The sequence below is a fragment of the Rhipicephalus microplus genome, chromosome 6, assembly GCF_043290135.1.
Source record: "Rhipicephalus microplus isolate Deutch F79 chromosome 6, USDA_Rmic, whole genome shotgun sequence".
Classification (NCBI taxonomy): domain Eukaryota; kingdom Metazoa; phylum Arthropoda; class Arachnida; order Ixodida; family Ixodidae; genus Rhipicephalus; species Rhipicephalus microplus.
Window position 1 is genome coordinate 74,284,957 of NC_134705.1, and position 136,705 is coordinate 74,421,661.

Sequence of the window (136,705 nt, forward strand, 5' to 3'; positions counted from 1 at the left end):
AGCACAGAAATAGTGGGAAAATGAGGTCATTCTGCCTCAAGAAGCAGAGAGATGGACGACAAATTTATATTTTCTTTTGTTTTAATAAGAATTATTTTATTGAAGTATGCAAGGCGCTTGGCAACCTAAAAAGAAATATTTATTTTTGTGTTTTTTTTTCTTTTTGCGAGCACGGTGGCATACGTTTTACCAGCCCGTTGTAAAGTGGACCTTCATAGCATACATCCATTCATGTTAACCGGTGGCGCTAGGTACAACCCCGTTTCAATCAATTGTTCTACTCATGTTTCCACTACAATTTAAGTTCAAACGGCGCTACTTTTGAAGCTGTTGGCTCAGTCGAGCGAAATCATGGTGGAGGGCACCTCAACCGGTAGCCAAAAAGAGCGTCCCCTCCTCATTTTCGAGGCTCAGCGCGCGATTGTGCTCACCTTCATAGACCTCAGCTCGCAGCGAAAGCCACCGAGCTGAGCCCGGCTTCCCCGTTGCGGACCGGCGGCGGCTGTGGCAAGTGCTTAGTGGCGCGTTTAACCATGACGGGTCTGCCCAGAAAGAAAAAAAATCACAGTATATTCCCGGAGTGAATGATGAGTGGGGCGAAGCTTGAAAGGGTCTAATCGGTAAACCGTGAACCCTGCGTCCGTACGTCCATCTGTCCGTCCATCTATCCATCCATCCGACCGTCCTGTCTGTCTGTCTGTCTGCCTGTCTGTACGTCCGTCTTTTTGTCTGTCTGTCTGTCTGCCTGTCTGTCTGTCGGTCTGTCTGTCTATGACAGCGGATATCGACAGACAGATGGGCTGGCTACGACAACGGAGAGCGAACTGAGGCACAGTAATTGCATGAGGCCCGTTGCGACGCCACCAGTATCAAAGACGCACACAGGTGAGCGACCGTCAAATGAACTGGGGGGTTTTCTCTTTGACATTTGTGTATATTTCCAGCCCACTGGCTCGCTGGCATCCATTGATAGCTTCAAGTTCTTCGCGCAAGATCCGCACTGCTCGTTTTGACAGACGAAAGCGTTGTCGGAACTCTTCTTCGGTCAACTATTCAAATGCATCGTTAACCTCACTACGTCGCCTCGGCTCGGCTGCGGAAACCGCACAGGCAAGACGAAAAAAAAACGCCAGGCCTGCGCAGTAGGCGCAAGACAGTTACAGCGAAAGCTAGAATAGTGGCCTTTCACAGCCTTTTCAAAACACTCTTTGGGTAACTACTGCAAGCACAATTGCTTAGCACCCACTAGGGCAATAATAATAAACTCTTGGGTAGTAGGCCGGCATTCGCTATGCTATTTTTAGTCATTCTCCTGATAAGCGTGGTATGCGCTAAACACTTGCAAGGAATTTTGTGCCAATTGTCCATGCAGTGGCTGACGACGATGAGGAATTGTGACTGACGTGGGTATGCGCCACAGTTAATAGGGAACCAAGAAAAAGCTTCTGTAATGATTTGAAGCATTGGACGGTCCACTCGTAACAGTATACGCATTGTGCGACGACTGGTTGATTTTTCACTGTTGTAAAATGCTTCATAAGTCGTATTAACGCGATTTTTTTCCCGACATCAAGCCTGCCTAAAGCAAGTTTGCCAATAAGTCCCAAGCACCGGTGTGGCTCAGTGCTAGAATACTGGGCTGGCACCCAGCCGACCCTGGTTCGAGCCCCACTGTGCCATTGGTGCTAGGTCACGCTTGCCTAAGGCAAGTTTGTCAAGAAGTTACACACAGCGCGTGACCCGAAAAGTTATCTCATTACAGCTTTCGCTGTAAAACCGTGGTAGATAAAGGAAACGCCATGTTCACAGAGTGTACGGATACTTGGAAGGCGCGAAACGCTTACATTTCAATGCAATCATTGCCACCTCGTAGTCACTTCAATCGACCTGTTTTGTTTCGCATGGTCTCTCCAATCGTTCCTTTGCCTCCGTTAGAAAAAAAAAACGGACAGAAACAGACACGTGACAACTTAGCTCACGTTAAATAGAACGTCACTGCATTCCTCACGGCTCAAATGAGCTTATCGCGTGCGACTTTAAGGAGCAGAACACCTCCGTCCGATTTGGCAGCGTATTGAATATTTCACCAGAGGTCTAATTATTCCGTTCATTCGGTAACTGCAAATGGAGAAGTCTTCGATAATTCGTCCAGGCTTACATTTAGAGCACTAAAAACATCACCCACTAGGTGATAGCGAGGCTGTATTTTTCTAAGTCAGGCACTTTACGGAAAGAAAAAAAGTATTGGAAGAGTCAACTTGGCTAACAATAAAACGTTTCTGAGCGAGCGCTGCAACGTTTGTATTGAAGATCTTTTGCTAGATTTATTACTTTGAAAGTTTTATGAGCAATTATTGATAATTACCGAGATTCACTGACTAAAAGCATATAACGACGTTCTCCAAATAAATTAGAAGAATACTGCGCCAATTTGAACCACGTAGCCACTGCTGTAAAAGCGTCATGCGTGAAAAACAAGTGCATCCACATAATTGTCTTGCATGACTCATAGATACGCCCTTGTTGTGAAAAAAAGCGTAATATAGTTGAACATAGGTCTCTTGGAGAAAAAATAGCGCCCGATTTAGCCAACTTCAGAAGCTTAACGATTCTCAGTTATCAAAACGAATCTCACGCACGTCTGAGTTCACCCACGTCATCGAATGTCAGCCGCGTCTCAAATTGAAAAAAGGGGGTGGGTGAGGGGGAGGGACATAAGACTGCATCTGAGTGTTGCCCGATGTCTGAGGTGCCCGCGCTCCACGGAGCGCTCGCGCACATGGCGCGGCCGCGCATCGAAGCTAATCGGCCCAAGCGCACATGCTTCGTGTGATCTCTTCCGCTGCGCTTGAGTCGCCTTGCTTGCTTTTCTTTGAAGGATGACTATCAGCATGAGCGGGCCGCAACAGCGTTACATGAAAGCGCGTTTCGCTTACTGCAGCGTATTGTGCAAGCTCCCGCTTTAACAAGGAGTCCGAAACCCGTGGCCCGTGGGCAGCACGCTGCCTCATCACAAATAAATAAGGTGCTCGGGTTATTTACTCGCCTATTGTGAATATTATTACGTTGTTCGTTTTTTATTGCGACAGCAACTATATGCAGAATGGAAACTTGCCGAAATTATATTGTTGCTCAAAAACGAAAATGAAGCATACATGTTGTATAACATAGGGCCAATCGCACTGACATGAAATTTTGTGAAATTGGTTGAGAGAATCATCAGCATACGAATTATTTACTTATTACCGTGAGGTCGATTCTAAGCCCCTATTCAATTGGTTTCAGGGCCGGTTGTTCAACTTGGGATGCCCACGTTGATTTAGAAAGTCGGCTTCAATGAGCTTCGCTACATAACAAATGTGCATGCTTTAGTTACTTTAGACATCGCTAAAGCATATGATACCGTGGAGCACTGTATGTTGATTGATCGATTAGAATACCTTGATTTTCCATCATACGTAGTAGCGTGAGCTTACAATTTTCTTGCAGACAAAAATGTTATTGTTTAAACATGGATTTTCATCATATACTCTTACACAAACGAGGGGAGTACTGCAAAGCTCAGTGCTTTCCCCGGTGCTACTTAATTTACTAATGAGCACCATTCTACATAAACAGGCCATAACAACTTATGTTTATGCAGACGATGTTGTGTTTTTGCAATGTCAGATAGCATTCAGACCTTATATGAACGGCTGCACACTTACCTTAATACATTGGAGAGCTGGCTCAGTAGGAACTGCTTTCTACCTAATCTGAGTAAATGTGCCCTCCTTGTTTTCCCTCTGCAATACCCGTTACACATGTCTCTGTTTTACCAATATGAGGATTTACCACAAGTAGAATCTGTTGAATACCCTGGAGTATTTTATCACACATCGCTTAACTGGCAACGTCATAGCGAATGTATCGCCGAAAAAGGTGTGCGGGCCATTAGCATATTGCGTAGGCTCAGCAACTACCGCATAGGTATGAGAAGAGACACACCAGTAATGATATATCACATGTACGTGCGTCCTATTTTGGAATTCGGTTGTGCACTTTTCTCTGGAGTTGCAGCTTACGAGTTGCAGCATATAGTTCTTCTGGAAAGAGAAGGTTTGCGCTTATGCCTTGGCCTTCCCAAAACAGTTGCTAACAATGTTTTGTATCTCGAATCAAAGGTCCCTCCTCTTTCCTGTAGAATTCGCCTTCTGACTGTTCAGAAATTCTTAAGAATTTATGATTCACCATTACGACCTTCAGACAGAGCCTTTATTTCCACCCAGAATCATTTTCCGGTGCTAGATGGCCGCGATTTCACGCCCCACCAATTATATTTGTGCAAAATTTACTCAAGCCTCTAAACGTACGTATATGTGACATCATGTCGAGACGTGATAATTCATACCCTGTGGAAATTCAATTTGATGATATTTTTCCTAATAACGCCAAATTACTTCAACATAATATTTTGGATGGTTTACTACAAGATCACCTGTGCAGTATTACAACAAACGTTATTATTGCTGCAGACGCATCGCAATGTGAAGGAAAGTCAGTGGTTGGTATTTTCAGCCCGATTTTAGATTGCATTTATTCCCTTTGACTACCCAATTTCATACCCGTTTTTGTGCCTGAATTTCTGGCAGTAGTTCTCGCCTTACGCAAGTTAGATATAGCAATTACATCAGCTGTCATAATAACAGATTCCTTATCTCTCTGTGCGGCACTTTCTGTTGGTCTGATAATCAAATAACAAAGGCGTTCCGTGCACTAGTGTCTGCGCATTTGAGAAAAGTCCGATATGTTTGCGTGCCTGGACATAAAGGCTTATTTCTGAATGAAATAGCCGATTCCTTAGCTAAGCCATAAATTAGCGAACTAATTCTACCACGCTGTCCATTATCCGCTTATGTGACCACTGCTCGATTCCGCAGACATACGCTTATGGAAGTCTTTAGAGGTCCAGCACAAACACACTCTACTGAATATCGCCGTTTATTATATCCCTGGCGAAGAGACTTTTGCAGCACTCGTAAACAAGAAGTATCTATCAGAATTCTGCGTTTTCGGGTACCAAATCTATATTTTTATTAACACAGATATGTTCAGGCACCTTCGCCTCTGTGCGCGTTCTGTGATGAACTTGAAACAATAGATCATTTCTGTTTGACCTGCAGGTGGTTTAACACATTACGAAAAACCCTTTTAGAAATACCATTACGTGGTATTGGTATTGACTTATCTGTGCCTGTCATTTTGTCTTTTGGAGCTTTCATTTCTGGGTTCTCTAATGCGACAGTATGCGCGGCCACCTGGGACTATACTGATGAAACTAATAGGTTGACTAATTATTCTGTTTCATTATCCTAACGTGTCTACAAGATTATATACCTATAAAATCAGATTATTGCTCTATTCTAAGAATAAACCCGTTTCCTTATTTAAATATATGTATGCGTTAGATCAAGCACCACACGTTCCTAGGTTATCGCTAATCTTTCTACTATATCTCCATTATTCTAAATCTGAACAATAATTTTTAAAACCACTCGATTCTTGGCCAATCTCCCTTGATGGATATGCGCCACGGTCAATAGGTGAAAAACAACAAGCATAAAGCAAGTATTGGGCCGGTCTGGCGATATCACCGCTATGCAACTTTTGTTCAGAATCAGAAACAATATAGCACTATTTTTATAATGTCGCCGATACAAATTGCTCAGGAAAACATTCTTAGTCCTCCCATTCGCTAGCCTGGAGCTGAGCTTCACAATAGGAAATATACTTTCCTTCCGTGCTTCCAATCTGGGCTGCAGCCACGAGAACGTTTTTATGCAGTTTGCAAGTACTTTAATGAAATTGAAAGAATTAAGCTTTTAATTGCGTCACTATTATTCCTGCAGAAATAATCCGACATACACAGGAGCTTTGTTTAACCATGCTGATTCCTATTCTAGGTAATGAATGATTGTCTGATCTGAACAAGTGACAAACAACTATTGCACTCCTTTCATTCTGCCTAGGGTGTCTTTTTTTCTTTCTTTTTTTCTTCAGTGGGTGGTTTCGATATTGAATAAAAAAATCTTACTGAATTAAGTTATCAATTCTGGGCCAATTCCTCTGAGTGGGTACGAGCCACGGCTGTGTAATCATTATCATTATCAGCAGAATCATTGGGAGCACGACGTGTGTCCATTTTGTAGCGTCACACAGATCGACAAGATCGACCTCATCAACTTGCCTTGGCCAGGCCGAAGCCTCCGCTCAACATACATAAGTTTAAGGGAACACCAGAAGACGTCACCATCGACAAGTGGCTTGTTATTTTCTACATGAAGGCAGCCGAGGCGTCATGGGCTCACCGCGATCGGGTCAGTCAATTCAGCGAATACATTGAAGGGGAATCGTTCAAGTGGTACCTGACAGATTTTCGGTAACGGCGAGACAACTTAGGGCAATATCAACCGCGACATGCAAGCCCGCTTTGCTACGACTGACGGAGATGCATTCCATGTATTCATTCACTAACGACTGAAAAGAGGGCAGACCACCAAGGACTACTATGACTAGCAAAGGCGACTGGGTTCCTTGGCTGACCTGAAAGAGTGCTACATCTTTTCTGCACTGACTTATGGTGTTCGTCCTTATGTGGTTCTGGCACTCGCCGAGCTGTCTTTCAACTCGGCATTAGAGTGGCTCACTGGTGCTCAATGGGTGGAGACATCTTTAAAACGGGTGACAGGAGTTTTCTTAACTCGTAACGTTAGTCCTGCATCAAGTGCTTCACGTCTCTTCAGCAGAACGCAGCAGTGAACATTAACTGCTCGAACACGTGTCCCGTAAACCGAATATAGATACTGCTCAGCTGCTGGTTTTCCACGGCAGTTTCATTGGCACAGTGAATGTCCGCACCACAGCAATGTGTCCGCTATTGAGATTGGACGGGGAAACGAGGACGGCAACCCAGAGTTTCAGGGCTCTCACTGGAAAACCAGTAACTGCAATTCTCAATAGAGGAGCAACAATTCCTTGTATCAGCGAGGATGTGTACAAACAGCTAAAACTTCAGTTGATGACAGACTCTAACATCATGGGGCAGCAAGTTGCTCCAAGCATTTGACCTTTGAGTCGCGTATACAATCTGTCACAAATTAGAAACGTCACGAAGAATTTGCATGTACAACAGACGTTCTGTGAGGCATAAGAACGCAACTAATTCTTAGCCTAGACAGCGCTTCGTACTTCAATCTTTCTGTAAATCTGGTAACCACATCAGTGACACAAACATGTAGAATTTTAACCTTCCGCATCACAGTGAAAAGAAAACCCTGCTGATGCGAACCCTGACTTCATAAAACTTGCCAGAGCAAAAGTCTGTGCCACTCGACTCTCTTTCAAGCAAGCATGACGATATCTTTGAAACATTGGACGGATATTGGGTGCATCACTTCTGAGCAACATGGGATCGTACTTACCAATATTGTCCCTATTGATCGAGCACCACACCGATGTTCACAGACACACAAAGCGGAGATTAACAAACAAGTTTAAGCAGCTTATTAAGCAAGTTTTTGTGAGCTTTTTATTGTCACCCTAAGCCACACCTGTCATTTTAGCGGAAAACAAAGGTGAAGGAAGTACTCCTATATGTATTGACTACCGGAAACTCAACTTCATAACAGTACCCAACTTTCAACCAATTCCACGTATAGATGATATTTTTACCGCTTGGAAAAGGCTCAGTTTTTCACTACATTGGACGTAACGTCCGGATACTGGCATGTCAATACGCATACCAACGACGTTCAGAAAACTGCATTTGTCACGCTTGGTGGTCAATTTGAGTGGTTGATAATGCCGTTCGGGTTAAAGAATGCTCCGGCTACCTTTCAAAGAGCCATGAAATCAATAATAGCGAAACCTCAGCTCACCAATGTTATTAATTACATTGGCGATGTGGTCCTATACTCAGAGACATTTGATGAACCTATACGACACTTCCAGGCGCTATGAAAAGCTCTGAAAACCGAGAACGTAAAACTCAAACGAACAACGTGCCAGTTTACTCACTGCATCATTGAATACCTGGACTACAAAATTTTGTAAGAAACAGTGACACCTAAGCAGTGACAACAATGTGGCTGCCATACTCGAATTTCCAACATCCAAACGAAAGAAATATCTCCAGAGTTGCATCGTGCGAAGAGTATCGTAACCACTGGCCAAAATTGAAACCTTTGCAGCTTAGCCTTTCGGGCTACGCAGGAAAACTACCAGTACTAGGTGAACTTCAACTGATGGTTACGTACCAATGTGTTGAGGTTGAATGTAAGCTCGTAGTACTAGACTGCGTTGGACCGAGCATGTGCGGACGAGACCTCATAAACATGCTGGACAAGGCTGGAGTTTCGGTACTGCAAGTGGAAAAAGGGGTGGCACCAGGCACAGTGCAAGCCATCAGCCACGACAACAATCGCGCTGAATACCTAGACGTCTTCTCGGAGGAACTGCGACTGATCAACGGAGCCCCCAGCCAGCTTGATGCTGAAGGAGGGTGCTGTTCCCAAGTTTTGCAAAGTGAGATCACTCCCGTATGTCCTCCGTGACAAAGTGGCGAAAGAGTTGGAACGGCTGGTGTCCCTGGGCATTATATCACCCATGAAACATTCGGACTGGATGACTCCAATAGTGCCCGTGCTTAAGAAGGACGGCACAGTTCGTATTTGCAGGGATTTTAAAGCCACGCTGAACCAAGCGTGTGAAACGGAGCAATATCCTGTTCTGGTGATCCAAGACATATTTGCGTCATTAGGCGGTGGGGAATTGTTCAGTACGCTAGACCTGAAAGATGCCTACAACGAGGTGCCATTAGACGAAGGTGCACGCAAGCTGTGCATGATTAACACGCATTTGGGACTGTTCTGTTACAACAGGTTGCCGTTCGGTATTTCCTCGGCTCCGGCCATATTTCAGATGGAAATGGATACTATGCTGGCCCGTCTTTCTGGAGTGAAAGCGTACTTGGACGACGTGCTTGTGTCTCAAAAGGTGCCAGACAACGGAGCTCGGCTGAAAGCAGTGTTGCATCGCTTCCGGGAACACGGCGTAAAGCTGAGGTATGAAAAATGCAGCTTCAGCCAACCGTTCGTAGCTTATCTGGGACATCGGATAGATAGACATGGCCTGCACCCCACCGAAATGAACGTGGAAGCTATCTTGACGGCACCAAGTCCTTGCAATGCGAGCAAGTTGCGTTCGTTTGACAGCATGTTGACATTCTATTCCAGATTCTTACCAAATATGTCAACAACTTTATCACCGTTGTCTCACTTGCTAGAAAAAAAACGCACGGTGGGAGTGGAAGCACCCACAGCAAACGACATTCGTCAAGGCCAAACAATGTCTGAAGGACGCAGAAGTACTTGCTCAATTTGATCCGTTGAAAGAACTGAAATTGGAATGTGATGCATCACAGTATGGCATTGGTGCAGTGTTGTTCGACACAGAAGGCAGCGCTCATCGACCAATCGGATTTCTTCCAAGGACTCTTACGAAAGCCGAACGAAATTACTCGCAACTATAGCGTGAAGCGCTGGCACTCGTGTTTGGCGTCACGAAGTTCTGGGACTACCTCTTCGGCCATGAATTCACGCTAGTGACGGACCACCAACCACTCCTGGGACTGCTCAGAGCCGACCGTCCAACGCCTGTTATGGCAGCGTCCCGCATCCAACGCTGGGAACTTTATCTCGGCGGTTATCGCTACAAGCTTCAGTACTCTCTCGGAAGGCAGTTGCTGAATTTGGACGCCCTCAGCAGGCTTCCACTACTGGTTTCCTGTCGCGCTGTCGAACCACAAGAGTATGTTTCTGTTTGGAAAGCCTTGATGAAGGCACAGTAACGATGCGAACTACAGCACCTGACAGACCGCGACTCGACGCTCGCACGCATCAAGCATTACGTACTGCATGCTTGGCCCAGAATATCTAAGAGCATAGAGCCGGACATTGTGGCATTTTTTAACCGCCGGCTGGAGTTCTCCTTGGCGTACGAGTTAGTTTATTGGGGCCACCGAGTTGTACCCGCCAACCACGGAAGCGTTTACGGGAGCTCCTGCATGAAAATCACCAAGGGTCGTCAGCGATGAAGTCTATCGCGTGATCATTGTTTTGGTGGCCGGGCCTGGGCGGAGAAATCGAGAGACTGTCAGTGACATGCAAGAGCTGCATCGATAATTTACCCATGCGGCCAATCGCACCACAAGCAAGCTGGCCACAAACACTGGAGAAGTGGTCACGCATTCATGTGGATTTTGCCGGACCAATAGAAGGCATGATGGTTCTGGTGATAACTGATTCCCATACAAAGTGGATAGAAGCAATCCCTCTCAAAGAAGCCACCACGACGGCTACAATCAACTGTTTACGGGACATATTTAGCCGCAAGAGTGGAAGCTTGGGCTAGTTGGTGCGTATTCATATTTGCAAGGTGTTTCAGCGCGCGAACAAAGGAAAAAAGGACAGGGTAGACAGAAAGAGCGCTGACTTCCAACTAACTTTATTTCGCAGAGTGGCAAGAATTTATACGTCTAAAAAGGAAGATTACAGAGCATGTATGTAAAAAACAAGCCCAATCTACACACCAGTAACAGCACGTGTGACAGGTCCTCTAATGCCTCAAAGCCCAGCCAGGTAATCGCGTTCAGCCTGGGATAAAGCAACCGATGAAGTGCTTACGCTTTATCTCCTAGCACGTGTATTTTTTCTGCTTCAACTTACCCGAGAAATTATCGAAGCAGAAACAATACACGTGCTAGGAGATAAATGCGTAAGCACTTCATCGGTTGCTTTATCCCAGGCTGAACGCGATTACCTGGCTGGGCTTTGAGGCATTAGAGGACCTGTCACACGTGCTGTTACTGGTGTGTAGATTGGGCTTGTTTTTTACATTCATGCTCTGTAATCTTCCTTTTTAGACGTATAAATTCTTGCCACTCTGCGAAATAAAGTTAGTTGGAAGTCAGCACTCTTTCTGTCTACCCTGTCCTTCTTTCATTTGTTCGCGCGCTGAAACACCTTGCAAATATGAATATTTAGCCGCTTTGGCGTGCCCAGAGCGATTGTTTCCGACAACGGGACGCAAGTCACTAGCCGTGAACTTGCAACGTTCGTCCATCAAAACAACATATCGCACGTCAGGACAGCCCCTTTCCACCCAAAATCTAATGGGGCTGCCGAACGAGCCGCAAGAACGGTGAAAGATGGCCTTCGAAAGATGAAGGGAGGAAAATTGGAGCACAGATTGATGCGGCTGTTGTTGAGCTACAGAAGAACGCCCAACAAAAGCGGGAAGTCGCCATCGGAGATGCTTCTAGGCTATCAGATCAGATCGCGCCTGGATACCTGTTTCCCAAAGTCCAGTGGTGGAGCCACGTGTACAAGCCAGGAACGCGTGCCCCCTTTAAACAGCCATGTGCACGTGCGCAACTGCGGTGCCGCAAGTAAATGAATACCAGGACAGGTGATAGCTACATCTAGGACGCGAATGGTCACCGTAGAAACGCCTGGAACAATTGTCCGACGGCATGTTGATCAAGTCCGTCTGCAGTCTACGGAAGTGCAATCACCGGTCCCGGTGGAAAACGTGCGCACGGACGAGCCACCCGTCAGCCCAGAAGAAGCGGTGCCGCACCCTGATGCAAGTCTGCGAGAACGGTCGGGTACCCCAACTTTAGTCGCAGATCATCATGCCCCCGAATTAGTTCCGGCCTGTCAGTCCACCGAATCAGAAGTCGCAAGGACTTAGCTCAAGTACTACGACGCTCAACGCGTAAACGGAAGCCAGTTGACCGTTTTCACTTTTAGGAGAAAGAAGTGTTGTATCGGCTGCGGTGTCACAGACTGGCTGTCCACTGCGCATGAGTAAAGTTTCTTTGCTCTGTTCGCTTCTTCCTCTCCCTCTAACACGATATTATATTAACGCCCTTCTGCAGCTAATAAACGTCATTCTTTGCCTGCCTTCGCAAACCGTGTCAACGTGCGTTCCTTTCGAGCCGTAGCCAGTAGGCCGCGGCAACTCAACAAATATATATAACACCGCAACGCCCATCTGCTTATGTGAGAGACGTTGTACATGATGGCTAGAAACAATTTGAACTAGTTTCTCTGTATATGCATAAGTCTATACAGAAATACCAATTTACACCACTCGGGTTTCCGACGTTACCAAACCATCATCCTCGCAGGGGCGCCTGCGCAAGTAGGCGTTTGGTGTGTAGCGACACCATGGACCCGAGCTAACGGGGGAGTTTTGACTCCCTCCCACGCCTAGCCGTGCGTGGTTTTGCCGTGTCCGGGGAAAAGGGGATGCTGTGGGTTGAGCCGACGCTGGGTGATTGGACCTTTAAGGCCCCCCGGCAGAGGCAACACACCCCTTTGGCCCTGGCTTTTTGTAGATGGCACCCCCGGATTGACCCGCCTGGGGGGAATCGGCAGTCGCCTTTTCCTGTCTCCCCCTCACATCTTCGTATTTTCTCTTACTTTAAATCTTTCCTGTCCTCTACTCTCTTCCGTTGACTTCCGTGTTTCCTGGCGGCAAGGGTTAACCCTGTGTGGCTACCCTACCTTGGATACACCATATTCGGGTATAGTGGTGGTGTACAGCTGGCGTCTGCAGGGCCTGTGCTTCCAGACCCTGCAGCGTCCCCTTGTAGGACTCCATGGTGGGTGGCTGGCGCCGCTGCCGTAAAGAAACCTTTTCTTATGGCTAGTTCCTTCCCCCCACTCCGTGATCGCCCTCAGAAAAGAGGGCGCACCGATGAAGTCTTCCGGTTTTATGGTCACCAGAGAGTATCCTATCCTCGATTTCACGTTGTCCACGCTGACACACCCGGCAAACCAGTGAGAACAATTTCACCTTTTCTTGTTTCGAAGTCTTTGACAGAAATCATTGGCCCAGGATATAAAGCATCGAGAATGGCAAGTGGCGACCTCCTGTTGGAGCTCCGTGACCAGAAGCAATATGAAAAGTTGTCTAATCTAGTGAAATTTGGAGATACCAAATTAATAGTAACCCCACACCGAACCATGAACACCACCCATGGCGTTGTCTCAGATGATGACCTGTTAGGGCTGACGGAGGATGAACTCCTGGAGGGTTTCAGCGAACAGAATGTCATCAACGTGAAACGAATTAGGATGAGGCGTGATGGCAAAGAAATCCAGACTAAGCACCTGATACTTACTTTCAATTCTAGTTACTGCCCGACTCCGTTGAGGCTGGGTACATCAAGCTTCGAGTGAGGCCATATATACCGAACCCTCTCCGATGTTTCAAATGCCAGCGGTCCGGCCACAGTTTTCATAACTGTCTAGGCCGCCTAACTTGTGCGAAACGCAGTGCTGACGAACACACATCTGCTGCCTGTGAAAACTCTCCTCGCTGTGCGAATTGTAACGGGGAGCATGCCGCATACTCACGGTCATGCCCAAGCTGGAAGAAAGAAAAGGAAATCGTCACGATTAAAGTAAAACAAAACATTTTATTTAGGGAGGCACGAAGGCAGGTGTCCTACCTGCCAGAAACCAGCTTTGCCGAAGTCGCGCGTCAGGGGGCAGTGACACGACGGCCCCCGGCGCCTGTCTGGCACACGCGTAGTGAGCCAGCGGTGACGCCATCCGCCCCCTCGGCGGTTGCAGCCAGTGCTGCTCCGCCATCCAAGAAAGACCCACCTACCTCTGGGCTGGGGGCCGCGAAGGTCTCGTCCTTTGAGGCGAGACCCTCAAAACAAATGCAGCGCTCGCAAGAGCGCGTGTCCAGCGCCTCGCAAGAGGCAATGGACACAACACAGAGCATGAGGGCGCAGCCAGCGCCTAAGGATCGGCGCGCCTCTGTCGACCGATCCAAAAAAGAAAAATCTCGTGTCACGGCCCCTGGAAAGGGTCCGTGATCTTACTTTCCATCCTTGAGCACAGAACACAAAAGACACCTAAAATGGACACACAAGTACTACAGTGGAATGCCAGAGGCCTATCTAATAACCTAGATGATATCAAAAACTTGCTTAATGCCTATCAGCCAAAAGTGTTCTGTGTTCAAGAAACTCATTTAAAATTGACTCATGTGAATTTCTTAAATCAATATGGGGTTTTTTGTAAAGATCGAAATGGTGGCAATTTCTCTTCTGGAGGTGTGGCCATCATTGCACAAAGAAGCGTAGCATGCTAGCACATTGTGCTACAAAGCTCTCTTGAGGTTGTGGCTGTTCGCGCTATTCTATTCAACCGTCTTATACCTATCTGCTCGATCTACATAGCCCCTGACGAACCATTCAATAAAACAGAGTTCGAAAAGCTTATTGATCAGCTTCCAGAACCATATGTGTTAATTGGAGATTTTAATGCTCACAGTTTGCTATGGGGTGATACCAAATGTGATGCGAGAGGTCGTGCCATAGAAAAATTTCTTCTCGCATCTGAAGCCTGCCTGCTCAATAAGGCAGAGCCAACATACCGCAGTACCACACACAATACATATTCATGCATAGATTTAGCCATTGGGTCACTGTCACTCTTACCTTACTTAGATTGGAAAGTTATTAATAATTCATATGGAAGTGACCATTTTCCAACTCTTTTAGTAACAAAACAACGGGATGACCGGCTGTCTTATCCCAAAAAGTGGAACTTTCATGTTGCAAACTGGGTGAAATTCAGAGAGCTATGTACACTACACCTCGAAGAGGTAGATCATTTGGAAGTAGAAGAGATGGCCAACTATATTTCGGAATATGTTCTTACTTGTGCAAAAAAGTGCATACCGCAGTCCAGGAATGATAAGGTTAACGCAAAGCCATGGTGGAATCGGGTGTGTGAAATTTCTAAAGAACGGCAAAACAAAGCATGGAGGGTTTTTTCTCGCTACCCAACAGCAGAAAACTTGATAACCTTTAAAAGTTGCAAAGTGAATGGAAGGCGTGTTCGCCGTATAGCCAAACGGGAAAGCTGAACACGCTATATATCCTCAATAAACTCCTACACAGACGTCAGCAATGTTTATAATAGGGTGCATAAACTTAAAGGACAAGGCCCAAATCCCTTCCCTTTGGTGAATGACTGCGGTGATACAATAGAAGAACAGGCAAACGCTCTTGGCGAACACTTCGAAAAAATGTCAAGCTCAGAAAACTATACCACTAAGTTCTTACGCCACAAAAGCATAGCTGAAAGTGTACCTCTGGGCCGGAACAAGCCTCGATCAGACGGATACAATAAACCACTAACAGTATATGAACTGAAGCTCGCCTTCGTTCCTGTGGAAGTTCTGCTCCTGGTTCTGATAGAATTACTTATGAAATGATCAGGAATCTCCCTGATAAAACCCTGAACTGCCTTTTAGCACTTTACCACAAGATTTTCAGTACCGGCAAAATACCCTCTGCTTGGAAAGAGGCAATAGTACTACCAATCCTTAAACAGGGCAAAGATCCCTCTTCGGTAAATAGTTACAGGCCTATCGCCCTCACAAGCTGCCTACTCAAAGTGTTTGAAAAAAATGATTAACCTCCGCTTGGTCTATTACTTGGAATACAATGGCATATCGGACCCGTGCCAGTCTGGTTTCCGTACAGCTAGATCCACAACCGACAATCTTGTCCTCCTCGAGTCGTATATACGTGACGCCTTTGTACACAATCAATACTGTCTCTCTGTTTTCTTCGATCTGGAGCAGGCATATGATACTGCCTGGCGATATGGAATATTGCAAGATCTACTGTCTTTCGGTATATGTGGCAGGTTGATTACCATCTTAAAAGATTACCTGTCTGAAAGGAAGTTCCGTGTAAGAATAGGTACTGTGTTATCGCGCACATTTCTTCAAGAAAATGGAGTGCCGCAGGGAGGAGTATGAAGTAAGCACAATAAGGGAGGAGGTTTGAAGTAAGCACAATGAGACAGCCTGCGCTCTATTGGGTTTTGAATGTGACATTAGGAATGCCAACCTCACTATATAGTAATACTTGGTAATCTCGTTGTGTGTAGTAGGTGTGTCTCTATGTCCCAGGTCGTCGGCACTGAATCTGTCGCCCTGGCCGAGAGCAGCGTGGTCAGTGAGCGTGCGCGCTGCTGTGTGGGCCGATTCGTTCGGGTTCAGTGCGACGCCGTTTACGGAGCCGACATGTGCGGGGAATTATTATATGATGTGAGCCACAATCGTATCGCTGGTGGAGCTGCTCAAGATCCTGGCTGCCTGTGTTGGTATGCGGCCCTTTTGAAAGGCTCTGACTGTGGATTTCGAGTTTCTGTACACCTCTTCACACTACAATTTACCAGAGCGAGTGCGATGGACACCTGTTCGGCCACATGGGGGTTTGTTGTGCGTACCGTGGCGCAGTTCATAGTTGAGCCCGTCTGGTCCATGACCACCGCTGTGAACTTCTTGCCGTTTCGATATGATGCAGCGTCAAGAAAACTTGCATTTACGCCACCTTTTCTCAGTTGCTTCAGGAGACCCATCGCCCTTGCCCGACGACGTCCCTCATTGTGTACAGAGTGAGTGTTGCGGGGTATTGGGACAACAATGACGTTTACCTGTATATGTATTGATACACGCGCGCTACTTCTTTCGAGCTCCATAGGGTTCAAACCTAGCTCGTCAAGTAAGCGCCGACCAGTCATCAAAGTGGACAACCGAGCCAGCTGCGAGCGTTGCAGCGCTTCCGCTATCTCGGCAGCAGAGTTGTGCACACCGAGCGCCAGCTAGGTTTCAGTGTCTGTGCGTACAGGAAGCGCCAGTGCTTTCTTGGCGATCTTTCTGATAATCGCGTCGAGCTTGTACCACTACGACCTAAGACAGCTGTGCATGGCAACGGTGTAGGTAAAGTGGCAGAGCACATACGCCATGATGATCTTTAACAAATTGTCTTCTTTAGGGCCTCTATGTCTCCCGGAGATTCTTTTGATTGTCTAAAGCGTTGTCAGTCTAGGCGACGATCTTCCGCAGAGCACTGCCGTTGCCGCCCTTTGCTTCAATAAGCATGCCGAGGATCAGGATGGTGTCTACCCTCAGGATTTCCTCCCCGACACTCGTGTAAATGTGTATATCGCTTTCTACGACGCGTTTCCATCCCTTAGGTCGGTCACCTCGTTATTTTCTATGAAGCAGAAGCTCCGACTTGGCGGGTCAGCATCTGAGTCCCGTTTGGCGCAGGGACGATTCCACCTCTGCGACTGCTTCTTGAAGGGCATCTTGCACCCGGTCTTCGTTGCCGCCAACGCACCAGATTGTGGTGTCGTCGGCTATGATGGTCTACTTGATGCCGTATGCGCTAGCCAGTCTTTTGAACAGTTTGATCATGCAGAGATTAAAGAGCACCGGAGAAATTCCCGACCTCTGGGGCATGCCTTGATGCCCGAGTGGTACGTCTCCAGAGAAGAAGTTCCTGATGCGCAGCCCCGCTTTTCTTCCAGACAAGAAGGACTTGATGTAGGTGCACAGCTTGGGCCCAAGCTAGAGGTTTGTCACGGTCTTCAAGATGCATTCGTCCTAGATGCTGTCAAAGGCCTTCTCTAAGTCTCAGTCAAGAGGAGCCTTCCTATCTCTAGAGTATTTATCAAGGACTTGGTGCTTAATGAGCATCATTGTATCCTGCGTTGCAAGGCCGGTATGATACGCCATCATATTGTACGTATAAATATCATTTCCCTCCAGGTAGTTCTTAAGCCAGTTGAGAATCGCGTGCTCTGCCACCTTACCTACGCACGACGTCTAGGCGATGGGGCGAAGATTCTCTACGCTAGGAGACTTTCCTGGCTTGGGAATCAGTACGGTCTCAGTTAGCTTCCATTCCTCAAGAACCCTACCGGCTTTCCATGCTTCATTGACAAAACCAGTTAGACGTTCTATGGATGCGTCGTCGAGGTTTCTAAGGATTCTGTTCGTGATCCCGTCTGGCCCTGTTGGCGACTTGCGATTCAGCATTTGTATCACTTTCCTGATTTCAGCCTCTTACGTGTGAAATCAATGTCACTCACAAAATTAACGTTTGCCTCCTAAATCCACAGCCAAAGTCCCCTTTTCAGAAGTGATTGCAGCAAACGCAATCGCCGGACTTCGGCTCATTGCTCTTTTAAAGCTATCTTTATGACCCATGTGTCGTCATGTTCAGTATTCTTCAACTAAAACCGTGAATTTCCAATCCCATCTTGCTCACTTGCTTACGCGATTCACAAATTGTGGCGCACAGCACCACCGAAAACATTGGTCACGTTTTCTAAGCTCTCGTTATTTCTAGATGCCAGCGCAAACGAACTGGATGTTAAACGAGATTGATTAAAGGGGTGAACTAAAGTAATGCATGGTATTTGCACGAGGAGCTCTCAGCTGTACGCTCTGATGGTTGAGCAGAGCCACAGTCACGCGCATTCTCAGCACTGCCTTAGAACACTCGTATATGCGAGGCCTTAGAACAAGAAAAAAATTATGACATAGAGGAAACGAACAAAATCATAACTACAATGAATCCTAAAACACAACTGCAGTTAGGTTAAAGCACTAGGACAAGAAGTAAGCAAACTCTTCCAAATAAAAAAAACGAAAAAAAAGAAACGACAATCTACAAAAGCTAACCACTCAGTCTAGGGGCCTTGTTGATTTTCGATGTGGTACGTTGCGTATTTTTTATTGCCACAACTATATTTGTAATTAGGAAACAAAAGTTCCGGCTTTTAAGGTCGCGTTGGACAGTTGAGGTTTCTGGAATGAATTTTTAAAGTCGCACCAACGCTAATTATAACTATGCTTTATAAGGTCTACATATGTCGTCTTGTCGATCCTAAGTGTGTGAATAGTGATGGCACAATTCACTGATTTCCACACCTCTACATAGAAATTGCAGTTAGGTATACTTTGTGACACTTTTCTTGGAAAAGTTTCTTAAAGCGAATCCCTTAACTTCACATGGTTCTTAATCATTGTGTCCACTGGGAATATAAACGAACTTTCGTTTTTGTCGCAGTAATCGTACCGCGAAGCTCTGTCCATGCGGAAGGGCAATACCCTTTTCTTCTTGCTATCGTGCTACCTGTGTTTGTGTTGTCCTGTGTGCGCTCGCAGCGTGTTAGTTCTGCGTGCTCTGGGAGTACAAACTATACGTCGCCGATCGTTTTACAGTACATTGATGTTTTCGTTTCGACATAAAGTTAACTAAATTGACGTTTCACGCAATAGCTAACAAGCAAGCCTTTAAAATGTGCACTGCCACGCTCACACCATATAAGCGAGCAAAGAACCGCTGATCAGCCTGTATGTTCGGAAATCATGTTACGAGAAAGGAAAAAAAAAGCCTTACGCCCAGCAAAGAGCGTAAGTCACTGCCGGGTTAGTTCGAATACGATGATGCAGGGGCTGAATGTTTTCTATTACGGCACGTGCTGGTGCTTTCTCTGCTGTTTTTCAAAAACCATCCACGAATAATTTCGGGAACCATAACTTTTGTAAGCGCCAAAAACACGTACGTAAGACTAGCGAAGGGCACTGGAAATGTGCTCTCGAGCCTGCCATGCACGAATAGTCTCGGAAGCGTGTGCTCTCAACTTTTTATAGCATGCAACTTACACAATACGCGCCAAGTTTACGCCCGGACTAAAACACCGCGCATAAGCGAACCAGCGCTAAGAGCACGCCGTGGAGCGTCTGCCATTTTCTTTACCTAATACCAATTTGTTTGCCACATGAATTTGACGTCACTTTCACCAAACTTCTCGCAGTGCATTCAGATACAATGAGCCTCTCCTCAGTATTAAATTCCTCCATGTGCTATGCCACCACCATAGTTCCTCTTGGCGGGTACCAATGGCACAGAACCATGGTTACGCTAAGAATAGAGACGAACTTCAGATCAACATTGAATATAATGACAGAATTGCAGTAGGCACGGTGCTTATAAATGTACCATGCTTGTTATCAGATGAGTCATTTTAAAAAAACTGCTTGATGGTGAAGTTCGATTATCTGACTTTCTCATGTTTCAACTATTTGCCTCCGCACGCAGAAAAAACGCAGAAAAAAACGTACTTCATTCTCGAAAAAGCACGCAGATTCATTCCCAACCCATTTTTATAAGCATCGTCTTTATTCCATTTTCATCCCGGTCTGGGATCGCGGAAATGTGGAACAATTCCTAATTACCAACTCAAAAAAAGTATATATATAGACAAAGATATATATATATATATATATATATATATATATATATATATATATATATATATATATATATATTCAGCAGGAAGTTCAAGGGGTCTGGTACGTATAAAGAACACAAGCGAGTACACGTACGAAAGAGCAATACTTTTATGCCAACGTTTCAGCCGTGGCACGGCCTTCGTCAGGGAATAAAGAGTAGACAAGCAGATGCCCCTTTTAAGGGCCGTTGAAATCACACAATTGATCAGAATAGTGATTAGAAAGTGCGAAAGCAATACCAAAACAACATTGTCAGTATAATTTGATACGAGTATTGAGCAACAATATCGCTGTGGATAACTCAAGATATGAGCGCATAGCTTCAGCGTAGGGCAAATTTTTATGCGTAGGGCAAATTTTTAAAGCAATAAAGCACTTCATAAGCCAAGCGAATATCATGAGCACATGTCACGCACACTGTAAGATACCCGAGGGACAGTAAACAAAATTCAACTGGTAACTGAAGCGTCAAGTTTGATGCCAAACTACTGCATGCGCACATATAATAAATGGAAGCACACACAAAAAATATATATAATCAAACAAATGAGAGAAGAAACGATGGCATGGGTTGGGGGGCATTTAACGCATTCCTGTGATGGACAATGCTACATAGAAAGGAAAGTAACGCGTCCAACGCTTTCGTTGATGCCTGAGTGCAAAGTGTTGAACTTGTTAATGAGATAGGACTCGCGAACTTCTCGGTCATGATGAGTTTTAAACCCGGATTGTAATATTGTGGCTTTGATGTTTTCGAAAGAGTGCCCTGGCATCTGGACATGTTTTGACAGTGGAAGATGAGGAAGGTTAGAAGCATGGGCTCTGTGGTTGTTAAAACGTAACCTGAATGATGTTTCGGTATGCCCAATGTATTGCATACGGCAAGTGGAGCACTCAAGCATGTAGATAACATTAGCGCTGTCGCAAGTGAAGTCTCCGTTGATTTTTAAGGAAAAGTTTGATGCGGTGCTAGTTGCGGTATGAGTACTTGACATGTGCGGGCAAACCTTGCAGCGGGGCTTATTGCAAGGATGGCAACCACTGTAGTTGGACCGATTAATTATTTTCGATGATGTTAATGTATCATGCAGGTTGCGTGATCTGCGGTAAACCCACATGTCAAGTACTCATACCGCAACTAGCACCGCATCAAACTTTTCCTTAAAAATCAACGGAGACTTCACTTGCGACAGCGCTAATGTTATCTACATGCTTGAGTGCTCCACTTGCCGTATGCAATACATTGGGCATACCGAAACATCATTCAGGTTACGTTTTAACAACCACAGAGCCCATGCTTCTAACCTTCCTCATCTTCCACTGTCAAAACATGTCCAGATGCCAGGGCACTCTTTCGAAAACATCAAAGCCACAATATTACAATCCGGGTTTAAAACTCATCATGACCGAGAAGTTCGCGAGTCCTATCTCATTAACAAGTTCAACACTTTGCACTCAGGCATCAACGAAAGCGTTGGACGCGTTACTTTCCTTTCTATGTAGCATTGTCCATCACAGGAATGCGTTAAATGCCCCCCAACCCATGCCATCGTTTCTTCTCTCATTTGTTTGATTATATATATTTTTTGTGTGTGCTTCCATTTATTATATGTGCGCATGCAGTAGTTTGGCATCAAACTTGACGCTTCAGTTACCAGTTGAATTTTGTTTACTGTCCCTCGGGTATCTTACAGTGTGCGTGACATGTGCTCATGATATTCGCTTGGCTTATGAAGTGCTTTATTGCTTTAAAAATTTGCCCTACGCATAAAAATTTGCCCTACGCTGAAGCTATGCGCTCATATCTTGAGTTATCCACAGCGATATTGTTGCTCAATACTCGTATCAAATTATACTGACAATGTTGTTTTGGTATTGCTTTCGCACTTTCTAATCACTATTCTGATCAATTGTGTGATTTCAACGGCCCTTAAAAGGGGCATCTGCTTGTCTACTCTTTATTCCCTGACGAAGGCCGTGCCACGGCTGAAACGTTGGCATAAAAGTATTGCTCTTTCGTACGTGTACTCGCTTGTGTTCTTTATACGTACCAGACCCCTTGAACTTCCTGCTGAATATTCACGACTATGGGTTCTGGAAAAGTCACGACGAAGAGCATCGTGGGGAAATTCCCCAAGGGATCCGTATCCACTGTTTTATTGGGCGATTCCCAAGCCAAATATCTTCACCAGTATTTTGATCCGCTCATCGATGGAACGCCCGCTTTCGTCACTCAAAGTGGTGCCTTGATCAACGACATTCTTTCGCTGTTGGACTTCGTCCCACAATCAACAGAAACCCTTATCCTTCATGTGGGCACAAATGACTTGACTTCGTGCTCAGGACGTGTTGCGTTTGAAAGATACAGGGACGTGCTTGGCTTCATCGCCAGCACCCGTCCATGTATAAAGCGGATATACGCAAGCTTGATTTTACCAAGGTCCACGAATCGTCGTCGAGGGAGCTTTAACCTACCTTTGGTTCGTCACTGCAACAAGGAGGCGGGTCACTTCAACCACCTTCTTCGAGTTTTTTGCCGAAGATCTAGACTTGTGTCCTATTTGGACCACCAGTTTGAATGGCTACCTCCGAGCCATGTTCTAGCAGCCGATGGACTTCATCTAAGTTTCGAGGGTGTCGCACTGCTAGCATGCCATATTAGACAATTATGTTTCAACAACCCCAAAGATATGGGGTCGTCTATGTGGACTGACTGTGCGCCGAATGTGTCCTCACATCGCACTTCCACTACAAGCGGCCCTAAAAGACCGTCTACCGTACAGCCCCGGAGGATGCCTGGTGCTGCAACGATCCAAAATGGCCGAACAAGATTGCGGAATTTACCTGACCGCGACACATCATCCGACCCGCCGCAACATTCTGGGCCGCGCGGACCAGCTCCCACATCAATCAACAGAAATGCCACGATGCCTCAGTCGAGGTACAACTTACGAGGACACCGTGATGTTCCATCCCATGAAATGAACTGACTAGGAACCACCAGGTTCGGTAAGAGTGCTTATCTAAATGCATCCGTTCATTTCATGAAAATTCGTAAAGTTATTGAGAAGCGTACGCGCTGTGAATTGCATGCATCTACTATGAAAATGTATGTTGCTACTTCCACTGCGCCTAAAGGCTTATGCCTGTCCTTGAAACCTGCGGTTTCTGAAATGTCGAGTGTACATTTGACTAAATGGAACAACACGCTAGCACGAGCTTCTATTGAATTGACCGAGATCATTTCAAAGCATTATGAATCGTCCGCGAAGGTTCTAGCTAATAAGGAGAAACAGCTGCGTGCCACACATGTCCTAAGCAGTGAAGAAAACAAGGAGCTCCACTTGTACAGGCAGAAAAAGCTGAATGAAATTAACCATGTCAAGCGGAGGAAAATGGTTCGGGATAACATACCCGTTGCTTTGTATTCCGAAGCGCATGGAAGTGTTTCCGACCCTGCTAAGCATACCGGGCAACTTACTAATATAGTGAATTTATCTAGTCATCAATTAAGTCTTGAAGAATCTAAGGTTTTGTCGCTAGGTTTAAACTTTTGTCCCGCAACTGGCGGCTACAATGAATTCACGCTCATTGCCGATCTTCATAACTTTGAAAGAAACATGCGATTGCGCGAGTACTTTTTCAACCGCCAACCAAGTGAACAAACCAACTCCGCGTTACCATCTGGTAAACACTGGACACCACCCACTCAACGGGATAAATGCCTCGATTTATATATACGAGCTGTACAGGATGATGTACTTCAAGCGTACAAAACACGTTTTCCCTTCCGCCATAACGTCACCTTTAAAGAGGCTCAGGCTATCAAAGCATTGGCTAGCCGCAATGATATAGTAATTAAGCCAGCAGATAAAGGTGGTGCAGTAGTGGTATTGAATGCTGACAGCTATATTGGTGAAGCCCAGAGACAACTTGATGACACCACATACTACAGGCGTCTAAATGACGACCCGACAGCGGAATTTAAACGCATTGTCAGTGATGTTGTTACAGATCTTGTAAAAGAAAACAAAATCGCTCAGTCTGCATTACGTACGCTGATTCCACTAAGCCCGGTGGCTGGTAGGTTCTACACCCTACCCAAAATTCACAAAGAAAACATTCCCGGTAGACCGATTGTGTCTGGTATAGGTACGGTGACAGAAAATTTGTCACGCTACGTTGATACCCTCATTTCTTCTATTCCGGTTTCACTTCCCTCGTACATTAAAGACACCAATCACTTTTTAAATGATATCATTGATTTAGACATTCCTGATGGGTCATTTTTGGTGATCCTCGATGTTTGTTCTTTGTACACCAACATTCCCCATTCTGATGGTATCCGCGCTGTTGTAAAAGCGTATAACGAGTCTGACCTCGACAAATCGATAGACTCCTCTACACTAGCTACGCTTCTCAAATTAATTCTCGAACTAAACAATTTCGAGTTCAACGGACAACACTTCATTCAAGTTAGCGGCACTTCCATGGGCACACGAATAGGCCCGAATTACGCAAATATTTTTATGGGCTCTCTAGAACGCGTTTTTCTTGCCAGCCGCGATTTGAAGCCTTTTTATTACAAGCGTTTTATCGATGACATTTTTTTAGTATGGCATCATGGTGAATCCCAGCTTCTTTCTTTCATCAGCGATTATAATAATGCCCATCCAAATATATCATTCTCGCACTCATACTCGGACACCAGTGTCAACTTTCTTGACGTCACAGTGACACTGTGCAATCGAAAATTGACGACCAAACTATATAGGAAACCAACCGATAGACATCAGTATCTTCACTTCCATAGTAGTCACACAAAACACTGCAAAACCAGTATTCCATATAGTCAGGCCATTCGCTTTAAACGCATCTGCTCTGATAACAATGATTTCGCTCGCAACTGCGAAGACCTACGAGGTGCTCTTACGAGGCAAGGATACCCATCGGGAATCATAGACGACGCCCTCAAGAAGGCTAACAACATTGACCGTAAAGAGTTGCTCACAAGCAACAAACGATCTGCAAACACTTCACGTAACAGTGTTAACCTCATCCTTACGCACTCAGCTTCGGTTCCTAATGTGGCCAATATTCTAAGAAAACACCACAATATCTTGCAACAAAGTGATCACTTAAAAGACATTTTTACGGAACCATCGAGGGTAGTTTACCGCAGATCACGCAACCTGCATGATACATTAACATCATCGAAAATAATTAATCGGTCCAACTACAGTGGTTGCCATCCTTGCAATAAGCCCCGCTGCAAGGTTTGCCCGCACATGTCAAGTACTCATACCGCAACTAGCACCGCATCAAACTTTTCCTTAAAAATCAACGGAGACTTCACTTGCGACAGCGCTAATGTTATCTACATGCTTGAGTGCTCCACTTGCCGTATGCAATACATTGGGCATACCGAAACATCATTCAGGTTACGTTTTAACAACCACAGAGCCCATGCTTCTAACCTTCCTCATCTTCCACTGTCAAAACATGTCCAGATGCCAGGGCACTCTTTCGAAAACATCAAAGCCACAATATTACAATCCGGGTTTAAAACTCATCATGACCGAGAAGTTCGCGAGTCCTATCTCATTAACAAGTTCAACACTTTGCACTCAGGCATCAACGAAAGCGTTGGACGCGTTACTTTCCTTTCTATGTAGCATTGTCCATCACAGGAATGCGTTAAATGCCCCCCAACCCATGCCATCGTTTCTTCTCTCATTTGTTTGATTATATATATTTTTTGTGTGTGCTTCCATTTATTATATGTGCGCATGCAGTAGTTTGGCATCAAACTTGACGCTTCAGTTACCAGTTGAATTTTGTTTACTGTCCCTCGGGTATCTTACAGTGTGCGTGACATGTGCTCATGATATTCGCTTGGCTTATGAAGTGCTTTATTGCTTTAAAAATTTGCCCTACGCATAAAAATTTGCCCTACGCTGAAGCTATGCGCTCATATCTTGAGTTATCCACAGCGATATTGTTGCTCAATACTCGTATCAAATTATACTGACAATGTTGTTTTGGTATTGCTTTCGCACTTTCTAATCACTATTCTGATCAATTGTGTGATTTCAACGGCCCTTAAAAGGGGCATCTGCTTGTCTACTCTTTATTCCCTGACGAAGGCCGTGCCACGGCTGAAACGTTGGCATAAAAGTATTGCTCTTTCGTACGTGTACTCGCTTGTGTTCTTTATATATATATATATATATATATATATATATATATATAGTGTAACTTGTAACGGACAATACAAGGATACAAGAATACACTTTAATGAAATAAAGAAAGTCTACGTGTGTGGCCGCTCCGGCCAACCGTCTCTGCTCAATCCAATCATCCATTTCGTCTTCTTTACTTTCTATGGAGTCTGTCGTGTGGCTCGTATACCTGCTGTTGCAAGGCTTGTGCTAGCACTTGCTACTTGCTGAATTGGCGATCAGGGGCTGGATTCACAAAACTCACTTACGAAAACATTTTTGCGCAAGAGAAATTTTGTTGCGTCAGTCGATTCACGAAACGAAAAAACGTCGTAAGAGGCCATCGTTGTCTCATCGGCCGCTGCGAATAAAGCGCGCTGTGACTGCCCGGGAACATGTCAGCGATGGGGATGCAGTTGCTATATTTGCTTACGTCACCGAAAAGTGCTCGTAAGTGGATTCACGAAGCGAAATTGTGCGTAAAAACAGCATGGCTGAGAGAAAATCCTAAGAGTGGTCTGGACCATTCTTAGGAACAATGTGGCTACTTAGAACCTGCTGCCGCGGCGGTATACTTTGGTGCCCTGGCTGGTTTTGAGTTAATTCACGCCCATTAAGGGCTAACTGATGACTGCTGGTGCGTTTTTACTTCTTTCGGCGCTTTGAGCTTCGCGTGTTGTTTCCCTTGTACGCAGTGGATGGTGTTGACAACCACCATCGTCCAATAAGTTCGAAGTCGCAGTAATTGAAGAATTCTATTGGGCGTCTATGGCATAAAACTACGCATGTAAAGATTTGTGGTTGGATGAAAACCAATGTGATACGTGAATGGTCGGTGAATTCGAACGCGGCATGGCATAGGATCAACCTTATTTGTTATGTTGTTGTGTTGCGCCCCATCTCATCTAATTAAAAGTGCGACTCGAGATCCTTGCCTCATTGGTGGAAATTACCACCAAAGAGGTTAATGGGAGCACATTCTTTGCACGCTATTGGAAATAAAAATGAGAGGAAGTTTTCAGTGAGTGGTTCATAAAGTTTGTGCTCTAGTGTACTTTCATTGGCTCTAACTGTCCAGTGGTTGCGATCTCTGAAATACAGCTGTCGATATACTTTGGGACGATCTGGAACAAAGCGTACTTTGTAAACGAAAGCGTATTAGGGGTGCGCGTCACTACAAACAATCATTCATCTTCACCTTCACTGTTCAGACACCGATATGGACCGTGATAATATGGCAAGCAATCGGAATGAAATGACCCTAGTAACTTTGTATGACACCGAAAATATGCAAACCCTCACGATTCTGGAGCAAACCTTGGCTGAATTCATCTCTGCGTCAATTACCAGCCATTTAACTTGGCGTACGAACATCATTCAAAGGTAGAGCGAGCCACTGACATGTATTTTGTGCGGCGCAGCGACCACCTGACCTGAGAATATTAGCGTTGCAAAGGCGAATCCCCTGTCGCATGCTCTGATCGAAGCAGACTACAAACGCGAGCAGACGACGGCTTGGCCGACAGGCACAGCTTGTGATTGGTTGTGAAGCAATACCCTCTACATCAGCTCACTCCGTGACATTGCCAAAACACTTCTTTCATCTGGCACGCCTGTCCTATTCGTCAAATCACCCCCCTCGCACATAAGAGAAAATTTTTTCACGCCGTGAAAATAGTGCAAGTACTTTCTAAGAGCTCTCTTATATGCTGCGCAGCTGTCGAAAATAACATGGCGTCATAAACAGCATATCGGTCGGTGCGACTTTCAGCAAACGTTTCTTGCACGAGTTACTTCAGCGTTTGACCGGATGTGTTGTGATTACAACAGCTCTTTCGGTGCGTGTAAGCAGTGCGGAATGCTGGGGCAGTGCAATGATGTACGGTGAAGCGCAGCGAAGCCTGTGCGTCGGTGTGGTTATCAAGCGGGGATCGGCATCGATGTATCGACGGCAACTAGCACTCGAGAAGCCTGCAATGTGTGTTTGTGTGCCGGTAACAGTTCGTTCGCTTGACTTTCCAGTCTCTCAGTTGGGTGCTGTGAGACATTTCAGATTGACAGCGTTTTGACACGTTACTCGAGTGACCCCAAGTACGTACGGAAACGTATGAACTACGCGATCGGTTCTTGCTTCGCCACTAGTTAGCCCGTACGCTTCTATTTACTTCAGAGCAATGTACTGTTCGGGAGTGAAACGATGTTCGTTGTGAACAGTGGTGCTGTGTTGACGTTCCAAGACTTGTGAACAAGCTGTGCTCGTGTGACCGAAAACTGAAAGACAGCGTTGATAACTGTTTTGACCTGCGAAGTTGTAGTGGGGCAGCTTGGCACTTTTGTTTGTTAAGTCGTCACTTCTCCTTTTTGTGATAACCATAGTCCTAGCGCTGTGATGGGATAAACCAAAACTGCGAGATGCTACATTCTGTTGTGGATCGTGTTACTTTGAAAGCGCGCCTAGACTGTTCTTCAGTAACAACTTGAGAGTTCTAGGTGGCAGCAAGAGCCCGTGAACGTCAAGCTTCCCTCCGGCCCCCAGAAAAAGCACAGATTTCACTGGTGCCTTGCTTTGGATGAAGTTGTAGGCCAATATCGCCTAACTACAGGTTTTCGAGTTCGTCTGGCCATCGTTTTGCACGGCACTAGAGCCTTGACAACAGCCGGTCATGGCCAGTTCTTACACTTTATCAATGGACGTGCATGCCTGGCAAGCCCTTCATTGCAGTCATTGGCAGCTTCCAGTCTGCAGATGCCCTTTGCCTGTTGGCCGTACTTGGTTCCTCATGACACCGACGGCTACTAAATGCTGCCATCGGTGAGTTCACCTTCCGAACTAAATTTCACCGGTACTATAATTCACGCAGTTCTATAACGTGTGCAAGTTTTTAAGCCCATCAGCTGTAATGTTTCTCTATGGTAAGTTGAAGCATGAAAAATTTACTACTACTGTTATATACATACATATATTATGGAGCAAATACATAAAAAGTTATTTGTGATTTGATACAAGTGAGCTCTTGTTTGATTATGAGGTTGGGCCTGTCGATTGACCACGTTTGAATAGATTGAAAAGTTAATGAGAATTTATTTTTCAGGAGCCAGGTTGCACTTAAATCATTTATGTTATTATGGAAAATTAGTTCTATAGACGATTACCACTGTGGTAGTACTATACTTCAGTAGGACATATATATTGCGGTACGTAAATTTTACATTAGGCTTCAGTTTATTTCAATGTGATTATAGCAGATTTTGGTCACTTTAACGAAGTGATAGCTTCCTCAAATAAGTATTAGAAGTGAGTGCTTTTAATGATTGTTTTAAAATATCTCGTTTTTGGCTCTTCACAGATCGCAGATCTTGGTTTGTTAAGTTCTTGTGATGCATCGGTTGCACATTCTGGCACATCAATCCTCATCATTACTTGGAGCACCTGTACAAAAATAGAAAGGACACGTTCTCCCTAACTGTGCAAGCCTATGTCACTGCTGGGACTGTTATCATTCAGCGGATGTGGCGTGGAAGCATGCATGGCAGCCTCATCTGGAAGGACTGCGATGTGCTTGGGAGCTTCGAAGGCACAAAACTGCCTAACGGCTGGCTGCAAGGTTAGTTTTTCTTTAATACATACGATTACGTGAACACCACTTACTGTGCAGAAATTGAAAACACAAGCATGGTTGCTTTCACTGGATACCTGTAATATTCTTACACATAATTCTTATTCAACATTTATAGAAGTAAATTGCAAGATAATTGAGAATGTTGAAAGTTGAAAGCCTGCAGCTTATGAATGAAACTCCAATAATCTGAGACTCAAAAGCTTGTGCTTTGAAACGAGCACAAATACTTTGATTCCTTATTTAGCTCTCGAGCTTGTGACTCCCTCTGTGGAACAAGTGCTCTGGAAGGAAATAGCATGTGGGTGAAAATTGCCTGGCTGTTCTCAACTTGCAAGGAGAAAGACCTATTGAAGAAGCCTCAGATGACATAGGGCCAGTAACTGCATCTTTTACCTAATGTAGCTTTTTCTGTCTCAGTGCGGTTGCTTGTGTTTCAGCCGAACATGTTCACCACAATTTCATAGTGATATATATTTTCCTACAAATTGTACCTGACCTAAGTATGCATTGTTGATCTCTAAAGGTGACGTTCAGAGTGTTTAAAAGCCATGGCTTCTCATTTCTCTGTCTGTGGCTAGCCTATTTCAGCAGCAGAGCGATGCAGCTAGCACACATGCAATCCAAGTCATGGAGCGCTCCTTTGGTGTTCTGTGCAGGACGCAGCATATCCATCCGGCAAGACACTGGTATCAACAATAATGGTGAGTGTTGGTGGCACCTGTAGAAGCCCGTTGTGTTCGTTGCGTACGATTATTTCCCCTGATGAAGTGCATTTTTGAAAGGTTTTCTTCATTTAGAATAATATATGTCAGCAACAAGCACACTCATAATCCACAAGTTCTTTGTGTCTTCTAGACTGCCCATTTGCTTCTATATACGGTGTGGTGAGCTATGTTAGACAGCCTTAAAGTTATGAACATTGGCCGTTGTGTTGCAATGCAGTCTAACTTGTGTTTCTTAGTGAACCTATTTGTGGTCTACTTCTCGCACCTAGTGTAAAGTCGAAATAGAAGAAACTCTATTGGCTTTTCATGCCTGTCAGAAGTTTCATGCCTTCATCTATTACATTGTAGTTTTGCTCTTGTATCATAATAAATATATTTTCAGTCTTCACTGTTTGCGTGTGTGTGTATTGAGGCTTGTCATTGGCTTCTGAAAATACAATATCTGTAAATATGGGCACATAATTGACAACTGTACACTCTTGCATGTAGCATGGTTGTAACAATGATCTGTATTTTTTTTAAGTTGCCCCGCCGCGGTGGTCTAGTGGCTAAGGTACTCGGCTGCTGACCCGCAGGTCGCGGGTTCGATTTCCGGCTGCGGCGGCTGCAGTTCCGATGGAGGCGGAAATGTTGTAGGCCCGTGTACTCAGATTTGGGTGCACGTAAAGAACCCCAGGTGGTCAAAATTTCCGGAGCCCTCCACTACGGCGTCTCTCATAATCAAATGGTGGTTTTGGGACGTTAAACCCCACAAATCAATCAATCAATCAATGTATTTTTCTAAGTTCCAGCAGTAACAAGGGGTTCGGTGCTCCACGGTCATGTACAGTGTATCAAGAACAGAGCACAGAAGACCAACAAGTATAAAGGGACTGCCAGTGACTGCTCTCCTGCTCAAAGTTTACAACAGCAGAAAGAGCACATTGTGATGTCAGGAGCAGCTGCTGCTTAACTTCTTAGCAGTGCATTATTCAGCAGTTCATTTGCTTGCATTCGAAATTATTTATATTTCGCATGGAAGATACCAAACTATGACACTAATTTAAAGGCTGCTGTAGTGTTTGTGGGCAAATATTTTTGAGCTGAAGTTTTTAACATCTTTGTTAAGTGCCTGCGTGCCTCTACATTTACATGCCAAAAATCACAGCATCTATGGTCGCCAATGGTAACTGTGTTTGCATTCTTTGTAGTACAAGAAGTAAAGCCATGGATGCAGTAACCATGTACATAGTTAATGTAATCCTTCAGTGTACACTCATTTGTATAGCACCAATGATGCCATGAGTGTATAAGCTCTGGGAAGTGAATCTATGTGGATTATTTTAATTGGAAGGAAGAGGATCATCACTACTCCTAGTATATCTTAACAGTAGATTCTAGTGCTTGGGTATTATCCCACTGCCTGTCCGTCCTTCAACAGTCTACCTATCTACTGTGTAAGTGTAACTATTTAAATGTATACTTTGCTCGGATAGGTTTGTTCATATTGTAATGCAAGTGACTTATCATCTATGCAGCTGTACTGAGACTAGAAAAAAAGTATTTATTTTTATATGTAGCTATAGCACGCATTCACTTGTGTTTTTCTAGGTGCCTGTACAATTGTTTAGCGCTACAAAAGTGCTGGTATACTCTAATATTGAATCTGGCATCTTAAAATAGTTTGCTAGTGGAAGTAAGAATATGTTTACAACCAATATTACTATCCTCAGACGAACTGTGAAAACTCTGTGGAAATTTATTTACATTTTTTGAACTTTGTGAAGGCAAATGTTGTTATGTTCTTTCATTGTGGTCCCTGTTTCATGCAAATGACACATAATTACTTTGCAGTGGCATAGTATTAGTTGTTATTTTACACATATGTGCTGAGCAACATCGCAGTTGAGGCCAGCAGCAAGACATACTTGCAGTGCACTGGAGCATCACCTCACATAGTGTACAGTCTTTGCCCACCAGTAAACTCAATATTTTTCAAGCAGACTAATAGACAGCTGTATGGGAACTGTGTTGATGTGTGAACTTTGAAGTCTTCTTGAGGAGTGTTTTTTATCATTTTTGTCCAAGTGAAGTAGCTACCCAAGGCCACAACTGGTGGGAATGTGGTGGTTTCCTCTCTCCAAAACCACTCCTACCAGCTGCCTCAATGTTAGCATGGGGTGAATTCACGAACTGGAAAAATAATTGGTCTTTGTTTTCTTGGCCAAAAGAGTCACTTCCACCGTTGAGCCAACACGACGCGCCAGAATAGAAACTTTTAGCAAAATAAAGTTGATTCTACTTTTGAGAACTGTTTTGGGGAAACGAAATGGCACCTATAGCTGTCAATATAAACACTGTTTGCACCAAGGAGCTTAGTATCTTATAATTGTATTATTCATGTATTGTCTAGAATTTACTCGCGCTGTGCTAACTTTCAGCCCAAGTGTCCTAACATGCTTTGTTAGTGGGTTGTGAATAAGCCAAGCTATGTAAATAAACAGAGTGATATTGCAGACATTTACAAAATATTGATGCACAGCCCTTTTCTTTAGCATGACATTGTCATGGCCTTTATTCTTGTGTTTTTTATAAAAACTGCTCGTCACTGGGCAGCAGCGGAAAACTATGCATCAAGCTTTTGCGAGATGGTTCGAGAAACACCGTGTTCAGACATAACAGTGCCGGTGAATTTCTCTCGTAAGTTACTTTCTGTAGTATATTCAAAATGAGTGTATTAGAATTGTTGTTTTATAGCCATTCATTTTAATATTTACACCTGAGTGTATGTATGTATGTATGGGTGTACATATGTATATATGTGTGTAGGTATATGTATGTATGTATGTATGTATGTATGTATGTATGTATGTATGTATGTATGTATGTATGTATGTATGTATGTATGTATGTATGTATGTATCTTTTAAATGAGAATCCGTTTATCATTGGTGAGTAAGTTTGGTAATGATTTGGCTGAATTTGTTTCTAGTTATTTCTCTTTTGAGCCATTATACATTTCAATTTGTTTTGTACTGCATAAAAATAAATGTAACCTTACACAGAATGTGTGTGTTCGAAGAAATTGTTTCATTCAAGAACCTACAGTCATGGGCAAAAATTGGGTAATATAGAAAGAACCTGCGAAGATTAGTTTAGAGCATAGCTACTCTACATGGCATATCTCGTACACATTGCGTTGGTTGAATATGTCGATTTCAACCTTTCAATTTTAATCAGAATAAGCAAGCTATCACCCGTGGTTGTATATGTGTGTGATATATATGCATACTGTGATACCGGTTTGCAATTACAATTAAGGTCACAAACCTAGTCAAGCTGAATACACGAATTTTGTCCATGCACCTTTCATCTGCACTGGAACTGTTGTTAATAAAAAATAAACTTCAGTTTATAAATTTATTCTAGTAACCAAAATCAGGGTATCTCTTTATCACACAAATCAAATTGCCATTGTTCTGTTCCATTCTGGACATAGGGGACCCTCTCAGGAGAACTCGATTAACTGCTATAGTTCATTTTAACCATTGACAGCGACATTACACTGAAGCGTGCAGCATGACAAATAGCGGGAGAGAAGACATAAACTAATCACTCTGTTTGCCTCAGCTCTAACTGTCCGTGCTCTTTGGTCTTGCTGCATGTGATGATGCCCACCAAATTAGCACGAAAGCGTGTTCCTTACAAAGGCAGTCAACTTGGCTGCAAGCAGTTAGCTCACTGCATGTGGAGATTTTCTTCAAAACACCGTGAAGACAGATTGCTGGTCGAATATCCAAACACGTGAAAAGTAATATGCCAGGTATGATAATGGTATTTCAGCACTGGACACTTTTGCGATAAGAGAGGGTGGAGGAGAAAATTATGAACCCTGAAATGTTAAATTTTTCAAGGAGTGCAGCACAGCGCTTTTGGGTCAAAAGGGGAGTGAAAGAAGCAAGTGCGAAAGCCTACTTCTCAAAAAATTAGTACCCGCCACCACGCATCATGTCAGGCCGGGCAACCTCTTGAAAAAGAAAAGTGCTCAGCGATTCTGCGAATCGAACCAAGTACCTCCTAGATTGTAGTTGAGTGCTGTAACCGCTCGTCCACTGCAGCAGTGCTTGCATTCGCCCTATTGTTGATATATCGTCATTCCTTCGAATGAAGCCGCCAAATACAAAAACATCCGGTGAAACTTTGTCAAAAATAGAAAAAATAGAATGCGTTTGCCCAAGGTTACTAGAAGATAGAAACCGCCACGTGTGACTGTATAACCGTCCGCTATTTATTCTTGTACATTACTGTCATGACGTTGGGATAGCCGGCTCTAATGTAGGCTACCTTCTCATAGTTTGCCAAATATAAATAAGAAAATAAAAATATATATCGGCCTGTGACAACGCTAATCAACTATTATGAGTTAACTGTCACTAGTGTCACTTTCACTAGATCAATGCTCGGTTTGCTTCCATTATCGTTATTTAGGAAAGTTTTGGCTCATTAACTCAACTCTCCTAATTAGCATTTATTCTCACATCTAAGAACAGTCATACTTCATCTCGCTTTCTGAGTGGCGGTCACTCCCATATAACGCGTACTCCACTTTTTTATGCTCTCCGTGCATCTGACGCTGCTTTGCGGGGACTTTCCCTGACGTCTGCTGGGCCAGAAAATTGTCTTTATTATCTATCAGTTTCAAGCTTTCGCGAAGTCGAGACGAGAGTCTCTCTCTTTCTCTCTTTTCATCCTTTTCGCACGTGTGATAACGTCTCTCGACCTCAAGACTCGTATACACGTCCCTTGCTTCGCACTCAAACAACGCTGGACGAAATATTTGCACCGTGTTTTGTGAAAAGCATTAGCACTGAGACACCTCCCGACGAGTCTCCCTCATTGTACGTAGACATATACCTAAGCGTAAGCGTATGCACGTTCTCACATTCGGGCTTTATAAAAATGCTGCGGTGCATGGAACCAGCGAAATTGCGCTCACAATTTTATTTGATTACTGCTGTTATCTATTTCCGCACAATTCGTCTGCAGGCACCAAAGTCGCTCATGTGTCTTGTAATAAGAATATTGTAACAAAGGCTACCTTTGACTATAGGTACAAAACACCCTTACGTTCACCACTATACCGTGCTAGATTGCACCGAATTAGTTAAGTAGCAGCGCAGCTTCAATGAAATGTAAGGTAACTGGTCGCGTTAAACAGGGGGAGACATTCGAGGCACATTTTCAAACATTGCATGCATCGATTTATGTGTGGTTTCATTTATTTGGTGCACCTGGAGTGTTGTTTACTTGTACTTGGCGAGATAGTGCATGGAATGCTCAATGACTTAAGGCCATCGAGCAATTTCGTTTTTAGCTACAGTCGTTGATGAAAGGCGAGTGCTTGGCTTTGTACAGCCCGCCAGAACACCTATTACAACGTACGCGGCATCCCGTAAGCGCTGTAGCAGACGCTCGCGGAACTGAAACATAGATGCAACAAATAATTGGCTATCATCGTATACTCTCAATGCTAGACGCTTTGCGTGCTACCTTGATATGATCGGCACACACTTCTTTCTTTCCTTGTCTTTTCATCGGCTATCGTGTGTCCTCCTTGCCCTATTAAGTGCCGAATAAGTTAAATTCATACCCGCGCTATAGTAATCCCTCCAGATACGAGAATTTTTGGCTAAGAAAATCCGTAGACAAAGAGAAAGCTTTGTGAATTCGGCCCCAGTTTTCGAAGTACGCCGTACACTATCGGGACGGCGTAAGGATCGGTGAACGCTCCCCGTCCAAAACTGCATTATGCCGATGCTTCATACCAAATGGTTTCTGGACTCGTTCAAACAGCTTCTTGGTGCAAGCTGTTATCGCGCAGGAGAGGTGTGCTCTCGATTGTTGATTGTCTGTTGTCATAAGGTTTTATTTTTACGACGTGCACAATTTCTGTGTGCTGCACCACCGTGATGAGGTTTTTTGTCCGCCCGGAAAAACTTTATAGTTCAGTGAACCAATCCGTCGAGGAACTTTGTAGGAACCTAAACAGCGGCGAAGCAGCATTTCGGGCCAGTCACGAACTCCTATAGGAGCCAACACCCAAACTCTGTCGCCCGGTGCGTACTGGACGCCTCTTTGTCGCAGATTGTGTCTATACGTGTCGACTTCTTGTTACTGTTGGATACGATGTCGTGCAAGCTGTCTTGCTTCTTCTGCCCTTTGTTAAAAGTCACCGATATCATGGTCGTTCTCGAATATTTCTTCTACAGGCCGCATAGCATCTTAAGTGTTGTTGACTGTCCAGCCAAAAACAAGTTGAAAAGGTGTCATACGGGTCGTCTCTTGCAGCGCAGTGTTGTACGCGTACGTTGCATACGGCAATATTTGGTCCCATGTTTCCTGCACTACATCTAAATACATCGACAACATATCAGCCAACGTTCTGTTCAGTCGTTTGGTTTGTCCATTTGTTTGTGGGTGATATGCTGTCGCTTTTCTATGACTGGTGTGCGTCAATTTCACTATGGGCTTCATCAAATCATCCGTAAACGCGGTCCCTCGATCTGATATCAGTGCTGTAGGGGCTCCATGATGGAGGAGGACGTTGGTGGTGAAGAATTCGGAGACTTCAGTAGCGGTAAGCCTAACTAGAGACGCCGTCTCAGCATATTGGGTCAGATAGTCAGATGCCACTATGATCCACCACTTCCCAGAATGTTAAGTAGAATATGGGCCGAGTAAGTCTATTCCCACTTGTGCGAATGATGCCCCTGGTGGCTCTTAGGTTAAAGGAGCTCAGCAGATTTCAGCGGCAGCGTCTTACATCTTTGGCAGTCCCGAAAAGTCCTAACGTAGTGTTGCACGGAGCTCAGTGACTTTGGCCAGTAATAATAAGTACGAATGCATGTTACCGTTCTGCTTACTCCCAAGTGTCCTGATAATTGGTCATAGTAGCAAGCGACCAAGATCTCAGGACGCAATACTCAAGGGAAGGCGAACAGGAATGTTTTTTTATTGTGCTCAAGGTTTCTTTTATACAGCACTTTATTCCGCGAGATAAACTTCTCAAAATTACGCGGAAACACTCGAGTAACGTCAACACAGTTCCTTTTTAGGTAATTCATCAGTAGAAGTCATTCCGGCTCAAATTGCTGAAATGTGGCTTGTGTGATGTCGTCACTGCTCCAAGAAAGGAAAAATATTCTCCATAATCTGCAGAAGTAGAGACATTTGGTTCAATCGGTGCTCGAGACAAGCAATCAGCATCAATGTGCTTGGAACTGTATTTATATACGACCGTCACGTCGTATTTCTGTAGCCATAGGCTCCACCTTGCAAAACGCCCATGCGGGTGCTTAAGATTAGCGAGCCAGCGCAATGAATGATTGTCACTGATGGCTCGAATAGGTCTGCCGTATAAATATGGCCGAAGCTTATTGATAGTCCATATGACCGCTAGGCATTCTTTTCTTTTTGTCACGGAGTTCGACTGCATACGCGAAAGAAATCGGCTGCGTACGCAATTACTAGTTCTTGTTCATCTTGTCACTGAATGAGTACAGTTCCGAGTTTTAAATTGCTCGCGTTGGTATGGAGATTCATTTTCGCTTCCTGTTCCAAACGAGAAAGAACTGGGTGACTCTAAAGACGCTTCCGTAGTTAATTGAATGTCTCGTTTTGTTCACCCAGCCAGATAAAAGATGTGTCTTCTTTGGTGAACCTCGTTAGTGGTTCTGCGATCCATGAAAACTTTTTTTTAATCCCCGGTAATAGGCACATAGTCCTGGAAATCACCGAACAGCCTTTTTATCTGTAGGTTTGGGAAACTTTACCACTGCCATTGTCTCCTCCCTCTGAGATGACGACATGGCCAATAAATAGACGCTCACGAAATTCACAACGACATTTTGTGGTTTTATTGTCAAACCTTCTGAATTAATGGCAGTGAGCACAGTCCACAGTCGTTCGACAGGTTGCTTGAAGGAAGACGACGAAACCACAACCTCATCAACATAAACTAGACAAAATTGCCATTTCAGGCCGGAGGCACTGTGTGCATCATCCGTTCGAAGGTGGAAGGTGCTGAACAAAGGCTAAATGGGAGCACTTTGAATTGGTATAAATCATCTGGGGTCACGAATGCTGTGTTCGTGCCATCCCTTCCATCAAAGGGTATTTGCCAATATCAACTTTTAAGATAAAGCGAGGAAAAGTACTTCAAATCATTTGTAGTCAATCCAAAGTGTCATGCATTATTTAAAGAGGCTATACATCGCGCTTAGTAACTGCGTTCACTTTCCGGTAGTCTATGCATAAACGTAACATCTGATGTTTTTTTCTTTGCAAGTACCACAGGCGACGCCGATGGGCTCTGACGCTTAGATTACGTTGTCCCGAAGCATATTTTTGACTTGACTTCCGATAGTCTCTCTCTCTTTTGGTGACACTCGGTAGGAATGCTGATTTATAGGCCTCCCCGATTCGTCCACAATAATGCAATGTTTGGCAATAGGTGTCCGTCGAACTTCAAATGATGCCGAGAAGCATGTGGCAAATTCCCTTATGAAGCTCTCAATTCGTTCCTTTTCTTTGGGTAGTAATCGGGGTACAATCTCAATGGGCGCGGGCACAGAATCTATATCTGTTAATCCGGATGTTGAGGTGTCAGAAGCACTGTTCTCAGTAACCTGGACAAAGAATTCCCTTTGCAGTGTGCTGCACCTCGTTTCCAAACTTTGTGAGCAAGGCGTCGATGCATCCTCCGTGTAGCTAAACGAGGCCTCGTGCAATGCAGAGTCCTTTTTCAAGAATCAGGCCCGTGTTGCCGTCGGCGACTCCTTCGAAGTCACTGAACACTCTGCTTGTTAGCGTAACTGATACGCATGATCTCGGCGGTAGCACGACGTTGTCGTCCGCAATACGGAGGTCACAGGCGTTTTCATTAGTGTCGAACGTTGCGATAGCATGCCTCGTTGAAAATGAGACACAGGATTCTCGCAAGTTGATCCCAGCAACGTTACCCTGCAAAAAGTGAATTCCAAAAATCAATCCTCTTGAGCACTCGGGCCACACCGTGAAACTTGCCCTGTACGTGAAACCCCGTACTCCAATTTTCTATGAGATGTTTCTATGGTCTATGAGATGTACTCCGGCTATCCGAACTTGTGGCCCCTTCCATGGCGTCAGCACTTTCCGCGGCTTTTTCGAAAGTTCACAGGTTATTAACAAATAATCTGCGCCTGTGTCTGCCAGCACGATCACTTTGTACCATCAACAAGTACGCGCAAATCAGAAGTGACGTCATCGTTACAGCACTAGTTGCCCAGTTTGTCGCCGTCGGTTGCAGTCAGCAATGGAGGTTTTTGTGTTTCAGCGTCGACAGCAGTCTCGCCTTCCTTGGTCACTGACTTTAAATTTCCCGACATGGCTTCGGTGAGTGGCGTCTTGGAAAGCTTGCTGAAATGCGGGGTCTGGGTGACCGATACTCTAGACGATATTTTGTTGACGATGAGGTTGATGTTGATGTTGATGAATATAAAGTTGACGTTGACAGCCACGTAAGCCTTGACGAGTCGATAGCTATTTTTCAATTTCAGTAGGACGCTCACCAATCCGTGGTCGAGGTGCGTTCACAGGGAAGCAACGAGGTCCTGCCTTGTGATAATGACACATTCGGTAGTGATAGCTAGCATCTCCACAGTGGTAGCACTGAGGTATCCTATCGGGAGTGTGCCAGACGTCACTCTTTCTGGGTCTCCTCTCGGGTGGAGGCTGCATTGGGCTTCGAGACATCGGGGGCTGTATAGGGGCCGTGGTGGCGACATCCGCATGTACGGGAGTTCCTCAAAGAAGAACATCGGTGTAGGGCAAATTTCGCTGACGCGGTAGTGGCGCTTCTGTATAGGCGCTCAGATGGGGTGCATTATGTGTGTGCGTTTTCTATACTGCCAGTCCAACTTTTTCACGAAGCACATCGGCTAGCAATGAAAGCACTGGAGAATTCTGGCTAAGCCGCTGTTTCTGTAGTTTATCTCGTACTACAGACCATACCAGCTTCCGCAACATCTGCATGCTCTTTCCAAAGGCTGCCGGCAGTGCGTCCAAAGAGGGTATGTTCATCTCTCTCCTCTACATCCTTGCTCGCTGTTGCAGCGTTCTTTTTATCGCAGCCGCCTCGGAACAAAACTCAGCAACAGTGTGCAGTGGGCTGCGAACCAGGGTTACCAACAGTTCCTGTTTAATCCCTTGCGATAGGTGAAGCATTTTCTTGTCCTTGCTCATGTTTGGATCCGCCAGGCGGAATAGGCGAGACATATCCTCTAAGCATACAGCTGAACTTTTGTTGTTGAGCTAGCTTTTCGCTTGGAGGGCAGCTTCGGCTCTCTCTTCTGCGATCCGTACTCGGTTAAGTTGCGAGAAGCTCTCGTCAGAAGTCGTCCTATGACCAGATTGCAGAATCGTGAATTCTGAACCACGTTCGAGCGCTATCCTCCGATGCGAAGTAAACGTGTCCCAGTCTGCGACCTGCTTCCCATCCGTTGACCTTCGCAATTCACTCGAATTGTTCTAACCAATCCTCCGCGTCTTTGCAGGCCTCTCTGTGAAAAGCCTCCAGCGTCAGTAGGGGATTCACTATGATGTTAGTTGGCGTAACAAGAGCTGTCCTCTCGCCGGCGTTTTCGTTCCCAGCTCTTGAGACTCTGATAGACTCGGACAAAGGTGAAAACTCAGGGGCCTCACAGCGCAAACGACGGCTGCAGCGCTGGTGAACGGAAGTGAGCTCGTGGTATTCAAGTCGCAGTGGCTCTGGGCTGCGTTCCAGGACTTGAGAAGCGCTTGGATTCCTGTCATGGCTGATCCACCAGTTTGTAACGCACAGTGAAAGGGTCACTTTAATGAAACCAAGTAGTTGTATCGAACATGCGCCCAAGAAACAGACAACTCAAAGACAGTTCATGTGGCTGCTCCAGACAACAGTTTCTTCCAAATCATCCACCTTCAGTTGAGTCTCTCGTGTGGCTTGTATACGTGCTGCTCTACGGCTCGTGCCAATATATATATATATATATATATATATATATATATATATATATATATATATATATATATATATATATATATATACGCACAATATTCACAGTCTGTGGTCTGTGATTAGTGAGATCAAAAGTTTTCTCGCTTCGCTTGGGTAGCACAAACGTATGCATATTTTATATTTTTCTGTGTCATTTCTATATGAGTAAGAGAAGAGTTAGAAAACTGAACATAAAGCGCCCGGAAACTGTTTCCCGACTGGAGCGTTTAAGCTCTTGATGATACAAAATTGTCACAGTTTTTGTAATTCTGTTGCGTGGAGGCGTGGCTTGGAGCAAGAAAAAAGAGACGCATAGCGGCTGACAACAAGTGTCAGGACTATTCTGTCCCAATAACAAGCTAGAAAGGCGGTGCAGACATTTATTTATGTATAATATGCAGCAGACTAGGGCAGGACAAACAGTTCGAGTGCATTAAACCGGTTCTTTGGTCAGTGAGTACTTTGGCTGAATCATTACATTTAAGTTTCGAAAAATGAACAAATATCGAGAACAATGTTGCATGATCGAAACAAAGCCAGTCTGGCCAAATTTTCATGGGCGCCAGACTCAAAGATGCCCGTGTGCTGCTCAATGCCAGCCCCCACTACAGTAGTAATTAGGTCGAAATTATCCACAGCAATCTTTCTCAAGCTCTCTCATATACGCACACTTTTTAGCGGTCTGAAGTTCAAAAAAAAAATACTGAGAAATTCGCAAAGGAGCACGCAACTAACAGCTATTGTGGCTGGGATAGGAACAGCTGCCCACATCGTACCTGGAAAACTACAGAAAAATGCAGTAAGCGAAGCACGCTTTGCCACTGCACCATTGCGACGCCCTCAACCGCCCCTGGTAAGCTGATAGCCCTGCTTCACAGTAATGCAAGCACAGCGAGCTCTTCAGATTTCGCCGAAGAGACCACTCACTATGTGAGCGCCTCAGACGATTAGCTTCGATGCGCGACTGCATCGCTTGTGCAGACGCCCCGCGGAGTGTGGCAATGACGTTTACGCTGAGCGGTATCCGTATCGAGAGTGGATAAACCTGTACTAGAGCACAGCACGGACTTGGGCCGGGCTCGGGCCTGGCAACTTCAAGCCCGGGTCGGGCTAGGGCCTGGGTCAAGCACGAATCAGTCCGGGGTTTCATAGTCACAGGTACATTGACGTGGGTACGTTCTTTTAATTTGTTTTGTGAGGTTTATTGTAGTGATGTAACACATACTATTTGAAACGGTGCAGAAGAGGGCTTTGAGTAATTTAGAACACTTTTATTCGATTAGCCAGCACGGTAATATCACAGTACAAAACGTCAGAAATTTTGCTCCATCGGCATGTTACACGTTATTTCAAGAGACTCTTATTATGACTTTACACCATTAAGTGAAAGGTGCTCTGGAGTAAAGGAAAGTTTTAACAGGCAGTATTGCTGCAAGAGCCACAATACATTGCCTAGAGTAGTGTATATAACGTTTACGCGTATCTCAGGAAACATTTCGAGTATACAGCTACGCTAACTCGTCCACCGCTCCTGTTTCCAGCTGCGTGACCCCGTAGACGAGTCGATATGACTACTGAGTCATTATCATATCAAAAGCTGCTTTTCGTCCACTTAAAATGCATGATGCGGAGTGGCTATTATCCCAGACGCACCCAATGATACCAATGTTGGAGTTTATTGTGCTAGCGGGGCAGCTTCATATATGCAGCGTCTGGTAATTGGCAAACCATACTTTACTTGAATTCTCATTGTACAGAGCATATTCCTGGCTTAGTTTTACCGCCTCCTTCGTCTTTGCCATATTTTCTCAGTTGTTCATAAGTGTACTGATTTGTCAAAACGCTAGCGAATAGCACTAAAAAAGCGTAAAAACTTTTTCGCGGCGAAAGTTAGTAAAAGCTTTAAAGATGGAGATGGTTATGATGATGATTTGCTGCTGTACTGTTTGTAACACGGAGGTGTACCGTCATGCCTTTATCGACACGTGTTATCGCATAAATTAATAAAAGCTCCAGTGACACTCCATGTTGAAGATTTTTTTTTACTTTTTAAAGCTTCTTCTCCTATGCTTTTGGCTTTTTTGAATATCCACAAAAAAGTGAAACACATAAAAATTGGCCACATGAACCCCATCACTTGAAAAATTTGAACTTATGCAGGTTGTACGCGCTTAGCTAATATTTGCTTAGTGTCTGCAGAAGTGCAACTTCGTTGCCTCATATAATTTCGCAAGCTGCATAGTTGCTGCATTATCGGGACCTGAGGGGGTCGCGTGCACATGGATACTGCGTGTTTGTTAAAAATTCTAAGAATACCTGTCACTTGGTTCGTCAAAATGTGTCTGGTGGACATGTGCCTTTAATTTGCGAATCTTTTTTTGCAAACTGCAGGCACCACTGGTCTGCCTGCCTGCCTGCCTGCCTGTCTGTCTGTGTGTCTGTCTGTCTAGCTATCTATTATCTATTTATCTATTCATTTATCTACCTATATATCTATCTATTTATATATATATATGTATATATATATATATATATATATATATATATATATATATATATATATATATATATATATATCCATCCATCTCCTATGCCTTCGTTCTCATGTGATGACTTAATTGCCTTAGGGTAAACAAAATTTGTGAGAGAGCGTGAGATCTCTCGAAGAATATGTCTAGCTATTCGTGACATAAAAAATCTGACAGTCCTGGCGCGCACGTTGTCAAACCCTTTCCGCCAGACCCGGCACATACCCATATACTACGGGCGAGTATGTGCCATGGGTATGCTGAAAAATTGCGACTTGGTTTTGTTGTAATATATTCATCCTGAAGTTTTTTGCACCCGTTTGTGTTTCTCATCTTTGTTCCCGAGTGTTTTGCGCAAAAATTTCAAGATGAACCGATATGTAGGTGTATACCACAGGTGTTCGGCAGTTCATATCTACCTAGGAGCGGTGGGAATAGGTATTGGTAATCTGAACGCGAGAACACTAGAAACAGCTCACATCAGCAGCTTCGATTCGACGAGCACAAAGAATAAGCATCAGGCAAATTTATATGGTAAATATTAAGGGTTACTAACTGGACTGCCAAAGAAGGCAACGCACAATGGGAAGACAGAAAGTTAGTGAAAAGTTCGCAGGTATAACGTGGCAGCCCAAAGCACAAAACCGGGTTGATTGGCGGATCATGAAAGAGGCCTTAGCACTGCAGTGGGAGTAGTCAGGCTGATGATGATCATTATCAACAATTAAGCACTCCCAAACCATACCCAATTACGCAACACTCATGCGATACCCCCCACCTATTCTGCAGTGCACTTACTTAAGCTCCCCCCCCCCCTTCTGGGACGATGCAGGCGGCATTTTTTCTTCCGTCGTTCAATAAAGAAAATATAAAGGAGACTTGCTACACTAATTCAATGGCCACAGTTCATATGCTCTCTATACAGAGTCGGACTATGAAAGCCTCGCATTTCTACTACTTTATGAGGGCAATGTACTTTGCACTCTTTCTTTGAAATGCAAAAATAAAGTAGCATGGTTAGCTCTGCGTACATTTCCCAAAAGTGCTACAGGTGTAATTAACTGGAAATATATGCAGAAACGGTTAAAGTGTTGGCCCTGAAAAAATTCTCAAAACACTCCTTAGAAGTTGTCTTGTGTGCTGCAGGTATCTACACAATAACCGAACATTAGACAGTGCATCATTTATGCTGAAGGCATATTTGGCTGAAACAGGCTGGGCCGGTCCCAATTCTTTCGGGCGGGAGCCGGGTACGGGCCGTATTCGAAAGACCTGGGCCGCGCTCGGGCAGGCCGGCGCATGCGTTTTCTGGGTAGAAAAATCGGCCCGTGCAGTGCTCTAACCTGGACAATGCCGTTTTTTGATGAAAAGGAACACTCGACCAAGTGACCTGCTCTGTACAGCCGCTGTCCACAGTATCTTGCAGCGCTTGTTCAGCGGCCATAACTCGTTGTTTTTTTTCCGATAGGTGACGCCAAAAGCCAACGTCCTTTCTTCTGCAGTCACTTGATGATGATCTTGTCGGCAGCCACCGCAGAGCACAGGCCATGTCCTCACGTGTTGCCTTTCGTTAAAACCGACAGTGTATATCGGTAACTTGTGCCCCCTCGCACAAAACTGTGGAGCTGGTGATGCGTCACAGTAGAGTGCCTCGATGCGCGCGCCCCCGCTTAGAGTGGTGTCAGCTTTTGCAAGGGCAGATGCCGCCGCCTCGGCTTCGGCGCCAGCGCGACCGCCATTTTGGCGCCTCCGGCCGGTAGTTCGTGCTTGGCGTGTGAGGTGTTGTTGGGCAGTGTTCATTCCCTTACAGTTTTATGCACCCATCTCCGCATCACCATGCCCGGCTGCTGCGTGCCGCAGTGCTCGAATCACTCGAGAAACGGATGGAAGTTGTACCGGTTTCCAAGAGACCCAAAAAGAAGGCTTCTTCGGACCGTTAAAATCAAACGAGACAAGTGGTAACCGACTGATATGTCGCACGTATGCAGCGTAAGTAAACATTTTTTTTAGTGCGTCGTATTCTGACTGGTAAGCATTATTTAGGGCGCCGTTGTTTTTTATTTAGGTGCGCAATGTAAACGCAGGACAGCCAAACGTCGTGCAGGGTACTGTGCGGCGTGCTCGTGTTAAAAGATCACGCTTTAAGAAAATGCGTCAAGTACGGATGCTTCGGAAGCCCCCGTGTCGATAACATTTCTTGCTGGTTCAAGGGCCTCGAGTGTGCTACTACATTCATAGGAATTGCGACTAGTTTCAGTGCCCTTGCACGGGAAAGTGTTGCCTTGGCAGCAGCGTTGTGAAATCCTTCCCACCCCCTACCAGAGGCTGTTAATTTCGTGCACTGCGCTTCGCAGCTATTTTGCTCGCGAGACCGGCTGCCGCTGTCGTGACCGTCCGCCTCGCAGCCCGAAGACAGACTTCGTGAAATTGCCGTACTCGCTCGCCAACTCGCCCCGACAGCGTACGCGTCGACCGGGTGCTGGCGGAGTTGAGCTGAACGAAAAGTAGGCAAGAGATGGGGACGCAGGAGGTGTAGTTAAACAGATGAGAATTTAGAAAGTGGAGGAGGGAGAAAATTATATGCAAGGGCAGAAAACGGGGAGTGAGTTCAGGCCGCGTGCCGGCGAGCGAGTACGGAAATCTGACGGCGCCTGACTGCTGCCGAACTTCAAGAGTACGGCACGTAGAGTTCACGTAATTCACATAAGAGGAAATTGGACGTGAAATGCGCGCATATGGCCTCGCAGGGAATTAACATAGGCTCGGGTGCGTGGTAGGGGGATTTCACAACGCTTACGAGGCCTGCCCATGTTTATTCGTGCACGCGTTGGCACTGATCGGTCGAAATTTGAACGCCTCTTGTGAAATCAAGCCGTTTGAACATAAACATGCTGTTCCTGCGAAAAACTCGTAATATTACGAGGCCGGACTTCTGCCCGTCTTGTGTGTATCGTCGTATGTATACTTGGGAATCAGGAACACTTCAGTGACGAACAAAACAAGCGCTGTTACGGAGTGTTGTCATTTTTACCTGACAAATAAATTCGATTGCATTGGGAACTTGGAGGCTTGGGTACAAAGCTTTCGATAGAACGAAATCTGTAACGCTCGCTATAAAATCAGACCTGGTCCTTTGTCGGCACAATAGACTAATATTTTATTCACATGAATTCAGGAATCCTTACAGATCTTCAGTGCGAAAATTGAAAGGGTTATTATAACAGCAGGCTGGGTCTATGATCGCGCTCACTGAAGTGGCTTACGTGAAAGCGCGCGTGAGCTCAATTAGTTTCCTTCTTTTTGTGCTTCAAAGTTGCTGCTAGTTCCTGCTGCGAATCATACTGAATGCATACATGAAATCTTGTTTATTGACAGTGACAGACATTCGTTTTTCTTCTGCCAGTGTGTTAATTTTTAATTCTGGTTTTATTTGCAGGCTCACTTTGAAGAGAACAACTATGAGCAACATCGTGCGGATGGCTGGAAGAAGTTGAAACCAAATGCCGTCCCAACTTTGTTCACATTCAAACGTAAGATTGAACTTTTTTCTTGCATTACATAAAGCAGCACCAGTTGCAAGTACTCTATGTACCTGGGATTTCTACGAAGCTAACACCAAATAGGTCCTCATATGCTGCGTCCACATTAGTGCATAAATTCTGGAAATGCAGTCACGGACAAAGCTAGGAAATGCGAACACAAAAATGTGAACCAGACCACGCAAAATCGAAAAATACTGCTAATATTAGACGGTCAAATAATGGCACGCTATTAGTGCGTTTGGAAAGCTACATTTCCCAACTTTGTTTTTGTGATTACGTTGCATCACTTTGACTTGCATGTAAAAAAAATTGCGATACTTGAGTGTTGTGGTTTATATTTCTTGTTTGCATTTTTTGGTCATGACTGTATATACGTCTGGATTTCCGTGTTTACAGGCATGACCCACTGCACAACAGTTTTCCGCTACTTAGCACACGGTCGTGTACTGCTAGGATGTCAGGTGCAGTGGCTATGTTATTTACAAAGGGGGAAAACGGAAACCATTATGTATACGAGATCCACGATGCACGAGCCCCCACTACAGTGCGCCTCATTACCTGTGTTGCGTTGGCGTGTTAAGCTTGAAAAAAAAACTGCACTCTTTCCTGTCTCTCTTGTTTTTTTTCTTCAAGTTTGTGCAGCAATTCAATTTTTCAAGTATGAACCAACTAGTCTGCAAAAAAGTATTGCGTGTTAAGCCCTACAATCAAATAATCAATAAACTGCATAGGGAGCGAATGTCAGTTGAGCCCTCCACAACGGCGCACACGTGTAGCTCTGGCATATGAAGCTCCAATTTGAATTAGAGCCATTTATTGTGGGGAGAAATTTTGAGCACAATTTAATTATGGTATTTTAAGACCTTCCCCTATCCCTTGTGGAAAGGGCGGGGGAAGGACAAGTGTCTTCCTCACGTCAATAACTAAGCCGGTATCTGCTGCATGTGTTACATTTGTAAAATTAACAAGCTAGACATGAACTGGCATTGCTTGAATATGTTCATGAATACATACATTTCTGCTTGCAGCACTGCCTAAGGAACGAAAGCCACCAAAAGAAAGAACTGTGCCTGCACCCTCCAGCAACGAGACCAACAAATCTCCTCCTGGTCTGCGTCAATATCCAGCTGCAGTTAAAACTACCCTAGAGACCCCACAAAACCACGCCGTTCCTGAATCTACACGGCAAGGAACATCGTGTTATGGGCACGACACCATGGAAGTTGACGACGCCGTTGTTGAACTGTCAGCGAACACTAGTGATGCAGATTCAAGAGAAGTTAATGCAGCGGCTGGTGAGACATCAAATTCTACTGCAGAATCAGCAGAACTGAAGAAGAAGCTTGCTGACCTTACAAGAAAGTACTCTGAACTTCAGCAACATCATGATACAGCCAAGAACACCATTAGTGGTCTCAAGAAAAAAGTGTAAAAACTCGAGACTGAGGCAACAAATATTTCGCAAAATATGAAATTTCTCAACGACGATCAAGTACGCGCTCTCTCAAGGAGCAGCAGCTTGGGGAACTCTTGGTTTCCGCACACTGTCAAGCAAGGCCTTCAAATTAAGTTTGCTTGTGGAACAACCGGATATGAAACTTTGAGAAAAATGGGATATCCTCTCCCATCCAAAAGAACGCTCGCACGGAGGATTCAAAATTTGAAGTTTCTCCCAGGCGTTCTTCACGAATTGATAGACGTTATGAAATGCAAAGCCGAGACCATGGAGGATGTAGAAAAGGACTGCGTCCTTTTTTTGGGTGAAATGGAGATAGTTCCGGGGTTTGAGCTAGATCGGGCTGAAGACGCACTTCTCGGAGGAATAACTCTTCCTCCGAAGCCTGAAGAGCCTGCGGTTCATGCTCTGGTGTTTATGTTGGGCGGACTTAACCAGCGATGGAAGCAGGTGATTGCATATGAATTTACCGGAAGAAACATCGATGGCGGCTTGCTGAAAAACTATGTGTTGGAACTAGTACAGCTGTGCAGTCAAATATATCTGAGAGTTCACGCAATCACATGTGACATGGGCTCGGCAAACCGCGCAATGTGGAGGGAATTCGCCTTTTCCAGTCACAGAGATTCTTCCACGGTGTGCTCCATACCTCATCCGTGCATGGACGGGAAGGAACTTTTTTTCATTGCTGATCCGGCTCACGTCTTGAAGAACCTCAGAGGCCAGCTCTTGAGCTCAGAAGTTTTCACGTTGAGTGAGGCCACAGTTGCCAAACATGGCCTGCCTTCTTCACAAGTCAACTTGGAATATGTTCAGGCTGTGCTCGAAGAAGATTCTAAAAGAGAACTGAAGGTAGCCCCAAACTTATCCGAAATGCACACCAGCGCAGGCCACTTCACCAAAATGAAGGTTGGTGTCGCTGTACAACTTTTTCGGGAAGCTCCCCCAGCTATCAGATTCCTTATAAAGGAAGGAGTTCTTAAACAGGAAGCAGAAGCAACAGCTTGGTTCATGGAGCTGATTTCAAAATGGTATGCACTGATGTCTTCGCGGCATCCAACACTGGCCCTGAGTCGGAGAAGTAGGGCTAAGTACTCGGAAGCCCTAGATACATTACACACAGCAATAGAAACCATCAGAACTATGAAAATGGGTGCCACATCCCATTGGAAACCGTCGCAAGCAGGTGTACTCATATCAACTACAGTTGTACTTCGCCTCCAAGACGTTCTTTTAGGAGACGAAGGCTATGAGTTTTTTCTTACGAGCAGGCTCCTGCAGGACTGCTTAGAGAACCTCTTTTCTGTGGTGCGGCTTATGAAGCCGGTTCCCAATGCCTACGATCTCAAGTGCGCTCTGAGACTGGTGAGCGTAAGCCAATTTTTGCATACACCGAGGACGACCAGCTACGAGCTTGATGACAGGGAGTACCTGGTGGACCTGCTATCCCAGGGGAAGGAAGCCTGCGTCGAGAAGGAAGCTCAAGAAATCGATGATTCGGAGATTTTGTTCATCGAAGGATTGTCGTCCACAGAATGCAGTATTCTCTTTTACCTAGGAGGATTTATTTTGAAGGGAATTTTGACATCTGTGAAGTGCGCAAAATGCAAAGATGCTCTCCTTGGAACTGCCAACGACGAGCATGCTTCGCTGACAGCACTGAAAGAGTACGTTTCAGATGGAGGCAACCTCATCTACCCCAGCAAGGGAGTTATGAAAGCCTTGATAGACTATGAGGAGCATTTTGCTGCCATAAACTCTTGGTGCACGGACAAAGTAGTCACGATGAAGTCGCCGCTTCGTTCACTCACCGCATACCTAAACAAGGTGCACCGCCGCAGCTTGTGTGTATGCGCGGAGCACGAGGATAGTATATACCGACTGCTCACAGAGAGGTACGCAAGAATAAGGCTGCGCATTCACTTTCGGCAGGTTCCAGTCGGGAGTTGCAATGGACATGCAAGCAAAACATGTGCCGGCGTCAACCTCTCATGAGAAATGGACACGCCAAGATAAGCTGTATGCTTAAAAGGATTCGGCTCACGTGGGCACGCTTTTGACTCTTGCATTTTTTATTTTTAAACATTTCATTTCGTACTGCATTTGGTTTGTCTTGTATCTGACTTTGATTTTCACTAGTGGGACAACGCAGCATTAAGGCGCACAAATAAATGGCCTGTTCACTGAAATCGTGGGTGTCGTTTCATAAAGGTACACTGGTAAAGCATGTTACTCTCGGGTATGCTGCCTGCACAGTGCATGAAATGGTGAGGCAGGGGAAGGTGGTACCGAATGTCAAATAATGTGTGTGTGTGTGCGTGTGCGTGTGTGTGTGTGTTATATATACACACACACGCAAGTATATAAAGTACAGCGATTCCTGCCTTTGCTATTCGGCTGATTCACAAAGACCCAAATATTGCATTCCTTTCAGCAAGCGTAGTAATAAAAGTTCATGCGCCCCTCCGTCTTAACGACGACAACGGTTTAACGCGAATCTTTCTGGTGTGGGAGTTCGTGGCTCATTTCATTCAGTCTATGTCGGCCCCTGGCGCATTGTACAAGCACAGGCCACCAGTTTGTATGACGTGCATTGTTCCATTTAACAATTAGGCAACAACAGCACTAAGAGGTGTCCAAGTTGCACCAAAAAAAAAAAAAAGCTCGCCAACGAGTACTTCTTTCCTACCATACGCGAGCACCGCAAGCGGTAATGCGCTTCGCATGCTGCCCCACTACGGCAGGAGCCGTAATGGCGGCCGTCGTAGCAGACGACGCGGCTGTCCTCACCCTCAGCGGAGCGCGCGGGCATCAAGGCACCCTACGTCACAGGAGATTGGCACGCCCCACTACCAGGTACGGTAGGGTTGAGAACCAAACGAAAACAAACACGTGGAGAACAAGAGCAGAAACAGAATAAAAATTATTTCAAATGTCCGACTTTAGATATGTGACGACGCTGAGTGAAGAACAAAGAAGGAAGGGAGTGGAGGGCGAGCAAGCTTCTCGAGTCATGATTCATACGCCGCGACAACTCAGCGTGCAAATACTGCCGCGGACCCCGACCAGATGTGTACTGAGACAAACGAGTCTTTCAGTGGACTGGGCAACCTGCGCTCGTTTGCTACCAGTGCATAACGAGCATGCCACGCGCATAGCTAGTGACACGTCGATGTAGTATTTGTTATTTTTTCGTTATGTTAAGTCAGAGTACACTTTAACCATAAAATCACCTAGCCTAACTTAGAAAAGTCAGAGAGAAAGGATAGAAAGTAAATTCAAACAGAGAGTAAAAAGCGATAGGCAGAAAGAGGCAGTTAATAAAACAAAGTAAAGTCGACAAAAACACAGAAATACAAAAAGACAACAAATCATAGACAGTAAGAGAAACGAAGAAACTAAAAGAAACGGAGACGAAGAGATAGAATCAGGAAGCGATATATCAAGATCGAGAGAGAATGAAACAGAAAAAAATTGAAATAAAAAACTGAGTGAAAAAAAGAAACGGAAATAAACAGATACAGAATTTATACTACTGCGCACGCGACAAAATTTTTGCCGGATTATTTACATGTGATATAGATTTAGGCAAAACGGAGAGGTGAGCGAATCGCTACTGATTGGCTACGGCGTCATTGTAGCGCAAAAAATACGAGGGCAAGAAAGGGAACACCACAATCACTTACTTACAACTGAAAGCGTTATTGCTTGAACCCAAAATCCATAACATGGCCCGTGTGCTCAGATTTGGGTGCACGTTAAAGAACCCCATGTGGCCAAAACTTCCGGATCCCTCAACTACGGCGTCTCTCATAATCATATGGTGGTTTTGGGACATTAAACCCCACAAATCAATGAAACCAAAGATCTCTAACATCTAAACTTGACGCTGGACTAAACCACGCGCACGCGCATCGTGGGCGAAGTAAAAGGCAAGACACCAAAACAAGAACACACCTCCTGCACATCCCTCTCTACCTGTCTATCCACTTTCCTTGAGTTGTATCACCTCCTCTCTTGATAAGGCCGAAGAAGAATCGCTAACGCATATAAAAGCCCTCGCGTTACTATGGAAAGACTCGTCAAGTTTTGGTGTCATGCGATTGTGGTGTCTAAACAAGATCTGCGTCGCGGAGAACCACACATCGCACTGGCTTTCAGCGCAATGCATGTTCAGGTGCGTTAGCGGCCTCCCCTGCAAGGAAGAGTGATGCTTTTTAAGACTTCATTTGTTAGTAAGCGCTGGTAGAATTACCTCTCTTGTCCTCTTTTTTTGCGCTACTTTTACGCCCTAATGAACATAGAGCTGCATCTCCCTTTATCTGCCGCTAAACCTTTGTCTACCTTGTATCTTGCGACAACACTTTTGCTATGGTCTGAGAAAGGAGTGCGCTGATGTATCCATCAAATCTGCGTCACAACATAGCTTGCTACCTGCATGCTGCATTCGCACAATAGCACAGTTAACGCCCACATGATTTGGTATCCAGGTTTTAAAAAAGATTCTGACAACATTTTCATTGAGAACCTTTCTTTCGTGAATAGAGTATAATGCGTCATAATCTCTTAAATATATATTGCGTATTTGTGAATGCTATACTTGATGTTCTTGTATTCCTGCTCATGTAAGTTAGCGCTATGATTCTAATTTCCTGACTTTTTTACCGTGCTAAATGTAATGTTTTATTCCCTGTGACGTTCGTCTTCTAATCAGCATATGTAACCGCCGGGGGACCTCAACAACCTCGAGTGGGAAATAACAACAGCAGGTGCAAAGAGCCAAAAAATGGATGCGCCAAATACACTGACAAAGTTGGCTTTTTGATGTGGTTCGCCAATGAAACTTCGAAAATGGGCTACCCTCGTGACACAAGTAATTGTTACGGAAACGGCTATCCGAGCAAAGGGCAATGCCGAATTCACTGTGGGCTTCGGAACTCATAGTACAAGAAAACCACCATCGTGACACTGACAATACTTTTCCCAGCAAATAAAGATATCATTTCATTTTCTTGTATCATTGGTTCTGTCAAAGTAGCATATTATATGTCAGCGGAAACATCAGTGTTGGTAAGGTTTACTACTCACATTTATCACCACCTGCATGATGCGACACAAAGCACCTCCTAGTATGTCGTTTCGTTACTCTCTACTGGTTAATGTATTTGAATTTTGTCGCAGAAATGAGTCTTTATGTTTAAAAACAATTTGTCTCATGTCTTTTACACATCTGTTTTCCACGTCTTCGGTGTGTTTTATTGTAATTTTCAAACATGGATACCTATACACTAGACCAACTCGGCATCGTGTTCCAAACCAAGGTTGATGCCCATTCCTATTTCTTCGGTATATGTATAAGTGCCGTGAACAGCTTTCAGGCACTTGGTAGGTGAAGCGGAAAGCGTGCCATGGTAAGTAGAAAGTAGCACACAACGTAGTCATTCCTGACATGTGCAGAGTATTTTATATTCAAAAGTCACTAAGCCATAATGAGGCTGATATTTGCAATGTGGTGGAGTGTGCAACACTGTTCATGTTCTTCAGACCATCTGTTGTGCGGGACCTGAATTTTTTTCACTATACAGGCAACAGAGTACAGATAACTATCAGATATGCGAAATTGTTCGTGTCTATATTCTGATATTTTCAGACAATGTGCGCTAAGCACCTATAACGTCCGAATACTATCTGACGAATGTATAAGCATATTATATATGTATTTCTGCGGGACATCCAAATTGAGCGACTGGGGTGGGTAATTTTTAGACCTTGCAAACATATAAACAACATCGCCTAGCTTGCTAAAACGTCCGCAGCGCATCTGAAAAGCATTTTGAAGAAATGTGCGTGTCCGTGAGATAACCAAAGAAATCAAGTGTGGCGGGTGAATTTCGGACGTTTACATGCATACCGTGTCTAAGCATACGATACGCCGTTAGAATCGATCGATTATATGGCAAGGGTAATTTCGATCTTCAATCCACCTGCAAGCTGCTGGGGCGGTATGTGCTTTTGAAAAAGGGGTTTCATGCGGCAGCACTTGCCGCATATCAAAAAAGTGAGTAACATCAGGAAGTTGATTTGTAACTGTCATGCCTACACCAATGAGAAATCTGAAACAGATACTTTACAGGTCTGTGCCCCTCTAATTGAAATTGCACGTGCCCTTCTTTTTAATAGCGAAGTTCCGAATACCATGAAAGTATATACTGTTGTGAGCGCTTTAAGAGACCACCCCTTCGGCGCCAACTATAATGATACATCCGTGTCACGCAGTCTCATGTTTTGCGTTGGAGTCATGCAGGTCCCACGTTTCACTCAGGTAAACTGAGTTCATTTGAGGTTTCGAAGGCTAGTGCCCAGGCGAAATTGTTACAAATTGCCTTGGTGGATACATATTGTAAAGGACATGTAAAAGGCAGGGAAGAGAAAGGAAGGAAGACAAAGAGCCTTGGCAAGATCGCAGTGCGCTACCGCAAACGGCCCTCGCTCACCTCTTGTAAATAAAAACCATTTCATCACAACTCGCTGTAACAGTTGTGGTGGACGTGCTAGGTAATCGACACCCAAAGACGAAGGTTGAACCGCAAGTTCTTCGACGGAGCCGTCACTTTGCTGGACTTCCACCGAATCCATCTGGACTGGACATGTCCTTCAACGCAGACAAACATTGACCTCTCTCGACTTCAGCGCCAACCAGTCCGGCTGCACAACTGAGAGATGCTCGTCCCATTGCCGGCAGACCAGATGAAGACATCGAGGTTTCGCTCAGCCATTAAAAACGGGTGAGTGCCGCCAACAAATGGGATGCCGCATCTTTGCTTTCGTGCGTCACGTTCTTTCTGACAGATACTGTGTTATTGTGGTACAAGAATCGCGAAGAATCTCCAACGACCTAGGACAGGTTCGTTTCTGAGATCAAAAAGCGTTTCGGCAACCCCACAACACAAAGAAAAGAGCCGAACAGACGCTAATGCAACGCACGCAAGTGCCGGGCGAAACTTGCATGACCTACATTCAGGAAGTTATAAAGCTAAGTAGGATCATTGACTCCGAAATGTCTGAGGAAGACGAAATTGGGCACATCCTAAAAGGAATGGCCGAGGATGTTTACAGTTTTCTCATCGGAAAGACACCCTAACCTCTGTCGCCGATGTAATTCGCCATTGCCGCACTTATGAGCAACTGAAGTCCTGGCGCATTACGCCGAAGTTCGACAGGCTAGCCAATGTGACGTCTATCGCAAGTATCGACTATCGCGAGAACAACCAGCCCCTTGATCTTGCGTCAACGATCCGGCAAATAGTACGTGAAGAACTCGGCCTGTTCGCGTAAGTGGCACGCCACAAAAGAACTCATCCTACACACCTGCCACCAGAGTTCGCACGAAACGTCGCTTCATTCTTTTCGCACCGAGTGGCAGAGGGCATTGAGGATTATGATGCCGCGCCTTGGTATCAGTCACGTCTCAACGATAGAGGCTCTGCCTATGACGCTAAATCACGATGAGGATAGCTGAATTCTTATGCTCAGGTCTCTGATCCAAACTACGTCCCACTGCGGCAAGGACAGCACGGAACATATACTACCAAGATGACACGACCAATACAATGGTCTTCAGAGAATGGCGGAAACCCGTTATTCGCGTGATAACGAACCTCTTCGCCGACAGCAGCGGCCCAGAATAGGTGAACGGCAATATGGGAAATTGGAGAAAACTGTGGGATGTGACAGCTCCTGGTTCGACGCACCACGCAGGCTAGAAGTAGCTGTAAAGGTCGAAGTAAGTTGCTGATGGCATCCCACCACTGCCACCAGTTGTTAAGGGCTCGAAGTCGATGGTAGGAACGACGGGCTTTTTTAGGGTAGCTGACTCCACGCCGTCGTCTGCATAGCCTAACTTCGCCAGTGAGGAGACGCGTTAAGAGAGGTAAAACGAAGGTTTATTTACATTATAGAAGAAAGATAGGAACTCTACAGAGATCGAGAAGATAATTTACTCATGACGTACATTATGTACGTCATGAGATTCAGTTGATGATACCACACAAGATTCAGCTTTTGTAGCCTGCCGTCACCGCATCCGAAGAAGCCGCTGATCACTCTTGCCACACAGCAGGGGACGAAGTCTCTGTGGTCCACCCACCAGAAAGGGTGCAGATATTGCACCACTGGGCTGGGCGAAACGGTCCAATTGTAACAGGGACACACCACACAAAGACGCACCCAGCCCACGCCTTGAAGGCACCGCAGGGCGAGAAGGTAGAGCCAGGAGAGGGAAAGTTTAGCTCCTCCGGGGAGATGGCCACTGACATGACCGTCAGCAGCGGTCCACACTGCTTTCAGCTTCAGGCAGTCTAAACGCTCGATTTCAGTGAACGGCTTCTTCGACGCGTTCCCACGCTTCCGGGCTGTCGATGCGTTGAGATGGCCTTACGTAGATGACAAAAGCCGAGTCACGAGGTTGTCTTAATGAGACCGCCACAGTGGCGCCGTTCCCCCACTGATCGAGCGCGTTCAAAAAAAAGCTTGCCTCGCGAAGCTTTTGTTGAGACCCGAGTGCTTCCCGGAACGTCTACCGGACAGCGTCTTGCAGACTGGGCGCCGATGGGATTGAAAGCCTCCTTAGTGGACCGGCTTACGTACAATGGCGTCTGCCCAGACGAATTGCCGGGCCAAATGTAGCAGCTCCTCTGCCGCCCCGTAAATATTGGCTGGCCAGCGCTCCCAACCTCTAGGCACGAAGAGAAAGGCTGGTGACGAGGACGATGGCCTGGCTTGTATCCTTCAGCTGCTAACTTGCAACCAACTCCCAAACCACCCCACAATGACTGACAACAGCAAAACGAACCACACAACGCAATACCATGCTGCAGTCAAGCACATTGCACCTGCTTAAAACCCTCCCGGCTTCTCAAAAACGCAAACAAATTCTACTCTACAATTCTGACAGAATTTTGTGCCGCCAAAGTTACAACAATCATGGATTTGGAGAAGCTTACCAAAGATGGAACAATTTGCCATGCGAGAAAAGCACACAAAGGCCAATCAAATTTGTCTCCTTATAGCCATAATCACACTCTTTAAAAACTAGCCCTTTCCTGCCATCCGCACTACTATGTTGTAACTGACATCTGCTAACTTTTTACTACCTCAATGAAACACAACTAGTTGATTTTCACACGTATGCTGCCAGACCATATACACAAGGTATCTGGGCACATTCGTCATTTTCTCGTCACATACTTTCAAATTGTAGTCGGGAGTACCTACTTTTAGGACACCCTGACACCAACGAAAACTCACTCACAACAGATCAAACTGCGTCCTATAAATTCTAGAAATGTTTCTCTAGCCTCAAAGTTTGGTGAACGCGATGCTCTCATCTCAAGTGATCATATCATTTCTATAAGCAATCACTAAAACAACAAATAGAGGGAATAATAACCCTCGTACTACACGCTCATTAGTTTCTGAATGTAGTTTCATGTCCGCCTATGTTTTTAAAGAACGCACAGGACTTTGCTGTGCGCCCTAGCACGACATCATACTCTCATACAAAGAGCGCTAGAACCAACCCGCACCTAACCATAGGCGATATTCCTAAACATTGGCATCACTAAACACTCATTTGAATGTAAATGTTTAAAGAGCAAAACGCAATGAAAAATAACGCTAGGTGCAGTACACGTCATGAGCACCTAACAAACTCTGCGTAAGTTTTGCGCTAAAAACCCTGTGCGAAATGTTTTTAAACATAACCTTTTCAAATATCACCTCTAGTTTTATTCTAAAACACCCCTTATAAATGCTCATCTACTCTCTAAACATGGTAGAAAACCTCGTGCTACACTAAAGGGCACGAAGCATACAAACTCTAGCTCCACTTGACAACGCTACCGCGCTTTCAAAACTAACCGGCGTACCAAACGTCATTTACGACTTACGTGCTCTTCTCTCAAAAAAAAAAAACTCGGTTCACACAGTCGGTTGACCGATGCGGGTCACTGCATCCGCATAACGCTTAACAACTTGACTTGAAACTCTAACAATGTTAACGAAAAGTTATTCAAGTCAAAAACTAACTAAACGAACAAGCCGTTGAGACGACACAGGGATACATTTTTAAAACCAAAAATAAGCAAACAAACATGCTTCCAAGAAAATTGCTGTGCCCCACTATCCAGCTTACAGCTGTCCCTCACTTTTCAGTCGTACACGTAGCAGTCGCGGTCCTGGCGGATTTTCAGAACGTCCGTCTCCACAACGTGCACGTCCTACAAGCTGACCTGCACACGCACTCTTCATTCGCGATTTTAGCCTGCCTCTGTCAGGTTCGCGGAGGGGACCCGAGCCATGCGTGGGAAAGAGTGCCCATGCTCTTTTTGGGCTCGCTCCTGTGTTGCGTTCAGCGATTGTGGCCTTTCTTCTAGGACCCCTTCGACATTCTTGTTCGCGCCAAGCCCTAAACCTCTGCCACGTATTCTGTCCTGGGGATGCGCGTTGTGGTCTACGCCGTTTGCCCCTTACTGTACGCCACGAAGGCTATTTCGCCGAACTGGCTGAAAAGCTACCCTCTTTTCTCTCTCCCAGATGCTTGCCTCCTCCTTCTTGCCTTCAATTTGTCGCGCGCGTACGCTTCACTCTTTTACGGTGACGTTTGCGACCGATTTTTTCCCCACTACGAGGAAATTCCCTACGGATTGTGTCATCGGTGGTTGTACAGCTCAAGGGTGCTTCTGCACCACCTTCCTCAGCACTTCGGCAATTCGAGTTCCCAGCACTATTTCCATGCCGGTCTGATTTGCTTGTGCTTACTCTGCACTCGCGCGCGCCCTGAAAAATGCTGTGCGTAGAACGGAAAGACCGGCGCTATCCACGTAATTTCATTGGCGAACCCGCTTTCTTCTTTGTTTTCATCCGGTTGCTCGGACGCATGCAAACCGACTTAGAGATCGATGCAAAGTGCCTAGTCCTACTGGCTACACCTAAAGATTTTGCACCTTCTTTCACACACGTAGTACTGTTTGTCTCCCTCGCAGCTTTGCGACGTCTCTTTCGTCTGTTCCACTTCTTGCAGCTCGGCAACTTCCAATTTCATCTCAAGTTCGTCAACTCTCTCACAGCACTCGTCAGCTTCGACCCGTGTCGTCTGAATGATTTTCATAAAACTCACCTACTTCACACTCTGGACTTGCGGACAGCTTGACGCTCTTAGGAACAGTGCAGTGCTTCTCTTCGAAAACTCTCGCTCGCCTTGCTAGGAGCTGCCTGCAACTGCACTGTTCTTCTCACTCTCTAGTTTCGCTGCTTTTGAGCTATCTCCAGTGTCCTTGCCTACTACGACATCAATTGCAAGATCCGCCATCGTGAGAAACACAGTTGAGGTCTGTACCAGCTTTTCTGGAGCTATCCTAGCTGTTTCGCTAACAGTTAACTGGCACAGCACCTCGTTGCAATCGCTCTGGCCTTCGTCGGCCTCTCTACTCAGCTCAGCATCTTCCACGGCACTCAAATTTGGTTCTTCATCGAACCTGCTGCTGGATTTAAACGTGCTAGCCTTATCCAAGGCTATAAACTGCACTTCACCTTTTTTTTCTCGCGCTCCCCCTGCGCAACACTTGCGAATGGCTGAAACTTCCGCCTCATTGCTTCAACATTACGTTCCAGTAGATCAATCTCCAAGTCGCGCGCATGATTACGCTCTTCTTTATCTCACTCCATCTCCTTCTCTCTTTCTAATTTTTTTTCGTTCCTCCAACCTTTTAAAACTTTGAACGCGTATCAAATATCCTCCTCACTGGCGTTTTGCAAAATGAGCTCTAAAATTTGTGATCTACCCATTCCTTCCTTAATCTTAATACCTGAGTTTTCGCAAATATACAAAAGACCATCTTTTAGCAGTGTCTTCACCTTCATGAATGCCGTTGTACTTTGGTCCTGCATCTCACACTTAATTGGGTCATCCCTCCAACTCACAAACAGGCAATTTCCTAACGCACACACAACCCAGCTTCCACTCAACTCACTCACAAAATGAAGCCTCGAAAGTGAAATCAAAGACCAAGCACTCACCACAGCACAGCACCATGTCGTGAAGACCATCTCACCACTTCCAACCAGTTGTAATGGTCGAAGAAAGTTGCTGATGGCATCCCACCACTGCCACCAGTTGTTAAGGGCTCAAGGTCGATGGTAGGAACGGTGGGCTTCTTTAGGGTAGCTGGCTCTCCGCCATCGTCCGCATAGCCTATCTTCGCCAGTGAGGAGACGCGTTAAGAGAAGTAGAACAAGGTTTATTTACATTATAGAAGAAAGATAGGAACTGTACAGCGATCCAGATGATCCCACATTATGTACAACAGAGATTCGGTTCATGATAACACACAAGATTCAGCTTTTATAGCCCGCCATCACCGTCGTCCGAAGGAGGCGCTTTTCACTTTTGCACACAGCAGGGGACGAAGTCTTTGTGATCCACCCACCAGAAAGGATGCAGATATTGCACCATTTGGCTGAACGAAACGGTCTAACGGTAACAAGAACGCACCACACAAAGACACCGCTGGCCCACGCCTTGAAGGCACTGCAGGGCGAAGAGATAGAGCCCGGAAAGGGAAAGTTGAGATCCTCCGGGGAGATGGCCGCCAAACCGACCGTCGGCAGCGGTCCACGCTGCTTTCAGCTTCAGGTAGTCCAAACGCTCGATTTCGGTGAACGGCTTCTTCGACGCGTTCCCACGCTTCTGGGCTCTCGGTGCGTTGAAATGGCCTCGCGTAGATTACAAAAGCCGAGTCACGAGGTTGTCTTAATGAGACCGCCACAGTGGTGCCGTTCCCCCACTGATCCCCACTGGGAGAACTCCCCACTGGGAGTTCGGTTTGGACTATCACTGTGGATGGACGTGTTTTTTGAGCACTCCCGATCGACTGCACAGATAAGTTGTTTTGCATGTTTTAAGCTTGTCTTAATAATTATAAGGCAGCAGTTAAAATCCCTGTAGCACTCATTTTATTGAAGGGCGTTTTCGGGGGTCAGTCACCACGTGTTTATCAGTGTGTACGTGTGTGTGTGTTTGATTTTTTCGTTTTTTGTGTGTTTTTTTTTCTTTTGCCACACCGCAGGGGAGGTGCACGTGCATTGAACACGCATTTTATTTTGTAGGAGAGCTTATACTTTCTTTTTATTGTAGGGCAGGGCTCGAGTTTTGTAATTATCGAGTGAGACAAGGCATAGGGACAATATGTGTCGGAAGGACATGGTTAAAAAGACTGTAAAATGTTCAGGACATGGGGTGGTTTTGAAAGTGGACCCAATTGTAGAAGCGGAAGCAGAAGAGGCTGACGCGAAGTGTAGGCAATGTGAGGTCGAGGAAAAAATGAAGAAAATGATGGTTGCCCAGAGTGACCTGCTGATGAGAATCACCGAGCTCGAGATTGCGTTGGCGAAAGAGCAAGAGAAAGCGAGGACAATGAGAGAAAGCCTGAAGTCCGCCAAAGAAGCACTAGCCAAGAGGAACAGAGGAGTGATCTACGGAGAGAACAGTAGGGAACCGGCAACCAGAACGGCGGAGAAGAACGAGCAAGCAAGTTTGGAAAAAACAGGTTCAGCCGGTTCAATAGTCGCAAGGCCCAGCTTCCGCAAAGTAGTGGTGGGGCTGGGAGGGGACAAAGCAGCCGGCGTCACAGGTGCAAGTAACCCCAGGTGCAAGACGCTCCAGCTGAAAAATCACAGCATGTGATAATCGCCGGGGACTCGAATTTAAATCGATGCACAGAAGCCATAGAAGAGAGGGTAAGAGGGGACAAGAGGGTTGCAGTAGGGGCGTTCCCAGGATGCAAGCTGGAAGCAGTCATGAAGCAAGCGAGCGCAAAGCTCAAAACGACAGCTGATAGACGGAACCTCGTGATAATTATAGGCGGTTTAAACGATGTCTTAAATGAAGATACAGCAAGACTAGCAACGACACTGGTGAAAGGCGTCGATGACATGCGCGCAACTTCTCAGGTACAGGTAGTAATATGCACGATACCGGAGGTACCGGTGCGTGATGTCAACCTGCAAAGAGCGGTTGTCAACGCAAACCAAGAGATACGGCTGATGAGTCGAGAGAAAGGCTTTGAGGTGGTTGAAATAAACAGAGAGGTGCATAGGTGGGGTGGTTTTCAACGAGACAGATTCACTTCGATGGGTGGCTAGGTCATGAAGTAGGTCGGCGACTTGCAGGACGCACAGTAACTTTTTTGGGGGGCAAGCGGGCCCTTCGGGGTCCGCTTGCCCCCCAAAATGCAGACTACGCGTGGGAATATTGTAATAGAACAGAAGACAGCAGAAAGGGGGGTGGTATTGGGGCATTCATTCTTAAAAGTACATACTGGCAAATGGTCAAGCAGGAGTGCAAGGAACATTTATGGCTGAAAGAAAAAGTGGCAGGGAAAATGACACTCCTTGGTTTCGTGTACTTGTGGACAGGAGCAAAGGCCAAAGAGGAAAACCAGGCAATCGTAGAGTGTATATCAAATGACAATGAGGAGTTAGGAGGAGAGTGCGAAATAATTATACTAGGAGATATGAATGCACACATAGAAGATATATATGGGTATGCCGACCCGACAGGCAAAATTATCATGGATATGTGTGAAAGGCTTAATTTCATCATTTGCAACAGTACCGAGAAGTGTGAAGGACAAATTACATGGGAGGCAGGAAGGCTGCAGTCGACGATAGATTACGCAGTGATGTCACATAGGATGTATGATGAGCTCAGGAGAATGCACATAGATGAAGGTGGCTCCAGAAGTCTGGGTGGTGATCACAAACGTTTCAAGCTAAGTTTTGGAAGAGCAGTGAAAGTGGGAAGGAGACAAGATGAGCAACTACAGGAAAATTTTTATTCAGAAAAGTTAATTTAAGTAGCCACTAAAAAAATGAGAAAGTAATCACAGAGGATAATAAAACAGTGTGGACATACACGAATCTAATTAGGCTGTTTGAGCTAGAGCTTGATAAGACACGGGACAAGTCACCACGGAAAAGAAGACACAAACCCAAAAGTTGGTGGGATGAGGAAGTTAAGAGAGCCATAGCAAAACCTCAGGAAGCCTCTGGGAACACAGACATGCTAAGCAGCGGGTTGAACCGACAGATGATGTTGAAAGAAAATGGGAAATCTTTCTAAGCTGTAGAAGGGATGCATCCCTTCTGATCAATGAAAAGATTACAAGAAAGGGAGCTCAGTGGCTGGCAGAAGTACATAAAAAAGATAGAAAGGCAGCTGTAAAATTTGGGAACCATCTAAACTCCCTAAGAAATGAGACGAGCCTAGAGCAGAGGTTTATAACTACCGCTCAAGGTGCTAGACTAGAAGGGGACGAAGCTATTGAATATATAGGAACAAGGGTGACACAAACATTTCAACAAAGAAGTACTTTGTGCACCACAATAGGCAAGGACGAATCAAGTCGCACAATGGTTCCATTTTCACAACGAGAGTGGGATAGGGCTGAGAAAAAGGTTCCTAGTGGTACACCAACAGGCCCAGAGGGCATTCCAGTTATGCTGATAAAGACATTAGGTCCGAAGTCTAAGCAGGCTTTGAGAGAGGTACTGAACAAAATAATAATCGATGGAGAAGTTCCCGGTGGATGAAAACTTAGCAGGATGAGCATGATCTGTAAAGGAAAGGGGGACAAAGCTGACATAATTAACTACCGCCCTATAACAGTGACATCAGTGGTCTACAGGCTGGCGATGCAGATTATAAAGGAAAGACTGCAGGCATGGATAGAGGATGAGGGGGTGCGGGGGGAACTGCAGAATGGGTTTCGAAACACAGGAGGTTGAAAGACATTCTGTTCTAAGTAACGCAGTGCATCGATATAGCAGAAAAAGAACACAGGCTCCTGTGACTAGCATTTTTGGATACTAAGAGAGCGGGCGATAGCGTGGTTCAAGAGAAATTGTGTGAAATACTGGACACACTAGGCGTGGAAGATGTAGTCACTAATCTCATAAAGGATATCTTAAGGTAACAAGGTAATTTTAAAATGGGAAAAACAGGTATTAAAACCTGCAGAGGCACCACGGGGGCTTAGGCAGGGGTGTCCCCTGTCACCCTTATTATTCATGATGTACCTACAAGGATTAGAGGCCATATCAGAGGGAAGTAGACTGGGCTTCAACTTCTCTTTCGTGAAACAAAGAAAACTCATTGAACAGGCCCTACCAGCATTGATGTACGCAGATGATACAGTGCTAATGGCCGACAATAAGGAAGATTTGCAGAGATTGGTGAACATCTGCGGTAATGAGGGAGATAGGTTAGATTTCAGATTCAGTAAGGAAAAATCAGCTGTCATGATTTTAATGACAATGAAGGTAGTGAGCTTAGAAAACAGGAGTTCACGCTAGAGATAACAGATAAATACAAATATCTGGGCGTATGAATAAGCAATGGGGCCGAGTACCTAAGGGAACATGAAACATACGTGACGACTAAAGGTAACAGGAATGCAGCGGTAATGAAAAACAGGGCACTGTAGAACTACAATAGGTATGATGTGTTGAGAGTAATATGGAAAGGGGTCATGGTTCCTGGTCTAACGTTCGGCAATGCGGTCTTGTGCATGAGACCAGAAGTTCGAGCAAGATTAGAAATTAAGCAACGTGGAATAGGTAGGCTTGCCTTAGGAGCTCACGGGAATACACCAAATCAGAGGGTACAAGGTGATGTGGGATGAACATCATTTGAGGGCAGGGAAGCTAGCAGCAAGATAAAATCTGAGAAGCGATTGAGAGAAAGGGGGGAGGAGCGTTGGGCTAGAAAGGTATTCAACTACTTGTACATGAATAATGTCGATACAAAGTGGAGGAGCGAACCAGAAAATTGACTGGTAAATACTTAGAAAACAGCAGGGGGCCAAACCGAAAATAATTATCGGTTAAAAAGAAGGTGAAGGAAGCTGAGACCGATATGTGGCGAATTGGCATAATTAAGAAGTCCGCACTAGAGATCTATCGATGTTTTAAGCAGAAACTTGCCAAGAAAAGGATCTATGATAATACTCGGGGTAGTTCTCTACTGTTCGAGGCCAGGACGGGAGTATTTCGAACCAAGACATATCGGGCCAAATACGAAGGGGTAGACACGGTATGCAGTGCGTGTGGAGAGGAAGAAGAAACTGCCGAACCCTTGATAATGTTTTGTAAAGGGCTTCACCCTATAGTTCAGGATGATGGCGCAGAGTTTTTCAAAGCACTGGGGTTTAGGGACAGGGAGGGCAAAATAGACATTAAGCGGGTAGAATTAACTAAAAGGAGGTTACCTGATTGGTGGCGAAAGTCAAGGCGTGAGTAAAAATTAAACCCTTTACTGCAAAGTATGAATCCTCAACCTCGCTATTTAAATGAAAAAAATATAAATCTAGTTTCTGGTTCAATAAGTATTACGGCTTGGTGGCGCTAGCCACCGCCCTATCTAAAGGGTACAGCCATATCCAACCATCCATCCATCCATCCATCCATCCATCCATCCATCCATCTATCCATCCATCTGAGCCCGTTCAACAAAAGTCTTGCCTCGCGAAGCTTTTTTTGAGACCCGACTGCTTCCCGGAACCTCTACCAGACAGCGTCTTGCAGACTGGGCGCTGATGGGCTTGAAAGCCTCCTTAGTAGATCGGCTTACGCACAATAGCGTCTGCCTAGACGAATTGCCGGGCCAAACGTAACACGGCACGCGCGCATTTTCTTACCATTCCTTTGAAAAGAAAACACTTCTCCGTGCGATTTCAGTGCATTAGAAGATGATCTTTTTTGTTTTTGCTAACCGTGACTTTCACAATGACAAACTACGAAAAGCATGAACTGTAAAGAAACTTTTTATCACACTAAACTGATCTGCAATGCTTTTACGCTGCCCGGGCATAGTATCAGTTGGGCTAGCAGATCAGTCGATACAGAAAACAGTTTTCATTGTATGATACGTTACTGCAGATAAAAAAAATCACAATTTTAAAGATCTCAGGGGATGGCGATGACTGTAGCAGTGTGATAAGAGTTCATTTCGGCATCGCTGCTTCGGCTGACATCGTTGGTCGATCGGCATGAAGCACAGCACTTACCGAACGCATTGAGACATTTTTTCTCGCCTTCTGCGCTCTACAATATGAATTTATTTGTCGAAGCCAGATGCCTATTTAAACGCCGATTTTAATCAAGTTGCGCTGCACGGCGGCACATAAACAATACAGTCAGACATAGACGGCGCCGAATAATGTAAACCCTGCGCTGCTTGTTCAACGCACTTTTTCCTTTCAGTGCCTTCCTAGCGCACACTTTGACCAAGATAAGCGCAAATGCACCCGTCCAGCGCTTCGTGTAAAGTTACTCTTGAGTGAATTTTTTGCCTTTTTTGTCATATATATGGGTGCAATGGCCGGCGCTCATTTCGTATAGCAGGTAGATTTCACCCGCGTGTTCCCATAATATTTTTGCTAGGCACATCGGTGTGACAATTTATTTCTCAAAAAGTTATTTGTAGCAAATTCATGCGTAAGCTGTTTTAGTGTGGAATACACACTTATCTGTAATAAAATGGTTTTCGCACACTCTGGCTTAAAAGTTCCGTACTCAAAGACTACCTGTCGCTGTGGCTCTCTTCACATCCGAAGCCCATTACAATTTTCTTTCTTGTTTCATGGCAATCGATATATGCGTTTGCCTTTCACGCTTGAGTTGGAGCAGCCAACGGCTGAATGACCAACCATGGTTTATCAGGACGAAGATAAACGGGCGACGGCGCCCGCGAATCCCCAATAATCTGAGGCTTGCGGTGAAGCGGTTCACTGTCGTCTACTCTTCTCGAACCGGAAGCCGGTAGCAGATGGTGCATCCCACAATCCCTCGCTCTTTTATGGTCACCTATTGATCGATATGTGGGGTTTAACGTCCCAAAACCACTATATGATTATGAGAGACGCCGTAGTGGAGGGCTCCGGAAATTTAGACCACCTGGGGTTCTTTAACGTGCACCCAAATTTGAGTACACGGGCATGCAACATTTCCACCTCCATCGGAAATGCAGCCGCCGCAGCCGGGATTCGAACCCGCGCTCTGCGGATCAGCAGCCGAGTACCTTAGCCACTAGACTACTGCGGCGGGGCCACCTATTCGTTCCGATGAATATAGTATAAACCGCAACCCTCCCGTGTGCTACAAGTGTGGTTTCACTGGGCATATCGCTTGTTATTGCCGCCAACAGCGGCACCCGTCACGAAGGGCACCAGTCATGTCTTCGCCACCAATACGCGGTGCTTCCTATGACCTAGGGACGACCGACTTGACTTTAAGGGATCGTTTTTAACGAGACCAGACGTAGCGATTCACCAGCACCTAAACGGAGTTTGACACCACCATCCAACCGTTTTCGTCGCTCGCCATCTCCTCTGTGTCGTTCTTCCTCTCCGCAGCCGTGAAACAGCACCCGCGGCCAATGAAAGTGAGGTCGCCGGACGGTCTTTTCAAGATATGCCTCTGCCTATTGTTATGCTCAAAAGAAAAAGTTAATGTGCTGATAGATGGAATACCGACGATGGTGTTGGTTGACACTGGGACGACTGTGTCTGTGATGAGCCTCGCCTTCAGAAATTGCTTAGGTCACAGAGTCATGTTTTCATGGAACGATACTAATACGTTTCGTGGAGTAGGCGGCGAGTGGCTTCATCCTCTTGGTGTATGTGTTGTCAGTGTTTCATTGGCTAATAAAGTGTTTGTATCCGAATTTCCGGTTCTATCTCCTTGTTCGCACGATGTCAATCTTGGTACAGATTTTTTGGAGCAATGCGGTGCTTCCGTCGACTCTGTTAGAGGGGAAACATCATTAAACAACTTGTTTCTACCGTCGCTTTCCAAAGAAGACTACTGAGGTGAAAACAGGAACACACTTAGTGTGATTGAGAAAGTGGTAGCTCCATCTTGGTGCCTGACACCCATTCGAGTCTCTTCTACAGCGCTTGATGCTGCTTGTGTTGACCTTGTAGGGGGACCTCTGCGCAAGAACTGTTCTAAGAAGGACATACTTGAGTCCTGTTCTGTCATGTGCATGACAAAAGGAGTAGCGAAATTGTGGGCGCTGAATCGTTCTGCCACGTCAGTTGTGCTGCCTCGCGGGATAAAGATAGCTCTCTTCCATGAAGCCTCATGCAGCTGGATAGCGGCACTGGCTGCGGACCTAACCACCTTTTCTTCTCCTTGCGGTATTCGCAATAATGAAGAAGTAATACTCGGTATGATCAACAAGGCTCTCAGTACGACAGAATGGCAAGCGCTTGTTTAGGTTCTTTCCCAGCATCTTGCTGCTTTCGACCTCAAACATGGAGATGCATCTCCTCAGTTACCTTCGTCCCGCGCTCGTCACAGAATAGACAAAAGCTCTGCACATCCCATCCACCAAAAGCCCTATCGAGTGTCATCCTCTGAGCGCATTGTTACTGCCGAACAAGTTAATACATGCTGAACAAAGGTGTCGTGCAAGAGTCGTCCAGCCCGTGGGCTGCCCCGGTAATTCTTGTCAAGAAAAAGGATGCTTCAAGAAAGTTCTGCGTAGATTACAGACGTCTATACACTGTGACGAAGAAAGATGTATATCCCTTATTGCGCGTTAATGACCTCATAGATTGCTTGCATGCCACCTCCTATTTTTCACCGCTTCATTTGCAATCTTGTTATTGGCAACTACCTATGTATCCCGGCGACAAAGAAAAGACTGCTTTCGTAAGTTCGGATGGCCTATTTGAAGTTAACGTCAGGCCTATTGGCCTTTCTAATGCTCATGCCACCTTTGAAAGATTTATGAACACAGTATTACGTGGTCTAAAATGGTAAATATACATGTGCTACCTTGACGATGTTGTGATCTTTGGCCCAACCTTTAAAGAACATAACAACCGTCTCAGTCTTGTTCTCGACTGCATCGAAAAAGCCGGGGTATTTCTGAATTCCAAAAAAATGTCATTTTGGTGAACATCAAACTCTCGTGCTGGGGCACTTAGTCGACAAGGATGACGTCAGACCCGATCCTCGCAAGATAGAAGCAGTGAGCTCTTTCAAACCACCGCAGTCTGCACGAGAACATCGCTAATTTGTAGGCCTATGCTCATATTTCCGTCGTTTCGTTTCACGATTTGCAGACATCATGTACCTGCTGACAAGCATCGTTCGACAAGATGCGACCTTCAACTGGAAACCAGAGTGTGATGCCGCATTCTCCAAACTTAAGTTTGCACTAACGTCCGCACCATTATTGCGTTACTTCGATCCATCTTGCGCTACTAAAGTCCACACTGACGCTAGTGGTATCGGGGCAAGAGCGGTGCTCGTACAACGTCACAGTGGTGCAGAGCATGTCTTGGCATATTCCAGCCGTTCCCTCTGCAAATCTGAACGAAATTACACAGTTACGGAACAGTAATGTCTGGCCGCTGTTTTCGCCGTGCAAAAGTTTCGTTGTTATCTTTTCGGGAAGCTATTTAAGATAATTACCGATTATCATTCGTTATGCTGGTTGGTTGGTTTGCGTGACCCCTCTGGCCACCTCGCAAGTTGGGCACTGCGACTTCAGAAATACGAATTTACGATGTCGTACAAGAGTGGCCGTCGTCACGCTGACGTAGACTGCCTCTCCCAGATTCCTCTTGCGACGACCGACTGCAATACCGGGAATGTTGACGACTGCCTTGCCGCTGTTACAACCACGTTCCCCGACGCGGCTGACTTCCTGAGAGAACAACTCAACGATCTCAACCTGGATCCTTTTTTTTGCCGCCGCCCGCACCTCCCAACACAGTGGTCGCTTTACAGTTCGAAACAAGTTGCTCTACAAAACTAACTACTCCAGACCTGGAGCACCTTTTCGGTTAGTTGTCCCGAGAGCCTTCACTCCGATTTTCTACGTGCTATGCTTGACGAGGCGGCATCCGGTCATTTCGGCTTCATACGAACGCTGAACCGCACGAAGAAACGCTTTTACTGGCCCAAGATGTACGAAACAAGAACGCGTTACGTCGCTAGCTGCGAGACGTGCCAACGTCAGAAGCGCCCGGCCACCGCCACACCAGGTCCCCTTCAGCCATTAACACCACCCAGCATGCCTTTTGAATAAGTCGGAATTGACATTCTGTGTCCGTTTTCGTTATCTAACAATAAAAACCATTGGATAATCGTCTGCGTAGATCATCTTACGCGGTATGCCAAAACCGCAGCTGTTCCCTCTTCTACCGCTGCATCCGTGGCAGTCTTCTTGCTCTACTATATACGTGGTCCTTCGCCATCGCCCACCGCGTGTTATTATCAGCGACTGTGGCCACCAGTTCACTGCTGATACCGTTGAAGAATTACTTCGCATGTGCATGACACAGTTCCGTCATTCCACGTCATATTATGCGCAGACAAATGGCCTCGTTGAACGGACAAACAGAACGTTGATTGATTGATTGATATGTGGGGTTTAACGTCTCAAAACCACTATATGATTATGAGAGACGCCGTAGTGGAGGGCTCCGGAAATTTAGACCACCTGGGGTTCTTTAACGTGCACCCAAATCTGAGCACACGGGCCTACAACATTTCCGCCTCCATCGGAAATGCAGCCGCCGCAGTCGGGATACGAACCCGTGCCCTGCGGGTCAGCAGCCGAGTACTTTAGCCACTAGACCACCGCGGCGGGGCCAAACAGAACGTTGATCAACATGCTTTTCATGTACGCTTCCTACGATCACAAGAACTGAGATGACGTGATGCTTTTTATCATGTACGCGTACAACACGGCGAAACATGAAACAACAACCTTTAGCCCATTTTATTTGTTGTACGCCAGGTGGCCTCTAATGCCTCTGGAGACTTCCTTACCCTTTATTCTACACAAGGACGATTCTGTATCGAACACCTTGTGCCTCGCGGAAGAAGACCACCGAATAGTTCGTCTTCGAACTCTGGCGTCTCAACGTCGTTCGAAGGAACGATGCGACGACCGTCACGAACCAGTATTATTCAAAAAGGGTGACTTGGTGTTGCTTTGGACACCGCAACGCAAGCGTAAATTGTGTCAAAAGCTTCTGTCACAATATTCAGGCCCATTTGTAGTTTTGGAGCATCTCAGGCAGCTCACCTACGTAATAGCTCGTCTTTTGTCCAATGGTCGACGATCGACCAGAACGCAGCTCACTCACATTGCTCACCTGAAACCTTTCTACCCTCCTTGTGCATCACAACTCGCCCTGCGGGCTTCGTCTGCTTGCGGGGGAATGTAACGGACATTTGAAAGGTAGAGAAGACAAAGGAAGGAAGACGAAGAGGCTTGGTAAGATCACCGTGCACCACCGCGAACGACCCTCGCTCACCTCTTTTGAATAAGAACCATTTCATCACAACTCGCTGTAAATATATATAACTTTTTAGCACTCACTAAAGACAGAACAAGAAAGATACATACGAGTGCTACCTATCAACTAATTCATTTTTGAACGGAACAAAACATGCACTCTAAATACGGTTACTTGTAATGCAACTTTTGGGCGTGAGTAACTTACGAAATAAAGGTTACAAAGGAGTTCATTTTCATGGTTTCGTTATTTTGCGCTGCCTAAAAGTTACAAAATCCACATTTCGAGCAATGCATACGTTACCAGCGCGAAAAGCGCAGTGTAACCTGTCCGTTGTAACCTATGAACAACGCTGTAACTTATGTGTACACAGCCTAACCGCGTCCCTCGCCAAAGAAAGGGTAAAAGCATGGTGAAAGTATACCGCAGCCGCAAGCGTGGGTTCTCCTCCGCTTGGCGGTCGGCTGCGTTCGGCGCCATTGAGTCTAGACCGCGGGAAGGCGCCGCCCCGATAGGCGCAGCGCATATGCACCGCGTGCATAGCATGCAGCGTGCAGCGCCGAATCGCCCGTGCAGCACGCGTGAGGCACGCCATTTTCTGGCGGTGCTTGCAAACTTTGTTTCCAATTCGCTTCCTTGGGATTGTGTGCGTTGCGTGAAACCAGTGGTGCCGCTTAGCAGCTAAGACAAGTGGTGTGTGCTGCGTGGCAGCTGCAACGAAATTTTTTGTGATTGTCGGCGTTACGTCATTTTTTGCTCACCGGAAGACTCCACAGCAAACGCGATTCGTTGCGACTACTGCAACCACTGCCCAGTGGCTCATGGCCGAATAACTGACTTGGGTAAGTGGCTCTTGTTTCAGATACAACGACGCCATATGAGGTCTTCCTGAATTCAATACTTGTGACATCGGAACCTTTCTCAGCTGGTAAGGTGGTCTAAATTTCCGGAGCCCTCCACTACGGCGTCTCTCATAATCATATGCCCCGCCGTGGTGGTCTAGTGGCTAAGGTACTCGGCTGCTGACCCGCAGGTCGCGGGTTGAAATCCCGGCTGCGGCGGCTGCATTTCCGATGGAGGCGGAAATGTTGTAAGCCCGTGTGCTCAGATTTCGGTGCACGTTAAAGAACCCCAGGTGGTCGAAATTTCCGGAGCCCTCCACTACGGCGTCTCTCATAATCAAATGGTGGTTTCGGGACATTAAACCCCACATATCAATCAATCAATCAATCTCATAATCATATAGTGGTTTTGGGACGTTAAACCTCACATATCAATCAATTCTCAGCTGGTAAGAGCGGCCTCGTTTGTGAATTTTGTTGTTAGAGTGCTTGCCTAAGCAGTATATATATATATATATATATATATATATATATATCGTAGGTTCGATTCCTGCTTACAGTTGGTAATTTTTTCATCCACTTTTCTTTCTTCTTATTTACATTCCATTAATGTTAATAACTTCCCCTGTACATTCCTTGGCATTACTGTCTGTTATATCTCATTATTATTGTGTTAAAAACACGAAAAACGAGCCCTTAGGTATACACTTCTTTCCCTTATATATATATATATATATATATATATATATATATATATATATGTGTGTGTGTGTGTGTGTGTGAGTTTTAGTCATTTTATCATTGCGCATGACTGACCTATTGCTCGCGACACAGTGTAGAGAGATATTGTCGATTTATCTGCTATCTGGGCTCCTTTTTATAGCAGAGTGGCAGCGCAGCTGTGTCATGGTGTCATGTGGTATCTTTGAAAAGTAGGGTGATTATGCTTCTCCAAATCAATATCGCCTTCTCATGTGTGCTCATGCGCTGCGGGGATTACGGGGTTTGGTGTAGTCATAAATGCGCAGGCTATCAGTGCATCTCTGCGGCATCAATATTTTAAACCAGAGTTCTAGAACTCTGTGCGTGCTTTCTACTTTTGAAGTGAGCTCTGCGCCGTAAGCTTTTGACGATACGCATGGGGCACGAGTGAATATACTTATTGTGTGGTCCCACAGAATTAGGCTTTATGCAACACAAACGAAACTGTTTCTCTGAGGGTTCAGCGCACCATACTGTGCAGACGGCATCGATAGCGTGACAGAATTTTACGTTTTGTTACGACACAATTCTGTCTCTTATTTCATTGTGTATTCTACGTAGGTGGTATAGAACAAGGCAGTGGAGTTGTTGAAGTGCCTACGCAGAGCGCGCAGCCTGAGCACTCGAAAGGTTAGTGGGCGCAGCACACTTGGATTTTTTTTTCTGTCGGCTGGGGCGGTTCTGTGGGTGCTCGGCTGCCTACCCGAAGGTCGCGGGTACGAACGACTCCGGCCGCGGCGGTCACATTTCGGTGGAAGCGAAATGGTAGAAGCCCGTGTACGTTGTCAGTGCATGTTAGAAAACACCAGGTGGTCGAAATTTTCGTAGCCCTCCACTGCGGTGTCTCCAATATTCATATCTGGTTTAGGGGCGTAAAACCACAGATATGATGATTATTAGAATGTTTGTTTGTCCAAAAAAAAGTTTTTATTTTGCTGCCACTCCCTCTTTCTATGGCTTGTTTCTGTATGCTTTCGCATGTTCACGAATGCGCACGCTTCGTTTTACGGCGCCGGAGTTTATTTGAAATGATTTCTCGAAATCTCTGCGTATCTTGCTCCTTGTACATTGAGTTATGTGTCGCAACCTTTCACAGGCCAACTGCGGGCACGAATAATCGTATTTGTGTGGCCACTGCGCAGTCCATGCTTAGCTGAACATTTAAGTCAGCCTGTTCGACTAAGGTTCCAGTGCAGTATGGAGAGTAAGCCAAAACGCCAGATTTAGGGTGCCCTTAGCAAATAATGTCGCAAAACCTTATTCACGTTATGGCCCTCTCGAGCCATCGGTGAAGTTTGTTACGTGCGTACATATTCAGTGATTATACTGAAACCGTTTCATGTCTCGCGTGATCGATGCATCGAATTTCACACCGAAGCCACATTTGCCTGCCGAAACAGGAATGACACGATAGATTTTTGATTTTTATAGTTCAGCACCGTAGGCTAATACCACGTAACCTTGCATGTTTTCTAGTACTACGTATTACTGTAAGAATGAAGACGCGTCAAAAACTTTGATCTATGGGCATTTTACCAGTTGTCACAAGTCCCGTTAATTAGGGAGGCGATCGCCGGGCTAATTCCAAGGGCCGAAGTACCGGCCCCCCGAACCGCACCACGAAAGCGTGGACAATTTAGAAGTGGTCCTTTTTGGCGCACCAGCGGACGCCGGCTGTGACCCAAAGAACGAGTCAGAGCCGAGAGTTGATAAACAAACAAAATTATATTCTCAATAATGGCAGATCAAAGCAATACACAAGTATGCACCCTCCACAATAGTTGCATACAATAGGTCACCAATCAAACAACGTACTACACAGTACAATCAGCCACACTCAAAACAACGGACACAGACAACAATACGCACTACAATGCAGTCGCATGCATTAAACAACCAAGACACTTAAAGACTAAAGAGATAGAAAACCTATTCAGTCCAAAGTTCTTGGAACAAAAGTCTGGATGATGCTCTTCCGAGAATCACTCACTCAAAGTCCAGCGTTGTTGTCGTTCCGCTGCCCCTGAAGTTTCTCTTCCAGGAAACCTCGCCGAAGTTTCTCTTCTAGGAAACCTCGCGTCTTCAATTGGCCACTCTCCAGGCTTCAACTTCTTCGCCGGAAACACGTCGGCTTCACACACGCAGCTGTTGCCACGCGTCTTCGCTCGATAGCGGTAAACACACACTCTTGCCTGTAGCCCGAGTCGTCACCCCTCAGGTGGAAATCATCTCTTCTCCTGCTTTGTCTCCACGGACAAAACCTTCGCCGACTACACGGCGGAATCCCTACGCGCTATGGCGCTAACTTCCGTCTTCTCCTGATCTCTCGTCTCCGCTGCTCGGTTAAATACCTTCCGCACGACATTCCAGAAAGTTCTCCTCATTTCGTCGGCGCGATGCGCAGCGAAGGCTGGGGGATAGTGCGAGACTGTACGAGGGCCGTCCCCGACAGATGACTCAACCCGGCATAACACGCCCCTTTCCTTCTAGAAATTTCTAGTGCTTGCTCGGCCACCGATGTGGAGTGAGGAGGTTCGTCGGCGAAGCCACGCTTCCGAGAGGAGAGGCTCGCGCGCCCGGGAAACCTTTAGATGTTTTTGTTTTCTTTTTCTTTCTTTTTCGTTGACCTCGCGGCGTCACTCCGGCGGTTCGTCGCGAGAATTTGGCGCCGCGCCCTTTTTGAGCGCTCGTTCTGTGACACTGCCCCCCCACTTTAACAATATTATCTCATAATATTCAAAACCACACAAACGAGCGCGAACAGTCCCCACACTCTCAAAGGCTGTAACATAGTCCGTCGCTCATGACACGTCCCATTCACAATATATCACTCAATACGATTGGACATTTCAATTCAATCTCACACACATGAAATATAACCGCTGGTACATGAGTAAAACGCTTCATCACACATTCCAAACAATACAAATATACAAACCTCTCATTACCACAATTGTACAATACTATACATCACGTCACAACACAAACACTTCGACACTTGTGACACAGGATAACAAGAACATTAACACAACATATAGCACTCAGCCCTGCCAAACACAATTCGGTTCCGCCTCAGCACCTATCCTGTGCATTTCGAGCGGCGCTTGCGCCCTTTCTTGCGGTTCTCTCTCGATCTCTCCTTATTGTTTTTGCTCGTTTTGTTCCGGCGAGCCCCTTCCAACAACGGTATCTGAGGCAGCGTCTCAGCCATTGTTGTCACTTCCGACACCGTTAACGGGTCATAACATTCGACGGGTCCTGTCTGTTTATTTACCAGCTTGTTCATGTCTCTACATTTGGCCCGGCTGGCCGACTCCGTCGCCTTTACACTGCCTGTCGGTTGAGGTCGTGCCGACGTAAGTCCAGCTGCCCGGCCCGTGAACTCATTCAACACGATCATCTTCTCATTCACTGTCTCTTGCGCCGCGGCTTCACCTTGGGCTCTAGTGAGATCCGTCACGGGCTGCTCCTCCACTGTATCTCGCGGTCGCTGGGTTGGCGAGGGCTCTATCTTAGGGTCTTCTCCCAAACATTCCGGATCATTCGGTCCTCGTGCCCCGTCGATGTTTCCGATGACAAGGTCGTACAGGGGGTCGTCATGCATAAAGCAGTAACCTTCCCGCTGAAGTACGGGGTGTCAACCTCAATTTCTGCTTCGGGAAGCATCCGAACCGTACGGTCAATTAGGCAAACCGGTTTCGTTCTGCCTGTCAACTCACTTTCCCGTACCAAATTTCTCCGCACGATAACCGTGAAGCTACCGGTGTCTCTTAGAACCGTAATCTTCTTGCCTGCAACCTTTCCAGGCAGCGTTGGCATTCCCTTCGTAACACCGGTTGGCTGTTTTGACATTACAGCACCCACAATAGGAATTTTCTCCCCATTCTTCAAGTCTACGAATCCATCGGTGACGGCATTATTATCAGATTTCGGTGCCGCTTGCACACAGGATACCTGGTGAGTTTGACTCACTCTGTTCCGACAAGCGTCTGCTTTGTGCCCAGTCTGACCACACTTGAAACATTTTACTACCGTAGGGCTCGTAAAGATCGTTCGACAGTTTTTCGCGCGATGACCGACTCGGTTACACAGAAAACAACCCGGAGTGCTCTCCGGTGCACGCTTCTTTTCTTCGGGAGCCGATTTCTTCGAATCTTCAGGACACCCCTTCTTGACTCTGGCCAAATTAGTTCCACCTTGCGCTTCCAAGAATTGATCAGCCAATTCGAACATGCCTTCAAGTGACTCAGCCTTCCTCTCTTTCAAGTACAGCGACAGGCTTGGGTGGCAACTAGTAAGAAATTGTTCTCTAATTAGGAGCTCTCTAGGCTCATCGTACTCCTGCGCTGTCCCTGAAAGTTCAATCTATCTGTCGAAATAATGACAAAGTCGGGCGGCATACTGCGTAGCCGTCTCACCATCAGCTGGCTTTCCTGTCCGAAATCTGTCCCGGAATCCTTCCACGGTAAATCTAAATCGCTTCAGCAAAGCCGCTTTCACCTTTGCATAGTTGGCTGCATCGGTCGGCGTCAGCCTGCCGTACACACTGAGCGCTTCACCACTCAAGCAGGTACTCAAAGCAGTTGCCCATTGATGTTCCGGCCAATTCTGGCTCTTCGCAATCGTCTCAAATCGGTGAAGATACGCGTCAAGGTCGTCCTTCCTTTCATCAAACGCTACGAGCAGCTTGCTTGGGTTCAAGCGGAAGCTGTGGTCCTCCCGTTCGCTGCTTTCAACTCTAGCTTGGACCGGAGTTTCACTTCGCTGTTGCAAACGGAGCCGCTCAAGTTCCATCTCGTGCTGCCGCTGCCGTTCCCTTTAAGCCATCTCCGCTTCTCTTTCTTCTTTCGCCCTCTCAGCTGCCAGTCTTTCTCTCTCCAGCTGCAACTTTAATTGTTGCTCTCTTTCTTCGTTCAGCTGTCGCTCCCTTGCCTCTCTTTCTTCTCTCGCCCTTTCGGCTGCCAACTTTTCTCTCTCCAGCTCCAACTTGAATTGCTGCTCTCTTTCTTTCTTCAGCTGTCGCTCTTTTGCCTCTCTTTCTTCTTTCAGCTGTCGCTCCTTTGCTTCTCTTTCTTCTCTCGCCCTTTCAGCGGCCAGCCTTTCTCTCTCCAACTCAGCTGCTTTTTCTTCCTTGACCCTCTCAGCTGCCAACCTCTCTCGTTCCAACTCAGCTGCTTTTTCTTCCCTGGCCCTTTCAGCTGCCAACCTCTCTCTCTCCACCACCTCTTTCTCCTTCTGGCTTACCCACTTCCGTAGTTCGGCGCCAGAAAGACCCATCTTCTCACCAAGAGCTACTAACTTTTCGAGATCCATTTTGTCCCGCAAATAAAACCTTGCCGTGTGAAAAAAATATCTGCCTAAATCAGTCTATCGGAACACTCTCCTGCACCCGTTAACGAGAACACTGCGCAACACACAAAATCGTTCCGATAGCAGTATCAACAACTCGAGGCTCTTTCTCACTACTTTGGACACACTGTGCACCAAAAGGTCCTGTGTCGCGGACGCCAGAATAATTGTCACAGGTCCCGTTAATTAGGGATGCGATCGCCGGGCTAATTACAAGGGCCGAAGTACCGGCCCCCCGAACCGCACCACGAAAGCGTGGACAATTTAGAAGTGGTTCTTTTTGGCACACCAGCGGACGCCGGCTGTGGCCCAAAGAACGAGTCAGAGCCGAGAGTTGATAAACAAACAAAATTATATTCTCAATAATGGCAGATCAAAGCAATACACAAGTATGCACCCTCCACAATAGTTGCATACAATATGTCACCAATCAAAGAACGTACTACACAGTACAATCAGCCACACTCAACACAACGGACACAGACAACAATACGCACTACAATGCAGTGGCATGCATTAAACAACCAAGACACTTAAAGACTAAAGAGATAGAAAACCTATTCAGTCCAAAGTTCTTGGAACAAAAGTCTGGATGATGCTCTTCCGAGAATCACTCACTCAAAGTCCAGCGTTGTTGTCGTTCCGGTGCCCCTGAAGTTTCTCTTCCAGGAAACCTCGCTGAAGTTTCTCTTCTAGGAAACCTCGCGTCTTCAATTGGCCACTCTCCAGGCTTCAACTTCTTCACCGGAAATACGTCGGCTTCACACACGCCGCTGTTGCCACGCGTCTTCGCTCGATAGCGGTAAACACACACTCTTGCCTGTAGCTCGAGTCGTCACCCCTCAGGTGGAAATCATCTCTTCTCCTGCTTTGTCTCCACGGACAAAACCTTCGCCGACTACACGGCGGAATCCCTACGCGCTCTGGCGCTAACTTCCGTCTTCTCCTTCGAAGTTTCTCTTCCAGGAAACCTCACGTCTTCTCCTGCTTTGTCCCTACGGACAAAACCTTCGCTGACTACATGGCGGGATACCCTACGCGCTCTGGCGCTAACTTCCGTCTTCTCCTGATCACTCGTCTCCGCTGCTCGGTTAAATACCTTCCGCGCGACATTCCAGAAAGTTCTCATTTCGTCGGCGCGATGCGCAGCGAAGGCTGGGGGATAGCACGAGACCGAACGAGGGCCATCCCCGACACATGACTCAACCCGGCATAACACGCCCCTTTCGTTCTATAAATTTCCAGTGCTTGCTCGGCCGCCGATGTGGGGTGAGGAGGTTCGTCGGCAAAGCCACGCTTCCGAGAGGAGAGGCTCGCGCGCCCGGGGAGCCTTTAGATGTTTGTTTTTTTTTCTTTCTTTTTCGTTGACCTCGCGGCGTCACTCCGGCGGTTCGTCGCGAGAATTTGGCGGCGCGCCCTTTTTGAGCGCTCGTTCTGTGACACCAGTGGCATATGCAGTTGATGCTAATGAAATCGCAGCTTTGAAAACAAAACTTTGTTCGAAAACGTCGAAATTACTGATCCGGTATTGGATACATGATAAGGTATTTAGTGCAGATGTCTAAAAAGCATAAGGCGGTGAAGTGTTTTCTTAAATTTTTGACGCCGCTGCACATTAAAAGTTATTCTGACCACTCTCTGGCGCATAATTCATGAACATGTATAGCTATATACAAGACCACAAGAGCATGGCTAACGAGGATAGTGCGTTACAAGGAACCAGTGCCTAGAGTGCCTTGGCAGGCATTAAATCGCATCTTTTCATTGCATATGATACAATGTTTTCGGAAGACCATCCATTATCATCAGAACATGAGCTAGACCTTGAGGAACAGCTTGGCGTCGCCTGCCATGTAAGTAAGTTGTGCTGCAACCAACTAGTCATTCTTTGCAAACACACGCGTAGCACAACGGCAAATAGTAGACGGTGGCGTGTTAGTATATTGCCTATTTTTCTTCAAGGAGTAATAATATTACGAATTAACCACTTAAGAACCATATTGAAAGGAACCAATAATATTCGAACCACCGAACAGTGCTTGTTACCGTTGCCTTCTCACTAATGCATTGCTTATGAAGTAGAGCTGTCGTTTCTATAAACTTAATGGTGTACTTTCGTTTCATTTAGTTATGGTTTGCATGAAACTGTTAGAAAGTATAGCTATTGCATATTATTTGGCAGATCCATAGTCAGGAAATTTTTTCGGGAAGGGAAGGCACTTTCGAAAAGCCTTGAAACACATCCATTTTTATTAATTTTCAGTAAAACACATACAACCATTAGAATTTCGGGAGGGGAGGGGCACCTTTCTGGCTACGGGCCTGTTACGTGGCAGCCGCTTGTAATGATACCGTTTTAGAACTTTAAAGCCGTATATATATATATATAAATATATATATATATATATATATATATATATATATATATATATACATATATATATATATATATATATATATATAAAGAGACAGAAAGAGAGATTTATTTTGCTGCACGTGTGTACAACTAGTGTCGTCGGTATTTGCAGGGGTGTCGCAAGCATTTCCTTCTACCTCAGCACCGCGGGAAAGCGTCGGTGAAGCACCTCGGTCTTTAAAAGCCAGCAAGGTCGGCAAACACGCAAGTTCAGCGTGCACATTTACCACAAGATATTTTTACACCTTTGTGAGACATGTATGGGAGCTGCACCTGAGCAAGGTTTATTTGATATGCACAAGGTGCAGAAAGAGATTCCTGAACATGGTTCGGTACAAACTGCATACGGACAGCGGATGCGCATCATCTCAAATGAATGACTGTGGAATTACGAGTAGTCTCAAAGAGCAACCGAGCGTGTCCCCGGCTCAGAGGCAGACATTTGTTTCTACGGCCGCAAATGTATGCAGTGGCTCGTTCGATGCAGCATCAGGGTATGCGGAGAACGATGTGCACAATGCGGTAGACGAATTTTCTAGTACAGATATCCTCACAAAGCTCTAATGTCTGGCAAAACAGCTTGAGTCGCACTATACATGTCCGATAGGGGGAGTCGATGCAGTTGTTGTGGGGTTAAAAAGATATTTTATCGACTGCTGGAACATCCGTTTATGTGCCTGCAGTTGAAAATGACAGATCAAGAAACGCACTATATGCTTCTCAAGAAATTCCTGTTCCAGCAGAGGAAGTGAAGCTTCGGCATGCTGAGAAAGGTTACTTTGTGCCACTGAAGAGACTGATTGAGAACTTGCAACATCACCCGAGCTATGCGCACCTTTTTCAGTGTGCTTTGGAGACGTCAAATGATGCGTTGCTCAGAGATTTCACCGACGGAACACGTTTTCAAATGCACCCAATTGCAAGTTTTTATCAGATGAACACTATTGTGATGCTTTTGTACAGCGATGATAATGAATTGACCAATCCTCTAGGCATGAAAAAAGGCCGTAGAGGCAAGCTAACTCTGTCTTATGTCTCTTTTTTTAACGTTCCACCGTCAGAAACATCCAAAGTAGCCAGCATATTCTTACTTGGAGTGGGAAAAGCAAATTCGTTTAAATCACAAGAAGCAAAGCATTTGCTTCTTCAAGGATTTGTTTCCACGTTAAATTGACTTCAAAGTGGCTGTGCACTAAAGACTGCCTGTGGTAAAGAAGTCTTTTTTGGTTTTGGCTCGCCTATATTGGGGACTCCTCGGCATGCCAAAATATAGCAGGCTTTAAAGAAAGCTTCAGTAAGAATGTCCGTTTGGCGTGCCAGATGTGCAAAGTTCCTACAACTGATTTTCTCAACTTTGAATATGAAATACAATGCCCACTACGTACAGAGTCCCAGTACCAAGATTTGCTAGCGCTTGGGGCAGAAACTTCAAATAAGGACCGTACTTCATTGTCAGCACAGTGCGAAATTAAGCCAAGATCTGTCCTTGCCGAAATCGCTAATTTCTCACTCCTCACAGACTTGCTATATGACCCAATGCACATTCTGTTAGAGGGGGTCGTTCCTCTTGAGGTGGCATTGTTGAGTAAGTTTGCTGTCAGGGAGGCAATGTGGATGAGTTTCAGCGAACTGAATGCTGCCTTGTCACAGTTCTGCTTTCATAGACATGTCAGTAAAAGTAATTACCCCCGGAACTTTGAGTCAGACTTCAGCTTTCCATGTTCGGCAAGCTCCAGTTAAATACTTTTTTGTGTTTTCTCATTATTATCGATGGACATATGCCTGAAGAGGCTGCACAAGGTCCTCATTGCGAATGTTTTCGGCTGCTGTGTGTCATCACACAATGATTCATTTCTCCTGTTATCTCCCCACATACACTCAGGGAGACTGAATGCATGGTAGCGCGCCATTACGAGCTTTTTTGCAACTATATTGTTCTGAGTCATTCAAACCGAAACTGAACATGCTGGTGCATATGGTTTCTCAAATACGAAAATGTGTTCCTTCCCACGACCACTGAACCATGCGATTTGAAAGTAAAAATGCTATTCCGAAATCAAAATGTTCTGGAATTTCAAAAACACTCCATTATCTGTTGCCAATTACTATAAGATGAGAATGTGCAATCACTTGTCGGAGGGGCCTCGTCAGCCCAAGCTGGTAGCTACAGAAAGTGTTACTGCAACAAATGTAGGTGCACCAGTGGGCTTGACGTCGGTTTTTTTGCCATCTGGACTGGACCCTTGTGGTATTGGCCTGACAGCTATGTCCATGCATTCTGCCTTTGTCTCTGGTGTGCGAATCTCTGTTTCTGATGTGGTTGTATTTCAACAAAATGAGGTTCCGATGTTTGGCGAAATAGAAACAATTGTACCTTGGTCAGGCAAGACTTTCATCTCTCTTCTGGTCTTAGCCAAAGTGAGCTATTCACAACGGCTGAATGCATTTGCGCTGCTGAAGACACCGCACAGTGTTGTGATTAAACCTGAACTGCTTTCGTGTCACTGGCCACATTATACTTACGCCAGAAATGATGTCGTTTATGCTGTCACAAAATGTATCCATGAGTCACCTCTCTTGTAATGCCTGTGACTTTGGCGCCTTTTATTCCTATCGTTGCTTCATGCGAATAAAATGCAGCATGTACTTGGTGTGAGAGATCCCTTGTGAATAAAGCTTGTTTTCTTTCTGCTTAGGAATTTCGTGACTGGCTCCTTCACAATATGGCAGAATTCTCTGACAGCGTTCAGCCTGTCCTGCAAGAAAAAGCAGTTTCAGAAAGGCTGCAAAAAAAAAATTCCCGGCAGCTATGCGCAGAATTGACCTTGTTTCTGGAGTAAGTTTTCCTCTTCGCTGTGCAACCATGCTGTTCTGTTTTGCTGCTTTAGATTGAGTTCACAGCTCTTAATTTTAGATCTAAATATACACCAAAGCACGCAGCTTAAGTCGTATGGTTAGTTACAACCTTGGTTACAAAGTTACAGGTTACCCATTCCTGAATGGCTCTGTAGCCATTAAGAAAGTTTGCATGAACCACTGGTTCGGATAATGCACAGTGGAGCTTATAACAGTGCATGGGCAGGTGCTCGCGCTGTGTTTTTTAGATATCAAATGTTTTCTCGAATGCGGAAAAAGGTACATCAAAGCGCCAGCATGTGATTAAACCTTGAATTAGGTCGCAAGTGCTACTCTGTTATATCAGTGGTCCTTGCTGATATTGTGCATCATCTTTCTGTGGTGAGGGATAGAAGGATCTGAATTTTTTTCTTTTAGTGAGAATAATCTCATTACCACTGGGAACAAGGGGGAGCATCACTCAATCTACAAAGTTCTTGGTCAAGCACTCGCCGCGAAATACCCTGCGATTCTGCGGGATGAGCCTGAAGAGCACCTTTAGGCTACGAGGACCCATGTTTATGTAAGTACTCTGAAAAGCGCTGTGTATAACAAGCTGATGCTCCTTTCAAATGAAAGTATACTTTTTGTTCTAATCGTTGTAGGCAGTTCTGTTGGCTTCACTGATTCATGTCAGAGCACACCTTGTCTCTCATCGGCATTCAGAGGTTTACAAGTGTGCTCTGTTTCATTTTTACTTCCTCAAAGGACTAATGCAGCAAATTTGGTGGTGCTAGCTGTTCTAAGTTAATGTCTTTAGAGTGCATATGACTTTTAAATATGTGCCACTTTAGGTAGAAAAAAAACAGTTTTTAATTTGAAGGTCGCAAGCATATTTAATTTCTTTCAGAGCCTATTCATCAAGAGATTGACTGCGGCTCGACAGGTGCGGAATTACAGAAAATTGAAAAGAGCGCATGTCACTGTTCTTTCACCCACCACTGAGATCACAAAGAAGAATGCTGTTGCCGAGCAACAGGTTTGTTTTTATGTGCAATTTTGATTACATAGTTTTGAACATTCGTAACTCGTAGTCACTTTCATTCTTTTAATGTGTTTCAGGCCTCAAAAGCGGCCCATTTTAGCGCGTGATGCTTGACACACAAAGGATGCAGGCCCTCCTAAAGTGACGTACGAAGAACGCCGGAAAAACCACGATGATCCACTGCCCAAGTATTTCTTGCTAGAAGAAACTGTAAGTGCAAGTCTATTTCCGAGTCCAAAGAATGCATGGCAAAGAATGCATGCCGGCATTTTCTAATATTCTGCTGCATGGAATAGCAGGTCACTGATATATAAAACTGTGAATTGCCCCGCCACGGTGTTCTAGTGGCTAAGGTACTCGGCTGCTGAGCCACAGGTCGCGGGTTCAAATCCCGGCTGTGGCGGCTGCATTTCCGATGTAGGCGAAAATGTTGTAGGCCCGTGTGCTCAGATTTGGGTGCACGTTGAAGAACCCCAGGTGGTCGAAATTTCTGGAGCCCTCCACTACGGCGTCTCTCATAATCATATGGTGGTTTTGGGACGTTAAACCTCACATATCAATCATCAATCAAATCAACTGTGACTTCTGTAAATTCCTATCCTACTCTCAGGTCGAATTGCGCCAAGCAAGATTTTCTCTACCATCGTGATAAAGGAGCGCATTTTATTGCCTAAATGCACCGAAACTTTGCCTCCGAGACGGCATGCTCAGCCTGATCTCGGAGGTCATGACCAAGATTAGCGACAATGCGAAACAGATGCGTCAATATATTAGTGCTCTGCAGACGTCACGTGTAACAGAAGCGTCCCGGTAAGTTGTGCTCTCAGTTATCGAAATTCTCCTTTGCTACTTGAGACGTTTTGCAATCGCACGGCCAGTGAATCTTGTTGCCGTAGTGTGCTCCGCCGTGCAGAGCCATAGAGCAAAAAAAAAAAACAGCTTCGGAAGGAGCTCACGAGTCATGCACAAGCGAACCTCTTCTAACTGAATGTTTTGTTTTACGAGTCGATTGATTCTGCGCAGGCGGTATATTTGCGCACTTGATCAATAAAAACGGTTTATGCGTGACCGCACGTGTTGATTGATTTGTGGGGTTTATCGTCCCGAAACCACCATATGATTATGAGAGACGCCGTAGTGGAGGGCTCCGGAAATTTCGACCACCTGGGGTTCTTTAACGTGCACCCAAATCTGAGTACACGGGCCTACAACATTTCCACCTCCATCGGAAATGCAGCCGCCACAGCCGGGATTTGATCCCGCGACCTGCGGGTTAGCAGCCGAGTACCTTAGCCACTAGACCACCGTGGCGGGGTGATAGCACGTGTTCATCTACATGAAACGTATGTTGAGTCGTGTTTAAGCTCAGGTTTTTCTCATTTTAAGCTGTATTTGGTGTCACCAGTGCGCCTAATCTCACACTATTTTGAAGCAATGTGTTCTGTATACGACTACGTCTTGCTGTGAGTGCGCGAATACTCAAATAGCGAGCGGACGAATCATTCGAATCGCTATGATAGAGGGAAAGGGCGACGTGATGGCGGCCTAGGAGGCCGTGCCGTCGTCGATGCATTACTTTAGATGCAGGAGAAAGCGCGAGGTCGTTTCAGCTGAAGCGCTCAGGCATAGCGTTCTCGGTGCATCAATGCGAGCCAAAGCGCCTCCTTTTTGCCTGGCTGCGAGTGGCCGCGCTACCATGTCCCCTGAGATCGGCTAATCTCGGAGGCCATGGTATATCCAGTACGCGATAGTCGGAATATTCGACGTGAACACCCGCACAGTGCTAGAGGTCGCGGGCGCCGAGGACATATATTCTCGCGCTCGAGGTCGTCTAGCGAATGATCCGTGTCATTTTTGGCACAAAAGTAGCCTCGAGCATAACGCAGCCGTAGCGCATGATCCTTTGTCTGTCGCACATATTGATCTTGCAGTAATCCACACGCTGTAAACTTGGAATAGCCCTTCCGTACTTAGATGGAAAACTGGAAAGGGAAATGCTCTATGCAAAAATATTCCAGTAAAATGCAGAACTGAGAGCCTCATTGGTATTCAGCACAGCAGAACATCACGCATTCATTAGCATCCTAGCAAAAAAAAGCACCTTGTTTGTTCAACGGGGATCCCATATATAAAAATGTTTTCTTTAGTTTCGTTACACCCATGCTAAAAAACGAAACGGCCTGGCTTGGAAACTTCACGAGATGTATAAACCAAGGTCTTGGCACCTTCCTCAATCAAACACGAAAATTGTGCAGGCTCTCATGACAGGCTGGGTATTATTCTTTCAAACGAGCAGAAACAAATTAGTTACCTTCTTTTTCAAATTTAAAGGCACAGGAGTATCGCTCTGGAGCATGCCAGTACTATAGAGCTATGCTTGGAAATCCAAGTATTGAAATAGTCTTAAGCAGTGTGCATGCAGTCGCTAAGTGCTCCGAAATGCATGTTTAGGTGCTCCAAACTGCTCCAAAACTAACATTTTGTTACTACAAATCTCAAATCGTGAGGGGGACCAGTGCACTTATCCAGTGTATAATTGTTATTAAATGGTCAAAATTAATATTGTATTGCTTTACGTCCTGATATCATGAGGGATAACTGAAAGAAAGCTTTATTTTGTCGTTAATATTAATGATCACTCTTGCTTTCTCTTGACTGTTTTTCTCCAGCTTTGCATCGAAGTCGAGCTTAGGTTTAAAAGCAGCATTGGTGACCTGGAGAGAAAGCTAAGAGCAGTGTCGGAAGCGTTTTCATGCAGAGAACAACGTGAATGCAAATTCATCGACATCATCAAGCACTTGCAAGGCCATTCAAGGCACACGCTTATCAACGAGGTTTGTGGAATGATTACTAGACGCATACACTTATCAATTACTACTGCATGAAGCGCTTTCTCACAATATGAATTTCGCTTTAATTATCACAGTCATATAAGAATGCTCCAAATTCTTGTTTTTTTTTTAATCTCACTTGAGTATGCTGAGAAAGGATTTTTGCCGTGCTGTTTCTTTATGGCGCTATTGTGATATTTTAGAGATAGCTCTACCGGATGACGTGCAAATCACTACACCCCATGTGTATACCTGTCCTGAACACACTTGCGTTTACGCTGGAAGCTCTGAGCAAATAATCCGGATGTCTAATAGAAATATATAGCGGGCCCTCATTTTTTTGCCTGCTGGCATATCACATCAAAAATATTGAGTACCCGCCTGCATTCTCACCAGTCCTTGTCCTGCTGCGAAAGATTGCCTTGCCGGACACACCCGTGCCTCGTGGACTGCTCACAAACCGCCTGAAGAATCTTCTTTTGCTCTTGAGAAAGAGGAGTGTGTAGCCTTGTACTCCACTGATATTTTTGTTTGTCTTGGTTTTGTCCGCCGTTTTGCTGCTTGGGTATTATATTGTATACAGGTAACAGTGCAGCATATATGAGAGTTGCCTTTTCAGTCCTTGAGAAAGCACGGACATTTTAATAAAGGACGTTTTGAATGTAACTTATGTCTTTTCGATTGCTGTATACCTTTTTGAAGGTTACATTCCGAAAGAAAAAGGTGTGTTCTACATAAACAAGATTTAACCTTCAATTTTGTAACCAGTAGAAAGGTTACAAATGCAGAGTTTAAACTTATGTAACTCTTTGGTTAAAGGTGCACAAAAACGTGAAAAAGTTCACCTTTGCATAGGTTACCATATTCAGAGTGTATAAGTACCTGGGAACCATAATAGCGCATGTCCAAGCTATTGGCAGGCAAACATAGAAAAGTACGGCTAAACAGAATTTAGAAAACTGTACCTTCTATCTGTTAGAGCCACGGAAGATTGACTAATGCATTTGTTAGAACACCTATTTTTATTGGGGGTTTCCGTAGGTTCGCGTGTTAGTTTACCTGTACGTGATAACAAAATATCTACATCGCGAAAGACGGGATCACAGTGGCATGATTTACAATTATCTGACAAGTGTGAAAAATTTTCTCTTCCTGGTGAGTTAGCATGCTATTTAAGTCGTCTATTAATGTGCACATTTTTACAGGTTAGTCGTATGAGATATACCACCCCTTCTCAGCATGTTATGGACTTCAATTCTTCTATTGGGTGAAAGCTACGTTATTTGTCCCCTATTTTAAAATTTTTGCAAACCAACTGAAACTAATGTCGTGCCTTAATAGGGGCGCTGAAAACAACACCAATTCCATACCTCCAGGCAATCTTTTTTTTTACCGTGAGGAAACTTATGAATGTATGGCCGAACCGCACAGTTTTTTTATTATTACTGAAGCGGTTCATTGAAGGTTAAGGCTGCATGTCCTTCACTATCCTTTTAACTTTGTCAACAGCTCGTGTGATGGCCTGTTCCGGAAAACCTACTGAGGATAGCCGCGCTACTTGTTTTGAAAAGCTTTCTTCAATTGCGTGATAACAAGGCTTTACCATAGCCCCTCGAAGAAAAGACACTGCAATTTTATTTTTCACATTTGTGTAATGAACTCACCTCTACTGGACCAGGCGTTTTACCGATACGGGGCTGTACAACCCACACATACGGTTAGGGAAAAATCTCATTCATAGGTTTTAAAATGCAGCTAGTTGTCTTTTGCTATCTCATGGATACACTTGTGTCGCAGGCCACATTCACGAAACACTTTCAGTGCATTCACATTAATGAGCCCTGGGATAATCAGCCTCGTCCAGTATGAATAACATATTACCAACAAAGTGAAGAATTCTCTTAGTCATGCCTTGCTTTGAACGGGATGTTTGAGTTTTTAGTCCACTCTTGCTAGAAAAATATTACTAAGTAGAGGGACTACCTTAGAACATATACATATGTCAGTTTTTTGCACATATATTCCTTGATTCCACTCGACATAAGTAAAATTCAAATAAAACAGCAGAATTTCGGTGAAACTTTCCACTTGAATTCCGCATTCATTTCTGAACTTTATTTCGTCATTGTCATCCCAAATTTACTGTTTTACACTTCTTACCAACTCAGAGTGCGGAATGAAGTAAAATGTTATACGTGAATACTGAAGGCTCCGCATTCCTTTGGTTTTTCTCCTCTAAATGTTGAACAACCTCAAGATGAAAGATCGTCGCTTTTTTTGACAGAATGGCAAAGCTTTTTCAAAAAATGGTGCAAAATAGCTCAATAGAACGCGTTTTTTCTTGTGCTGTATTTTGTACGCCCTATAGGATACAAACGAACTCGCCCGTCTCTCTATTTTACTGCTTTGGGGGTCAGGACTACAGGCTGAGTGGTAGTTGAAGCCATGCCACAGCTGGGATGCGTGCAAAGAAAAGATGCGTGTACTGTTCGGCAAATCGACTGGCGAAATGTCGCCAGATTCGTGCCTGTCTTACATAAAGGACATGGTTGCCTTTTGCCGCAAAGGAGACGATGGCATGGAGGAGCCCGAGAAGGTAGCGCACATATTAAAAGGCATTGCCGATGACGCGTTCAGTTTGGTAAATTGCAAGGACTGTGACACAGTATGTGCCATTATCCGAGAGTGCTAACGTTTTGAAGCCGCCAGAAACCGACGTTTTTCTCATCAGTTCGCTCGAATTCCCAACACCGCAGCAACATGGTCGTGCGAAGACATGCCTGTGCCACAGGCACCGCTGACTGGAGAGCACGTCACGAAGATCATCCGTCGAGAACTTAAAGCTATGTCTCCCGCTTCAACTTTCTCTCGTGCCTGTGAGCCCAGCTCTCAAATCATGCCTTGAGTGCATGTCATCGTTCGCCAGGAGCTTTGAAACGTTGACCTTGAATTTGTGCGCACCACCGCCCACTCCCGACCGACTGACCGTCGTCCGCCAGTTTCCTACGCCCATGGCCAGAGGCTCCCAGCGCGCTCTCACAATCCCGCTGAGTGGAGGACTGCTGATGACTGGCCCATTTGCTTTAACTGCCACCGTATTGGTCATGTAGCCCGCTATTGCAACAGCAGATGGTATTGGCGTCAGCACTCCTATGGCTACAACCGTCGAGCAGAGGCAGATGATGGCCACTTCGTAACTCACCAGGAGTCGCCTCGGCCAGCCGGTGGCGATGGTTCGTCGATGGTGAATTGTCAGTCATCATCCCCTCCTGGTGACGAATTAGGAATTGCTGGTCCCGCATCGCACGAGAGAGAGAAAAGAAAGAGTGCGAGGAGGACGCCAGCGCACACATCAGGATTGCTCGCGCTCTATTGATTTGCCTCAGGAGGTGACGTGCTCGTGGCGCGCGCGCTGGTGACGCAGCGACACCGACTAAACTTGCACACCTGCACCTTATTTTCAGCCATGCTCCCAGCTCTGCCATTGTCCCTCTCCGGCTAAGTGGCACATCCATTGCCATAATCCTTGGAAATGAGGGACGGAGTTGGGAATACACAATAGGGTAGTGAAGAAAAGACTTCGGTTGGGTGTTCGAGCTGCCTTTTCAGACGCCGTGGTAGCCTCGGAGAGGGAATTGTTAACTCCCCCAATATTGCCTGCTTCGTGGTCGTTTGAAGCATAAACATGGGGCGAAGTTTCGCTCAGCCACTGATCTCCTGAAGACACGCCGACAGTTACTGTCGTCGTCACTGAGTCACGGAAACACAGAGAAGTGTTTACGGCTGTTCCATCGTGCGGAAGCACCCTCGCCCCTTCGGTGCCTTGGATAGATCACTACCGTGCGGCGAGGGCTTGAGCGAGTGGGTTTTGATAATATGGCGATAGCACGGTGATGGTTTCAATGAAAGAAGAGGTTCCGACTGTCAACGTGAAGTGCCTCCTCGACGCATGCAGCACAGACAGCAGCAAGCAACAAATACGACGTGGATCGTTGTATTAGTTGACTTGCTGTAGCTGGCTCGACACTCGTGCGCATCCATCTTTGCAGGAGTCGATGAGAAGGCACTTCACGTCAGATGGCCCAGCTGAACTGGCGTCTATTTCACGCGTAAATGTGCGCGTGGCTGCCATGTCATTCAGAACCACGTCGTTGACCGAAACAAGCTTTATGTTTGATGTGCTGGCGTCTAGTTCAGACGTGGGCGTTTGCGCGTCGGCCATGACTGTCGGAATCTCGTTTCTGCAAGGACAGTTGAAACCGGTACAGTGTGTGACAGAAACTCAAGGCAGCACCAGCGATTTTAAATAAGCCTCCTGGTCACCAGTCCCACTCAGCGCTGTCTCATCGCGCATCATCGCGCTCACCTCAATTTCGCCGTCCTCCTTCGCCGACTGCACACCTGGCTCGGGAAAATTAGACGATGCAGCTCCCAGAGGTGATGCTGCATCGACGATTCACCAGCCGAATCTTCTGACTATACCAACACGACGCAACCTCATAGCTGTTAAAGTAGACGATGCACTTGTTGTTGCCCTTATATACGCAGGGTCCCCAATTTGGGTGATGAACTCCGAGCTTCGCCGCGGCCTTAAAAAGGTTTTACCACGGCCCATAGCGCCGCTCGTCCAAGTCGCCGACGGCAGAACTTTTCCTGTGCTTGGGATGTGCTCCACACATGTTAGTGTTGCTGACCACTCCACAAATGTGCTTTTTGCCGTGCTCGAGAAGCGCTCTCATGAACTCAGCCTCGGCATGGACTTTCTTGCCGCACACTCTGCCGTATTTAACAGTGAAACAAGCTTGCTTCAGCTTTACCTAACTTATTGCTATGACACTGTAACTACACCTTAACCACGTTTGTGTTCTGTCGAGTACGTTCGCCTAGTGCCCAAGCCGTTACCTATGTAACCATGAGGTCTTTTCCTCTCATACACGATGGCCATTATGTGCTGGCACCGATTTTGGACGTATTATTGGACAGGATTATTGCCCTTGCTCATACTCTGTTTACGATTACGACTAATGTGGCGTCGCTACCGATACTGAACTTCAGCTGGTGCGCTCAAGTTGTTCCAGATGACATGACTCTAGCCAATGTCTTTTCCATCAGTGAACTTTCTGTTTCTGGATTCATTGCAGACGCTCCTTTGCCCACTGATACATCCTCTTCACGGAGCTCCACTGATGTCGACTTTGACAAGATGACCACGCCAGACCTCATTCCAGCACGAGCAGCCGATCTCTTGCCTATCTTGGCATTCTTCAGGTACATCTTCGACTTTGGCGACAGCCCTTTAGGTCAGACGTCAGTTTTTATTCACAAGACCTACACTGGAGACAGCAGCTCAATCCCACAACGTCCTTTCGCATGCCACGTACAGAGCGACAAGTCATTCAGCGTGTGGTTGATAAAATGCTCAAAAAAGATGTCAGTGAACCATGTTTCAGTCCATGGGCCTCACCATTCGTTCTGGTAAAAAAGATGAATAGCAGCTGGCGCTTCTGCATCGACTACCGTCACCTAAACAAGGTCACGCGCGAGAACGTCTACCCACTGCCACGGATTAACGATGCTCTCGACTGCTTGCACGGGTCTGCCTTCTTCTCTTCTATCGACCTGCGTTCAGGATACTGGCAGATTTCCGCCGACGAATTACACCATGAAAAGACTGCAATTGTTACATGGGATGGACTTTTCTAGTTTAAGGTAATGCCCTTTAGCTTATTCAATGATCCCGCTACATTACAGAGAACGATGGACTGCCAGCTACGGGGTTACAAATGGTCAATGTGCCTCTGTCATCAAGATGACGTCCTTGTATTCTTGCCGTCATTCGAAAGTCATCTTAGCTGTCTGCCATGCTGTTCTGAAAGTTTTCAGAAGGGCAGGCCTACAGCTCGATTCCTCCAAATGCCGTTTCTACCACCAAACAATCACTATGCTAGGCCATCTTGCCAGTGCTCGAGGCGTGCAACCTGATACCGACAAAATTTGTGTCGTCAAAAATTTTCCCACACCACGTTCCACGAAAGACGTATGGAGCTACGTGGGCCTCTCTTCCTATTTCTGGCGTTTCTTCCAAAACTTCGTTGACATTGCTAATCCTTTGACACAGCTACTGAAGAAGGATACGCCGTTTTCTTGGGGTCTCCAGCAAGGCAATTCTTTTCGCCGACTTAAGCGTTGCTCACTACCCGCCCATCTTGAGTCATTTCGATTCTTCAGCGCCCACTGAAGATCGCACCGACGCCAGCGGACATGGTATTGGCGCTGTCCTCGCTCAACGGCGATACCATGATCGAAGTTGTGTAATCGCCTGCGCAAGCCTCCTCCTCTCCTCTTCCAAATGCAACTTTTCCATCACTGAGCACGAGTGTCTCACTCTTGTATAGTTGTGAAATTCAGACCATACTTGTTCGGCCACCACTTTTCGCTCATCACGGATCACCACGTTCTGTGCTGGTTGTCTTCCCTCAAAGATCTCTCTGGACGCCTGGGTCGTTGGGCTGTGAAGCTGCAGGAATATAGCTTTGACGTGACCCACAGGTCGGGCCGAATGCACCAGGATGCCTACTGTCTATCTCGCCATCCCGTTGATTTCCCTGACCTGTCAGCGCACGTTTCCAATGCCTGTGTCTTCGTCATTTCTTTTTCATGAACATACGTAGTGAACAACTCAGTGATGTCAATTTGCGGTCCATCATACGCTGCCTAGCCTCTGACATCTCGGATCCTTCCCTTCACTAGTTAACGCTTCATGAATAAATTCTCTATGGGTGCCACACAAGCACTAATGGGACAGAATTCTTCTGGTAGTCCCTTTGTGCTCGAACTGCTTCATGATAACCCAACAGCTGGACATCTCAGAGCAGCCCGCACGTATCACCGCGTACGGCATCGATTATTCTGGCCCGGCCTTTACCGCTCTGTGCGCCGATATGGTACATCTTGTGAGTCCAGCCAGCGCCGCAAGCATCCTTCCTTGGCACCACCTGGCCCACATCACCCTATTGACATTCCAATAAACCCATTCTACCGCGTCAGCCTCGATCTCAATGGACCATTTCCAACGTCTCTGAGTGGGAACAACTGCGGCTAAAGACTACGCGACACGGTTTGCCATCACGCGAGCGCTACCAACAAGCTGTGCTACTGATGTCGTAGACTTTCTCCTTCATGACGTTATCTCCACCATAGAGCGCAGCGTCAACTGCTGACCGACCGTGGTCGTTCATTCCTTTCCATGGTCGTGAACGATATTCTTCGCTCGTGTTCCACAAGTCATGAACTCACCACTGGCTAGCACTGACAAACAAATGGGCTCACTGAGCACCTCAACCACACACTGACGACAATGCTATCCATGGATGTGTCCGTAGATCATCGTGATTGGGATGCCACTTTGCCTTACGTGACGTTTGCCTACAACTCGTCACGCCACGACACCGCAGGCTTTTCTCTCTTCTATCTCCTACTAAGTACACTCGCGAAGCAACTACTCGGGCTCTAGCTGCCCGCCAGATTGCCCGGGATCGCCTTTCTGCATCGCAGCTCTCACAAAAAAATCGCTACGACAGCTGTCACTGAACTCTCTTCCTCCCCAGGATCGTTGGTCTTGCTCTGGACTCCCTCCTGTCGCGTCGGTCTGTCCTCGAAGTTCCTCGCTCGCTACAACGCGCCTTACAAAGTCTTGCGCCAACTGACCAAGGTGGCCTATAAGATTGCCCCCTTGGACATTCTATCTTGATAGGCTCTGCCGTGGACTGATATTGTACAAGTCTCCCGCCTTAAGCCGTACTTCTCTGCGCAGAATCGCATACTTTCTTCATCGCTAAGACGGTGATTCCGCCGGTGGCGGCTATATTATACAAGCTATCAATAAGATCAAGGAATGGACCATAAAGGCGACGAAGATTACTATTGAACAAAAGCTCGTGTTGTTGCCACTCCGTCATCTTGGTTCAAGGACAATGTGTAATCCGTGTACAATCTGTAAATATATTTCTACCCTCTGCCTACTCTCACCCAGTGACAATATGAACAAAATATTCATTAAAGTGGTGCGAACACTTAGAATGAAGTGTTCGTATAGCGAGTAATAAAAAAGGAACACCAAGCCTGAGGGGAACGCGCAGTACGGAGTCAGCGAAATTTGAAAGAGCACCATTTCATAGCCTTTTTAAACACTATTCGGGTAACTGCTATAAGCACACTTGCAAGGTACCCACTATGCTTTAAATCATCATAATTTTATGTGGTAGGGAGGCATTCACTGTGCGATCCTTTGTCATTCTGCAGAGAAGCGTGGTACCCGCTACACACTTGCAAAGAATTTTGTACAATTTTTATGCCGTGACTGATGACGAAGAATTATTCATGAAGGATTTTGTAATGGGGGGTTGGAGCATTTGATCCCTCACTAATTACGCAATTCACATTGTGTGGACGCCTTGTTGTTCCTTTGCTGTTCAAAACTTCTTCAATGCTCATACTGGCGTGAATACTTTCCAAACATCAAACCTGCCTAAAGCCAGTTTGTTTACGTAGTTTCAAGCACCGGCGTGGCTCTATGGTAGAAAACTGGCATGTCAAACAAGAATCCTGAATTTGAATATATTTAACTAGTGTTTTTTTATTTAGTTTGATAACGGTAACAAACACCAGAGACGTTGGCGTAAAACTATGGGGCCCGTGACACTTGTGATCTTATAACAGCTTTAGCTGTGAAAAACGACATGGCTAGGACACGCTTATGTTCTACAGGTGAAACCATTAAGTTTTTTAAACTATTTCATATCAGAAAGAGGTATTACCTACAGATCAAATATTTATTAAACAGTTATGTAATAAAGAGTCAAAATGCCATGACCAATAATCTGTAATACAAATATAATACAACTATAACTTTAAGAAAATAAAGATCCAAGTAATAAGTTAGAAGGAAACGAATGACTAAATTGAATCTTTATTTTGAAGAAAAGGGCGCCTCTATGTCGCACTTTGGGAATATGGGAGGTGCACAGCGTTAGCATATCAATATAACACCAGCTCGCATTCATTCGTAGCAGTAGATAGGTGGCATACACTCTCCTTCAGGTGCCGGATAACGAACAGTATATAGGTGATGCGCTCCTACGTACTGACTAAAATTCTGTCTTCAGGGATCCCAGCAATAAAAATACCCGTGACAGCCGTGCGGTGCAGAAATACTGCCTGTAGCTGTTATGAGCGGGCGCTAGAAGGAAAAAAAAAGTATAAAGGAGGGAGCCGCCGCCTCAGTCACGCCAGCCTGACACCCGGAGCCGGTATCAGTGGTGCAGTTATATACAAATTCCAAATCCGCATAGAGGCGGTTCGTTCCATTGAGTCACACGCTATTGGTTCATTCAAACCGTGACGAATGCTGTGAAGTTCTATGTGACGTTGGCCGAGGTGTCACGTCACTGTTTTTCTACGGTTTTCGGGGGAAGGCGAAGGAACGATCGGAGAGACCGTCCAAAATAAACGAGGTGGATTGAAGCGGCTGCAAGGTGGCATGGATTGGATTGAAATGTAAGGGCTTCACGACTTTTCAGCATCCGGGCACTTGAACAACATGGCGTTTCCCACTGCCACGGTTTGTCGTCTCGCCTGTGCGGCAGCTGTAGCTGAGCAGAGACAACGACGCGAGGTAAGAGATGCATTTGAAGGGTTCAGCGAAGAATAGTTCTTGTAATCTTTTCGTCGGTCCAAACGAACAGTGCGTAGCTTGTGCGATGTACTTGACCCTATCATCAGATGCCAGCGAGCCAGTGGCCTTTCCACGGAGAGGAATGTGTCGTGCGTGCTACGATTTCTCGCCACCGGTAGCTTCCAGAGGAGCATTAGTCGCTAGGAACACATTGGCATGTCTCAGCCAGAGGTGAGCAAAACCATCCACGAGGTGACGGATGCCATCATCACCGTGGCTGCTAGGAAAAGAGTGGTGGACTTCCCACCGACCAACATTGCTAAGGATGAGGCAAAGGCGGAGTTTGCGCGACGTGGTTGCATCCCAGGTGTGCTGGCGTGTGTCGACGGCACGTTGGTCGCCATTCGCAAGCCAGAGGAATACAGCCTGGCCGACACGGCGAGCTTCATGTCCAGAAAGGGCTATTATGCCCTGACCGTCATGGTCGTAAGTACTGTTAGAATCCTTCGAAAGAAAGGCCATGACCACATTCGAAAGAGAGGCCATGACTGTGTTAGCCGAGCTACGATTGTGCTGCACGATAAAGAATACGTGTATCTCGACTCCTAGTACTTGAAAATAGTTTCATTGACACATAATATAGACAAACTTTGTATTCCTGACACGAGTTATTTCTGTTGCACGCTGTTCTGATGCACATGCGCGAAAGACAATGTATCCGCTTCAAATAACTTTTCTGACCGATAAACCTTCAGTTGTGAGAGCAAACACTGTCATGGTCAGCCTCTTCTGTCCGTCTGTTTCAGTGCGCTTCAACAAAGTTCCAGTTACGAAGGCATTATGGACTTTTTCGATCGATACCTTGTTGTCCAGGTTATGGATGTGCGCTCCATGGCCACCGATGGTTTCTCCTTCCTTGACTGGGGATCGATCAAGTTGCATGTCGAAAGAAATGTAAAAATCACGTTGCTAAAGCAGCAATTCTGATTTAGTGGGGGAACAGCGAAGCCCGCATGTTGGACCGATGCGTTGCACAGTATCCGTGGCTCGTTGAAGCGCTTCTTCCATTTGTCTCATGCTGCCTGTGTTCCTCCATATGATAACGTCCTCTGCGTATATTGCGTGTTTGATTCAGGGTATCTATCTGAGTGCTCTAGGGAGATCTGGTACTGCGATATCGAATATTAGTGGCGAGATTGCGGCCCCTTGCGGTGTTCCGGAGTCTCCATTGTCATCGGGGCTGATTTAGCGCCGCCTACTCGCATGGTCAGTTCACGGCTGTGCAGAAAGTTGCGCACGTAGCTGTATGCACGTTTGCTACTGCCTATTTTAGCTAGGTTAGTCAAGATAGCCGAGTGCCAGATATCATCAAAGGCTGTTTCGAAATCTATCGTCCAAATGGCACGCTCCTGTTGCTTGGCTCCACTGAAGCGATTGATTATGTCGTGCTTAAGTGAAATAGAACATTATGGGCCGATAAATGTGCTCTAAACACCAACGCGATATTTGGAAAGAGGTTCTTAACCTTTATGTATTCAGTGAACCGAATGTACAGCGCCTTATCCATTACCTTGCCGGCACAGGAGGTTAAGAAAACGGGACAAATGTTGTTTATATAGATCGGCTTTCCCTGTTTGGCAATAAAGGTAAGTTCGCTCAATGTACTTACCTGTGGAAGCCCTTCTATAGTAATTACGTCAAGTAACTTGCACCTCTTCCCATCTTGTATGCAAAGTGTATCCCCAATCCGCATGTTTGGCATGGAAATTCCCCAGTCCTAGCCAGGCCGCCTGTGCAGGACGATGCAGAGTGCATCCGCAAGACTTTGGTCTGGCGGATCACGTCAGCAAACATACCGTGTCAGTCCACTGGGCGACTGCTATATTTATAATAGGTATTTTGAAATATGTTGCTTGTTGCGTGGAAGAAATTGGATGAATACATATTGGAAGCTAGCGGCGCTGATAGCAAGGTCATGCTGAAGAGCGGCATCCTGGTTATGAGCGTACGTAACTGCTGATGTTCCGTCGGCACTAACCCAAGTCGTATACGTATAAAGTTTGGCTGCGTGTTGACCGACGTCTTGTAAAGCTATTACTTCTGGCATTGATACTATGGTTTCAATATAGTGGTAGAGCGATGCTGTTTTACAGTACAAACTGTGACAATTCCACAGTATTACTGTAAGCTGCCGACCTCGGCTAGCCATCATGGGACATGTTGCAGAAATCGTCGCTATCTGGTTTAAAGCGTAGGGCTCTAGCTGGCATGCCACGCCGTCTTGACAGTTGCTTGAGCCTCTTGAGAGGATTGCCTTCACAGAGTTGTGTTACTTGTCGATTGCATTCGGCCATGGTTGATTCTATCTCATTCATGCAAGGCATTGTAAGTTCGTGAAATTGTTGCGCATTTCTGCCTTCAAGTGCACTGACGGGGCTGGAAATTTATTGCTGTACTGTCTGGGTTATATTTGCGGTGAAAGCACTGAATTTCTCTTCTAGGACCCTGTCTACTATGTCGGCTATTGAAGCCTGTTATTGAGACGTCTAGCTGCTGCATTGAGTAGAACCAATGTCTGTCTCTATTATTCTAGATATGCCATACCTCTCGCAGACTGCGTATGTTGGGGAGGATGTCTGGGGACACTTATTTCGTTGTGTTTTTCAGTAAAAAAACAGTAAATTTCCTGCTTCTCTTGCGCAACTACCTGCTGCATTTGGGCTAGCGTTCAATTTTGCTTCTCAATAAAATTTATAAGCTGTTCGATTAACGGGGATTATGGAGTCTGAGAAATATTTTGCCCACCCTGGGAGATGACCTTTGATGCCCAGCTCACCCAGGTAGCCGTTACCTTGAGAGCCGGGGCTGGCGCTGAAGACGTCTTGTCGGGCTCGGGGTGCTTCTGGGTTGACCAGCATTCCCTAGACCGGGTACATGATTTGGACCAAAACACCGCCCGCTTCTTGGATTAGGGCCGGGATGATCTGGCGCTGGTGTTATAACTGATGACGTTGATGCTTTTTTGCGGTTCCTTGCAGTCACCAGATGGTGCACAGCTGCGGCCGTGTGCTTGGCTAATCTGCTGGACCAAGGGCTCGGTGGAGGCTGGTTCGCGATATCTGCGTAGGAAGTCGCGAGAGCCACACCTCCAGACCCCGAAGATTGGGTAGTTAGGCGATGTGGTATTGATTTTGACTGATATGTGAGTTACAAGCCTCAAAATCACTATATGAGAGATGCTTTAGTGCCGTGCTTCAGAAATTTTGACCACCTGGGGCTAACGTGCAGCCAAATCTGAGCACACAGGCCTACAGCGTTTTCGCCGCCATCGAAAATGCAGCCGCCGAAACCGGGATTTCACACCGTGACCTGCGGGCCAGCAGCCGAGTTCCTCAGCCTCTAGACCACCATTGCGGAGCATTAAGGAAGAAGACGAGCCTTGAGATAAGGCTGTGTTCAAATGTGAGCGTGACAACATTAGTAAATTCAAGCCTCCGAACACTGATAATTGGGTTATCAGGCAAGGTGGCATTCGCCAGAATGTAATCTGTAGTGGCCAGTGTTGGCCAGCTGAATCACACCCTTTCCCATGTTGTCAGTGAGCTTGAGGCAAGCTTGCACGTTGATGACTTTGTCGGTCAACCGCAGCTCATCCAAGCTGAGGAGAATTCGCAGCACGCACTCACCTTTAGTGCCGACGACGACGAGATTTTCTTCCCCCAGCCGGTGTATACTGTGTGCCCTTGTTCAGGGCTACTTCTGCAGTGATGCCACGTTGAGAGATGGCTGCCCGTATACGCGTTACCAATGCTGCCTGTGCCTCTGTTTTGCTTTAAGTTGCAAGTGTGCCTGCTTTTGATGACGAGCACGTGCTCATCGGGAGCCATGCGAGGCGAGAAGCGTGGCACACCTATGTTCTTGCTTGGCCCACACACAGAAATGATGGAAATAGCTCATGTACCACAGCTTCTGATTGTCGGCGTCTCCGCGTCCGTTGGATGTGTCGAGCACTCGGCGGTTGCTACGCATTTCTTAAAGTACCCCCTCGTAATGAGAAGACAAATTGGCCTACGATGGAGCGGCCAGCTGGATTTCTTGAAGGTGTGTGCTTTCCGGGTTGTAGCCATGAATGACGGGCAGCGGGTGTTGCTTCGACATGCCTCGAGCAGCAGTTGAGCGTTTGTACTTCCTGCTAGGCCCGAGGCCCAGCAGTGTCTTACAAATTCGGAAAGGTTTTTCGCAGATAAAAGTCCAAAGTATTTCACCCACCTGGATGTTTTTGTGTCCACGGACTCTCGGTCACTCGTGGAATTGGGGAATAATGGGTTTGTTATCATTCTTAAATTTTGTCCACACAGCAATTTTCATAACGTGGAGCATGCAAATCACGCGTCTGCTCAGACTCACGCCACACATGCGTCGCCTCAAGTCGCAAGAAGAACAGCCTTTACTGACAAAAATGCGAAATCGTTTTCGGCCGTAAAATGACTGCTCAGAAAGTTCTCACTCAGTTTGCGGTGCTGAGTTAGTATCAACGCTTTGGCACTGCCACAGTGTGCATTCCCGGTTTTTCCGTTGTAGGTTGTATGTATTGCTGTTTTGATATGAATTCAGGAAGGCTGGCTGACTTCATGGGCGCGTTGAAGCGAACATGAGACGCCTACATTCATGTTTTTCTCATCGGCTCAAAGCAAGGATGCGTGGAGCACACATAGAATTATCACAGCATATCATCGCGGTCAATGATGATGAGTGGGGCAGAAGCGCTGGAGGGTTTCATCAAAAAATCGTGAACCATCCGCGAACATCGCCAACTACATCCTCAAAGACGTGACTAATACTGTATATTGTCACGACACTCCAGGGGGTGTCGACACGCTTTATTGACGTCTGAGCAACAGGGCTCTAACCAAGCGCGTTGGTTGGGCTTGTTTGCCAGAGCGGGGGCCCACGTGCACTCCTTTCTTCTCTGTGGTGTGAGCCTTCACCTTGGCATACGACCCACTACTAGAAGTAGGTGGCACCATTCCTCCTCAACAAAAAAAGAGCATCGTCCCGATGCCGGAAAGTTATTGCAAAAAAACCAAAACAAAGTAGTTTAAACAATGAAAAAGGGCACCAATAAATAATCAAATGTTAGACGCGATAAGTTCACCAATGATGAGGCAAGTGAGGCACAACAAAAAACACAGGAAAAGTGGCCTTTCAGGAACGAGCAAAATAAGGCTTCATGCGCACCACGTGAACTATGTCAGAGGTCGGTTGTTCTTGTTGTACCCATCGTGATTACGTAGCGTCCGGAACCACTTCGTTGTTTACGTCGCTCAGGCGCCGTAATGCTTTATACGGACCAAAATATCTGCTGAGCAACTTTTCGGAGAGGCCACGGCGTCGAACAGGGGTCCAAACCCAAACTTGGTTTCTCGGACTGTAAGATACGTCATTGTGACGCATATTGTAACGTCGTGCATCAACCTGTTGCTGCTTACGAATGTGTAGCCGGGCGAGCTGGCGAGTTTCCTCGGCACGCTCTGCGAATTCTTCTGTGTCAGTTGTTAATTGATCGGCGTCTTCACAAGGAAGCATCGCATCTAGCATCGTCTGAACTTCTTAGCCGTAGAGAAGTCGAAACGGTGTAAATCGGGTTGTTTCTTGAACGGTGGTGTTATAAGCGAACGTCACATAAGGCAAAATGCGATTCCATGTTTTGTGTTGAACGTCGATGTACATGAAGATCATGTTTGTGACTGTCTTATTTAGTCGCTCGGTTAAGCCGTTGCTCTGCGGGTGGTAAGCAGTCGTCGTTCGATGCCTAGTGTTACTAAGTCGAAAAACTTCATCAATAAGCTGTGCAGTGACCGCTGTTCCTCTGTCGGTTATCACTGTAGATGGAGCACCGTGGCGCAGAGCAATGTTGCACATGGAGAACTGTGCTACCTCAGAAGCGGTGGCTTGTGGTATCGCCTGTGTATCAGCATAGCGGGTCAAATAGTCAGTGGCAACAATGGGCCATTTGTTGCCGTCGGACTATAAAGGAAATGAGCCGAGAATGTCCATGCCGACTTGGTTAAATGGCTTGCGGGGTGGATCAATTGGCTGAAGTAATCCAGCCGGCTTGCTTGGTGGCGACTTCCGACGCTGGCATTCATGACAGCTTTTACCGTACTGCTTCACGCTTGCCGAAAGGCCGGGCCAATAGTACGCCTCACTTACTCTGGCGAGCATTCGCGAGTAACCTAGATGACCATATGTGGGCTCGTCATGACACGCGGAGAGAACTTCGTCCCGCATGTCCTTCGGAACGACGAGGAGGTAAGCGCGGCTCGTAGAACGGGCGTTTTTTTTTTTTGTACAGGACATTATCTCGGAGGCAGAAAGATGTCACGACGCGAGATAGATGGCGAGGTATAACGGCGCTATGACCCTCCAGATAGTCGATGAGCGGTCGAATCTCTTCATCCTCTCGCTGGCGTCTTGCTCAAGTCAGATGAGCTAAGGGCGCCCAGGAAACCGTCATCGTCCTCTTCTCTTTGATTGACTAAAGGTGCACGCGACAGCGTATCAGCGTCTTCATGCTTCCGTCCTGACTTATATACGATGGTCACATCATATTCTTGTAGACGCAAGCTCCATTGGGCCAGTCGTCCAGAGGGATCACTAATGTTTACCAACCAGCAGAGGGCATGGTGGTTCATCACCACTTTAAATGGACGACCATAGAGGTACGGGCAAAACTTGGTGATCGCCCACACTACTGCGAGGCACCCTTTCTCTGTGGTCGTGTAATTCACCTCGGTACGGGACAGTGAGCGGCTGGCATAGACTATGACTCGTTTTTTGCCGTGTTGATGCTGGATGAGCACTGCGCCGAGGCCGATGTTACTGACTTCAGTGTGCACCTCTGTGTCAGCATCACCGTCAAAATGCGCAAGAACAGGGGCTGACTGCATCCACTGTCGTAGCTCGGCAAAAGCAGCCTGTTGCTCAGTAGCCCATACAAACGGTGTGTCGTCGCGTGTAAGGCGAGTCAAGGGTTCCGCTATCTTCGAAAACCCTCTAATAAATCGTCGATAGTAAGCGCACAAGCCCAGAAAGCGCCGAACAGTCTTTTTGTCTGTAGGATGCGGAAACGCGGCTACAGCGCAAAGTTTGTCGGAGTCGGGTCAGACTCCTTTGGCGTTGACTACATGGCCAAGGAATTTGAGCTCTTCATAATCAAAGTGACACTTCTGCGATTTGAGTGTAAGATCTGCTGATTGAATAGCCTGTAGCACACTCCTGAGGCGGTGAAGACGTTGCTGGAAGGTTTCAGAAAAAACAACAACATCATCAAGGTATACGAGACAAGTTTGCCACTTCAGACCAGTAAGCACAGTGTCCATCATTCGCTGGAAGGTTGCGGGCGCTGAGCACAAACCAAAAGGAAGGACTCGAAATTCATACAGGCCGTCAGGGGTCACAAATGCCGTTATCTCGCGGTCTCGCTCGTCAACCTCAATCTGACAGTACCCGCTTTTTAAATCCAAAGAGGAAAAATAGTGGGCGCGGCGTAATCTGTCTGACGAGTCGTCGATGCGGGGCAGTGGGTACACGTCCTTTTTAGTCACGCTGTTCAGCTTACGGTAATCGACGCAAAAACGTAGCGTTCCGTCTTTCTTCTTGACTAGGATGACCGGAGAGGACCACGCACTGTTGGAAGGCTCGATGATGCCGTCGTCAAGTATTTCTCGAACTTACGTACGAATGGCTTCTTGTTCCTTCGCTGACACACGGTAAGGCTGTTGGTGTACTGGGCGGGCGTCGTCGTAAGCGATGATTCTGTGCCTAGTGATCGAAGTCTTGCACACCTTAGAGGAAGCAGCGAAGCATGACTTGAATTCAAGCAAGAGTTTTCGCAGTGCTGTCTGGTTTTCTGGCGTGAGGTTAGAATTATTATCGATATTGTTTAGAGACATATCGGCGGCCTCCACTGCGTCCGACGAGAAGCAGATGGGAACGGTTCCTAGTTCATCTGCAAACGCTAACGAAGTGCCACTGAAAAGGTGTCGGTGTTCGTTGCTGAAACTTGTAACGAGGAGTTGAGATCGGCCATCACGTAGCTGTATCGTCCTCCTAGCCACACAAACACCTTGAGTCAGCAGGTGTTCAAAATCACTTTCTGCAATCGCTTCACCATTTCCCAATCCACAGCATGTGACGTCGACAATAACACTGGCACTTGGAGGAAGCGTTATACTTTCAGCAGAAACACGAAGAACGTCGGTACGTTTTTGGTCGTCCTGCTTGTCGATTGCTCGGTCGGCTGAGGAGGTGATGCGATTCTCTTAAAGATCAATGACAGCTCCATACTCCTGCAGGAAGTCAACACCAAGAATAACGTCGCGTGAACATTCATGGAGCACAAGGAAACTTCCTACAAAAGTATAACCGCAGACCCGAACTCTACTCGTGCAGGTTCCAAGCGGAGAGACGGTGTGGCCACTGGCCGTTCGAATCACGGAGCCATGCCAGGGCGCGATTACCTTCTTTAGTAGTCTGGTCATTTTCCCGCTTAGTATCGAATAGTCAGCCCCGGTATCAACTAAAGCACCTACTGCATAGCCGTCTATCAGCACCGGTATATCCAGAGAAAGCCGCACATATCGCTCAGTCGAATCTGCACCTTTTACTGTTAGCGTCGATCGGAGGTCTTCAGCACGTCGACTGCGAGCGACCTCGCCTCCAAGGGTCGCTTGCGTTAGTTTTCCCGGCGGGGACTGGAGGACCGTGCGCCAGCATGGCGCTGTGGTGAAGATGAAAAGCGCCTCGGCGACTGTGAGCGCGACTACCGTCCAGAAGGCGGTGGCATGCGCTGATGAGCCAGGTAGTCCTCAATGTCCCGGGGTCGCTGGCCATACCGAGGAGGCGCTGAATATACTGAAAATCCGCGCAGCCCGAGGCGCCGGTATGGACACTGGCGGTACAAACGGTCTGCTTCACCGCAGTGCAAGCACAAAGGTCGGCGATCAGGAGATAATGTCCTGTACAAAAAAAAACGCCCGTTCTACGAGCCGCGCTTACCTCCTCGTCGTCCCGAAGGACATGATGCAGCTCGTCCTTGACGATGCTTGCAATGGAACTCACTGTAGAAAGTGGTGGTGTGGCAGCCTTTTGCAGCTCCTCGCGTACTATGGAGCGGATAAGGTCGCGCAGACACTCGGTGTTGCTCCCAATAGTCGTGAAAACTTGAGCAGTGGACGTGTTCGCTTGCCGCTCATACAGGGTGGATCGATGCTGAAGCATCTTTTCCATCGTGACGGCTTCGGACGAAAACTCGGCGACCGTGTTCGGAGGGCTCCGTACAAGGCCAGCGAAAAGCTGCTCCTTAACACCCCGCATCAGGTGACGCACCTTCTTTTCTTCTGTCACACTCTGATCGGCCTGTCAGAACAGGCGCGTCATATCTTCCACATAGGTCATGACAGTTTCATTGGGCATCTGGATGCGGGCCTGGATCGCTCGCTCCGCTCGTTCGTGGCGATCAGCACTTCTTTAAGTATCCAACAGCCGGCGGTGAAATTCGGGCCACGATGTCATCTGTTCCTCGTGATTCATGTACCAGGTACGTGCTCCATCCTCGAAATAGAAGTACACACGTCGTAGTTTGGCCGCGTCGTTCCAATCGTTCAAAGCAGCCAAGCGCTCGAAGTCGACCAACCAGCCTTCGACGTCTTCGAGCTTGGTGCCATGAAACGGCGTCGCAACCTGTGGACTTTCGAGGGTGTATCGAGTCACCGTGGGGTTTCCCGTACCTGTTGAAGTGGTTTGAACGGACGTGCTCATCATACTGGTGTGAACTGTAGGGTCAGCTTCGGGGGGCAATCCCTTGATCCTGCGGCTTGTCTGATAAACGGGAGTGTTGAATCGCACTGGGCTTGTGGTGCCGCTTCCAGGAGGGGTCTGAAACATCCGTGAGGGGCCTACCCAGCACCTCTACCCATTGTCACTTCACTCCAGGGGGTGCCGACAAGGTTTATTGACGTCTGAGCAACAGGGCTCTAACCAAGCGCATCGGTTGGGCTTGTTTGCTAGAGCGGGGGCCCACGTGCAATTCTTTCTTCTCTGTGGTGTGAGCCTTCACCTTGGCATACGACCCACCACTAGAAGTAGGTGGCAATATAATTCTGCAAGAAATTTTATTGTTATTGTTCGTAAGTGGTAGCTATACGTCACTTCCGTTCTCTCTGACTATAATGAGTTTATCGTCTTTGAAGTGGTGGATTGGTGATGGGGCGTAGAGGACGAAGTAGAGTTTGCAAGGACGAAGATGTTTGCAAGGACGAAGTAGAGGCCAGTTTACAAAGGTGACGTACAAGCAAGGGGTGGACACAGTGGGACAATCTATGGTTCTTTAACGCACACCTGAATTCAAGTACATGGCCATCTTGTATTCTACACTGGCCACTTCTCAAGAGTAGTTGTTTTTTTGTGGTTGGTGAAATGGTGGATCGGTGATTGGGCATGGTGGGATGTTGGGATGTTTGCAAGGACAAAGTAGTGGGAAGTTTGCAAAGGTGAAACTGCGGGCGGTCACATACATACATACAAGAGATGGACAGACCCAGGCCTTTAGGAGCTTCGCTCCTAAAACGACTCAACACTTCAATTAGGCATAGGAACCTAATGCCACTGACTTTTTCTGTTTTGATGCGCCTCTCGCGGTAGCCTTGCTGCCGCACCACCGGAAGTCACAGCTGACCTCTTCCATCACCAAGCAATTTCATCGGTATCAGTGACATGACATAGCTGCTCTTCTAGAGAGAAGTATGGTCTGCGAATAGGATCAGCACTTCAAGGAAACGGTTGATTGAAGTAGAGCCGACAGTGAGCGAACGGCGAAATGTGCGACCGCACTTTGTCACGTGACTGTGGAAATGTCTATCAATAGCCTAGCTCCAGGCGCAGCAATGCATTGGTGTCAGCTTTGCTAGGAACATGCACGGTGTATGTCTACTCGCGGTTATCCAGTGCTGCAAAGGGCCAGAGATATTATGGATCGAGAGCAGGCCTAGCAGGTGTAAAGCGCAGGAAAACTAGCGTTGCATTGGTCTGGTCGGTTGTAAAGTACGATCCAGAGCACTGCACAGGACCGGGCCTGCCAGCGGTCTGGTTCAGGCCACGTAAAGAATTCTTCGATCGGACCCGGGAAGAATTCGGGTCGGTGAGCTTCGCACTCAGGCCGGGCTCAGGCCTTATTCAGGCGCGTGTTAGGCCTAAGTCTCATACATTTAGGTGTAATTGCATGTGAACATTGTATTTTAAATGTGAAACAGCTCTTTCATTAGCCTTTGTAACACTGTCGCTCGCTGTCCCTCCGTCTGTTTGTACGAACGCGCCGCAACGCGCTCTCCTCGTCGCAGGTGTTGGAGCGGTATTAAGTTGGTCACGTCACAACTGTGCGTTGACGTCTTGCTCCCTTTGCAGTGCGAGCTTATATTACTCTCCCCCTCGCCGGACATGCACTCACCGCAGTGCTTGCTGCTGCTGCCTCGTCCATTTGCCCGCAACACCTGCCACTACGATTACTCACTCCATTACCGCGACCGCCAGTCGCTACGCCACCGGCTCGTCGGTTCAGGCGCAATTAACCTGACGTGCGCCTAACGTACTCGTTGAAATTTACATGTGCGTGTCATCCTCCCACTTCATCGTTATCACCACTCGCAACGCTCTAGTGCATATCGAGTGCGAACACTGTTCTGTCTCGTTTATCTGCAATGGGGAGAACGCCGGAAGATGACGCTCTTTCGCCCGGCAAAACATCCACTGAAGCAATTAAGCTTAACCCGGCCAGCATTGCCCTTGCGAGGGTTAGCAAATCCGATCGCGTTCGAGAATGGAGACGTCGCGTCTTAACACCGACGAGGCGCGAGCCAGGGAAGAAAAGCGCAAGCGCCGGCAGTGGAAGACCAAGGACACCAGCGATGCGCGACTCAAGAATGCTGATCTCCTCCGTGCGCATCGCTGCTGCTTTGTATCTCATCAGTGCTTCCTTCTGGAAGATGGTGTGAATGTAGTTGTTTGAACATACGATAGAGCTGAATTTGTTGACTTAAAAGCTGGGCCTTTTGAAATGATGCCTACTGAAGCAGTGAATATTCCTGATCCACATGTGTTGTTTCCCACAGGTACTATACCTGTTTTGAGTTGGAATCTTCTTTACTATCCACTTTTCTTTCCCCACCACCGTCACCGCTTTTGTTTTTCTGCAAGCTGCAAGCTTGCAACCATAGCCTGCAGCGACAAACAGCCTGACTTCGCTTCCGAGCGCACACTGAGGCTTTCGGCCATCGGTGGCAAGACAACCCCCTTTCCCGCTTATGGTCTATGATGTACCTCGGTTTCCAGACAATGGACACACCTCGTTTAACAGGGAGTGCTAAAGAAGCCGCCAGCTTATCGTCGGCGCTCTAATACACACTTGTTTTGGAAGCGCTTAGTCCGTTCTTGCTTTAAGACATCACACTTTCAAAGTTTGAAGCATGTCACACGAAGACAACGAAATAGACATCGTCAAAGAACAACGAGGAAGGTGCCTCGCTCACTAATCGGTTCAGCTCGCATTGACAAGTCTATAACACTGATGTGGCCGTGACTGGAGGAAGAAAGCTGGGTTGACAAACCTTGTTTTGAGCGTGAAAACGTACTGTATGTTGTGCACAGGCACTTGCTGAGGAGTCTACACGACAGATTGTTTCAAGCAACGCTGCCCTGCCTCGCGCATTTCTCCCGCACAGAGTTAGAGCACATTTTCATTTGACTACGGAATAGGCCAAGTTTGCAAGATACTTAATACTTTACTGAACAGCTACACCTCGTATGCAATATGCTTAGACTCGACCTATAAATTTCGGCCATTTTTGTACTTTATGGGAATATTATATGCTGTAGTCATTCTTTGAAATGCAAAATAATATGACTAGGTGGTTAGCACGCGTACATGAGACAGCTAGCTATGACTGCAAATGAAAATCATATTGTCCTTCAAATACTTTGCCAAAGTGTTACTGGCCTAATTAACCGGAAGCATACGCAATACCAGAAAAATTCATGACACTGGCAGAAGTTCTCAAGACAGTCTAGCAAATACCTTGTGTGTGGTGGGTATCTTCGCAATAACCGAAAATCGGAAAATGTGTCATTCATGCTCAAGACATAATTGTCTGAAACGGCCAAGGCCGGGTCGCGGCAAAGCCTTCCGAGCCCGCACCGGGTGCGGGCCATATTCAACATCACCGGGCCGTGCTTGGGCAGGTTGGAACATGGCGTTTTGAGGCTGGGCCGATTGCTGGGTGGCAAGAACGGCTCATGCAGTGCTTCTGTGCGGTGTGCGTTCAAATAATGGTCCAGTAAGATGGTATAAATAATAGTCCAGTATAATGGCTTTGATTACGTCGTAAGGCGACGCTGAATGGTCGTGAGTGAACGAATGGGGTTCCTAATAAGGATTATAGTACCGCCTTGTTTCTGTCATTCTGGTGCCCCGTTATTACTTCGACAATTTCATACGTTGACTCAACTCCCATAAAGCTCACTTTGTATCCCAGGAACTGTACTTCGCCTGCACCAAATATGCAACTTTCTTTGTTGGACCACCTTTTTTCAAATGCTGGAGAATTGCTTCCAGTTTATCTAAACGTACTTGATTTGGCACTTCGATGGCGAAGATGTCGGCTGAATAGGCACAAACACCAGGCGGGCCAGCGAGCAAAGTATCCATGAAGCGTTAAAATAGAGGGTGATTCTGAAACACACAATGGTAACCGCTTGAATGCATACAAGCCTTTTTTGTATTATTGATCAGTATATCTGAAGTAGTGGCCTTGTCGACATGCAATTGTTTGAAAGTTTTTGTTAAATCAACATTGTTAAATATCTGTCCACCCCGAAAGAGTTGCAAACAATTAAACTGCCGTTCACAAAGGATACGAAGTCGACTTCATGCTCGCATTCGCTGGGCTTTTCTGGTCCCCGCCCAAGTGTCCAGGTTCATTCTTTTTCCTCGGCACTACCACGTGCGTAACCCAACCTGAGGCAGCGATGAATTTGATTACGCCTTCAGCCCAGAGGTTGTCGACTTATTCTCAGACGACATCGCATAATGCAAATGGCCCCAACCAACGTGCAAAAAAAACTAGCTGTCACGTCTTCAGCCAGGTTTATGTACAGGTGGGTCTGAATGTCCAGTGAGGGGGTCATCGCACACTGCAGGGAACTTGGTTAACGTATCCTCAGTGGTTGTTCTCGTGAAATTCTTGAGGGCATGCATCGTCATTCTCTGTTTTTCGACCTCATTCCTCCCAAGTTCGCTCCCACTCCTCCAGCTGTGAGGAAAATTAGCTGGGCCTTGTTGATTTGAAAGGAATAGCAATAGGCACAGAACCCCCAATGTCTAAACATTTTCCCGACCATGTCCACAGAGCAAGCTTGCGTTCTTTAAACACTGAGGCATCACGATTCCAAAGGCGAGCAAAATTCACTGCAAAAATTATCGAGAGCGACACTCCCTAGCCCAATTCCGTATCGAATGGCTGACCGGAAAGTAGAACTATCCCGAAGAACCTAGGTGTGGCTGTCATCTGAAGTATCGTGTGAAACACAGTAAGGAGGCAGTCTTGCACTTTTCTAACACTTCGTATTTCTTTTTTAAACAATGGCTTCCTTTGTACTTCTGTGTTTTATTCTTTTTAGAGAGGCAAGCTTTGGCGATTTGACCCCTCTTGTGGCAGATGTTAAACATAGCATTCCTGAAAAACACTTTTCGCCCTTGTGCTCTACTAGACATCGGAAACACTGAGGCGGCTTGCTTGTATTCACAAACATTATGATGATTTACGCCGAAATCCTCAGGCACAGCTGCGGACTTCCTTGTATCTTGATCTGCTGGTCTTTTGGTGAATGAGCCGTCAGCACCAGTTCATAGGCTTGCGTAAGCGTTAGCCTATTCTCACATTGCAACCGTTGTTGAAGATGAGAATACTGAAGTCCGCGTACTAGTCTGTCTCGAATGATGATTGCCAAAGGTAGCCCTGTACTCCCTGCTTGGGACTGGAACTCCGCGCTATCGCTCGACACCTCTCATTCCACTGTCATCTACTCTACGTTGGCAAAATCGCAGTCCTTCTTCAAGGTTCACAGACCTGTCACGTAATTTTTGACGGTTTTCTTAGGAAGCTGGTGTCGTTTCTGGAAACGATAGCATCCAAGTAACGCAGAAGACCTGGTGTGAATGTGGTGCGTCAGTAGCTTGATGATGCTCATCAGGTTCACCATGGAAGGCTTCTGTGGGGCTACCAGGGCTCTCAGCGTTTCATGAATTTGCTCACTGCAAAGTGTGAGAAGCACCGCCCGCTTCATGGTGGACCTGGATACATAGTATAAATCCAGGCTGCTCTACCGATGACAACTAGTCGGTGTCGGGCACCAATTCAGTATCTTGCATTTTCTTATAATAAATGTGAAGCATATCTTAGCAAACTTCGACTACTTTGAGCCTATCTATCTATCTATCTATCTATCTATCTATCTCTCAATCTATCTATCTATCTACCTATCCGCTTACGTTTAGGTGCTCTCGTGGTCACCCCCTTAACATGGTGTAAACCAAGATTAGCCTGGAAGGGCAAATTGGTTTGACGAATATGACGTGCTAGTCAATACATAAATATTGTCACGATCCCGTCGCGTACGTCGTCAAACACTTTCCGCCAGACAGTGGCACATACCCATGGACGGGTATGTGCCGCTGGTATGCAAATATGTGCCACAGGTGATTGACACTCAGTATCTACCAAGGAACGACGAGAACACATGGTCATTTTTAACGCGCGAGCGTTAAGAAATACACAACATCGGTAGCGTCGACCCGACGAATGCGAAGAATGAATGTCAGGGTTCAAACTGAAATCGAACAAAACCATTCTGCATGGTAATAAAGCTTTTTATCACAGAGGTACGCCAGGTCTCAAAACAACACTTCAAATAGACGCGAATATTCGTGAAACGTCAATAGTGGTTGCAGGGCTGCCCACCCAATTTTATAAATAATACATAAGTACTCTTTTAATACAGCCGTCACGTCGCGTAGCGTCTGTTGTGGTTAGTTGTCATGCGCTTAAGTTAATTTATGCAGCAGGGCCAGCATCCTCGCAAGCATCAGCGCTTCATATCAGCTTCTACTGGTGATACTACGTTCCAGTTGGCATTGTTGCGCAAGTGCAAACAACTGGTTATATAAACATCTGACTCTCTTCAACATATGTATGTGCGCGCAACATTCGGACATATATTTAGCGTCATTGAGTGACGTGTCATTCAATAAAAATTTATTTATTTATTTATTAGCAATACCCTCAGGGCCAATGACATTATAGAGGGGAGTGGGTACATTCATAAGAATAACAAAAAAGCAGCGAGAGAAAAACATATCAAACAAACATCTGGTACAAAATTAGGCAAAACGAAAAGAAACGCAGCAAGCAAGCATAACTGTACACAACAAGCAAAAAATTACAAATTGTTGACTATGGCATTTTTGAAAAGCGTGTGATTTACAATGGTTGCTGTAGGAGAGGGAAGGCGATTTCATTCTAATGACGTACGAGGAATAAATTATTCAGAAAAAGCAGCCATTCGTGTTGATGCGATACCGTCTTTGTGAGCATAATCAAGGCGAGAAGAAACGTACAATGGAGGCAAAATGAGTTCTTCACGCAGATGTTGGGGATAAAATATCTTGTGGTACAACGAAAGTCGGAAAATTTCACTACGAACTGCTAGGTATTAAAGGTTAAGGGTAGATTTCATTGTTGTTACGCTGGCGGTTCAGTTGTAGATAGACAAGATGAAACGGGCAGAATTGTTTTGTTCTATTTTAAGTGAGTTTATGAGATTTTTACAATAAGGATCCCAAATACGCGGAGCGTATTCTAATTTAGACGAATGAGTATTTTGTACAACAGTAGTTTAAGAGAAGATAGTGCCTTAGCAAAATTACGCCTCAGGTAACCCAGCATGCGGTTTGCATTGTTAATAATATGTTCAATGTGAACGTTCCAGGTGACGTTGCTAGTAATATTAACACCGAGATATTTAAATAAAGAAACAAAGTCTATGGTGATACTATCAAGGTAGTAAACAGGTAATGGGTAATTTTTTCTGGATACACGCACAAATTTACACTTGCTAACATTGAGTTCCATGCGCCACTTTAAACACCAAGCTGTTATAGAATTTATGTCAGTTTGGAGGTTGATAAGGTCATCGCCACAGATTATTTCTCGGAACACTACGCAATCGTCAGCAATTAAATTTATATTAAATGAAACGCACGACGTTAAATCATTAATATATATTAGGAAAAGCAGAGGGCCGAGAACCGAACCTTGTGGCACACCAGATTGAACGAAGGTATTATTACAATTGTGGTTGGTAACCGAAGCGAACTGCGAGCGAGTAGTTAGAAAAATCTCAAGCCATGCAAGAAGTTTTGGTTCAATATTGAGCTGACGTAACTTGTGTAGTAGTAGTTTATGGCACACCTTGTCAAATGCTTTCGAAAAGTCTAAATAAATGCAGTCAGCAGATGATGATCGATCAAGTATGGCATGAAGCTTATGTGTGAAAGATAGTAACTGTGTACATGAGTAACTTTTGCGAAAACCATGCTGTGATTGCGTAAAAAATGAATTTGATTCTAAGAAATTAACAAGGTGTGAAAAAAGAACATGCTCGAGGATTTTACAAAAGGATGCTAGTAAGTGAAATGGGTCGGCAATTAAGTGGCGAGTTTTTGTTTCCTTATTTATGAATCGAAATCATCTTCCCCACCGTCCAGTCGGCAGGCAAACAACCGTCGTCAAGTGATTGCTGAAAGTTCTTTGCTACAATGATTGATGAATAGGCGCAAGTGCTCTGCAATAATTCAGGGATGATGTCGTCACAACCAGGAGTGGAAGAAACTTTGAATGTTTTAATTACATTAGCAATTCCGCTTGGTTCAATATTTATTGGTAGCATATCAATGTAGTTAAATGTTTCGAGAGGTGACATGCAGACGTTTTCGGAAAAATAAAAATTCCGCACAAAGCTTTTATTAAAAGTCTTAGCGCGCTCTCCCGAAGGAATTGTAGCACTGTCGGTGGCGGTTAGATAAACAATATTGTTATCACGAGGATTGATGGTGTGCCAAAACGTTTTAGTGTCAGTAATTTGCATAGTGGGTAATATAGTACGAAAAAAGTTCTCTTTGGCTGACCTTAGAGCAGCAACAAAGTTATCATTAGCCAGTTTGTAAGCCGCCTAACGCGTATCATTATTAGAAAGTTTAGCTGATTGGCACAAGCGTTTTTTTTTTAGATAAGCGTTTAAGGTTCCTTGTATATCATGGTGCATTACAGCTGAAAAAGATAGAGTGAACAGGAATGTACTTTTCCGTGAGATTGCTAACTTTTTTAGTAAACATTTTCCAGTTATTTTTCACTGTTTGATTATCAAACTCGTTAAAAAAGGGTCAAGAAATTTGCCTAGCTCGTTGTTAATTGCTTCAAAATTAGCACGGTTAGAGTTGCGGACAGGTTTACTTAAGTTGTTGTTTTCAGACGCAATAAATATAGACTAAATGAGAGTAAAAAATGATCGCTCAGACCCCGTAGAAGTACGAGGTTAGAAACAAAATCAGGCATGGTGGTAAGTACTAGACCAAGAGTGTTAGCTGTACCGTTCATTATTCTTGTCGGTTCTTTGACTAACTGAGCTAGCGAAAAAAAACATAGGTCTAGGAATTCTTGAGCAAACGTAGAGAAAGGAAAAATAGTAGGATTTTCACCAGCCCATTCAATAATCGGCATATTAAAATCACCCAACAGAAACAGAGGGGACGTAGGATAACGAGAAACAAGTATGTTTAAGGCATCGTGTTGCTCACTTACAAAACTAGACGAGTCAGTAGGTGGGCGATAACAGGCGCGAAATGACAACTTTCGGGACCCTATTTCAACAAGGGCGCATACAACTTCGAGGTTAGTGCTAACATGGATGCTCTGGCATGACAAATCTTTCGAGATACCTAACAAAACGCCACCGCCTCGCCGTATCGTATGATCACATCGGTAGAACAAAAACAACTATGGTGTGGAATTTTGTGATCTTGAATGTATGAGTGCAACCACGTCTGAGTTAGTAGGATCACGGCCGCTGGATCAAAGCGCACAGGGTGCGGCCTGCTGCGTGCGCCCGAAACAGCGGGAGAGGCCGAGTTCATTCGCCTGCCGCCGCGGCGCCACCGGTCAAGGACAATGAAAAGCGGTGGAGTAGCGGTGCGCGCGCGAACTCCCGGGATGTTTTAACTCGCGACTCTTCGTGCTGCAAGCGGACACTTGAATTTGATATCGTCTCAGTGCTTTGTTCCACCCTACTACGGGACCCATTCCCTTGTGACAAATGGTTTATCGCTACTAAGGAAGACGGAGTGGCCTCGACTAAGCCATCCCGCCCCTGCGACAGTCAGCTTTAAATTCATGCTTATGACAAGTTTGCCCCGTCCTCAGGCCACAGGATTAATACACGTATTTCATATTATTTTACAAAAGGACTTGAAAGAACTTTCAGACCCCTTTTACGGCATTTAACTATAGCACAACGTTTTAGCTTCTCGTTAAAATCACTTTTGAATAAAGGCCATGATTTTATGTTTGCCTTTGTCCGCTGGCGCGACGGTAGATTACATGACCTTCAATTCATTCCAGGGTATTTCAGGAGCTATAATAACTCTAAATTAGCATCGGTTTGCATATTTCCCGTTCGAAGACTGTTGAATGTGAAATTGTCTTCTTTGCTGTGCATGTGGAAATAATGAAAATGCCGGGTATTGTGCTTACAATGAAACGTGCGTTTATTAACTGGAGCTCTACAATCTCTAAAAGATCAGTATATTTTCTAATACAGCAGAACAATTTTGCCTGCATTACAAGGTAAAACAATGGAGGTTCCATGGTCCTCAAAGGCGCAGAACTTTTCTGGAGACGGGCTTGTGTGCCAGCCTTACAAGACGTTGCACAGTGGCACTCACATTTCCTGCCCAGTTAGCTAGGAGTGGTCGAAGCAGCTTTTTAAAAAAACATCACAGATCTGGTTCGTGTGCTGAAGGCTGCCCGAACTACACCGTAGTGCAGGGCAGGTAACCAAATGTGGAAGGAGGGCTGAGTGAAGAAGTTTACACAAATTTCCACTTCTTCGAACTTCAGTGTCTTTCATCACTTCACTGAAAAAGTCACATGCAAGTTTACAAATTTTAACGATCTCCTAGTTGGGATACCGAAGTTTTCCGTTATCGATTTTCTTCACTAAATCGTAGATGCTGCCACACGGTTTCGTCTCTTGCAGGAGAACCTTGCATGATTCACAGGGCAACTGCAAGTAATAAAATCAACCAAGTAAAATTTTCATCAAAAGTACATGCAACAAATATGTAGGCTCCCTTTCTTACTTCGCTTAGCTAAAGAAAAATATTTTCTAAATTTCGTAAGAGTGGGAATGAAACAACCTGCGGCAAAAATAGTGGCATACACGCATATCTGGTGTCGACCCTTACAGTGGTGGCATACCGGCGGGGCGGGACCCGCATCCTGATTCTGGCCGGAACCCTGGCTCCGGACTGACCTGAGTTTTTCTTCACTCGAGGTCAGCCTGAAACCCTGCCCTTGGTTTTTAGTGTTGAAAGGGAGGGCAAAAGGAGAAAAATATGAGAAAGAGGGAGAACTGCTGGTTCGCATATTATAGTTCACATTCGAAGAAGGCGAAAGTGAAGGGAACATTGTTTAAGACTGACTGGTGCGCTAGCGAGGCGTTTGAAAGAATGCAGCAAATAATGCAAAGCTTAAAAATAACCGTCCTTACCTTCTCCTCACATGCACGCGCGATGTATCCGGCCAGGTATACTAGGGGTGCTAGTTCGAGGTCATCCGGCACAGCAAGCCAAACGTTTAATACTTCTAGCTCATAGGAAAGCCGCTTAGCACCGAGGACGACCGCAAGTGGCAAGGCCACGGTGTTGCCTTCTCGGGCATTGAGTTTTAGAGGTGCATTTGTTTCGGAGCTATGGGGAGCGTTTCCACTCTTAGCAGTTTGGAGGATTCCAACCTGGGGAAAAAAGTGCGTAGGTTACATGGGTGTGCTCTCCAACGGGCACCAAATATACCTTTAACAGCTTTACGGCTGTGAAGACCGTGGTTCTTGCATCAACTCTATCGTTTCCTCCGTTAAACTGTCGAAAGCAACTGAAGAGGGACTCCACGGGGTCACTGTTCAAGGCACGGGTCAAGACGTAGCGAAAGCTGGAAAAAAGTTTCTTTGATACCTAAGTCAATACACATATACGTAACTGCGATAACAAATATGGAGGTGAAAAAAGGAAAAACCTACTTGTTGTCTAATAGATGTGGAATCAATGTTACAGTTGACCTCGTCGTCATTATCGTTGCCTCGCATGTTTCTTTTGTCATTTTCTTTTTTGTTTTGCCACCAGAAAGCTGAATCTCCTCGATGTACGTGATGAAGTCTACTTCAAGCCACGAAAGACGGTCGTCGTCGATCAAGTAGAATGGTTCTTCCTTTTGACCGCGCGGCTTCGCAGCGCCAATATTGTGAAGGTCATACCACTTCGACACCATTTTCATGAAGGTGATGGTGGGCAAACAGTCCTGAAATTCTGTCGCATCAGGGTGGCATTGCGGGTTTTCATGTAGGAACTCAAGCGTTGCTATTACGACTGGGGAGAAAACTTGCGTAGCCCTTGACACTTTCATCTTTTCTAAGTTGTTCGGTTCAACGTATGACTGTGTTAGGAACCTCACTGGCTTTACGAGTAGCTGTGACTGAATGCTGAGTAGCTTCTTCAAGTACAGTCCACCTTGAATTAGATTATCTCCGTCCATCATCTCTCTTTCCACAAGATTATTTCTGAGGTTCTTGATGAGGTGATTCGGATCAAAAGACAAAAAAAGAGGATCACCTTGTCGCAATGGATGTGGCACTACATGCGCAAGCATTCCGTCCTCGGAAAGGCTCTTGAAGAGCGCAACATTTGACTGGTGATCGTCGGTAACAATCCTCGCTACACGGAAACCCACATCTTCGACTGCCTTCATGACATTCATTGTCATAGAACGAAGTTTCTCACTCCTGAGGCACGGGGTAAAGAAGTACCCAACTGTTATTACATAGGAAGTTGATAGCCCTCGCAGGACGAAGCACGACAACCTGTTCGCCACTTCAGGCGTTGCACATGATTGCTGCTCAGGACCCATGTCAACGAGACCGAAAACCTTATGAAGTTGGTGATCGTACATAACTTTCTGCTGTATCGCCATTTCATCGACGATTAGGGAGCAGATTTCTTGTTCGACTTGTAGTGCTTGAAACTCTGCGCGGAGGCGTTCTGTTATGAGTGATGTGACGCCTATTTTGCCTGTTGAGTGCCCGATGTACTTCTGTAGTGTGGCACGACAAGGCAACTTGAACAGGCCTCTTGTTCTCACATACTCGTAACCTTTGTTGGAGCACGCTTTCCAGAGGACGCACTCCCTCAGAATTGATTCAGTGTACGCTGGCTTCTTAGAAGCGAAATTCGACACTTAATTCTTGATAAATTTGGCGGTTTTATGGCCTTCGTCTGCGGCTCTTAGTACACTCACAAAACAGGCGATTTCTTTGTTGCTTTCGAAAGCTTGAAGACGTTCACGAACCGTAACGTGCTGGCTTTGGAGCGTCCGCAGTGACTTATTGAGGCGGGAAATTTTCCGCTGCAGGCGCTTTGTCGTTTTCTTCGCATCCTCTATCATCCGCTTAAGGTCAAGGTCTGTTTGAGACATTTTATCTGTACATGAACTGGTTTGGCATATACTATCAGCAGGCAATGAACAGTTCCACGTTCCGTCCGAAGACCCGCTTGGTGCAACATGTTCTTGATCTCCGAAGAGATCAGGCTCGACATCTTCATGTCTGCTTTTATCTGGGCCATTTCGTGCACTCTTTTTCACGCAAGCTGATGAACCACCATCTGGTACTTCTCTTCGAGGCCACTTTCATATCCTTGGAGCCCTTGGCTTTTGCATATAGGACGGGTAATTGGGAAACACTGTCGGAATAGCAGTTGGCAGGAGCATTCGCAGTTTGGTGCCTTTCTTATAGTCATTTTCGGTGAAGTGAAGAAAACAAACCGAAGAGCGGTCACTGGGTACCCACCTCGTTTCTTTTCCGCCAGATCCCTGCCGGGAGATGTTGGTGAGCCATGCTTGTCGTCGTTCAGCGCTCGATGGAAATTCATGGTAGCTCAAACCGGGATTTTTCTTTGCGTTCGACGCGCACAGTGGAACACAGCAGTTTTTTGGCATACTAACTGGCCACTCTAACTACCTAGCTGTACTGTGAGGCAGATCGCATCAAGCTGAACACGACTATATTTGTTTGGAGCATGTAACCTCATTCCGCGGCGAGAAATCGCTGCGAAAATGCCGCGTTTGCCGTAGCGCGCCCGCGCGTCTCTTCGGTGTGTCCCCTACTACTAGCGCCCCCCGCGAAACTTGCGGCCACAACTGTCAACAACGCTCGTCCTCCCTCGCCAATGCGCGGCGGCTTCACGCAGCAGGCCGCACCCTGTGCGCTTTGATCCAGCGGCCGTGGTAGGATGATGTCAGCGTTACAAGTGTCAATGACAGATGTTAAAGCATCCCGTTTGTTAATAATGCTCCGAAGATTCGTGAAAAGCACAGGTACATTACACGACTTAGTTCCACTAAGTTCTACGTTCCTACGTTAAAGCACGTGTTTGCGTTGGAAGGGAGAGTACTTGGTTATCTTTTTGCTGTAACTTTAGTTCGTTTATGCTATCAGTGAAAGAATCGTAAGTGTAGTGCTTTTTGTCTATTCATATCTTGGTATGGTGCAGCTTGGATTGCGGTGATCCGGGTTGGCTTTTGGCAAAGGCCACGAGCTTTCCCCGAGCCGGACGCGTAGCTGGTGAAAAATCTTCGGTGACGGCGACGTTTATTTCTTTTAATTTTGTACGAGCCGAAATAATTTTGTCTTTTGTTTTGTAGTTTGAAAACTATACTATAATTCGTCGGGATTTGCTTTCTTTGTAAGCACCTAAGCGATGGGCACTCTCAATGTCATGATCTTCTAGGTTAATAGTTGCATTAGACAGCAGTTGGGTTATACGCTGTTCCGATCGTTCCCATGTTTCTTTTGCGTCTGGTAGACCGTTGAAAATTAAGTTATTGCGTCGGAACCGATCCTCAAGTTCGTCTAGAGCTTGTATTCACTCGTGTTGGGTGCCCAGTGTTTTCACTGAAGCTTGGATAGTTGTCATGTCCTGCTCAAGGTGATCCACTGTTTTCCTTTTTTATTCAAGTGCGTCTAACCGTTTTTCGATTTAGCCAATCTTTTCCTCAATTTTTTTCTGTCACGTTTTGATTTACGTAAGGTCAGTGGCTAGATCAGCCTGGATTTTTGATGACTCAATGGCGCGCACCTGAATATCTTTGAGGATATTAAAAAATGCTTGCATTTGCTCTGAAGGATCGGCCGGCAAGGCCTCAGGAACCAACGAGCTGGTAGAACGAGTGTTAGTTCCAAATTGCTTTCAATATCCCCGGCGCGCAAAAGCAAAAACAACATTGAAACACAATCACTCGCGATGTGACAAAGAACTCCGGGGCATGGGAGCAGAAATATGCAACGATTGTTGCTTTTTCTACTGAAGATCGAAAACTCGTTGCGAACCTTTAAGGGGCAAAGGCACGACATGTCAGATGAGCTGTCGAAGCTGCTCCCATGCCCACTGAAGCGGTTACCACTCTGCCAGGCCCTTAAGTCCAACTCAGCAACCGACGTCACTGGTGACATCGATGCGCAGAATGTGGCTGGCGCAACCGCGGGCAGATCCAAGAAGGGAGCGTGTTGTAGATGACTGGCTGGTTGCTGTCCGGCTTCCTCGGTAATCAGTGCTGCTGGCTTGACAGTAGCTTGCACTGGAGGCCATAGCACGCACAGCGAAAGCAAAGCCGGTAACGGGCAAAGGCGCGACATGTCAGATGAGCTGCCGAAGCTGCTCCCATGCCCACAAATTGCAGCATGGTCACTATCCTTCTGTATTATCCGCATAAGAAGGATATTCAGCGGATAAGAAGCGTCTAATCATTGCAAAATTTTTTAACGAGAAAGAAGTTGAATCCATTTTGAGCAAGGGCTTTCAAACTGAAAAACACAACACTAAGCGTAGCACGAGAGTATTCTGAGGCAGTGCGGGACAAAAGACGCAAACTACTGCAGTTTTCAAAGAGTTTAAAGAAGGACGTAACCGTATTCGTCTCGTTTTCAATAGGTTCTTTGTTAACGATGACGTTTACTTGTGGGACACAGAGTCGAACAGTGCTAAACTTTCACGTCGCAACAACACTTGACGCATCCCAAATGTCCATCCCCCTGTCTGCTCGTATCACCAACCAGTACCTTTGTATCAGCCATCTGAAGCAAACCAATCATCACCTAGTTCCCTTGATCACGTACAAGGTTTTCATTTTTCTTACAACCAAGCGAGAAGTACCTTCAGTGAACGGAACAAAAAAAGTTCATCCTAAACCTCAGCAGTTAAGGCGTCGACAAATAAGGTATCATGCGAAATAACTTTCGCAAATGTGAATGCGCGCAGCATCATGAACAAATTAGATGCTTTAGAATCACTGGTTATCGGCCTCAAACCCGACTTCTTGGCCGTTACTGAAACGTGGCTAACAAGTCATATCGAAGATGCGGAGCTGACACCACCATAACTACGTGATCATACGCAAAAATAGAGCAACACGAGGTGGGGGCGTAGCTGTTTTTATAAGTAAAAAAATCCCCTTCACATTACTTCCAGACGTAGAAGGCGTAGATGCTGTGTTTTGCAAACTTGAATTCACAACCCACGTTATCGTTCTCGGGTGTGCATACCGCGCCCCTTCATCAAATCTTGAGTGCATGGATGCCCTGTGCACGTATATGCGGCGTCACGCATTTAATGCCAGAGTTATTGTAATGGGGGACTTTAATCTGCCTGACTTCAACTGGGAATCAATGGAGTACCACAGCGCCTGCTCAGAAATAATTTACGATCTAATTCTTTCTTTCAACCTTTCACATATAGTGACGCAGCCTACGCGTGTACAGGGACACAACTCGAGTGTGCTGGACTTAATCTTTCTCACTGATAACTTTCCGGTACTTGAAGCAACGATAGAACTTCCAGCCGGCATTTCAGACCATAAAATAGTTTATTGTAGGATACCTATAAAGGACAGTAAAACGCCTGCATACGCATAGGAAACCTTTCCAGACTTTTGTAATGCCGATGACGTAGCAATACATAACTTACTGTTCGACGAATTTTCATCATTTCAAGATTTAGCCTCAGACTCCACTGCAACTATAGAAGTGTTGTGGCATAAGTTCAAAGAAATTGTTCTTTTTTGCTTACAAAACCACGTTCCTTCGAAAAAAAAAGAAGACCAGAAAGATGAATCCATGGGTCACACGTGTCGTTATACATGCTAAAAGAAAGGTGAAGCGTTTGAGGAAAAATCTAAAACAGGAACCAAATATTCATAGCCAACAAAATCTAAGCGCAGGTATAACTGACATGAAAAATAAAATAAAGGTGGCCAAGTCTACTTACTTTGAAAAACTCTACCTCGATTCATAAAAGTTCTCCGACAAAATTTTGGCAATACATGAATCCCAAAGTCCGTAAAATGACCCACTAAACGCCTGAAGAAAATGCCTATTCCACAAACGTATTAAATAGCTATTTCCAATCAATTTTTACACTTAACGACGGAAAACAGCCTCACACAGAAATTAGGGACGAGAAATCTATTAGACGATTATTCGTTTCAGAAGAGGGAGTTTTCAACTTAATATTGAAGTTGGATGGCCAAAAAAGTTCCGGACCAGACAACATACCTATCGCGCTTTTAAAAAGATATGCCGAATGGATAACAAAATACCTGTGCCTGCTTTTTAACCAATCATTGTCGTCGCGTACCCTACCCAAGGATTGTAAAATAGCAAAAGTGATTCCTATACATAAGTCCGGAAATAAAAACGAACCTTCCAATTATCAGCCCATCTCATCAACATGTATGGTTGGTAAACTCCTCGAACACATAATCTTGAAGCACAGAACGAAACACCTAGAAGAACACAAAACACTGTCCCCTTTTCAACGCGGCTTCCACCAGGGCATGTATACTGTAACACAACTCAATGAAATGGTCCATGACGCCTCATTAAGCATCGATGGCCAAAAACAAACTGATCTTATTCTGCTAGATTTCTCGAAAGCATTTGATCGGGTGTCGCACAGCAAACTCATCTTGAAACTCCAACTTCTTCTAGGCAAGGGCCAAATTGTTGACTGGATTACTAACTTCATAACAGACAGGCCGCAGTTCGTGGAATTAAACCATGTCCAATCTTCAATCGTACCGGTGACCTCTGGCGTACCGCAAGGCAGTGTTTTGGCGCCGGTAATATTCTTAATTTTTGTGAACGATCTTCCTTCATCTGTTAATGTTGAATTTGGATTATTTGCAGATGACTGCATCCTCTACAAAGAAATCCACTCACACGATGACCATATCGCATTAAACACAGCGCTAGACGCAGTTTCAGCCTGGTGCAGTGATTGGCAAATGAACATTGATGAAAAAAAAGTCCGCGCTCTTATCTATAACTAGAAAAATGAATCCATTCAATTTCAATTACGTCGTCGATTCAGCTACCCTTTCTGAAGTTACGAAACATAAATATCTAAGGGTCATTCTGTAACAAGACCTACGGTGGGACACTCATATTGACTACATCACATCATCTGCGCTGAAGAGACTGTTATTTATGAAAAGGTGATTACAGCAAGCACCACCAAACACAAAGTCACTAGCCTACAATTCACTTATACGACCCATCCTGGAGTACGCAAACACTGTCAGGTTCCCGTACACAAAAAAATTAACCAGCAAGCTTGAAGGTGTTCAACGAAAAGCGCTTAGGGTCATCTCTAACAAATTTAACCGAACAGATTGACTTACGGAGCTGCTTAAAAAGGCTGGACTACTAACCATAAAAAACCAGGCAATATTGGCACGCTTAAAGCTGATGTGCCAACTTTTACATGGTCAACTCAACATAGACAAGTCCCGCTACATAAAGCTATCCGCAGCTAGAACTACCCGCCACAAATACTCCCATACCCTTGCCCCTTACAGATTTCACACAGATGCCTTCAAATTCTCGTTCTTCTCATTCGCGATCAGAGAGTGGAATAACCTGTCCCTCTCCATTACCAGTAGCACATCCTTAGCCACCTTCACAAAACTAGTAGAAAGCGACTTGATAACCTCGCAAACATAATATGATGCTATGTGATCTTTCTTGTTATATAAGTAAGTGTCAATATGATTGTACTTTGATAAATGTGTTTATATGTTTTCTTTTTGTTGTTGTTTTGTTAATTTTTTTCTTATTATTATTTTTCTCTTTCTATTGACTGTACTTAATCACTGCCTTAGATTGTCCACCTGTTATAATCTCTCTAGAATTGACAGTATGTATGTATAAATAAATAAGTAAACAAATAAATAAATAACGTCAATTGCCAGGTACGTGGGATCTGTCGAATGTTTTAGTTTACAAATACTACAGGCCCATCATGGGCCCTAGCAGGAGGGGCAAGTGTACTCATAAAGGCTAGAGATTTTCACACACTGCATTGAAATGAAAAATAAACAGAAATATTAGTGTCCATTTAGTACAGCATAGCTCAAAAGTAATAACACCTTGAACATTCAGAAAGGGGGAGAAAGTAATATGCAATATTCTCACAACAAAAGACCATCATTAAATTGAGACACACAACATTATTAAAGCAATATTCACACAACAAAATAACAGTGTTAATATAACCTATCCTCAATCCTGCAGTCTTTCGATTGCTTTTATACTATCCACTGATAATATTCGCAGCGGGTTCCATTCGTTCTTCGTACATGGAAAAATGAGAACTTGAATAGGTTAATTTTGTTGCTATATGAAAATGGTAATTTATTATGTCGATGCCTCGTAGCTCGTGTTGCCAATGGTGTCAGGTAGGGCTCAGAATAAGCAGCAAATGATGATTCTTCAAATGATACAGAAATTTTATTCTGTCAATATTTCTTCGTCGTTTGAAAGATTTTATATCGTGAAGATTCATTAGTTTGGTATTAGAGTCTGTTTCGTTGTATATTTAATAAATAAATGTAGCTGATTTTCGTTAGATGATCTTCAATGCTTGAACATTCTTTTTTCGTATGAGGGTCCCAGACGATGAATGCGCATTCGAGCTTGGGTATTATAATGGACGAATATGCGAGAAGTTTTACATCAGGTGGTGTTTAACTTATGCCGCACAAAGCATAGCTTATGGAAGGCGGATGGACAAATGTTCGAAATATGGGTGTTTCAATTGAGTGTAGTAGTTATTGTGACGCCGAGGTATTTGTATAGAGGGACCTTCATTAGCTATACGGAAGGGAGTCTATATGGAAAACGTAAAATGTTTTTCTTTCTACTCATAATCATAAAAAAACGTTTGCCAGCGTTGAATTTCAGTTCTTACTCTTCACGCATCGCAAATATATGCTTTGCAGGTTGATATTCAGCAAGGCCTTATCGTCCGAACATTTATTTTTTAAAAACCAAGCAATAATCATCGAAAGCCTAATCAGAACTTGTTCGTTTATGACATGACCTGGACGATGACGTTGCTGTATATGAGAAATAGAAGCGAGCCTAGTGCGCGTCCTTGTAGGACTCTTAATTTAACAGGCAAGTGGCGTGAAAAATGATTGTCAATACTTACAATTTGTGTGCGGTTTGTAAAGTATGCTAAATTAAAGCAACAATGAGCTCCAGCTGTCCTTTGGTGTTTACCGTTAAAGCTAGTTTTGTATGGCAAACAAGATCGAATGCTTTTCTAAAATCTAAAGATATTACGTCTACCTGGTCTGATTCATCTAGAATAGAGGCAATAATATGGATAACTGTGGTTAGTTGAGTTACTTTAGAAAGGCCTTTCCTAAAACTATGCTCAAATTGAGACAGTACACTGTTATCATAAAGAACTATTGTAATATAAGTAGCGTTATTATGTTCAACAAGCTTACATAAAGATACGGTTAAAGATACCGGTCTATTGTTTAAAAGTACTCCGTAGTTGCCCTACTAGCAGGCGTACAATTGTCGCCGTCCTCCAGTCGTCAGGATTTATAGCTGTCGTCAATGATTTTTCAAAAATAATCAATAAATTTGGAGCGAGCATCTCAGCTCACCGGCGAAAGAAAAGGTTGGGTATATTGCCATGGCGGGGCAGTGCTTTAGATTTGAGGTTTAATATCATTCATGTAACACCGGACAAGGATGCATAATGTGTTTAGGTACAAGCAACATTATTCAGGTTTAAGGGCTCGTTAGGAATGAAAAAAACACCGTAAAAGTGAGCATTGAACATTTCAGTAATATCTTCCTTATCAACAATGACAACGTCATCCTGCACGATGTGGTGAATTGACTTCTTACATCTCGAAAGAAATCACCAGAACTTTTGTGCTGAATCAGAAATAAACTAGGAATTACTTCTTTGCGCTACCGACAGCTTCATTTAGAATTTTCTCATTAAACATTATCGTGATCTTCTTGGGGCAATGTCGTTTAGGTCTTTTAATTTTTTAGCTGCAATGTACGACTTGTTTTCCAAGAGGTTTTGCCGTGTGTTTTCTTAATTTTATTTGGAACAAAGTTTTCAAGGCAATATCTGCACAGAGGTTCGAATCATCCCCGAAGATTAGTAGTATCTGTGCCCTGAACACTACCCATGTGCAAATCAAGAAAGTCGACGACATTTTCATCGTTTACTCAAGAAAAGGCTTTAGTTATTATTTAAAGAAAAGGCTGAGTTTTGCACGTTCTAGAAGACAAGCGAGAAGCACCATTTCATAGTTGGATAGACCAGGTTGCACAGCCACAAAGTAATCATTAGAACGGCTGATAAAAATAAGGTGGAGCGTGGAAACACAATTGCCTTGGAGGCGGGTAGGCTGATCAACAGCTTGTTGTACGTTAAAAGTGAGCATTATATCAGTCAGGTATTGGACCCATGGGTCAATTTCATGGTTATAAAACAGCTGATTCCAATCAATACCCGTTAAGATTGAAGTCTCCAGCGATAATATATTTTTCACTTGTAATTGAAGCCACATGTGTACATATCTGGCGCAAAAAATCAGGAGACGAGTCTAGTGCACGATACAGAGCAAAAAGCGTAAACTATCACTCCCAACAAGACACTTTTAAAGTGACGTTTTTATTATTATCGATTTGGTGGGTTAGAAAGGTTGATATAGTATTTTTCACCAGAACAGCTACTGCCCCTCCACTTGACGGCCTATCACGACAGAATACAATATACGATGGTGGAAAAACATCTGTATCATCAATGGCATCGTGTAACCACGTTTAACAGTTATGTGCTACGCGCATTTACGTTACGTGCATTTATGCTACGTGCATTTATGTAAATGATTTGTAGATCCTAAATACCGAGCGTGTGGCATCATTTGTTATTAGCTCTCCTTTGATGACCATGAGTTTGAATTCTTGAGTTGCAAATTTCATCCCATGTAAGGTGTTCACCATCGACGCTCAGCTTTCCATGCAGTAGAAATACTTTCTTGTCCTGCAGCTTTTTATTTTCTGCGCTATTCGACAGAAATTTCTTTTTTAGTGTGTCTGGTGAGTAGTCATTCTGTATCGACACCTGCGTTCCCTTGTCCCGCCACGGTAGCCTAGTGGCTAAGGTACTCGGCTGCTGAGCCGCAGATCGCGGGATCGAATCCCGGCTGCGGCGGCTGCGTTTTTGATGGAGGCGCAAATGCTGTACGCCGGTCTGCTCAGATTTGGGTGGACGTTGAAAATCTCCCGGTGCTCGAAATTTCGGAGCCCTCCACTACAGATTCAATTATAATCATATGGTGGTTTTGGAACGGCAAACTCGCCGTATCAGTCAAACCTTCATTTCCTTGAGCTTGTATGCATTTTCAGAATGTTTAGTTTTTTGTTGTAATCCTGGAAATATATCATCCCAGGCGAAGGTTTACCAAGTTTGCCGAGACGGCGAAGTTTACCAACTGAACTACATGGACTGTTAAGCTTCTCGTAAAAAAATTCCGTTATAATTTTTTGTTTCAGATCTTTTTCAATTTCATTGGCATTTTCTGGTACGCCAAAGACAATTAGATAGGATCGCCAGCATCTGTCCTCTAAGTTTCTAAGCTTTTCTCGAAGAAGTTTCACAATTTTCTGATGCCCATCAGCACAATGAGTTCTCCTTCACAGTTCTGTGAAGCGTTGATTAAATTTTTCGAGCATATCTTGCAAACTATTTTGCTGATTTTTGAGGGCGGAAATGTCAGTGGTTAGCTTGTTTTTTCCTTCTAACAACTTCTTCAGCATTCTATCAGTACTGGGGCCGTGGTTTTGTTTAAACTCCACTCAGAAAAGAACTTTACACAACCTAAAGACATCACATGCAATAGCAAGGCACTGCTGGGGGCACGGAAGGAGCAGCAGATATTTACAGTCACTAAATGGTGTAGAAGTATCACCAACCCGTAGGAACCAGAAGGTGCGCTTGTTAAGAAACATGCTCTCGCTAGGTCCGTTGTGCCCACTTCATCGTCTTCAATGCAAACTTGCTTCAAGGGGTCTGGTTCCCTTGACGCCAGTATTATAAAGTTTCTAAATAAAGTTGTTTCTCTCCATATCTCTCCCTCTCTATATATAAAGTCCCTTCATTGCATTTCTAAAATATTGAAAATCAATAGCCTGGCCAAGAGCTCACACGGAGCAAGGAATGGGAGGAGAGGGCATGCCTGGCCTGCGCGCTACGTAAAAAGTGTGGTGGAAAGGACGTCAAGCTGCCGTTTTTACTGGGCACATTGAGGGCGTTGCTATGGATACGTGTTGTGCAGTGCAGTTTTTATAGCAGTGAACGACGGCGGCATGATGGCGTCAATCACTCTAAGAAAAGCTCGAGCTCAATGAGGGAGTAACGTCAACTTTAGTCCTCAAATCAAGTCGTTAGTCCACCAAAAGACCAAGTGTGGTGAAGAGCGTGTCATGTGCGAATTTGAAGGACAAATTGAAAAACGAATGGCTTGCATACTCCCTAGGGTAGGGACTAAAAGGATGAAAAAACAATTTTTCTACAGCCCTTGTTGTGTGAACGGGTCAGCAGCCTTTTAAAGGTCTGGCTCTCGGTCAGGTGCACCCCATTTTTCTAAAAATCACCCTTCTTCATTGTCGGAGTGGTGGTAGCACAAAGCGGAATACTGGAAGGTGAAGAAAGTGGCAAATGCATGTTTAGGGGTTCACTGAACTGATGACAAGGCTCCTCAGGCCACTTGCAGCTACGATGAAAAAAAAATAACGCGAGAAAAGAATAATTGTCGGAGAAGAATACTGTACCCATCATTATAATTATTTCAAACGTAGTTCAATAACCTTCACAATATTTACTAGCGGTGGCAATCATGCGAGTCTGATGGACATTGAAGCACGTATATTGTGTATCGATGCGCACCGGACTTCTTCAGTATCACTCACAGTCACTCTAGTCAAGAGTGCGGCTCGTGTTCCTCAATCGTGTAGACCTTTTTGGTCTAGTTCCGTGGAAGGTGAGTTCCGCTTCACAGGCTATCAACGTGGCGGTGAAAAACATACTTCGCCGCTTGCGCTCGAATTGTGGACGCGCGTGTATTTGTGTTTCTTTGGAATGGCTGTACAGTGTACTGACACCGCAACTTACCTGCGATGAAAGGAACACCCAGCTTACATGCAGGGCTCCTTCGCGGCTTCTTTTCTGCAAAGCTTTAAGAATGGACGCCGTCACCTTGAAGTGTGAGCATCATTTTTTGGACTATCTGGCTCTGGGAATCACATAAGTCTGTTAATTTTCCAGGTAAGTATTTCCTTTTCATCGCTTTTGCAGATTACATAATAGTGTGAAAACTGAAAATCACTGTGCGCTGTATGTTTTAGCATACTTTTTGAGCTTGCGACTGTAACTATTGGGGCTTAGGAAATTGAATTTTGGTCTTATAGCTAGAAAACTTTTGCAGGAATTTTTCGTTCTGTTTTTTGAAGGTAAGAGAGGACAGCACCTGAAGCGAACACCGTTGGTGGGAATGACGCACTGTTCGTGTAAAAGACATGTTTCTAGCTTTGAAGATGTCTGTGCAGTTTTTCGTTCCAACACACATTCAGGACTGTAGTTCTGAGTAAGGCGCAGTTGACGTGAATTATCATGTCAGTCTGGGCAAGATGGCCAGGTGAATGAATAGTGGATTAACTGTTAGTTCATCAAAAACTGCTCAGATAGGTTAACAGTTTATCCCTAACGAAGGAGTAGCATTCACTCTCACAGAGATGATTTTTCGGAATCAACAGGTAGTCCTTACGAGAGTAACATTTGCTCGTTTAGGGACCTTTTCCAAAAATTTGCTGTTATATAGTCCTTACAGAAGTAACCATTAGTCTTCTCAGCAACAACCCTTAGTCCACTTCGAGTTAATCCTTCAAGGACTGTTTGTCTTCTTGCAGTTAGTCCTCAAAAGGACGAAGAGTGGTAACAAATCAGTTGATCCCTAAAAGGAATAACCTCCATAGGCTTTTAGTCCTTTTTCTCTAAGAGTTTGGGTGCCTTCGTAGGTCTCGTACTGACGCATGGTGGAGACTAGGCGTGCTTTGTGCCTCATTGTTGGTTACGCAGTGCTCTTCCGGTGGTTATTGTACTAGTGGCAACGTTTACAAAACCTGTTGTTTGCCGCGGGGCCTCAACAGTGCATATAACGAGCGCGTATATCCATGTGCCACACGGCAGATGAAGCAATTGAAGTGCTCAGCGAAGTTGCGTTCGGGTAACATGAAAAAAAAAACGGAATTGCGACGAACTCCTTGCAGGTCAGTGAAGGTTGTGCAGTGTTCCTGCTTGTGACAACGGATGAAAAATTTGTGGTGAGGACGTCATGTGCACGTATGTAGTTCGGTGTTCGACATGCGTACAGTAACAGCTTGCACTTGCACACTGAAGAATTTTTTCAGCTTCGCTTGCTATGCTCGCCCCTTCAGCGTAGGAGCAACCACGTTCGAGTATCACTTTACCGTACACAAAGTCACTGTGGTTGCACAATGCTGACGCCGGTGAGTTTTACCTAGAATACGGGCATGGTGACCGGGCGCTGCGTCATCCTGCGCGAGAGACGGAATGCCGCCGTAGAAGGCTGCGCCCGGCCGACCATGTAGTCTGTACAGTGCGTGAATTATTGACGTGAAAACACTAAGACCACACTCGCCATTGTCTCTGCATCTAGCGCGCGTAGTTCGTGAATACTCTTGTGCTTGCGTAGTTATCGAGGAGCTGTTACTCGTTGCTGTTGCCGGGACGAAATAATTTCAGGATCTACATCGCGCTGGCCCAGTGTGTTGAGCCTCGTTTTGTCGGTTTCGGATCCCCACTACACAAGCGCCGCGCAGCCCACCTTCACATTTGGATGTAAAAAAGAGAGGATAATAGGCCCACTCAATATGGCCAACTTCCGGCTTCACCACGGCTTCACAACGAGTGACGTCAGGGCCTTTCCTCAGTTATTTTCTTGCTCCGTGCGTGCTCAGAATCCTCGGCAAGTCTACCACGTTCACCTCGTTTTCGCTCGCTTGCCCGAACACAGGCATATAATAGAATACATCATTAATTATTACCAGCTGCGTATGTTTCCGTAACTATGCTATTCGCCTGTCAGAACCAGCGCATTACGGATGTTGCTTTAGAGCCCTCAAGCGCGATCGTAATAAATTCACACTAGTAGTTACTGAGGCGAATACATTCATTATTTCTGTACTTCTCTTCAAATAAGCTCACCTAGAAGCTAGTAAAGTCATATAATCTGCGATATCCACTAAACGGTTTGAAAGCGACATAGTGGTAAAGTGACGTTCAGAAAGGAGAAAAATGCACATTCGTAGGCAAGGAGACTATAATATCAAACTTGATTTATTATATTGTTTACATTTTATTGTCGGAAACCACGTGCCTTATTGGGCACTAGCTTTACATGAACCTAGTATTGCACGGACAACATTGAAAGGGTAAGCAGGTCATTAATACCTAAGAGTAATATATGGGATCACAGTATTTGTGACGGAAAAGTACGGAGATGACAAATAAAGCAGCAATACAAAGCTTAATCGCAGCTAGGGTGCTAGAGCTACGCTTTGTATTTTTCAATATGTTTCGTACACGAAGACAGCATGGAAGGGACATGAAAGAGAAGCAATTACTTGGTTTATATTGGCAACTGCCATCTCTAGTGCCCCGCAAAACTCTTCCGCTTGCTGAACTATCCTAACCATATTGGCAGTTACTTAGCCTTCGCTGTCCCTTACTGCATACATCTGGTTTTTGCCAGCACCTTGTTTTCTTTTCACTGCTTTGACGCTTCATCTGTTCTTTAGGGCATTTTCAATTATCTCCGTTTTTTTTTACTTTCTTACATCAGATACCTTAAGCTCTCAAAAGGGGTTACAGCTCCGGACAGTGAGCAGGGCCAGAGGGGTCACCGAAGCACAGAAGTGTCCGGCCATCTAGAGCGGCCTGAGGGCTCGCGTCGTCATCCTGCTTCCGTTTCCCCTCCCACATTCCCCTCAAACGATCATTTCATGAATCAATAAAGTTGCTTACTTACATACCTACCTCACGCTTAATAATCGATTTTCAAAGTTTCACTGGTTCTATTTTGTCTGTTGCATTTGAGGCTTTCATAATTTGACGTTTCTTAAGGAGGTTCATCATTTCTTGGAACAGCGTGCAAGTGTACTATTCAACTGCCGTACCTCCAACTTCCACTGCTTCCTCCGTATAATTACTCGTCAGATTATGTTTCATTGCGTCAACGCTAAGCCGGTTTTCTCGATAAGAGCAGAGTATGTGTTCTGAAAATACACTTTGAATTTTTGTACGTTCTCTCTCAGTCCTTCATGTGCAGGCGTATTCAAGACTTTAGTGTTCTATGGAGCCTGCATATTGTCTTGCCAAGCACTTGCACATCCTGCACAATGCCTGACTGTGCACGCAGTAAAAAGTACATTGCATTCTCAGTTTTGCCGTAACGGCTCCTCCATGTCCACTTACGGTTCACTCGTTTTCAGTAGAAAGCATTCACAATCCCAAAATATTGCATTCTGTGAAGTCTGCGAATAACTTTTTTTAGCATTTCTAGTACCTATGTCATAATCCCCTACTGCCTGGAATCCAGCCTTCTTTCCTACCTTGGCTTCCATGTCTACCATCAGTATAGTGTACTGTGCTTTTGCCTTACTGATGGCTGATTCCGCTTCATAAAAGCTTTCCTTTAATACATCATCAATGCTGGTTGTACAGGCGTAGCCCTTTGCCACCTTCATCTTTTATCTCTTATTAATTTGAAATGTGATGCGTGCCACCGTTTCATTAGGCGGTATTTTTACCCTATTAACAGAAATGTTTCTGTGGATAACGAACCGCACCCCCCCCCCCCCGTTCACTTTTGTTAGGCAAGCCACAATACCGTAGAATGTGCCCATTCTGTAGTTCTGTACACGCGTCATTTGTTCTCATAACATCACCTCTGTCATGAATTATATTACCCGGCAAATATAACGCGAAAGTGTGGGGGAGGGCACGGAGAGAGGCAAGGCTGCTAGTGAGCATCATGTGACGTTCAATCTACTGAAATGTGGAGGACAGATTGTGTTAAAAAAACTGGTCACCCTATTTGCAAAGTATCTCCTGGTGGAGGTGGTACCAGAATCTTAGAATAATGCTAACATCATCTTCCTCTATAAGAAAGGAAACGACAAGGACCTAAATATTTACGGCTGTATGCGCTTGCTCTCCGTCGTATACAGGCAATTTACTAACGTAATTGTTGACAAAATGTAGACAACCTTACAATTCAATCAATCAAAGATCAAGCAGTATTTTGTTCAGTCT

General features: G+C 45.6%; 2 pseudogenes; both read left to right on the top strand.

Moving 5' to 3' along the window:
* The first annotated feature begins 8,348 nt into the window (after nt 1-8,348).
* Nucleotides 8,349-84,704, top strand: LOC142761721 (uncharacterized; annotated as a pseudogene).
* Nucleotides 84,705-84,762: 58 nt separating this feature from the next.
* Nucleotides 84,763-89,157, top strand: LOC119168621 (uncharacterized; annotated as a pseudogene).
* The last annotated feature ends 47,548 nt before the right edge of the window (nt 89,158-136,705 follow it).